Source organism: Equus przewalskii, chromosome 5 (assembly GCF_037783145.1).
Source record: "Equus przewalskii isolate Varuska chromosome 5, EquPr2, whole genome shotgun sequence".
Taxonomy (NCBI): Eukaryota; Metazoa; Chordata; class Mammalia; order Perissodactyla; family Equidae; genus Equus; species Equus przewalskii.
This window is the reverse complement of record NC_091835.1, coordinates 71,029,571-71,154,555: the sequence shown is the minus strand read 5'-3', so window position 1 is coordinate 71,154,555 and position 124,985 is coordinate 71,029,571. Positions and strand designations below refer to the sequence as shown.

Here is a 124,985-nt window from a genome sequence, read left to right as displayed (position 1 = left end):
CACTCAGCCACGGAGCTGGCCCCCTCCCAAGGCTTTTAGACATGACTTTTTTTTTTTAAGTACTGCCTTTTTTTCTGGCACAATAAAAATGTTTCGGGCTTATCTTGTCCCTTCTTTGCCCCAGGCTTGAATCAGCCATTTCTTCAGGGAGCCCCAATTCTTTTTAGTGGAGAATGACATTTAGAAACCACAGTCTAGGCACCAGGTGTGTTTATTGTTGCTGGATATGTTCATGTACTTTTAAAATTTAGACTAACATCCTTTTGGATCTCCCAACCCATCTTAACTGTGTGAAGGGAAACAAAGGGCCAGAGCTTTAAAGGGGGGATGTGATGGTCTCCTGGGAACTAGCACAGAGGAGCAGAGAAAACAGATTGATAACCTAGGGTGGTAGGTGGGGGTGAGGTAGAGTTGGGGTGCTTGGCTGATTCATCTCTTTTTTTAGAGAGTTTTTTTTATGTGAAGTGGAGAACCTTGCAGGTTGGGTTTTGTGTAAAGACGGCAATGTTCTTACAACCCCTGGTTTGGTATTAGCATTACAAGGTTCATAGGATTACAGGTCTTGAAGTTGAAAGGCCAGCACAAGGACTCACCTGGTACATCTTTGGCCTTTAGGCAGATTTTTCAACCTGTATTTTACAAATCAGGCAGCTGAGGTTGGGCAAAGCTAAGGTTCTTGAGAAAATCACGAAAGTGTCTGTCTCTTAAGCAGAAGATGTATTTTATTTTAAAGAAGATCCCATTTGTTCCTGTGAGCCACCATCTCTTTAATTTTATCCCCCAAATACAATAATTCTGTGCTTTCTTTTCTAGACTGATATTTTGTCAGTTCTTGAGCTCCAGAACCACACATGTTAAAGGAATCCAGTAATATTGGATTGGATCCTGTAGTGTGATGGCCTAGTTTTGAAAAATTCCTGAAGTTCATTTTTAGTAAATTCCCTGGTGCCAACACAATTAGCTTGCACATTTCCTTAGTTTGTAGCATGTTATTTTTAGTTTTTTCTTATAACCACTTACATTCTAAAGTTGGCTCCGAGGGTTTTTTTAACGTCAACTGGAGGTGTTCTGGGGCTGCTCTCTTCTACCAGGAAGATGGACTTGAGGGTTATGTGTACCAGGTATTGACACAGGGTTTTCCTTTGGGGAAGATTTTAAATTACATATGCAATTTCTTTAATAGATAAGGGCTATATTCAAGGCTATTTCTTCTTGAGTAACCTTTGGTAGTTTTTGCCTTTCAAAATTTGTCTATTTTCATCTAAGTTGTAGGATGTATTGATACAAAACTGTTTCCTTGTTATCCTTTTGGTATCTATGGAATCTGTAGTATTGTCACTTGTCTCATTCCTGATATGGATGACTTGTGTCTTCTCTCTGTTTTCCTGTTCAGTTCAGTTAGGGTTTATTGCTATTGATCTTCTCAAAGGACCAGCTTTGGTTTCATTGAGTTTCTTAACTGTTTTCTACTTAATTAATTTCTGCTCTAATCTTTACTATTTACTTTCTTCAGCTTCCTTCGGGTATAATCTGCTCTTCTCTTTCCAATTTCTTAAGATAGAAGCTGAGGACATTGATGTTAAACTTTTCTTCTTTTCTAATATAAGTGTTCAGTGCTATAAATTACCATCTAAGTACCACCTCAGCTTCATCTCATAAATTTTTATCTGTTATGTTTTTATTTTCCTTTGGTGCAAAATACTTCCCTTTTTTTTTATTGAGTTATTGATAGGTTACAATCTTGTGAAATTTCAATTGTACATTAATGTATGTCAGTCATGTTGTAGGTGCACCACTTCACCCTTTGTGCCCACCCCCCCCTCCCCCCACCTTTCCCCTGGTATCCACTAAACTGTTCTTGGTCCATAGTTTTAAATTCCTCATATGAGTGGAGTCATACACAGATTATCTTTCTCTCGCTGGCTTATTTCACTTAACATAATTCTCTCAAGGTCCATCCATGTTATTGCAAATGGAATGATTTTGTTCTGTTTTGCAGCTGAGTAGTATTCCATTGCATATATGTACCACATCTTCTTTATCCATTCGTCTGTTGCTGGACACTTAGGTTGCTTCCACGTCTTGGCTATTGTAAACAGTGCTGCAATAAACATTGGGGTGCACAGGACTTTTGGGATTGCTGACTTCAGGCTCTTTGGATAAATACCCAGTAGTGAGATGGCTGGATCGTATGGTAGTTCTATTTTTAGTTTTTTGAGGAATCTCCATACTGTTTTCCATAGTGGCTGCACCAGTTTGCATTCCCACCAGCAGTGTATAAGAGTTCCTTTTTCTCCGCAACCTCTCCAACATTTGTTGCTATTAGTTTTAGATATTTTTGTCATTCTAACGGGTGTAAGGTGATATCTTAGAGTAGTTTTGATTTGCATTTCCCTGATGATCAGCGATGATGAGCATCTTTTCATGTGCCTATTGGCCATCAGTATATCTTCTTTGGAGAAATGTCTGTTCATATCTCCAGCCTATTTTTTGATTGGGTTGTTTGATGTTTTGTGGTTGAGTTGCGAGAGTTCTTTATATATTATGGATATTAAGCCTTTGTCAGATATATGACTTGCAAATATTTTTTCCCAGTTAGTGGGTTGTTTTTTTGTTTCAATCCTGTTTTCATTTGCCTTGAAGAAGCTCTTTAATCTGATGAAGTCCCATTTGTTTATTCTTTCTATTGTTTCCCTTCTCTGAGAAGGCATGGTGTCCGAAAAGATCCTTTTAATACTGATGTCAAAGAGTAAAATACTTCCCTTTTAATTTATTCTTTGATGCAAATGTTAAGAAGTATGTTCTTCAGGGGCCGGCCCGGTGGCGCAGCGGTTAAGTTCGCACGTTCCGCTTCTCGGCGGCCCGGGGTTCGCTGGTTCGGATCCCGGGTGCGGACATGGCACTGCTTGGCAGCCATGCTGTGGTAGGCGTCCCACGTATAAACTAGAGGAAGATGGGCACGGATGTTAGCTCAGAGCCAGGCTTCCTCAGCAAAAAGAGGAGGACTGGCAGTAGTTAGCTGAGGGCTAATCTTCCTCCAAAAAAAAAAAAAAAAAAAGAATATGTTCTTCAGATTCCACATGTTTAGGGATTGTCCAAATCTTTCTGTTATTGATTTCTGATTTAAACCATTTTAGAAAACATACTTTCTTTTTTTTTTTTTTTTAAGATTTTATTTTTTTCCTTTTTCTCCCCAAAGCCCCCCAGTACATAGTTGTATATTCTTCGTTGTGGGTCCTTCTAGTTGTGGCATGTGGGACGCTGCCTCAGCGTGGTCTGATGAGCAGTGCCATGTCCGCGCCCAGGATTCGAACCGACGAAACACTGGGCCGCCTGCAGCGGAGCGCGCGAACTTAACCACTCGGCCACGGGGCCAGCCCCAGAAAACATACTTTCTATAATTTGAATCCTTTAAAATTTATTTAGACATGTTTTATTGCCTAGAATATGATACCAAATATGAATATTATATGAAAACCAGATAAATGCATTACAAGAAAAAAAAACTACAGAGAAATATTCATTAAGACACAGATACAAAAATTCGTAAAACAAGTGTAGCAAATTGAATTTAACAATATAGAAAAATATTATACATCGTATTTAAAGAGGTTTACCCCCAGGAATTCATGGTTGGTTTAATTTTCAAAAATTAATCAATGCAATTCAACACACTAACAGACAAAAACGCAAAAACATTATCATCTCAATAGATGCAGAAAAGACATAAAATCCAAGATCCATTCCTGATAAAAACTCTCAGCAGCCTAGGAATAGAAGATGTGAAGATTTCAGCCTTGCCCAAAGGCCTGGCCTTTGTCCCTTGCTCCAGGGAGGTAAGCTCTAAACTTTTGGAATTCCCCAAGTGGTCAGGTGCCCTTGTTATTTATGGTGAGCCCCTCAGTCCACTTCTGATAGTTTATGCTAACATGCTGACTCATGGTGCATTCCTTGGGCCACATATCAGCCTGACCTCCAGGGATTGGGGGTCTGGGGGGAAGAGATCAAGTTCAACCATGTGGGCAATCAATCATGCCTGTATAATAAAGCCCCAGTGAAAACTCTGGACACCAAATTTCAAGTGAGTTTCCTCGATTGGCAGTATGTGGTGCATGCTGTCACATATCAATGCTGAGAGAGTGACATGTCCTCAGTGAGGACAATGGACGCTTTGCTTACTACAAAGCTATAGCAATGAAGACAGTGTGGTCTACAGTATAGACATGCAGATCAATGGAATAAACTGAGAATCCAGAAATACACTCTCACATTTATAGTCAATTGATTTTCAACAAGGATGCCCAGACAATTCACTGAGGGAAAGAATAGTCTTTTCCCAAATGGTGCTGAGACAACTGGATATCTACATGCAAAAGAATGAAATTGGACCCCTTTCTTATATCACACACAAAAAGTAATTCATGATGGACCATAGAACTAAATGTAAGAGCTAAAACTATGTGACTCTTGGAATAAAAAGAAGACAATATTCATGAGCTTGGGTTAGGCCAAGCCTTCTTACGTATGACACCAGAGCATAAGCAACAAAAGAAAAAGTGGATAAATTGGACTTCATCAAAATTTAAAACTTTTGTGCTTCAAAGGACACCATTAAGATCGTGAAAAGGCAACTTATAGAATGGAAGAAGATATTCGCAAATCATATATCTGATAAGGGACCTGTATCTAGAATAGAGGAACTCTTACAAGTCAGTTAGAAAAGACAACCCAATTAAAAACTGGGCAAAGGATCTGAATAGACATTTCTCCAAAGAAGACATACAAATGGCCAAGAAGCACATGACAGGATGCTCACCATCATTAGTCAGAGGGAAATGCAAATCAAAACCACAACAAGATACCACGTCATAGCCCACTAAGACGGCTATAATAAAAAAGAGAAATAACAAGTGTTGGTGAGGATGTAGAGAAAGTGGAACCTTCATACACTGCTGGTGGCATTTTAAACTGGTGCAGCCACTTTGGAAAACAGTCTGTCAGCTCCTCAAAAGTTAAATATAGAGTGATCATATGACCCAGTAATTCCACTCCCAGAGAAATGAAAACATACATCCACACAAAAAGTTGTACATAAATGTTCATAGCAGCATTATTCATAATAGATAAAAAGTGGAAACAACCCAAATGTCCATTGTGTTGGTCAGGGTTCTCCAAAGAAACAGAACCAATAGGGTATATGTAGATATATACTGTAAGAGGAGATTTATTATAGTAATTGGCTCACTTGGTTATGAGGGTGAGGAGTCCCGCAATCTGCTGTCTGTGAGCTGGAGAACAGGAAAGTCGGTGGTCTAATTCATTCTGAGTCCAAGGGCCTTGGAACCAGAGGAGCTGCTGGTGTGACCCCTAGTTAGAAGCTGAAGGCCTGAGAATCAGGGGGCCACTGTGTAAGTCCCAGAGTCTGACGCCCAAGAACCAGGAGCTCTAATGTCTGACAACAAGAAAAGATGAGCGTCCCAGCTCAAGAAGAGAGAGAATTTGCCCTTCCTTTGCCTTTTGTTCCGTTTGGGCCCTCAAACGATTGGATGATGCCTGCCCACATTGGTGAGAGTGGATCTCTGTACTCAGCCTATTGAACCAAATGCTAATCTCTTCCAGAAACTCTCTCACAGACACACCCAGAAATAATGTTTTAGCAGTTATCTGGGCATCCCTTTGTTCAGTCAAGTTGACACATAAAATTAACCATCATATTCATCAACTGATGAATGGATAAATAAAATGTGGTATATCCATACAATGGAATGTTATTTGACCACACAAAGGAGTGAAGTACTGTACGTGCTATAACACGGTTTAACTTTGAAAACATTGTGCTGAGAAAAAGAAGCCCATCTCAGGAGACCACATATGGTATGATTTCATTTACAGGAGATGGAATCCTTGTGTCCTTTAAGTAGGCGAATTAAATTGTATGTGAATTATATTTGAATAAAGCTGATATATATACAACTATATATTTATTTATTTATTTATTTATTTTTGTGTATATATATATATCTCTCTTTCCCTTTAAAATCAGGAACAAGGCAGAGGTCCACACTCATTCCTTCTATTTAACATCGTGCTAGAGGTTCTACCCAGACAATAAGGTGAGAAAAAGAAATAAAAGACACAAAGATCATAAAGAAAAAGGAAAATTGTCTTTTCTTTTTTTGAGGAAGCTTAGCCCTGAGCTAACATCCGCTGCCGATCCTCCTCTTGTTGCTGAGGAAGACTGGCCCTGAGCTAACATCTGTGCCCATCTTCCTCTACTTTATATGTGAGATGCCTGCCACAGCATGGCCTGACAAGTGGTGCATAGGTCCATGCCTGGGATCTGAACCAGGGAACCCTGGGCCACCAAAGTGGAACATGCGAACTTAACCACTGTGCCACTGGGCCGGCCGTAAAATTGTCTTTATTTGCAGATAATATGATCATCTATGTAGAAAATTCTAACGGATCTACAAAAATGCTACTAGAACTAGTTTAGCAAGTTTGCAAGATACAAGATCAGTATACAAAAATCAACTGTATTTCTACATACTAGCAACAAACTATTGGAAGTTGAAATTAGAAGACATCTTTTTTTTTTTTTTTTTTTTTGAGGGAGATGAGCCCTAAGCTAACATCCCTATGGTGGGAAGAGAAATGACAGGAAGAGAAGGGTCCTGGGGTAAATGACCCATACTAAAACAGGGAGCTGCACCTTTGCAGACCCATGATTATCACAAAGATGAATGGAGGTGAGAAAGCAGCAACAGTGAGCACAGACCACTCTTTCCAGAAGTTTGGTTATGACGGGAAGCTGAGAAGTGGGACAGCTTGATGAGGATGTGGGGTGAAGAGAGGAAGAGTCAGAGATGAGACATAGCAGAGGAGCACATCTGGATGCTGATGGGAGCAATTTGGTAGAGAGGAGGAAGGACGAGATGGTACCCGGAGTTCATCCAAGGCACTAAGTGTCTGCAGTGGTGAGAGGAGAGAGGATGGCTTTGATGTGAAGAGGGCTAATTCCTCCAGTTGACAGGAAGGAATTGGAACAGAGGAGAGCTGAGGGAGGTATGTGTTAGGGGTGGGGTGGGGGGATCTGTGGACTTGGAGATGGATGATGGGAGGAGAGAGAAAAAATGAAATTGTTCTTTTGGAGAGTGGGAAGGGAGTCCTCCAGATAAACAGTAGGAACGTTGGACACTGCTGAAATGCCCATTTGAGGTCTATGCTCTGGAATAGTGGAGTGTGTGTTATGGGAGGGGGGCTCCAAACAATAGAGCAAGGGAGGAGTAAAGTGGGAGGCAGGAGCTCCGAACAGCTGGGGTGAGGTGTTACGGAGGCCACAGGCCCTGGGCCAGCACAGATTAGGGAGGGGACCACAGAGGAGTGGAGTGGGTGTTCTATGGGGTCCTGGACAGGCAAGGAGATTTGGAGGAAAGACTGGACAAAATCAAAGGGATGAAGGAAAGGCGTTTGAAGCAAGAGAGTGGGCGGACAGTTAGGGGGCTGCATGGGGCAGTGGCCAGGAGACCCTAGACAGGAAGACAAGAGGGCTCCTCGCCCAGGAGGAGAACTGCGCTGGGTGGGCCGGTGGCCCCAGAGCCCTCCCTGCCTCACAAGTGCAGCCCCACTCCAGGTGCTTCCCACCCCACGTCCCCGCCCACTTGGGGAGCCTAGAGACAGGGCCCGGGCAGCTGTGCTGCCAACCTCTGGGTGCAAGGGTAAAACAAGGGTGCTGCAGGGTGAATGGGGTCCTGAGCCTGGACAAAGGAGGCGCTTTCCAGTCTGACTCACCTCTACTCCTCCTCAGCTCCTCAGCATCCTGCCCGGGGCACCTTGGACCCTCTGCCAGCACCCCGGTCTCAGACCAGAAGTCAGGGCAGCCAAGCACCCACGAAGGCTTTAGTGGAAGAAGTGGTCCTGGGGGGAGCCCAGCTGTGTACAAGCCTCAGTACTATGAACAAGTTGAAAAACCCAATGTAAAAGGAGGAGACGATACCTCCCTGACATTGACTAATCTCCTTACCATAAAAAAGGTATAATTTTGAAGAAGGAAGAGGGCTTGGTTTGATGTATCCTAATGTAGTGGTTCTCAAAGTTTGATTCCTAGACCAGCAGCATCAACATTCCTTAGGAACTGATTAGCAATGCAAATTATCAGGCCCTACCCCAGACCTAATGAGTCAGAAACTCCGGGGTTGGGGCGGGGGTGGGGGTGGGGGTGGGGTTTAACCATCTGTATTAATGGGCCCTGTGGGTGATTCTAATGCACACTTAAGTTTGAGGACCACTCTTCGAAGGGAATTCCCGCTCCCAACTCCAAACACCTGCCTCTCCTTAGCCTATCGCTGCTGGGGCCAGGAGGCAGGGTGTGCAAGTGAAGGCTTGAACTCGGGGTTAGTAAAAGGAAGGGCTGATGTGGAGACCTGGTGAGGAACTTCCTCCTTCTCACCACGAAGGAGCCTGGAGACCAGCTCTGGGGAGCCCCTGGGCAGAGGGCAGAGGTCAGGACCGTGGGGATACCGGAAGAGTATGACTCAGGGGGCCTTGGCCCTCCAGGGATGAGGTCATTATAGCTGGTTTTCCTGCCTACAGACAGCATAGGAACCACTGAAGAGGCATATGACAGCTTAAGAAAATATTAGGAGCACTTAAAGAGATTTGAGTAGTATACCAAGAAAATACTTTCTAGAACTAAAAAACATTATTTTCAACAAAAAAGAGTCAGTATCTGTATTGGAAGAAAGAAGTCGGGTCACTGCCGAGACACAAATTAGTGGCTTGGAAGAACAAGCGGAAAAAATATTTCAAAGCACAGAGCAAATAATACGAAGAGATGGAAATAATGAGGAAAATATGAGACTTGGAGAATAGATCCAGTAGTCCTAACACTCAAATATATTTCAAAGGAAAGAAAAGGCGTAGATGGAGGAGAAGCAATAATTTAAAAATAGAAGAATATTTTGCCAACCTGAAGAAAGATCTGAGCTTGTAGACTGAAGGGGCAGAGGAAGATACAAAAAGAAAGGACATCCATTTAAGTGTGAAACTCCTGAATACCAAGATTAAAGAAAAACATTTTCAAGTTCTAAACATAAAGAGCAAGTTATCGACAAAGGGAAAAGAATCCGATTGGCACAGGACTTTTCATGTGCAGGACTGGAAGCTAAAAGAGGGAATACTGAGAGAAAAGGATGGCTGCCCAGGAATTTCACACACAGCTGGGGAAGCATTCACTTGTCAGCGCAACAGAAAGATATTTGGGGATCTAGGAGATTCTGAGAGTGTATCAATCCCATATTTCACTGGAGGAAATTACTCAAGAAAAATTTGATTAGAGAACAGAGAAGTTAAGATGGAGAAGAGAAGGGCTGGCCTGGTGGCGCAGTGGTTAATTTTGCACCTTCTGCTTCAGCGTCCTGGGGTTCGCCGGTTCGGATCCTGGGTGTGGACATGGCACTGCTTGGCAAGCCATGCTGTGGAAGGCATCCCACATATAAAGTAGAGGAAGATGGGCATGGATGCCAGCTCAGGGCCAGTCTCCCTCAGCAAAAAGAGGAGGATTAGAGGCAGATGTTAGCTCAGGGCTAATCTTCCTCAAAAAAAAAAAAAAAAGGAATGAATGTACTAACATGAATGAATCTAAAAATAATTATGCTGAATGGAAGAAGTCAGATAGAAAAGAGCACATGCTATATTGTTCCATTTATATAAAATTCTGGAAACTGCAAACTCATCTGATGTACCAGAAAGCAGATAAGTGATTGCCCAGGGGATGGTGCGATGGGGGCGGGGATGGACACAAGGGAGAGATTATAAATGAACATGAGGAAACTTTCAGGGTGACTGATATATTCATTATGTTGATCGTGGTGATGGTTTTGCAGGTGTATGCCTATTCAAAACTTATTGAAGTGTACACTTTAAATACATGCAGCTTATATATTACTTATATGTCAATAAAACTGTCAAAATTTATTATTCGATAACTAGGTTATATATAAACATACATGGTCAAATTCATTTTTTAAAAGAACGATTGAGGGCCAGCCCTGTGGCCTAGTAGTTAAGTTTGGCACGCTTTGCTTTGGCCGCCAGAGTTAAGTTCCTGGGTGTGGACATACACCTCTCACTGGCGGCCATGATGTGGTGGCGACCTACATACAAAATGGAGGAAGATTGGCACAGATGTTAGCTCAGGGCAAATCTTCTTCAGGAAAAAAAAAAATCACAGTCATTTCTATGATTGTGCAAATACCTGATACACACCCTTGTTACATGATAAGCCTAACTGAAGTCTAAGTTATCCAAGCTCTTTGAGCTTGTTGATGATACAAACATCAGACATCATGTGTTCCTTTATCCCCTCAAGGCCATAAGGAAGAGGCCAACAGTGATTTCTTTTTAAAAAAAGTATCAAAGGATCTTAAACTTTATATGAAGAACATGTGCCCAAGAATATCAATGAAAAAAAGAAAATTAGTGAAGGGGGATTCACCATACCAGATATTGGAACATCTTCTAAAGCTACTGTAATTAAACACTATGGCATTGGGCTAAAAATAGATCAGTGGATAGAATATAGAACCTTGAATAGATGTCAATATATATGAGACCTATTTTTAGGCAAAGAACATCTATAAAGGTGGAGATGTGTCATCATAAATGAGTCCAAACCGCCTCAAGGGCATTATGCTAAGTGAAATGCGTCAGACAGAGAAGGACAAATACTGGATGTTCTCACTTAGATGCAGAATCTAGAAAAGCCAAACTCATAGAAATAGAGCAGAATGGTGGTTGCCAGAGGCTGGCAGGGAAGGGAAATGGGGAGATGTTGGTCAAAGGGGACGAATTCCCAGCTGTAAGATGAGTAAGTCCTGGGGATGCAACGCACAGCATGGCGGTTACACTTAATACTGTGTTCTATCCGTGAACGCTGTTAAGAGAGCAGATTGTCAACGTCATCACCACACGCACACACAAACGGTAACTATGTGAGGGATGGAGCTGGGAACTGACCTTATTGTGGTGATCACTTTGCAATATATACATGTATCAAATCATCACATGGCACACCTTAAACTTCATAGACGTCAATAAGATCTCAATAAACCTGGAAAAAAAATTTGCCCAAATCCATAGAAAATGCAACACCAAGGGGGAACCCTAAGGTAAATTAGGGACCTTGGGTAATAATGATGTGTCCATGTAGGTTCATGAGTCGTAACAAGTGCACCACTAGGGTGGGGATGTTGAGAATGGGGGAGGTTTTGTACATGTGTGGGGGTAGGGGGTATATGGGAAATCTCTGGATTTTCACTCAATTTTGTGGTGAATCTAAAACTGCTCTAAACAATAAAGTCTATTAAAAGTAGATAACATATTAAATAAAAATGGTTGGTACACATAGGAAAATATATTCAATTTTTAAAGTAGTGATCATAATGCAAAATAAAGAAAATAGACATAATTTTCTGCTTATCAGATTGGCAAAAATAAATAAGTTGACAAAACCTTGTATCGACAAGGGGGCGGGGAAATGGCAATATCATACACTGTAAATTCATAGGAACTTTCTAGATGGAAGTTTGGCAATGTGCACAAAATTTGGAGTAATACCACCCAATGTTCCAATAATTCTGCTTCTAGAAAATTCCCTCAGGAAAATGCACAAAGATGTGTATATGTACACAAAGAAGCTTATCACAGAATTGTTTATAAGAGCAAAATATTGGAAACAATTGAAATGTATGTAATTAGTTATGTAAATTATAGTATAGACATGGAATGTAATATCATGCAGTAATTAAAAATGATGAAATAGATCTATATTATTGACATGAAAAGATATCCAATCATACTGTTAACATGTAAAAAAAAAAAAAGATCCCCCATCTCAGGGTCCCACCGTAGGGATCCTGGTTTGTTTGGTCCTCAGTCCGCCTGGGGCTAATGTTCCCCCTTTCCTGATCCCGGTGTCTCCCCAGCACCACGTTAGGTGGGGGACCCATGTAGGGAGCACAGAGATGACCCTCCCCTTGGAGTGACCACATAGTCTGGTTTCTGGAATGGTTCTGAATAAGAATACTTGGACCTTCTGTCCCCGTACATCAGGACACTCCTAAATTTAACGTCCATTTTCTAGCTGTGGAGACTGAGGCCCCCCCCCCAGGTCTGCTGAAGGAGAGGAGGCCTGCTGTGTGCCCTGTCCAAATGTCCCAGAGGCTGCCAGGAGCAGAAGGATTCAAGGGGTGTGGAAATGTGAGCTGAAGAAGGAGTAGAAGTGGAAGGAGGGGGGTGAGGCCAGGTTTTGGGGAGAGGTGGGTGGCACAGAAAAGGCAAGGCAGGATGTCACCCAAGACCCTAAGCCCCTCCTGCCACAAAGTCTTACCTCTGCAGACACAACTCTTCAGTTATGTCTGTGAAAAGAGGGCCTTCGACAAATGATGAATGAATGAATGAACAAATGAATGAATAAAAAGAGACAAAGAGTTTATTATTATATTGGAAGGAGGATAAAGAAAGAAACAAACACTTCTCAGAACTTGGTGGCCCCATTTTCTGTAAATCACCCCACATTCACCCAATCTGTATGGTCCTTCAAGTCTCCCCAAGTCCGGACAGCCATGGGGTGGAGAGGGCCCTGGGCCCACTCCATGGGGATGGGGGCTCAAGAGCCACCACTGCTCTGGGTCTGTGCTCAGCTGCCCACAGGTCCACAGACCTCAGTCTCTAGAGCTCGCTGGTGGGGTCATGCATGCCAGGCCTCCTTGACTCAGAGTGAGGTCTGGGAGCGCAGAGAGAGGAGCCCTGGTCCCAGGCTTTGCAGGCAGAGAAGAACTTGGTGGTATCATCGGGGCAGTGAGGGTGCCCTGACCTCTAGGTATGGCAGGACCAAGATCGAGGTATCATCAGCCCCCAGAAGGTTGTCTGTGCCAAAGAAGGGTGAGTTGTGAAATAATTCCCTCCCAGTACCAACCCTGAGCATCCAGGACATGGGTACCCATCACCCTCAAACCAGGTCCTGGCCCCTGACCAAGGCTGTTGAATTGGGCAACAATAGGGGGCTAGCTTTGGGAAGGGCAAGCATGTCCTCTTGGGTGGGGAGCGGAGTGAGGGTCATGGTCCCTTACCTGGGCCGGGGGGCAGTGCCGCTGTGCATACCACTCCTGGCAGTACAGGCTGACCTGGATGCCCAGGCCCAGAAAGAGGATGGTCCACATTAGCACGTTCCATGCCGGGCCCGTGTGCCGGTCATGCATCGTGAAGTTCAGCAGCCCTGGTGCAAGAGGAAAGCTTGTCACCCCAGCTCCAGACACCTGTGCCTTCTCTCCTTGGCTGCCCTACCATCCCAGGGCACTGGGAAGAGACGGAACAGGAAGGCACCATTGGGGTGCCTAGAAACCCAGGGAGGTCTCAAGTGGCTCCTGTAAAACCAGGATTCCTCAGTTTACAGTTTAATACCCTGGATCTCATACTGAACCACCGAACCCCACACCAGTCTTCACCCTTCTGTCTCCTTCTAAGGGTGCCCTGCTCAGATGCTCCTCTCCAATCAGACATCTTCTCCCACATCCCCCAGGATACCCCTTACTGCTTCCCGATGCTGCTCCGCTCCCTGTTCCCAAGTCTGTCCCACCCCAACTCTCACAACCCTCATGCCTCTCCCCAGAAGGCATGCACATCCCCTTCTGTCTTGGGTGTGTGGCCTCCCCCATCAGTCTGGAATCTCCAGGAGCAGGAGCCCAGGCCTCCTCCCTCTGGATGGCTCCCCCTCCAGTGGCACAGAGGCCAAGCTCACCTCCAAAGACAAGGAAGAGCATCAGGATGACGGGGTAGAAGAACCCCAAGACAAAGCAGAAGATGTACTCATGGACCACTGCAGAGACCAGGAACACGCCCAGCATGGCCATCCTTCGGGCCCGGCCTCCGAGCAGCTGGCAGGGCCAGAGGGAGGCAGGTGGAGTGAGTCTCTCAGAGACTCCTCCGCAAAGAGCTCCCTCGCAAAGGAAGCCAGGAGGGTGTGTGGGGGAATGGAAGGAATATGGGATTTGGGGTCAGAAGGGCTGACATCAATCTTATTTAAGGGCATTTTATTAGCCCATTAGGCCTTAGATGGAATTTTGAAAAGGGGCATAATAATACTTATTTCTCAGGGTTACTGTGCAGATTAAATGCATGTGAAAACTCTTGAGAACTGAAATTGCTATATGCATGTTCCTTAGAAGGCTAAGAAGGGGAGAAATGCCCCATGGAGGGAGTGGAGTTAAGGGTAAGGGAGGAAGTTAGATCATAAGAAGGCTTTTCCACCCATTGGGTAGGGTAGAATGGAGGCAGACGGAAGTCAAGGGGGCCCCTCAGTCTGGAAAGGGTGCAGAGGGAGGGAAGGAGAGGCTGTCCCAGAGAGGCTCCTTAATGGGAGCTGAGGGGGTCCGCAGAGCCCGTACCCGCAGCCCATCCTGATATATGTAGCTGTACAGCCAGTCGTGGACCACCACGTTCCACGTGCGGTAGTAGTTGGAGAAGGACGTAGAGTTCCACCAGTCCTGGGACAGGGATGGGGTCAGGGTTGGGGGAAGGAGGGAAGCATCAAGGTACTGGCTCTTCCCAGGCCCCAGCCCTCCCCCCTGTTCCCTGCACCCTGTCCCATGCTCTCCCACAAAGGCTGGCGAGCACTGCCCCCCGCTCCCTCTGGGGAGCTGGGGTCCCTCCTTCCTACTCCCCCGCTCAGGAGAAGATTCCTGAGTACCATCCACACAAAGGCAGCTAGCCCGGTGATCAGGAGGTGGAGGGTTGGCATAACTACACCCAGAGGAGCACATTTCTCCTTGTGGGAGAATGATAGCACAGCTGAAGCGACACCCAACACAGTCACCATCCTCCCCCAGTTCCTCTCCGGCCCTCCTGCATCCAACTCCCAAACGGCCCAGGTCCAGGCCCCACCCGGTAGAACATCCTGTCTCCAAACCGTAGCATCTCCGCGAAGGCGTTGAGCCAGCAGTGGAGGAAGGCAAAGAAAATGAGCAGCAGCATGAAGACGCCTGGCAAATAGGGACAAGGGGCTGCAGGTCAGACTGGCCCACCAGGAACCCCCAGGAAACTCTGAGGAGCCCTCGCCTAGCACCCAGGGCCCCACCTCTTACCAATTATTTATTAGTCATTTACTAATTCATTAATTCATCCATTTGCTCACAAAATCCATGCCAGATGTTGGGGATACAGAGATGAATCTCAAAGCCCCTGGCCATTGGGAGTTCACAGAGAGGTTGGAGAGAGAGAGAGGAGAGAGAGAAAGGCAGAGATGGAGACAGAGAGACATGTTCAACCACACATCAAGCGCAAATGTATTGGGAGCTAAGCATGGTGGCCATTGATATGCTTGGGAGTGCAGAGCAAGGGGTGGGTCATCGTGATGGATGGATAAAAAGGAAGGCTTCCTAGAGGAGGGAGCATTTCAGCCACGGGCCTCCAAGAAGAAACTGGATTTCACAGCTGGGAAATGGGGAAACGGCGGTCCAAGCTGAGGGACCAGTATGAGCAAAGGCCCGGAGGCATGGAAATGCATGCCTTTCAAGGAACAGCTGAGCTGCACTAGGATGAGAACTCCCGTTAATAGGCTAGGGCTTTGTGGGACGGGTCCTTGAATGCCAGGCCAAGGGTTCGACTCTTATCTGGAGATGCCAGCGATGGGGCGCCACCAGAGTTTTTGAAAGAGGGTAGGGAATGATTAATCTGTAGGAGGGCAGCTCATCTGGGCAGCAAGATCAGGGGCGGAGGGGAGAGCAAGCATTTGGGTGGTAGGGAGACAGGAGGCTGATGTGGAGAGGGGAGAAGATAGCAACCTGAACTGAGTCCCTGACAGCGAGCAGTGATAGGAGGGCACAGATGTGAGGGGAGATTCAGAGGGAGAACGTGTTGAAACTGACCGAAGGTAAAGAGAGGCGACAGAGGAGGGGGTCCCCACTAAGCCTACCAAGGGTGCAGCCTTCTTGAGTCCTGCCTTTAGTGGGCGTACCTGGCAACATGGCATGCATGATAGAGAGCACCAGGGCACGGGTGCTGAAGGGTTCCTGGCTCATGTTGGCAAAGACAGGAACACAGAGGCGGCCCAGGATGAAGCAGGCAGAGAGGACGCAGCCCAGGGCCTGGGGAGGGAGTGGGAGACAGAGAACATGGGGCGGCGGACACGGAACTTGGCCATAACTTTGGCAGCTGTCCCTTCCCTCTGGAATGGGACTCTGGCCCAGCATCTGCGTCTTCTCTTAGCACCACCCTCTGACCTCCTCCCCGGGCGTTCCCCACCTCACTCCCATTAATGCCCTGCAGCCACCGTGACTCACAGGTGATCCACCCTTCCACCCCATCTTCTGACCTGCGCGAAGTTCTTGGCCACATAATTCCACCTGACGTTGGGGGTCCTGCAGTGGCAATGGGGTTACATGTTTCTCGTCCCCTGCGCAGGCCTGGCACAGCTTCCAGCCCCTCTCTCCACAGCGCCCTCCATTGCCCAGGCCTGGGCGGATTTTCTGGGGAGGTGGGGATCTAGAACACTGCCCCTTCCATAACAGAGATGGCAAATGGATTTTCAGCTTGGGTATCAACTAAAGTGACCAACCATCTGGAGTTTGCTCCGGACTGAGGCGTGTCCTAGAACTTAAGCTTTTCAGTGCTGAAACCGGGACAGCCCCGGGCAAACCTTGACAGTTGGTCACCCTCCTGTCACCATGGGCTGGGCAAGGAGGAGGGGTAATCCACCTGCCACTTATTTCCCATGTTTATGATGGGATGCTTCCTGGGAAAGTGGCCAGTGTCTGGTGAGAGGCTGGGGACCTCAGGGAGGAGAGGAGGAGGTGCACCCCATGATGGGTCTGGGCATTTGGGGAAGGGGTGCCGGGTCTTACCTGGGGTAAGTCTCCCTGTAGATGAGCGTGGGGCAGAAGAGGAAGTAGAGGTAGCTGGAGAAACTGGGGGCCCGGATCCCCTCGCCTGGGGAGGAGTGAGAGGGGTCCATCAGAGAAGGGGGAAGGCAGAGGCAGCGGGTGGCTGGGGAAGGGCGGTGGGACGGGGGGTGGAGAGCTGGAGGGGGCAGAGGTGCGGTTGCGGGGGGAGAGGGGCTGGATGTTGGGGCTGGAGGTGGGGGGGTGAGACCGGGCAGGAGCTGAACCCGCTCTCTAACGCCCCTCTTTGCTTCCATTCCAGGCACCCCATCTCCTGGTGCAGGACCTGCTAGGGCCCAAGCTTCCTTTGGGCCCACAAGTTCCACCGCCCATTCTCCCTCTCTTTCTGTTTTGACTTCCTAACATAAGGTTCTCATGCCCTGGGTCTTTCCAGGCTAGAACTGGAGATAGGAAAGTGCCAGAACTTCTGGGCAACAGAAGTGCCTCTCTCAGAGGTGAGCCCAGGGAAAGCCTCATGTCTAATGCCCCCAGAGCCCCGCTGGAGGCCAGAGCTGTGCCCAGTGGGGAACATGGGCTTAGGAATTCAGAGCTTCTATGAGGATTCTGCAACTGAGTTCACAGCTTGGTAAGCCGAAGACCTCACCTCCTCTGGCACAAAGGGTCCCAGGCACAGCCTCTCTCAGGAAGGAGTAGCTTTTCATCAGGAACCTGACCTGACATGGAGTGGAAGGGAGGTTAAGTTGCTGTGTAGCTTTGCGCAAATCACTTAACCTCTCTGTGCTTTCGTTTACGGGAGAGAAGTTGGCAGATTGTAAAACCTGTATGGGCAGAGCCTATATTTTATCTTTTTGTCGGATTGCCTTGCAGCCTAACACGATGGCAGCTGTGATGAATCGAGGGTAAAGCGCTACAGGAAAGGCCAGGCTGGAGCCCCCACCCAACAAACCCCTTGTGACTCTGTGGAGTCCGATTCTATTTGCAAAGCAGCGCTCGTTTCGTTTACATTTCCTTGGAGCCTGCTGGTTAGCTCAAAGCCCTCACAACGGACTCTGGCCCCAGTGACCGGCTCCTCCCCCGCCAATCCTATATCGAACGCCCTCCCTCACAGGGGCACCCCCATCACCTGCTCAAAGACCAGGACGCAGCGGGAGGCCGGCGGGAGCTGATAGTCCACGGCCACATGGACCGGGAGGATGCCGAGCACCGCAGTGTGGGCGGCCAGCAGCAGGCAGCCCAGCCCCACCCCGAGCGTCCAGGCCCCTCCGACCTGGGGCCTGGCCCACAGCCGCAGGGCATGGTAGGGCGCCAGCAGAGTGGACAGGAACATGGGGAGCCAGGTCATCAGCGCCAAGGGCAGCTGTCCGAAGCTGAAGATCAGTAGGTCAGACTCCAGCATCAGCCTTGGAGTGGGGAAGGGGGACAAAGTCGACAAATGTGTACTCATCCTGGTCCCTCCCCTGCAGTCAGAGCTCTTGGAAGTGAAACTGAGGCATCCCGTGAAGGTGGTGAGCTCGGGTCTCTGGAGGTGTTCAAGGTGGCACCTCTGCCAGCACAGGTGTGGCCCGAGGAGACTCAACCATGGGACGGGTTTGCTTCCAAGGACTTCAGAGCCCTCTGTGAATGTCAGGTGTGGCAGAAGGGCTCAGTGCTGGCTATGGCACAGGTGTTAGGGTACCAGGTATTTAGAATGGAATTTCGAAACGATTTTCGATCGTTTTCTTTCGGAGCGTCAGTAGCTGTAGACTGGAGTTACTAGAAAGCAGGTTGTTGCATGTTCTGTTTGCTTAGCTGAGAGTGTATGGTTTGCAACGGTGAAGAAATGGAAACAACTGCCCATTAGTAAAGGACCAAATGAACAAACCTGGCACCTCCAGACTCTGCGGTCACTAGAAACAATGTAATTCAATGTAGAAACAATGGGCTGACATGGAAAGATCTCCAAGACGGGTTGTTAGGGAGTGAAAACAAAACAATAGGTACAGTGAGTATCTTATTTGTGTAACCTCCCCCCCCCCCAAGACAGCTCCTTGGCTCTTCTGTACATGTGCATGGAAAATGCTCTGGAGGAAAGTTCTCAAAACTGTTAAAAATGATACCTCTCGGGAGCATCTGGGATTGAGGAGGGTGGCCAAGGAGGACTGTCACTTTACGTGTATTTGAACTTTTTACTGAGATTTGATCCTTGTGATACTCCTATAATTAACAACCATTTTACCAAAAGGAAGTGCTGTTGCTAAGCTGCAGAGCCTTGGTCCTCTTCCTTTTACTGCTTCCTAAGCCCTACTTAGGGTGAGGGGGTGGCGTGCAAATACAGACCCCCAGGGTGTACAGCCCTCTGAGGCTTGTCCCCCCAGTGGGGATGCTCTGTCGGGGAAACAACCCACCAAGGCACTTGCGTGTGTGTTTGTCTTCCCCACAAGACTGAGAGGGCCTCCCAGACAGAGATGGGGTCTGCCCTTCATCTCTCACTCTCCAGGGCTGGTACTTAGGAGGTGCTCAGTGGAGGTTACTTGAATTGAACAGCACTGACTCGGAAAGGAGTGTGTGAGAGCAGTGAGGTGTAAAATGTGCATGTGTGTGTGCACACACGTCTATCTGCCTCAGGACAAGGTTCCAGTTGAGCAGTCTTTGAGGAGAGGTGTAGTGTCCCCAGAGCGGCTGATCCCAGGAGGACGGACCAAGGGCCATCCAAGGCTGTGGAAGGAAGAAGTCTAAGAGAGCGTTTAGGTGGGGAGGTTGCTGGAAGCAACGCTGATGCATGTCCAATAATCAGAGGGGGCACCTCTGCTCTCTCAGGCCAGTGGCAGGCGGAATACTGGGGACCGGGGTTCTGATCTGACCTGTGTGCCCATCCCTGGCGGGAGGGGGGGCCTACCTGCCCTCATCGATGAAGTCAATGGCCAGGGTGTTGATGATGAAGACACACAGGCCGGCGATGAACACGTGGTAGATGGTACGGAAATGCTGCACCTCCATAAGCTCGCTGGAGGGACAGGGAGCCCGAATGTCAGTGTGGAGGGTCCTCAAGGTCGTGTGGACAAGCTCAGGCACTGTACACATGTGCAGATGGGGCCCAGTGATTGATAACTTCCAGCTAAGGGCACAGAAGTCCACAACTCTTTCCAGAGCAGAGACTTCTTATCTTGGTGGCTTTTCTTTCACTTTCAGGGCACGTGGGGAAATTGAACTTGGAAACCCTCTCCAAGTTCTCCCCCAAGCTACCTAGAGCCTGGGGATGAGAAATGAAGTGTCCTGGACCCCCAGCCTACGCCCTTTCTTTCCCTCCCATCCCCCGTCTTCTCCCCTGACTTACTCAAGCAGGGACTTGCGGATGACGAAAACTTTCCTTTTCTCCAAGGCTGGCTCCCGGGTCCTGAATTGAGACAGTTGTCTGGATCAGGACCCAAAGGAAGGAGGCAATGGGCAGAGGGCAGGTCATGGTTAGGGCCAGAGGACAGGACCAGGTGGAAGGTCAGGGCCAGGGCAGAGCAAGACCCAGCAGTGGAGAGCAGTGTCAGGAAGGCAGAGGCCATGAGGGGAGAAGAGGAAAGGCTGAAGTTGAGGTCATGCCAATGCTGGCAAAGAGTGCATGAGGTCATGTTTATGGCTCACGATCCTTGTGTTGGAGGAGCCCACTCCAGCCATTCCCCAGCCGCCTGGCTCCTCAGACTCACTTGCTCAAGGAATCTGGAGGAATGGAGGACAGAGGTCTGCCTTGGGGAGGGTAGGATTGTATGGCCTCCCACATGGCCCGATCCAGCAGCTCCAGCAGCTGGCCCTGCGCTTGCTCCAGCAACTGTGTCTTCACAGCCTACGGGACAGAGCAGGGCAGGTCCCACTGTCCCTCCGTCCAGTCAGCCATCTCCCACTCACCAAACTTACTGAGCTTCTCTCCGTGCCAGGCACACTGCTAAGTGCTCTGGAGAGAAAGATGAACAAGCACGGTTCCTGCTCAGAGGTCCCCCAAGGTATCTTGCTCTGGCTTCCGAGGGCAGCAGTGAGGGTCAACGAATGACAGCAGGAGTGACACTTCCAGTCCCTGGGTCTGAATCTCAACCACCTTGTCATCTCAGATCCTACTGTCTTCTCCCTGACCCCAGCCTTCCCTCTCCTGACCTCTAGCCCCACTAACAGAAGACTATTCACTGGCTGAGTTTTGGCCCCTTCCCTGATGACCTGTGTTTCAAACCCCTTTATCTTAACCATTACCTCTAACGTGATCCGAAGGGTTTGAACTACGAACAGATTGTCTTTATCACCAAACCGGTCCTCACTGCTACCTCTCTCCACTCCAGGACCTGTCCATCTTGACCTCTGACCTCTGACATCCCTTACCTCCATATGTCGGGTCCATTGCACCAAGTCCGAGCCTCTGTGCGTTTCAGTGTTTCCTAGGAGGAGGGGGTCAAAGGGCACACTCAAGGGGAAGGAGTCAGGGTTCTGCTGCCCTTTGTAAACCCAGGGGCATCCTCTGTCCAGGAAGCGCTTTCTGTATACTCAGCAGCCTCTCTGCCCTCACCGGTCCACATCTAGTATCATGGGTGGGACAGTCAGAGGGGAAGTTATCTTTGCAGGGGGTGAGGAGGCCATTCGCAAGCAGGGAGCCTGATGACATTACTGGAAATGGTACCTAAGGAACAGGAAGCTACTCTGTTCATCCTCTGGGGTTAGAGTCAGAACGATAAGACAGGGTCACAGCTCTGAATATCCCTTTCCTCCTGCCTCTCCCAGCCGGGCAGTTAGGGGCAGAGGCTAGCATCTGCCTTCCCTGGCCTCTGGGACAGCAGGAAGGGTTGAAGGTAGCCAGCAGGAACCCCCTCTCGACAGTGCGTCCTCACCCCCAACCCCACCTGAGCTCTCTGCACTCCCCGAGGGGGCTCACCTTCTCCGGCGGGTGGGTCCTCCTGCTCTCCCCTCTGCCCTTCTCTCTTCCGTGGTCGGGCCGCCCTTGGCTTCATGATGGGAGTCTTGACTGGGTAGCAGGCCGAGTTGAGTGTTCCTTCCCTTCCTTCACAGCCTGGCCTGCCGGAGCTCTTATCTCACTCAGTTCATCTGCTAAGACTAAAGTCCATTCAGGAGGAGGGGTTATAGGTTATCTGATGTGGGGGGCAGCGCTGCTTCTCAGCTACAGGCTCAGCTCTGCTGGCTGTGCCGAGCTGGGTGCAACCCCCCAGCAGCTCAGCCACCACCCAGATGCCCAGCCCCCAGCGTGCTCTCCTTCCTGCAGGCATGGTGGCAATACATCGGTGCACATCATGGGCAGGTGCACCTCATCACCTAGCATGACCTGCCTTCAGTCTGTTTCCCAGCACGCTGAAGGTGGGGAGGAGTCAGAAACATCTCCAGGTGTCAGTGCGCTTAGCTGCCTTAGATCATGAGATAAGGGGTGTGAGGGAACCTCCTCAACTTGAAAGTATTACAAGCATGTGACTAATATTCTGATGGGGTTGCACCTGTGACAGCTGTGGCCCCTCCAGGAAGTGCTAGGTGCCAGGACCCCTGAACCTCAGCTCATCCCTACCGCCACTTAGGTTAGCAGGTAGACAGAAAAGAGGCAAAACAAATACTTATTCAGCATCTAAGGAATTCGGGGCATTGTCATATAATGTCACATACGGAAGAACCAGGTTTAAGTCCTCCCGATACCATTTATCCGCCGTGTAATTTCAGGCAAGTGACCCAAATATTTTAAACCACAGTTTCCTCCTCTGGAACACAGGGGCAAAAGTCCCTACCTCATGAGGTTATTGTAAAAACAAAAGGAGGTAGTCCAGGTAAGGGAACATGATCCCGGTCCAGCTCGGGGGAGGAGCTCGGTACATAATTTTCTTCCCTTTTTAATAGGATGTAACAGAAGAGCTTTGAGAGTTCCTCTTTGTTGGGTTCCTGCTGGGGATTAACTATTAATCCTTCCTCGCCCCTGTGTCCAAAGGTCAGTGTTAGACCTCAGACCAAGGCCATGGCCTCAGTGTCTCCCCCGCATCTCCCGCCCCCCACTCCCTGGTAGGCAGCTGGGTGAGGCTTGAAACCTCTGCGCATTGGCTGTCTCCTTCGTCCCAAGTGCAGTGGGAAGGACGGAGGGTCGTTGACAGGAAAGGAGAGCGGGGTGGGAAAGGGGGTAGAGAGGAGGGCCAAGGGTCGCAGAAGTATGACACGTGGACACAAAGACGTAGGCCAGAGTCCCCCCAGCACAACTTTATTAACGACTCAAGCCAACACCAACAATCTTTCCATGTGCGAGGTCCTGGGGTGAGGGGGACAATGGGTCAGGGCCTGAAGGTGGAATGTGGGGCTCAGGGCCCCTGAGTTACTCATCACTCAGCAAATGACCCAAGAGGACAGCCCCAGGCTTCTGCCGGTGGCCCTGCAGCCCCCCACCCAGCCTTAGCCACTGCTCCCAGCAGGGCAGGGGGAGCCTCCATCGCCATCCGGGGACCCGGGCAGGGGCTGGCCCATCCGATCCACACACCAGCAGGGTCCTCGGCGCTGCCCCTGGGAGGAGCGACACTGGGGAGAGAGGCATATGGTCAGGGGGCGCCACTGAGGCTCTGGCCAGAGAGACAGAAGGGGCCTGGGGTTGGGGACAGACTGGCTGGCTGGGATGGGTTGACTCCTGAGTCTGAGTATGCAGAAACATCTGAGAGAGCCCGCAGGGTTCCCTTCCCTCACTTCTCCCCATCTCTACCCCCTGAATTGTGCCCATTCCTCTAGGCCAGAACGGCGGTTCTTAAAGTGTGGTTCCCAAACCAACAGCATCCACAATACTAGCGAGCCCGTTAGAAATGCAAATTCTCAGGGGGCCAGCCCAGTGGCTTAGTGGTTAAGTTCTCCAGCTCTGGTGGCCTGGGGGTGTGCAGGCCTGGATCCCAGGTGCAGACCTAGCACCTTTTGTCAGGCCACGCTGTGGCAGCATCCCACATAAACTAGAGGAAGACTGGCACAGATGTTAGCTCAACGACAATCTCCCTCAAGCAAAAAAAGAGGAAGATTGGCAACAGATGTTAGCTGAGGGCCAATCTTCCTCACAAACACACATAGTAACAAAATGCAAATTCTCAGGCTGTGTGTGGGGCTCAGCCTTCTCGGTGATTCCCCCGCGCCTCACATTTGTGAACCCCTGGGTTAGTCATTCTTTAGGCAGGCTAACTCCCCTACTACCGTGTGTGGTTGTTCTTCTCTATGTTTCTGTGGACCCTAAGGTTGGGAGATCCTTAAAGGCAGGGCAGTGTCTGATTTATGCAACTTTGTGAGCCCCCCACCCATGAGACCATCCTGGGACTGATGGACCAAGGGGAGGAGAAGAGTGGCCGCACCTGCCGCTTCCGGTAGAAGCCCCGATGGTCACAGTTCGGCACGTAGAGGGTGTGAGACCCTCGGTAGACCTCCGTCTGGAGCTGCTGCAGCACTGAGTCCAGATGTCTGCGGCACGGGCCCTGGGGAAGCAAGAGCGGGCAGCTCAGAACTGCCCCAGCCGAGCTCCTCGCACAGCCAGCTGGCCCCACCAGCCAAGCTCCCAGGATTGACGTGGGAGACTTCTCCAAGCCCAGGGGAGCAGTCCAGATGGGAGTCTCAGGGCTCCCCCCACCCCGCTCCCTGCCAGCCCCAAACGTACCATCTCCGTGTCTTGGACACCCCCAGGATTGGGCCGGCCAGGAGTGGTAGAGGTCCCCGGATTTCTCTGTTGGTCTCTGCGGTTCACATCCTGTGTGCGAGTGGTCCCTGCTTGGGGTTTACCCTCCTTAGGATTCTCCCCTGCAGCCGCAAGAGGAATGGGGGAGGAAGAGGCCAGAAATCAGCCAGATGTCAAAGACCAGAGCCAAGTGGAAAAGAGCCTTGCTCACCTCTACCCCCTGAGGTGGGAGGAAGAGAGGGGCTATGGGAGTAGTAGATATCAGGGGGTTAGAACCTGGCTCCACTGTTACTTTCTCCTGGCCTCAGTTTCCTTCTGTGATAAATGGTGAGACTTCCCTCACATCAAGGCTTATAAGGGAGAAGCACTTTGGAAAGCAAAAATGGAGAATACAAATACAGTGGGAGGCGTTCCGCTTGAGGTGAAAAGCCTTGGCTATTCCACCAGAGGCCAGCAGGGGGTGCACCAAGCCAGGGAGACGCAGCACAGGAGCAAAGGATGTGGGAGGGGGTCAGCAGGGACCCAAGTGGAATGTGTGTCCCCGCTGTGACCCTGCTGTGACTCAGCCCACTCCTCCAGGCCTGAGACGTGGTTACTTTTGGGGCACTGCAGTGGGGGCCTCTCCCTCAACCCAGCTCAACCCCAGTGGTCCCAGGAGCATGTGCGATGCAGCCCTTAACCAGGATGGGTGGAGGGCAGGTTGCAAAGGTGCAGGGACTGACCGGCTTCCAACCTCAGGCTGCTCCTGGCTCTGGAGAAAGTTTCACACTTGGTGTCTGGGGGCCTGGGGAGAGCTCAGGATGGGAGGGGGTGAGGAAATGAGTCAGGGCGTGAGGGCGATGACAAGGCAGGGAAGGGTGCATGCACTGCTAGGAATTTGCCCCAGCTGTAAAATGAGATGCTGTGACCCCTGAAAGGATTGTCTCTCCCTCTCCATGCCCAAAGACAAGCTCTGCTCAGGCCCCCAGTCCTCAAACCTAGACAGTTGCTCTAGTGACATCTGCCCATTACTTGCAACCTAAGAGCCATTTCCTCTGCAATCCTGAGTTTGAGCTCTCTTCCTCCACCCTCCTCAGACCTTGCTCCTCATTCCCTCCAAGCAGCACCCTGCCATGACCGTGCTCCCACTGCCTCCCGACGCACCCAGACCACCCCTCCTAGGAGGACCCCTAGCAGCCTGGATCCAGGCATTTGGGACTGAAAGAAACTCCACTTACTTCCCCATCCCTTCCCATGGAAGAGACCAGGAGCTCAGATGCCCTTGGGCGGGGGGCTGTTTGCAGTTCCTGCCCTCCTCATCTCTCTGCTGGCCCCCATCTTTTGGATTGGATTCTGACTCACTTTTGTCCCACCCACCCAGTGACTCAGCCTTCTATTCTCTTCCCTGGGGTAGGGTGGGGTGGGTAGAGGGTTCTGAGCCGATTTAAATCATAACCCTGATTTGGCAGATTCCTTCTTTTCCCACCTCTATGCCCCCCTCCCCTGGGGCCCCCAGCGCCTGCCTTCTGATCCTAGCCTAGTCTGAAACAACTCTGGGTTTGGGGCATCTTCTGTTCTAGATCCCATGTTCAGGTGCTTTGGACATGCTGATAGTAAGAGGAAAGGAGGAGCTATTTCTCAGTGTGTGCAGGATTTGGGAATCTGGGGTTCCCTTCCCTCTTTCTCCCAGTGGAAGCTGGGAACAGCATCTGGGACCTTTCTCCAGCTTGGGGGTCTAGGGCTGAAGGAGCTGGGCCGTTGTGGCATATGGTGTGGCCCTAAATTCCTCCATCGCACACCCCCCCTTTCCCCTCAAGAGAAAATAAATAGAAGAGGCAAAAAAGGTTGAGGCTTCATCCCCGGGGCCCCTAGCCACACCCTGCCTTCTAGCTGCTCCCCGTACTTGCCCCTTCACCCCTCAAATGTGCCCCCCAGGGTTGGGGAGAAGGAAGCGTCCATGGCGGGACCCAGAGGCGTGTAGGCGGCCGGCGTCCTTCTCCGCAGCACCCAGCCTGCGGAGACGCGGGTCTCACGTGGGCGGGGCGGGGGCGGGGCGCGGACTCACCCGAGGGCGCGCGCGCCCGGCGGCAGCGGCCCCGGCCCAGCAGCAGCGCCCGCAGAGGCGCCTCGTCTTCCTCGGGCGGCTGGCACTGCAGTCCCGGGGCGCAGTTAGGAGTGTAGACCCCGCACTGCTGCCCCTCCTTCCTGAAACAGCCCCCAGCCTCCGCACAGCCCTCCGCCGGCGGCCCCCCATCCTCCTCCTCCACGCAGGCCCCTGGACAACCCGCCTGCACCCCCTGCCCGCAGCCTGGGCAGCGGGCCAAGGCGCCTCCTGCGCGGGCAGCGAGCAGCAGAGTTAGCAGCAGCAGCGACGGCAGCAGCCTGTGGGGTGTCATGGTCAGGATTTTTGCCCGGTCCGCTCCTCCTAGAGCAGTCGTAGCGCAGCTGCCGCCCGCCGCCGCCCCTCTGCCTTAAGTAGCCGCCGGTCAGGGGCCGGGCCCTTTAAGAGCCAGGTGAAGGGGGAGGAGGGAGAAGGCTGGGGCATTCCCCAAACTGGGTGGGACTGGAGAGGGCCCCCCCTCCCAAGTTGGGTCCTCCCCACTCTTTTCTCCCCCCCTCCCGTCTCAGTTTCTGTTTACTTCCCGAATTACTCTGACTTTTCTTGCTTTGTTCCCGGGAATCTCGCCCGGAATTTGGGAGCTGGACAGCTGGCTGGAGGGCCTGGAGGGTGGGGAGGGGAGAAGGAGAGGACGGGATTGGGACGAAGGGGAAAAGCTGGAATCCAGTTCGTGTATATGTGTGGAGGGGTGAAGGGGACGCGGGGACGCGAGTGGGCAGTGAGAAGATGGCGATCTACAAGTGGCCAGAGAAGGGATGGCGTGGGGGGTTATGAGAGGGAGGTGGGCGAATGGAAAGAGAGAAAGGGCCGGATGATGGCTGATGGGGTCTTGGGAGAACCGGCTGCTGACGGGAGACAATAAGCCGAGGGAAAGGAGAGGAAGGGAAACCAGGAGAGGCAAGGGGTACTCTGGAGATGAGCCTGCGGGGGAAACGGGTAGGGCGACTGGGCTAGGAAGATAGAGAGGTTGGGGGTGGGGCAAGGGGTGAGGCGGGGAAAGGCGGGGAGGCACACCTTGAAGGAACTGTCGGAAGCCCTAGCATTGTGGTGGGGCCATGTGAGTCCGGAAGGATTGCAGAGGGCCAAGTGTGCAAGGGTGAGAACTGGCTGAACACCTGGGAGGGAGGGACAGGGGGAACTGGCCAGTCGAAATTGGTGGCGTGGGGGGGGGTGGGCAAGAGTTAGAAGAACCCATACTTTGGGTGCTCTTGGGGACAGTGGCCAGAGAGCCAGACCTTCATCCAGGTCAGTGCACCCCTCCATCCCTTTCCTTTCCGAGAACCTGTCTGCCACCTCCCAATATCATCGGTTGGGATTCCTCAGGCTGTGCTATGCCCAGGGGACGTTGGACATGACTGGTCTGGGCGTTTCTATCTGCCTGCTCACTGGCCTTCACTCCACTGGTCTGTCTACCCCACCACCCTGCTCCAGGCGGTCCCCGCCCAGCCCCCGTGCTCCTAGCTGAGCCTTCCTTCCTAGAGGGAGAAGGACCGTTTCCACTGGCAACACACACCCGCCCAGCTCCGGGTTATGCAACAATGGCCATCTCATTCTTTCCTAAAACAAGGACTCTGGGCAGTGACTAAATTTAAATTCTGGGTCCCCAAGCCAGAATGTCGGCAAGGGCTTCCTGAATTTTTAGGTAAATACGAAATAAAAAGAACTTCACTCTCAGCACCGCCCCTCAGGGCTACCCTGGGGCCCTAGGACACGCATTTGGGGAGCAGTGTCTTCCAGTGGCCCGGAGACACCGATGCAGATTGGGGCAGCCCTCCTCCACTCTGCAGAGGCTCTGTGACCTCCTGTCCCAAGCTCTGACTCCGGGATGGAGAGCTCTGTCCTGTCCCCAAAGCCTTGTCCCTATTTATTTTGCCCTGCACGTGGTTCTAGCTAGGGCTTTTCTCCTGGGCTCCACCTTGTGCCCCCTCACTAAGATGGAAAGGCCTGTGGGCAGTGGGGATGGGGAAGAAGGTAGTGCTCCCCACAGGACCCTGGGGTGGCTTTTTTTTTTTTTTGTAAGATTTTATTTTTTTCCTTTTTCTCCCCAAAGCCCCCCAGTACATAGTTGTATATTCTTCGTTGTGGGTCCTTCTAGTTGTGGCATGTGGGACGCTGCCTCAGCGTGGTCTGATGAGCAGTGCCATGTCCGCGCCCAGGATTCGAACCGACGAAACACTGGGCTGCCTGCAGCAGAGCGCGTGAAATTAACCACTCGGCCACGGGGCCAGCCCCCCTGGGGTGGCTTTTTAAATATGTTTGTGCCCCTCTGTTGTTGGTTATTTTGCAGAAAAGCCCTATACTCTGCTATCCTCTCACACCCACCACTGCCCTCTTCAATACTCCCTTCTCAAACTCCCCCTTCTCCACTCCCACATCAGCACCACCACCCCTACAGATCTCCCACTGCCCAGCTTGGTCCCTCCCTGCAGTTTAAGCGGGGTTCCACAGTCCAGTACCCCCCTCCCAGCGCCGTACTTCCTTTCTCCCCACCCCTCCCGCGTGGATGTCTGGAGCTGTGTGTTGTGAGTGCCGGGTCCAGCCAGGCTGTTTTTTGCAGACCGAGGCTCTTGGACTCTGCTTTTCCTCCCTCTGGGATGCCCTTCACCTCAGTGCCCAGAGCAGGGATCTGAACCATGTGGTGATTGCTCAGGATGGAGTGTGGGCCAAGGTGCAAATCCCTGGGACTCTGCCTGGCCTCTGTGAGAGGGTCTGCTGAAAGCTTCTGCCAGGGCTGTGGAAAGGCTAACCAGCTTGGGCTGTTCCTTCCCTTCCCGTGAATAACCTCCAGTGGGCTTCCTCCTCTTCTTGCACATTGCTCTCTGTTCTCCTGATCCCTTCTGCTCTGCATCTCTCACGCCCAGCCTGTCCCTCCAAATCCATGGCACCCCTGGGTGCTGACTTCCTGTTAAGAACAAGGGGTGAAGGAGGCAGCCTGCCTGGACCCTGGACTCTTTGAGTCTGAGGAAAGACAAGTGGTGGCACAGTCCACGACAGAAAGCCCCCGAGAGGAGGACCAGTGACCGCATCATGACATTGCCTAAGTCTGCTGTGGGCCTGATGGGAATTGTGATAAACTCAGCTGGTCTCCAGTCTCCGGTTTCTGCCATCTGTCCCCCACGCACACTCCCAGGTGGGCCTGCTGAGTCCCAGGGCTGCTCCTGTGACTCTCTCCTCCTCAAAGGGCCTCAGTGGCACCCCGGGTCCCCACTCCTCACCCCCATGGAACCCGTGCTCCACCTGGCATTCATGGCCATAGGGGCAAGGGCCCTGGAAGCACACTCTGATCTAGCCAGCTGGTTGGATCATCTTCCCCAGAGCCCCCTGGCCGTGTCCCATCTCTGGGCCTGAACTGAGATTGGGGGAAGTGAAGGTGTAGCATAAGTGGGGCTCAGAGGTCATTTCTTCCCCTGGACTCCAAGCTTTCAGCTCACAGGACTAAACCCTCCCCACGTGCCCCTCACCACAAACCAAATTCTGCCACCTCTTCCCTGCCTGCTTGGCCAGCTGGCTGCCTTCCTCTAAATTCATCCGCATTATTGTGTTGCTATCTTGCATCTTTGTTTGTCTTTTCTTGTGTCTTATTTTTCCAGTTAGACTGTGAGTGCTTTGCGAACAGGGGGCCCACACCTTCTTCCGCTCTGGGGTCCCAGCTCCCAGCCCCTAGGAGGAGTTTGGAATTGATCAAGGAAAGGTAGGTGTTTTGGTGGGAGCGAAAGCAGTCCTGGGTGAGGGCAGCGAGGGGTGAAGGGGCACATGGCAGCTCTTCTGGAGGCTCCCTCAGTGCTCCATGACTTCTGAGCTAGCCCAGCCCACCCCAGGGGGTCTCTTGGCCCTCCCACCCCTTCAGCACCCCCTACCCCTATTCTTCTTCTTCCCCTTTCTCCCAGAGTAAAGGCCAAAGAGTTGAGAGGCCCAGAGTGTGGTCTGCGTTCAATAGACCTTTTTAGGTCTATTGATCACTGCTTTTAAGTGGCTTATGAATGCCTTTAGGATAGGGGCCACATACTCTATTTTTCCTCTGTAAAGTGGGGGTTACAGTGCCTACTTTGCAGAATTATTATGAGTGTTAGGGATAATTCATGTGACGTACATGGTAGGTACTCAATGATTTTTTTTTCTGTAATGAATAAGTGAAGTGTCTAACTCAGTTCCTGGCCTACACTAAGGTATTCAGTATTTGTTGAACTAATGATCCTACTCTGGTTCCAAACTCTTGTGTCCACAGCTGGAACTCTGTGCTTTGGAAGGCCTCATTGGACTGGAAGGCCTCAATGTTTCAGCGGGGTGGGGATAGCAGCCTGTGAGAGCTAACCAGGCAGATGAGGGCTCTCCAATCTGAAGAGGAGGCAGGATATTCAGATTCATCTCAAGTTCACGGAATGCTTATTTATTTTTTGCATAATTCTCACAATGTTCCATTACCATCTCCACTTTGAAGATAAGAAGACATTTTCAGGAGGGTTAAATACCTTGCCAGAGGCCACACAACTAGATGATGGGATCCACTGGATTCCAAGTTCAATGCTCTTTTCACTTCAACGCAAAAACTTTCATGATGTAGAAAAACATTAAGAGTTTGGATAAGTTAAATACAGACGTTTGCAAAATTCTCTAAATATTCAAACCACATGTAATTTCTAGAGCTAGAGAGAGGTTGTTTTAAGACAAATAAAAGGAAGGGTTGCCTTATGGGGGAGGTGGAGTGGGAATAAACACAGGAACTGTATTATTATGATAAAGAGCACAGACTGAAAAAGGAAAGAAGTTAGCAAAGAATTAATAAAATCATAGATAAAAGATCCCTAGCAAGTCATGAAAAGACCTCCTTTTCTTCCTCTTCTTGAGTTATGAGAACACCCCCAGCCTAAGTCTGGGCTCTTGCCAAAGGCAACCAGGGACTATTTGAGGTTTGGGTCCCTATCCTTTTGGGCAGGCCAGCTTTGTCTCTGGCAAAGCGGTTGAAGAAATTATCCTGGGCTGTAACAAACATTGATTATAGTGAATATTTCTTTTTTTCCCCTCCCTAAAATTTTGGCCTGAGAGTCTAGAATTTAATATTAAACAACCAGAATAAGTTTAGGGAGATAGCAATTAAATCTCAAACATCAAAATCAAATATATGCAAAATCAGTATACAGAAATCAACTGTATTTCTGTATATTAGCAATGAACAATTGGAAATTGAAATTAAAAATATTTATAATTGTATCAAAAATATAAAATATTTAGGGGATAAATCTGACGAAGGATCTGCTCACTGAAAACTACAAACCATTGCTGAGATAAAGAAGACAAATAAAGGGAGAGATATATCATGTTCGTGGATTGGAAGACTCCATATTGTTAAAATGTCAGTTCTTCCAAAATTGACCAATAGATTCAATGTAATCCCAATTAAAATCCCAGAGGGCTGTTTTTGTAGAAATTGGCAAGCTAATTCTCTCAAATGGAAATGCAAAGGGCCTGGAATAGCTCACTAACTTTAAAAAAGAAGAACGAAATTGGAGAACTTATCCTACCAAATTACAAGACTTATTATAAAGCTACAGGAATTAAAACATTAAGATGGAAAAACAGATCAGTGGAACAGAATAGAGTCCAGAAATAGACCCACATATGTACAATTATTTTTTTTTCTTCTCTTTAAAAACATTTTTTCTACTTGCTCAATTGATTTTTGACAAAGATGCAAAGGCATTTCAGTAGAGAAAGGATAGTCTTTTCAAAAAATGCTGCTGGAACAGTTGGGTATCTATAGGCAAAAAAAAATGAACTTTGATCCATACCTCACACCATATACAAAAATTTAAAGGAATCATAGATCTCAATAAGGTTGTTAATGTGTAACCTCAATCTAATAATGAGCAAACAGCAGATAAAATGAAACTGAGGGATATTATACAAAATAACTGGCACTGACTGTTCAAGAAAGACTTAATAACTGTCCCAGATTGAGGAGACTAAGGAGACAGTCAATTTAAAAAAATGGGCAAATGATTCGAACAGACATTTCACCAAAGAAGATATATGGATGGCAAATAAGCATGTGAAAAGATGCTCAGTATCATTAGTCGTTATGGAAATGCAAATTGAAACCAGAACGAGGGGCCTGGCCCAGTGGCACAACAGTTAAGTGCGCACGTTCCGCTTCAGTGGCCTGGGGTTCGCTGGTTTGGATCCTGGGTGCGGACATGGCACCACTTGGCAAGCTATGCTGTGGCAGGCATCCCACATATAAAGTAGAGGAGGATGGGCATGGATGTTAGTTAGCTCAGGGCCTGTCTTCCTCAGCAAAAAAAAGAAAAAAGAAAAGAAAAAGAAAAAGAGGAGGATTGGCAGCAGATGTTATCTCAGGGCTAATTGTCTTCAAAAAAAGACCACAGAAAAACAAAAACCACAATGAAATACCACTACGTATCTATTAGGATGCCTACAATTGAAGAGAATGATCACACCTAGTGTTGGAGAGGATGTGGAACAACTGGAACATTCACACACTGCTGATAGGAATTTAAAATGATAACCATTTTGGAAAAGAGTTTGGCAGTTTCTTAAAAAGTTAAGTATACATCTACTATGTGATCTTGCCATTCGCTCCTAGTTATTTACCCAAAAGAAAATGAAATATTTGTCCATACAAAGATTTGTGCATGAATGTACATAGCGGCTTTATCTGTAACAGCCCCAAACTGGAAACAACGAAATGTTGATCAACAGATGAATAATTAACTATGGTGTATCCACACAATAGCACACTACTCAGGAATAAAACAGAATGAACTATTGATACGTACAACAACATGGGTGAATCTCAAAATAATTACGCTCAGTAAAAGAAGCCAGAACTGCCCCCCCACCAGAGCATCTACTGTATGATTCTCTTTTATAAAATTCTAGAAAATGCTAACTAATGACAAGAAGCAGATTAATGGTTTCCCAGGGATAGGAGGTGAGAGGGAGGGATTACAAGGGAGCAGGAGGAAACTTTTGGGAGCGATGGTATGTTTACTATCTTGATTGGGGTGATATTTCCACTGGTGTATACATGACATACCAAACTGTACACCCGAAATATGTACGGCTTATTGTTTGTGAATCACACGTCACTAAAGCTGTTTAATCAACTACGTTTAGATATCAAGCACAAATTACCAATTAGGGCCTGAGAATGCCAGCAGATCGAGGATTCACCAAAAGGGCCAGCCCCACACCTGGAACCTGAGATGAGGAAATCTCCAGTGGGATGAGCAGCTGTCAGTAACACTTTGCAAGTACCTTCTTCTGTCTTCTCTCCTTCTCGGGCCCTAGCCAGCTAACTAGTTTCTGGAAGGGGCCAGGAGACCTGGTGTGGGATGGACATGACTCTGGGAGCCACCCTAGCCCATGCTCTCTAGCTGCCTTTGGCAAGAGCTGAGCTGAGGCTGGGGGCATTTTCATAGCTCAGGAAGAGGAGGTGGAAGAGAAGCAACGAAGGAAACAGAAGGAGCTGGAGACGAGTTGGGGAGAATAATTATTCAGAACTATGTAATCCAGGGGCTGGAAGGGAGCTAAGAGAACACAGGCTTCAATAATTCTTGTTTATCGATAAGAACACCAAGACCTTGACCTTTCGGTCACAGAGCTGGGGCTTTAATCCAGGTGTCCCAATTTTCCATCTACACCTGTTTCCATTAAGCCAAGTGGCCACTACTTATGGTATCCCAGATGCTGGCTTCCATTTCATTCAACGTTTGTAGAATATCTATTTATGATAAGAATAAGATAGACCCCAGAGTCTGAAGGAGCTCACAGTCTATCAGAGACAGATCTACATCCAGAGGTGACTTTAATAATAGAAGTAAGATTGTAATAAGTGCTATAAATGAGGTGCAAATGACACGGTATGAGAATATAAAGGAGGGGAAATCTTTCTATTCCGAGAAGAGAGATTCGGTGATGGAAGGAAATCGGGGACGTCCTCCCTGGAATGGCAATAAACATTCTTTAGCAGGTGCTCCATCAATGTTAGCATCCTTCCTCCCTTCACAGTATGACCCCGGCCTAACTTTCCTCAAGTCACACCAAACCCCTCTGCTTCTGAACAACACGACTGTGCTTTCTGCATCCGAAGTTCTCTCCTCCTGGAACGGGGAATGTCCTCCCCAGAATGAACGAGAAGCGACATGAAGCGGAAGGAACTCGGGAGAATATAAAGCATATGGTGACAGTTAAGCGCGCGAGCTATGGAGGCCAGCCTCACGCTCTTCATCTGCAAAAAGGAGATAATAATACGATTCATTTCATAAGGTGGTTGAGTGGAATAAAAGGACATCCTACAAAGCTTTTAGCATCACGTCTGGGACGGAACGAGCGCTCAGGACACATTCCCCGTGTTAGTGCGCAGCGCCCTTCTCTGCCCGCCCCGCCCGGCGCAGGAGCCACCCCTGGGCCGCCCTGTCAGCGCCCCGGACGCCCAGGGCGGCGTCCGCGCCGCCACGTCGCCGCCTCCCGCCTCCTCACACTCGGGCTCACAAGCCCCTGCCCCGCGCTAGGTACTCGGTTCACCGGGCCGCGCCCGACCGGCCTGCGTCCTCCGATTTGCTCCTGCAGGTGCCTGTCGTCCTAGGCCGCTTCGGATTGGCAGCGGTGGGTGCGGGGGGCGGGCCTCGGGGAGCGTAGGAAGGGCGGGGACCCGGATGTGTGTGGTGGCGGCGGCCGAAGAGCTAGTGTGCGGAGCTGAGAGGCCTATGGATGAGGAGGACGCGGCGGCCCCGGTAGGCGGGGATCGGGGCGGGGTCCCGAGGCCTCGGGTCTCCCCGGAGCCTGAGGAGGGAGGCGGGGGTCCTGGGCGGAGGCTGGGGTCAGGGGCGGGGCCTTGCGCTCCGGTCCCTGGGCTTCCTCCCTGGGGACCTTCCTGGGCCCGTGCGGGGCCTGGGGAGACTGGGCGCGGTCACACTGACCGGACAGGCCCCCTGGCCCCCGGGTCTCGTTTGAGTGACTAGGCCGTGCCCGGGGCGGAGGCGGGGCCAGTGTGGCCGCCACTCGCTGGTGCCCGGGCTATGGGGTTCCAGGCGAGAGATGGCCGTAGGTCTGGCGTCCGGGTTCTCGCTGGCGTCGAGGGCTGGCCGAGCGCCCGGGAGGGCTGTCCGCAGGTGCCTACCCTCTGGGCCACGTGGTGGCTCGGAGCTGCTGCAGAAGGGCGTGACATGCGCATTGGGATTGAAATCAGCCCCGCTAAGGCTTTCTAAGCACCTACTGTGTGCAAGTGACTGTCAGGCCATGGTGGAACCCCTCTCCTAGGGTTTGGGGGATGGGAGGAGAAAAGTCCCTCCCCTTTTTCTCACTTTTAACTCCCAGGAAAAATTTATTCATTCATTCATGTGTTAGCACTGTTGGTGTTTTAAATACTGGAGTCATCCTACTCCGGTCTCTCTTCACTGCTACCGTCTTAGCGGATGCCATCTCTCATCTGAACCCCTAATGAATTGTTGGCCGCTTCTCTTGTTTCTCGTATGATCAGTTCTCCAACCAACAGCCTGAATGATCTTTAAGATCTGATAAACCTTAAAATCATGTCATTTTCTTGCTTAAAACCCTCCAGAGGCTTCCCATCACACTTGGGATAAAATCCAAGCTCCTTAAGAAGGTCTGTAGGGCCTCTTATCTGGCCCCTGCCTTCTTCCCATCCTCTTCTTGTACATTCTCCATCACATTCCCTACACGCCGGCCACCCTGGCCTTTCTATTTCTCTACCATGCCAGCTCCACCCCAGGACCTGTGTCCTGGTTGTCCCCTCTGCCTGGAATGCTCTTTCTTGGGCTTGTCACATGCCTGGCTCCTTCTCATCTGAACTCGAATGTCACCTCCTCAGAGAGGCCTTCTCTGTCCACTCTATCCAAAGTGTCCTTTAGCTAGCGGTCACCCATTATTCTTTCTTGCATCGCTCTGTTTTCTCCTCCACTGTCTGACATTGTCCTTTCTGTTATGCCTGCCCCACTAGAATGAAAGTGCTCTGAGAACAGGAACCCCACCTGTCTTGTTCATGGCTGTATCCCTACACCTGGAACAGTGCACACAGTTGGAGCTCAGCAAATATTTGCTGAACGAAAGGATGAGGATGGGGGTTGTTGAGGTCAGCTTGGGCAACTGGCTTCAAGTGCAGGGCCCTCTCTGCATTCTGGGTCAAACATGCTGCAGTGTTTTGCTCAGGGTCCTGCTGTCCCCTCAGTGGCCTTCTCCCCATGGCAGGTTTGTTCTCATGAACAAGATGGATGACCTCAACCTGCACTACCGGTTTCTGAATTGGCGCCGGCGGATTCGGGAGATTCGAGAGGTGCGGGCTTTCCGGTATCAGGAGAGGTTCAAGCACATTCTTGTAGATGGAGACACTTTGAGGTGAGTTTAGGGGAGTGCGTCCACATTTTCCTTTCCGTGCCGGATCTCAGAGATGAAAAGAGGCTCTTTCAGAGGCAGAGGACTGTCTCCCCTGCCCTGGGAGGAGGCTGCTGTTGATCCTGGAGGCCTTTCCCAGGGAGCACATGCTGCTGCTCCGCCCTGCGCTCCTTCCCACCTGGTCTCTGGGCCGCTGTCCTGGTCCGCATTGGAATCACTGATGTCAGGGATGGGAGCCTGCTGAGGTCTCAGAGTTGCCCGAGTGCCTTGTTGAGAGGACTCCAGTGGGTCTGTGGGGTGTCTGGGTCTCCTGCCTGCATCTCAGGGTCGAGTTTGGTGAAGAGTGGCCGTTTCAAAGGCAGTGGCTTTCCTGTTTTAGGAAGGACAGTTCTGTAGTCCGTCCTGCCCGCCATCTTCCACTCCTTTTGGTTTGTGTGTTTCTGTTTGTTTTCACTTTCTTTTCTGGCCCGAACCCCTTCCCTGAGTCCTTCGAGCCTAGTTTTCTCACAAAGTTGTCCCTGAAGGGGGAAGGAAGTAGTACTATTTAGCCTGGAGACAAGAAAGCTGAGGAGTGGGGACTGAATAACTGTCTTCCAATCTACGAAGGGCTTTGGTACAGAGGATAGAGACCAGCCGTTCTCCAGCTCCGCTGAGGACAGAGCCAGAGGAAAAGGGCCGAAGCTGCAGCATGAGGGATTGAGGTTAGACAGGGTTGTGAGACCCCTAATAGGCAACCAAGGGAGGCTCTGCATTCTTTTCCTCCCGGAAATGAAGAAGCCCGGCTTGCGTTGGTCTGGTGTGGGTTGGACCCTGGCTGGAGGCAGCAGGAGGGGTGGGCGACCTCAAGTATCTTGTTGTGTCTGTGCAGACGTCCTGAAGTGTGGCCTGATGGATACTCCTGTGCTGGCCCTCGCAGGGTGGGGGTTGGGGATGCTGAGGCCCTCCCTCCAACTCCTGGGCTAGGCTGCTAATGGAGCTCCCCCCTCATTCCTCCTTAGTTACCATGGAAACTCCGGTGAAGTTGGCTGCTACGTGGCTTCTCGACCCCTCACCAAGGACAGCAATTATTTTGAGGTGATCAAGATAGTGGGTGGGCAGAGCAGGGGGTGAGATCTTTAAGCCCCAAGGAGCTCTTTTACTAGATTCTTGATCTGGTCCTTGTAATTTTCCATCAGGGCTGTCCTGTTGTCTGGGAAAAGGGCACAGGATAGTGTTGTGCCTAATCTGAGAGACAGGTGCCCTGGGGTCCTGTCACCCTGTCCCTCTGCTCTCCTGCCCCTCACCTAGGTGGGCTTTGACCCACTCCTTTCCCATGCCCTTACCCAAGCCCAGCATCTACTTCCTCTCCCTTCTTTTTTCCATAGCTTGGAAACCATTTTCTAGATAATTATGGTAAAATAGGCCCCGCTCTGCTGAGCTCTCCCTCTGAGTGCCCTATCCCTCTCTGATTCCCATGTCTTTTGTCTCTTTGAGCTTCAGCCCCCTTTGAGGTCTGACTCCCCTTCCTGCATTCCCAGCAATTCATCTGTTCCCCCTCCTGCTAAACGTGCCCCGCTCTCCTCCCTCCAGGTGTCTATCGTGGACAGTGGGGTCCGGGGCACCATTGCTGTGGGGCTAGTCCCTCAGTACTACAGCTTGGATCACCAGCCTGGCTGGTTGCCCGACTCTGTGGCCTACCATGCTGATGATGGCAAGTGAGTTGCCCCCTGTGGAAGCTGACCCTGTGGATTCGGGAATCTTAGATAGGAAGGCCTACCTCAGGGTGGCTTTTGCCACTCCTACACCTATCTTGGGGTATTTTCATAGACTTTTCTGATCGGGACTTTCCTGATGGCTACTCTTGGAGGTTTGCAGACTTAGAGGGGAGGGTGGAGCACGCGCGAGGACATAGGTGGATGCCATGGCTGAGTGACTGGGAGCAGCGAGACAAGGCCTTGGCTGTTGGCACAGGGGAGAAGTTGGGAGGTCAGGCTCGGGTCCTGTGTCTGTGCTGCTCTGTCCGCAGGCTGTACAATGGCCGGGCCAAGGGCCGCCAGTTTGGATCAAAGTGCAACTCCGGGGACCGGATTGGCTGTGGCATTGAGCCTGTGTCCTTTGATGTGCAGACCGCCCAGATCTTCTTCACCAAAAATGGGAAGCGGGTGAGTGGGAAATCCTGGGTGGGACATAAGTGGCTTGAAGCTGTCCAAGGATTCATGGGAGTAATAAGAAAAAGTCTGCTGGCTGGGGCTTGCCTAGGGACCCGTAGGCTCAGTTCCCATCTCCTTCAGTCCAGCCTCCGATGCTCCTGAAGTCTCCTGCATGTGGAAGAAGACACTTTCCCTGCCCAGGGGAAGCTGGGGCATTGCCCAGAAGATAGACGCAGAGGGGCGAGTTAGTGCAGTGAAGGAACAGAAATTGTGGGAGACAGAATTGGGTGATTTGCGGGAAGGTTTTGAGCAGAAAAAAAGAGGGGGAGATTGTGGCCTGGCTGCATGATAAGCTGGAGGTCCTCATTGGATTTTGACTGAATGCCTTTGAGGATGTGTCCTTTCTGTGTTTTATTTTCCTGGTTTCACTTCTCCTTTTCTTCTGTCTTCAGAGAGAGACTTGTAGTGGGGAAGAGATGGGAAAGGAGCAAATAGAAGAGAAAGACCCTAGCTCTCTTTCTTCCCCTCCCCAGCTCCATCCCCACCCTGGGAAATTGCCTGGGGGGAGGCCCTGCCTCATAGCATCCTTACCTCAGCCCTTTCCTGCTCCAGTGCCCACTCGCACGTACCTGAAGGATCTGGCAGCAAGTCAAGAGACTTGTGTTTGCCTTCTAGCTCTGTGGATGCCGTGCTCAGCCAGGAGGACGTAGCAACTTTTTAAACTTTTCTGTACCTCTGTTTTTCTATCTGTCAGTGCGTGTGATAATTATTTGTTGCATCTCAAAAGTGCCCTGTGAGAATTAGATGAGCTGTGGAAAAGTGAGCCAGACGGCTGCTCCCTCCCTCCCTCTGCTGCAGGTGGGCTCCACCATCATGCCCATGTCCCCAGACGGGCTGTTTCCCGCAGTGGGCATGCACTCCCTCGGTGAGGAGGTGCGCCTGCACCTCAACGCAGAGCTGGGCCGTGAGGACGACAGTGTCATGATGGTGGACAGTTATGAGGACGAGTGGGGCCGGCTGCATGATGTCCGAGTCTGCGGAACTGTGAGTAAGGGGCAGTGGGGTGGGGGGGCTGGGCAGAACACCTGTGGGGCCACTTAAGTGTGTCTGGATTGTGTAGAATGGGGAGTGAGGATGTGTCTTTTGCAGGGTTTGGGCAATGGGAATGTTGGCAGGGTAGCCTGGGGCCCTGACATGGCTCCTTGAGTGCAGGTCTGTGTCCTCCTCAGCGCAGAGTCTCCTTCTTCCCTTCCCCTTCATTTGAGAGCTCAGGTTCACTGCTTTTCCTTCAGAACAAGTTGTAGTTCTCCTTGGGCTTCTGTGGTTCCTCCGGCCCCTGGTGCCCTCTGCTGCCCTGCACACCTGCCTTGAGAGGCTCGGGCTGATTTGGCGTCAGGATGCCTAGATCCCCCTTTGGCTCAGTCTCAGCTCAGCTGGCCCAAGCTTTCCGTTCACTGTGCTGTGGGGCAGGTGTGGTCACAAGTCCCACTCATGTAGAGGAAGGTTCTTTGAGATCTTTTGAGTGAGTGTCAATGTCAGTCTCTCCTGTCTTCCCCTACATTTTGTAGAGGATGCGGAGAGAGGCAGATGAAGAGTCAGTGAGAGTCCCTGACCCGCCAAAGCTTGCTTCTGTATACAGCTTGTTGTCATACCTGCTTTAAGCTCTCCCTGGATTTCTTGGGAAGTGTGTGGACCTTGAGAGAGGGAAATTCTTTTTTTCAGGAAGATTAGCCCTCAGCTAATATCTGCTGTCAGTCTTCTTTTTGCTGAGGAAGACTGGCCCTGAGCTAACATCTGTGCCCATCTTCCTCTATTTTATGTGGGACACCTGCCACAGCATGGCTTGATGAGCAGTGCGTAGGTCTGCACCCAGGATCCGAACCGGTGAACCCTGGGCCGCCAAAGAGGAACCTGTGAACTTAACCGCTGTGCCACTGGGCCGGCCCTGGGAAATTCTTCGTATCTAACCCCTGTGCCTCATGCTGGGTTGGGAGTGAATGGATGCTGAGTCAGGGGTCTGGCCCTGACCTCTAGTGGGCTGCTCCAGCCTCCCACTTTGAATTGTCCCTCTGCTGCCCTCTTGCTCCCGACTCAACCTTTTTCTCCACCCTCTGGCCTTCTCACCCCAACCCAGGCTGTTTTCAATTCAGCCTTTGATAGCAAAACAGAAGCAGTGGGGGGTGGGAGTGGATTATGAGCAGAGCTCCTCCCTTCTGGAGTTCAAGGTGAGTCGAACGCAAGGAGAATGGCAGAAAGTGTGCCTTCCTGCTGCTTTTGACACTCTGCACCCCCTTCTGGCACTGGGGGCCAAGGACTGCAGTGGCTACCAGCCAGGAGGCCTCAGATGCCCACTCCTTGGCCCTCATCTCTTTCCTTTCTTTTCCGCTTCCACCATCATTTTGACAACATCTACAGAGTTGAAGTTGGGACTGAGCCAGGGCGGTGTTCCAGCTCTCATCCCTGACCTCTCCTCAAGAGTTTTTTCCTGGCATCCTTTCCCTGCCTGGACCTGTCCCCACTCTGCTCCCAGCTTCTTCCAGGCAATCTTTTATAATTGATGCAGAATCCTGTAGACATTTATAGATAGCCTTCCTTCCTCTCTGCCCTCCCCGAATGCCCTCAGGTCACGTTTCAGACTTTTTTCTTCCTTGGACGTAAGCTGTTGAGTTTGGCTCTTTTCTCAGACCATCACCCTAGCTTGGGACAGCTGGCACGTGCCAACTACTCCTTGTGCATTTACTTCTCTGGGAAGACTTGGGCATGAGCCTCTTGGGGGACATGTGCCTCTTCTAGTCTTGCCAGCCACCTCATCTTTCAAATGAGGGTGACTTTTACCCGGTGTCTTCCATCCCCTTGGCCTCTCATCTCCACTTGTCTCTTGGCCTCCTCCCTCTTGTCCCTCTGACAGTATTTCTGATCCAGCGATCAGAGTGTGTCAGCCTGGAGGAGCCTGGGAGAGGTCATTTGGGCAGTGACTGTGCCTCCTGTTTCTAAAGATGTCTATCACAGTTGTTTCTCCTCTTTGCCCTTCCTGTTTTCTATTCCCCTCTGTGGGAAGCCCTGCCCCGGGGCTGCAGACCTCTGCTGTTGGTGGAACCTGTTTCTCCTGCCCTGGATCATGTACCCAGTAGAGCGCCCTTTGGAACCACGAGGGTTTGGGAGAGGCTTTGATGCCAGCCAGGCCAGGAGTTCTCAGCTGGCATTTTAGGTGGGAGACAGTTCCTTGACATGCTGGACAGTTAGCTTCCCTGGTTCCCAGACATAGGAGCCCCCTCCCCTAGTCATTGTGACAGCTCACGCATTCCCAGATATCCTCTTGTGCTATTGATGAAAAAACTTTCCCAGAGAAAAGTGAAGAGACTTGTTCAAATGTCAGACAGTGAGTGAGTAGCAGACTAAGCCGATAGTCATCCATTGACCGCCCCCCCTTCCCACCATCTAATACCTGCTGGACCTTCTCCCCAAGCCCGCTCTGCTGCAGCCGCTCATCTCCTCTCCCCCGCCCCCTCATAGGATGGAGCCGGAGTTCCTGGTCTTCAATGCCCACTTCCCCCGAGGCCCTTCTAGTGAGTTTTCTTGGCTGCCTTGAAATTTCTGTACTCTTAGCCCTTTCTCTCAGTTTTGGAGTCTCAATCATCCTCTCTTTTCCCTTCTCACTGGCTCTTCCCATAAAGAAGAGTGAATTCAGTTCCTGACTTTTTTTTTCCTCCAACATATCAACTGAAAAATTCAAGCATACGGAAAGTTGAAAAAATAGTATAGTGAACACCCGTATACCCGCTACCTAGATTCAATAGTTGTTAATATTCAGTTGTATTTGTTTGAGCTCAGTATCTATATATAGTCAGACCTGGCTCACTCTTTCTTTTTTTTTAAAGATTGGCACCTGAGCTAACATCTGTTGCCAGTCTTCTTTTTTCTTCTTCTTCTCCCCAAAGCCCCCAGTACAGAGTTGTATATTCTAGTTGTGGGTCCGTCTAGTTGTGGCATGTGGGACGCCGCCTCAGTGTGGCTTGATGAGCGGTGCCATGTCCGTGCCCAGGATCTGAACTTGTGAAACCCTGGGCTGCCGAAGCGGAGCATGCAAATTTAACCACTCGGCCATGGGGCTGGCCCCAGACCTGGCTCTTTCTTGAGTAGAATTCTTCCCCTGCTTCGTGTGGCCTCAGTTTGCCCTCCTAAAGAATCCCCGCTCCCTGGAGCTCTGAGGGTGTTGAAGAATTGCTCCCACGTCTGCTCAGGGTTTGCTCAGGGATGGCGGTGTTGCCCCTTGCCTCATCCCTGCCCCTAGGCCTTGCAAAGTGAGGTAATGGGGGGGGGCGGGGGCAGGAGGTAAAGTTCAGGGATTAGACTCATTCTGTCTTTGTTTCCTGTTCCTAGCTCCTCTGACAACTCCTTAGTGACGGGGCAACAAATTTGGTACACAAAGGGGGGTGAGTGAGGCCCCACCCTCCCAGGGGTCCTCTCAGACCCAACCCAGAAGGAGACCGTGTTGGGGCCTGAGCTGGCCGTGGGGAGCATGTTCTTGTTCTTGTTTCAGCTGCTTCTAGGCCCTTAGGGCACTGAGCCCTCCCTTGCTCCTGTCAAGAGGGATTAGGGTCTCTGCTGGCAAGAGGAGGGCGGATACCAGCAGGAGAGAAGAGGCCGAGAAGGCCCTACCCCTAGGGGGGTGGGAGGGGGTGGGGTGCAGGAGGCGCTCTGTTCTCTGCTCTGCAGCCTCTGCTCTGTGGCATCCAGTCCACTTGTTTGGCCTCTGAGGGCTTTCATCATTTGAGGGGAGCGAGGCCTGGAGGCAGGGGGCTTGAGAGCCCCAAGGAAAGGGTTCCCTCTACCCTTTCCAAAGATGCAGGGGAACATTCCTGTTGAATGGGCATTGTTCCAGGAGGAACACTGGGAGGAGGACCGTTGGTCAGTTGGGGTAAACTAATCTGGGGAGTAGTCATCTGTCCTAGGGAAACGGTGACCCCTTCTGGGAGACGAAGTGGCCATTGTAGTTGGAGGTCAGGGCCGAGAGGAAAGATTGTTTCCTTTTTTGTGATTGGTAGTTTAAGTCTGTTGTAGCTTTGGGGTGACTGTAATGTTTCAGGAGCATTAATATGTTGGCCAGTCCCAGTATACCCCCATTTCCTGATTTAGGGAACGGCAGAAATGTGCACTGATCACACACTGGGTGTCGGGCTCCGTGCTGAGCACTCGACAGTCACTTCATTTATTCTTCCTACCCATGTTAGGAGAGGCAGGTAATAGTGTCCTTCTTTTACTGTTGGAGAAACTGAGGCTTAAAGAAGGGAAGGTCACTTGCTCAAGGCTAGTGGCTAGTCAGTAATAGGAGTTAGGATTTGAACCTAGGTCCATTTGATTTTCTTTCAAACTAAAGAGGCATCTGAAGCACAGATTGAGGGACCAGCATCTCAGGCTCCAGGCCTAAACCTCCCCTCTCTTCCAGGCTCCTAACAGCCCTGGTCTGCAGAGGTAGCAGTGTACTTAGCAGGATCGTCAGGGAGCCAGACTTCCCCACCCCTTCCACTAGTGCTCTGAGAAGGCTCTGGAGGGCTTGGGAGGACTTTGCCCAGGAGCAGGATCTCTGATCAGAGAGGGTCAGATGACTTGGGGCGGCTTCCATCCTGAGGGCTGGGTGGGTCCTTGCTCTCTCTCTCTTTTTTTTTTTAAAGATTGGCACCTGAGCTAACAACTGTTGCCAATCTTCTTTTTTTTTTCCCTGCTTTTTCTCCCCAAATCCCCCCAGTACATAGTTGTATATGTTTTAGTTGTGGGTCCTTCTAGCTGTGGCATGTGGGGCGCCGCCTCAGTGTGGCCTGATGAGCAGTGCTGTGTCCGTGCCCAGGATCCGAACCGGCAGAACCGTGGGCCTTGGGAGCGGAGCACACCAACTTAACCACTCGGCCCCAGGGCTGACCCCTGGTTCCTGTCCTGAAAAGGGGAAATTGTGCAGGGACCTGGCCTTACAGGCTCTCAGCAGGCTGTCTGAACTGCTTGGCAGGGTGGGGTGGGTGTCAGTTCATGTTGGTGTGTTCTTCCTGGCCTTTTAGCGTGAGGAAGCGTCCCCGCCCTATCCGCAGACACAACTGCAGGCTGCCCTTCTCGGCCCGGCCGAGGCACAGGGAACGGTTGGGCGGGTTTTTCCCAAGGATCAGGATCTGGATCCGCTGTCTCTTGGCTCTGGAAGCGGAGAACACTGTGTTTCCCATGCTCAGGCCAGTTGGATGGAGTGGGTCAAGGGCAGCTGTGGGGTCCCCCACCCCGTTCTGCAATGCTGGGTGGAGAGGGTGGGCTGGGGGCTGCTCGGACTGGGTGGAGTGTGAGCTAGTTAATGTGCATCAAGCCCCACCCCTCCCAGCTCATGGGGAGAGATGCTGAGGAGGAGCCCAGGCCGAGCAGAGAAGACATGGAGGACCGCAGACAGAGTTCAAACAGTGTGGGCCTTAATTAATCCTCAGTAAATCAGACCTGCAGGGACCCCTTTCTGATGGGAAAGCAGGTGCTATAATGGAGTGTCAAGAAATAAATAGATCGAAGAGCCAGTGTCATCCGAAAGCTGTAAGGTCTTGGCTGGAGGGATTAGAGAAGAGCGAGCCTGGGTGTGGATTTCGGTGGTCTCCCATACATCTCTGGCTTTTCCCTGGGTGTCCTCCACCCCCTGCCACCTCCAGTTCTCTTTGGAGAGGAGGAGAGGCTGGACTTGAGGTGGCAGGGCTTTGGGGATCCAGGGCTGAGGAGGAGACCAAGTCCCTCCCTTTCCTCTGAAGAGGGTGGTGAGGATGCAGCACCTGCCTCTGCTGAAGACGCACAGAGGCTTCCATGCTGGTGCAGGCGAGCCTAATTCCTTTCCTGTTCAGGCAGGAGTTCCTGGGGAGTGAGAGGCCAGCATCCCAAGGCTTGCCAGGGATAAGTGGAGGAGGTCCCCAGGGCGCGTATTTTCTTCAGGGCTGGAGGGGTGGGAGGGTAGAAGAAAGTCTTGAGGGGCAGTTTGGCTAATTAAAAAGGGATTAAGGAATCCCAGGTGATGGTGAGGGAGAAAGAGGGGATGCGGTTGAGTCATAGCCCTACTGTTACCATGACAACTGATAAATAAATCCTCCCAGATTGTTGGGGGTTGCCGCCCCATCATGCCCAGGCAGGACCACTGTGGGTCTGAAGAGCCCCAAGAGCCCATCAGTCATCTGCCCCCCCCACTCCAGCTTGAAAGAGCTGCAAGGGGCTGGGAGCACGAAAGCCTGCCTTCCTAGCTTTGTTCTGCCTGCTCCCCTCCCTCACATTCGGTGGAGGAGTGGAGCAGCTCGTTCTGGGTTCCCTGGCTCCCCTCAGCACCTCCCTGACCCAACCAGGAACAGCTCTGTTCAAAGCCAAGTGAAACAAAAGCCTTGAGAAATTCCGTCAGGCTCAGGCAGAACTGGCCTCTGAGCTCGTCTTGCCCCTCCGCAGCCTCTGGAGTTGGCACCCGCCCTCTGCATCCTCCCTGTCCCCAGTCCCCAGCAGGTCCCCTGAGAAAGTCGTCAAGTTTCCTCTCAGCCTAGTCGTCCCTTCTCCTTTTCTCTGTGTTCAGGGCCCCTGGGGTGGGCTTTTCCCAGCAAAGTGTCTCGGAAGTGGTGACATAGCCTTGAGACCCCTCCTGTGGTTCCTGGCGCTCAGCCTCCCTGTCTCCCCCAAGCAAGGCAAGGGTCTTTGGCTCAGTAGGCAGGTGGGCACAGCGTCCAGCAAGGGGCCCAGTCCTCCTGCTCACGCTGGCTCCTTCCATACCCCGCCCCATCCGTGTTTTCCCACGCTTGCTTAGAATGTTGAGACCCACTCTGTGACTCTGGGATCCTTGCGCTCTTCAGCCAGGGTTTTTGTCAGACCTGGGAAACAGGTCCCCAACTCCCTGGGACCAGGTTTCCAGGGCGGGTGTTGGCCTGCCCACTACCTCCCTACCCCGTCTCTTCCCCTCCAGCTGCTGGAATACTTGGGCAAGGGCAAGAGCATCGTGGACGTGGGGCTGGCCCAGGCCCGGCACCCACTCAGCACGCGTAGCCACTACTTCGAGGTGGAGATTGTGGACCCTGGAGAGAAATGCTACATCGCCCTGGGGCTGGCCCGGAAGGTGGGCATGAGCACTGACTTTCTACCTGCTGAGCCCTGGGGCTGTTGGGATAGGGCCGGGAGCTCTTGGGGAGATCAGGGGGGCCAGGCTGCAGCGGGGCTCTTAACCTGAAACAGGACACAGTTGTATGTGTCTGCTGTGTAAGGGTACAGACCCTGCATGACCTAGGACCTGAGAGAGGGGTCGTGACTGTACCACACACACCGACGCCCGGATGTGGGGTGGGGGCAGCCTGTAGCCCTGGCCATGAAAGCCAGCACCTCCTCACCTTCCATGCTTCCCCCGCACCCTCGCGTGCCTGAAGGGTGTGAGAGGCCGTGGGGGTGGTGAGCAGCCTTCTGGGTTGTAGCCGATTCCAGAAGACGGAAGGTTCAGACACCACTCTTGCCTGTCCTCTTTCTCGGGCATGGTACCATAGATTTTCTTCTTCATGCAGGACTATCCCAAGAACAGGCACCCTGGCTGGAGCAGAGGGTCTGTGGCTTATCATGCAGGTGAGTAAGGGGCTGCCCTCGGGTGGCCAGGATTGAGGGGGATGCAGAGGCACAGGGACATCCATTTTCCTGGCTATTCCCCCAGCATCTGGCTGGGGAGACTTCCCCCCCCCCCCCCCCCCGGCTGCCTCATCTCCCCTTCCCAGGCTGTGGTGCTTTCCTGTCCTCTGTGTTTTTCCTCCCAGCCTTAAAAGCCAGGGGGGCAGAGCAGGGGCGGAGGATCTGGGCTGAACTGGACATTCCAGGCCTCTGAGCTGGCTCCTTCTGCGCCTTTCCTGCAGATTTTGCATTTTCTTTTTTTGGTCGGCTTGATTTCCTTTAGGGCTTTCTTTAGAAAAGGAGGAGCCAGGAGCTCTTGGTCCCACCTCTCCCTCCCCTCCTCAGCCCCTCTCACCTCTCTGACTGACTCTGTGAGGGAGTGCCCCCCCGCCCCCAGCCCCTTGAACGGCCAGACATTGCGTCTCTTTTCGTCTTTGGTGCCATCTTGCCTTCTGTCTCCCGTCTCTCCATCTTTGTTTCTTGTCCCCTCCCTTCCTCAAGCCCCGAGAGGGAGGTAGGGGAGCTCAACTCCAAGCAAGGGCCCTCTGCGGGGAGTAGTGTCAGCCCCTCCTTCAAGTGTGTGTCTTCTCCCCTCCCTCCAACAGACGATGGGAAGATCTTCCATGGCAGTGGCGTGGGGGACCCCTTTGGGCCACGCTGTTACAAAGGGGACATTATGGGCTGTGGAATCATGTTCCCTCGGGACTACATTCTGGACAGTGAGGGTAAGTGGGGTGGGGGTGCCTAGCCAGGCTGGTCGGGCAGGGGGTGGGGGCAATACCACAAAAGCTCAGGTTCCTTGGCCTCCTAGGTGACAGTGATGACAGTTGTGACACAGTGATCCTGTCCCCGACTGCCCGGGCCGTCCGGAACGTCCGGAATGTCATGTACCTGCACCAGGAAGGCGAAGAGGAAGAGGAGGAAGAGGAGGAGGAAGAAGATGGGGAAGAGATAGAGCCGGAGCACGAGGGCAAGAAGGTGGTGGTGAGTTGGGGAGGTTTGGGGTCGGCCTAGGGTTCTTGGGCCTTAGCAAGCCTGGCCCTGTGGGAAGAGGAAGGCGGAGGCGGGGGAGGGAGGGGAAAGGCGGGCACTGCTGCCGGCGCCTTCCTGTTCCGAGGTAACCTGAGTGCGCAGCTGGGGAGACTGGTTGGGAGGCTGGTTTCCAGCCTCAGGACGCCCTCTTGTGGTCACTTTCCGCATCACCCTAAGTCTCTCTGAAGTGCTGGGCATCGAAGGTGATTGGGGTGCAGCATCCTCAGAGGAGAGGCCAGAGCTGCTTGTTCCACTCTGTTCTGCACCCCCGCCCCTAGGTTTTCTTCACTCGGAATGGCAAGATCATCGGGAAGAAGGATGCTGTTGTGCCCTCTGGGGGCTTCTTCCCCACCATCGGAATGCTGAGCTGCGGGGAGAAAGTCAAAGTGGATCTGCATCCACTGAGTGGCTAGGGGCTCCTCCCCAGCCCTGCCCTTCCTCCCTCTCCTCACCCTTGCAGGACCAGGACCCAGTTCCTGAGTTCCCCGAGGATTTGCTCACCCAGCAGGTCCCACGGGGCGCATAGTCCCTCTGCCCCTACCACACCAGGCCCCTGCCAGGCTCCTCGGTGCCCACGTTTCTGCCCTGGTGCTGCCCCCGTCATCAGTCCCTGGGCCCGAGTCCCTGGCTGGACAGTAAGAGGCCCATAGAAGGGTATTGCAATGTCGATGGGTCCCACTTGCTTTAGCCAGTGGGCTCCCGCATCCCCTTTCCCCACTGGCCCAGGGGAGTGGAGAGGGGTGAGCACCCTGTCTCAGCTGCTATTTGGGCGTGAGGCTCTGCTGAGGGGCGAGTGGAGACAGCCCCCTCCGCTATTTACCACAGTATTTCTCCTTGCATTCTTCTCTTTTTCGTTCCCTGTCCCATCGTGTGAACCAGTTGCTGCTGTCCTCCCCCCTGGCTGGGCTAGGGGGGCTCTCTTGGGCCCTGTTTCCTTTCACTGCCTGCTGTCCCGAGAAGACTCCTGTAGGGTCTCTGTTCTTTTCTGAGAGCCAGCTTTCCGCCTCACTGCCTGCTCAGGCGCCCGTCCCACAGAGAGCCCAAGGCTCCGGCCCCCCCAAGCTGTGCACACAGATGGGTGCCCATTACATGTTAGGGGAATGGGAGGGGCTGTGCGGTGAGGGCCTGGGGCTCTTGCTTCTCTCTTCCTGTGCTCCCATCCTCAGCTCACCTGTGGCACCCTTGTCCCTCATTCCTTGGGATGCAGGCTGAGACTCCGGAGCATGTCTCTCCTGCCCTGGTGACGGCAAGACTGTGAGCCCTGGACCCCTGGCCGAGGGAGCCTAGAGGCAGCTCGGCCCTCACCCCCGGCCCCCAACCCCAGCTTGCTGCCTGTTTTGCTTCAGTGTTTGATTCCAGCACTTACCTGTGTCTCCCACCCCTTGACCCCTGGCCCCGCCCCACACAGTGGCTTCTCCTGAGAGGAAGAGGAGCAGGAGCTGTTGGCCTTGGTTTGCACAGAGTGGGTAGGGCTTTGGGGAAAGGTGGTGAGCTGTTGTGCTGCTGGGGCCTGCCCTTTGGCCCTCCCGTCAGGCCCTGCACTATGATGTAAGAAATGTATGTACAGACCAGAGACGTTTATACAGCCAATAAAGATGGAGTTTCCATATTTATCAGTACGGCCGGAACAGGGGAATCCTTCCCAGTGCACTGGGCTAGGGCAGGGCTGGAGGTAGGGGTAGCTTGCTCACCGGGGACATGTGGACTAGGGTGAGGCCAAGGCTGGGGACTGGGTATGTTCCATGGACCCATGACGCTTTGACCTTCCTGTGAACAAGGCATGACCCAACTCCAACTCAACCTTATAGAAATTCTTTATTATTAGACAAAAATAGACTCTTTCCCCCCCCTTTTCATGTGATCCCACTCTGATCTCTCTGTTCAGAGGGGGAGGCAGAGGAGGGAGCTCCTTGCTCCCTACACCTCTCCCCTCCCACTGCCGTGCTGGGCCCTGCAGCCGGGTGGAGCTGGCAGGGCTGTTCCCCTCCAGGGCTGATGTTCTCCTGCAGGTGGGGCTGTCCTGATCCCCTCCAGGGCTCAAGTGCTGCTGCCTCCTCACCCTTCACATGCCCATCTCTGCCATCTGCTCACGTGCAAGGTCACCCATGGGCCTGTCCACTTAGCTTAGCAGGCTGGGGGCGGGGAAGGAGAGCAGTGTCCCAGGCTGATGCCCACTCCCCGTTCCTAAGGGAGGGGGCTGGCTCCTGCATCTCCTGGGTCCAGGCCAGGGGAAGTGAGGGCTGTGTGGTGCTGGGAGGGGCGCAGTGTTGATGTGAGCTCTGAGCTGGTGGCCTGCCTTCATTTTCTCTGGCCCAGTAGAACTTTGGTGATGAAGGTGACAATGGCGCCTGCAGGCTGATCTGGGTCAAGCTCTGCAAAGAGGTGACACACATTCTCCCAGGGGCTTCCTGGCTTCTTGGCCACGAAACCAAAGATCCTAGGGGGACAAAGCCAGGGTTAGGAGGGGTGTAGCATTCCTTCCACAATGGACCGCAAAGTCAGGGCTGGGGAGGAAGGAGACGCTTCGATCCCTCAGAGGGAGGAGACTGTGCTGGTGGGGAGGCTTACTTGGAGGTGGTCCCGTCGGGGTTGGTCCATCTGCAGAAGGAGAAGAACTGTGAGGGAATGTTCCCCGGGGACGGCTCCTGAAGGAGGGGCTGGGGCTGGGGCTGGGGCTCTCTGGTCTGGGGACTGATGGGACCACAGGGCTGTGGGAGGAAAGGGGTGGGAGGGAGGGTCACCTCCGGTCCTGAGGGTCAGTGCTGGAGAAGGTGATGCTGTTCACTGGATAATGGCGGCGAAAGAAGAGCCTGCGAGAAGGAGGGTAGGGAAAGTCACACCCAGAAATTGGGGCCCCTCAGGGCCTAACTGCACATACTCACTTCCTTTGGTTGTCTGTCAGCGTAATGCCCTGGGCTGAGACCTTGAAGTGGACAACAGCTGGGGTTGGGCGGGGGCTACAGCTCAGAGCTGCAGAGCTGGCCCGGGCCACAGCTTGGGGGCCTGTCAGTGACTCTGTCTCCACTGAGGTCAGGTAGAGCACGCTGCAGGCTGTGGGGCAATAAGTGGGTCAGAGGGGAGCACTGGCTCTACCAGCCCCCAGATCTCCATCTCCTCCTAGTCGCCCCCGACCAGCTCTTGCACTTTCCCTGGCCAGTGCTGCTCGAAACGCATTAGAGTCACGTGGGTAACTTGTTACAAAGGCAGATTCTGGCTCCCCCAGATCTATAGTCAGAAATGCTGGAAAGCGGCCTGAGAACCGGCCTACCAACAAGTCTCCCCGCCGCCGTGATTTGTAAGACTTGGAGAACCCAGACAGGACCCCGTGCCCACCCCCTACAAACATGGGGCTCCCCCTGCCTTCATGGGTTAAATGCCCGTGTCAGGGCCTGCCCACGCCCAGGCCTTTCAGTGCCCCAAGCCTGTATCTGCAATGCCCCACTTGGTGCCCGGAGGGCGGGGGGAGAGGCCCCACCTGCGCCCTGACGCAGGAGGTCTGCCGCCGTGCTCATGTTGGTGGGCACCGGGGCCTCTGGGGTCTCCTCCAGGGGATCTGAGGGAAAGCAGGGCCAAGAGGGAAGGTCAGCAGGGAGTGGCAATCCCTAGGAGCTGGAGAACTCCCTCTCCCATTGCAAGCGGAGGCAGGCCGGGAGCCAGGACCCCCGACCTTCTGCCTTGGCTGCAGGTGGGGAGCGGAGGGGAGGACAGATTCCTGGACACCCACCTTTGCTGGGGATGCGCAGGCAGCAGGGCAGGGACAGCGGGGAGATGGAGTGCTGGGAGACCAGGGCGGACAGGCTGCCTGCAGGGACAGGGGGAGTCCAGAGGGGCCCAGGGATGTCTCCTGCTTCCCCTGCACCCCCTGAGATCCCTTGGCCTCCCTAAACCAACCCCGGGTAGCGTCCCCGGGCCCTGCTTCTCACCAAAGTAGGGCTCACTGGGACAGCCCTTGATCTTCACCCCTTTGGGCCCAGTCTCAATGAGAAAATGGCGGACCAACTGTTCCAGTGGGTCCCCTGAGAGGAGGGGAGAGGAAGACTTTATCAGATTCTAGGTTCCTGCCTTCTCCCCTGCTGGGATTCTTTCCAGAGCAGGAGAGTCACTTCCTGCCCCTCCCCACCAAGAAGTGACATGGCCCACTCGCCTTGTCCTGCCTCTGGTACCAGCCCCCATGCCACCCGCCTGCTCCCTCAAGTTGGGGCATTCTGTACCTTTCCAGGGCTGGGCGCTGGGTGGGGGTGTAGCCACCTTGAGGGCCAGCCCGTAGGCTCCTTGGAATGAATGACTGTCCCTGATCAGGAAGGCCCCAGGGTCCTTGTCCTTCAGCAGGGCGATGGCTGGGGGAGGTGGGAGGAAAAGTTGTCAGAGTGGCAGACTGACCCCATGTGGCCCTGCTGCTCTGCTCCCCAGTTCCCCAGGCCTGTCGCCCTAACAGCTATGGCAGTGTTGGGCATCTGGGGACAGAACTTTAGAGTTAACAGGGCATTGACAATGTTGAGTCTAAACCTCCTTAGGCCCAAAGCCCAGAATCGCCTGCTACTGAGAGGCCAGCCCAGAGTAAACCCGCTGGGACAGAGGAGGCACCAAGGGCATCGGCTGCAAGGTGGGACTGCAGAGCCCCGAGGGCAGGGCAGGCTGGCATCTCACCTTGGTCACGGGACAGGTGTGGCTTGTACCAGAACTTGGACGTATCCTGGACAAACTTGACGTTGCTCTGGCTCTCTTGCACATGGGGCTCTAGGACAGGGAGGAACTGAGCTTGGCCCCAGGGCTCCCCTGTCCCCACATCACACCCTTGGGTTCTCGCAAGGTGGCCCCACCTCTCTCAAGGCCTTTATACCTGGGGGTTGGGGGACGTTATCCGGGAGCAGAGGTGCGAAGGTGACATGATGACTGGTGCCTCTGGCTGGTGGTGATGCCTGCTCTGGGCCCCAGGGTCCTCCTGGCTGTTGCCCAGGTCCCGGCAGGTGGCGTTTCTCGGGAAGTGGGGGCTGGGTGGGGCCACTGATGTCATAGGATGCAGCCAGGGGGAAGGCAGGTGTGGGTGAGCTCTGAGGTGGCTCCGGGCTGGCCACAAGCCAGGGCATCTGGGTAGGCACAGGGGTGAGGGGGGACCCATCCGGGCTATCTGGCGGGTCTCGAAGGCCCTGCCAGGGGGCATGGCGCAGGCCGGGCAGCGTGGTGGGCACATGGCCCCTTGGACTAGCACTGTCTGAGCGGCCTCCTGGGCTCCTCTCCTGAGGCCAGTCACTGGGTGAGCTGGGCGGGGAGGTCGAGGAGAAGGGGCTAGGGGTCGGAGGCTCAAGCCCACTTCTTGCTGGCAGCTCAGGAGCCTTTTCAGTGCCTCCCTGGGAAACAGGTGGCAAGGCCTCTCCAGGACTCAGTCTCTGAGTGGGCGCCAAGGTGGGGGACCTGGTGTCCTGCCTTTGGGCACTGTGGGGTGGGAGGGCAGGTGGTCAGCAGGGCCGCAGAGCCCCCGCTGTGAGCCGTCTCCCGCCCCCAGCCTTCCCTGTCGTGTCTGCTTGGATGAGGAGGTGCCCGGGCAGCCACGGCCCCTCTGCATACCTCTCCTTGCCCTGGACTGGGCTGCTGGTGTGCAGGGGCGTGGAGGGACCAGACAACTCTGAAGAGGCACTGCACTGGGCGTCTCGGGGAGACCGAGGCAGGGTACTGTGCCCGCTGGGGCCCTCCCTCCAGGAGACTGGCTCAGGCGACTCTGCAGGGAAGGGGAGAGGAGGGGCTGTGAGCTGGAACAGGCTTTCTGTCTGGCTCAGCTCTTTCTCACTCTGTGCCTTCACCACCATCTTCTAGAACCCTCCTCTGCCCTGGGCACTCCCCACCCCAGTGCCCCTCACCTGCAGATGTCAAGGGTCCTGCTGGGGCCAGGTGTCCAGGCAGTGGATACCTGTCCCCTCCCTCCTCTGCCGGGATCTCGTAGCTCAGCTTCCTGGATTGTGGGGAGGGTGGGCCACCCGGAGAAATGGAGCCAGCCCGTGGAGAGTGGGCACCAGGGCTGGGATACCCTCTGCCCTCGCCTGGAGCCCCACAGCTGTGAGGCACCCGGCCATAGGCTGGGCAGTAACTGGGCACTGCTCCTCCATAGCTGTACGTCACCAGGGCAGGGTATCCCGGATGTCCATACCTGCCTTCAGGGCACCCGGCGCAGGGGCAGCCCTCATGCCTCTCCTCGCCCGCCTTGGGTGGCTTCAGGCAGCTGTAGTCAGGCACAGGGGCGTGGTGATGCCCACAGGCGGGCACCAGCAGAGGCAGGGGGTGCCCGGGCCGCATCGGGTGCAGAAGGGGCTTGCTGGCCTCGCTCACCCACCCCTCTCCAGCCTCCCTCTCCAGCCGCAGCCCATACAGGGCGGCCGTGGGCAGCGCCAGCTTCTCCTCACAGGCGGGGCATGAGCAGAGGGCAGGCAGCCCGGGGTCCTCCAGGATCACCACCTCCCGGTAGCCGGCGGCGCGGTAGCCACAGTCCCCATTGGCCGGTTTCCCCAGCTCTGGCAGGTAGGGGTGCGGCCCCTCGGACAGCGATCGGCAGAGGCGCCTCTTCTCCACTGAGGGCTCGGTGTAGCCCTGGGGGTGCCCCTCATAGCCCCCGTACGCCAGCCGCCGCCTCTCCAGGGTTCCCTCTGGTCGGTAGTAGCCCCCATTGGGGACCCCGCAGCCTTCCCGGTAGCCCTGGCGGCAGGAGCAGTGGCGGCTGAGGCCGGGTCGGTGGCCCGAATACATTCCGAGCGGGGGGCCTCCGGCCGTGGGGGGCTGCTCCTCGTCATCCAGGATGGCGGTCTCACGTCCAGCTCCCCGGCCCCCGCTGGCCACTCCACAGCCTCCCAGGAGGCGGTCCAGCTCCTGCCGCTCAGCGGCCGTCGGGGGTGGCCGGCCAGGGGACTCGGCGGTGGGCTCCGTGGTCAGTGTGGATGAATGGCCAGAGTCACTGCTGACTGAGAGCATGGGGGGTGGGGGTGGCTCTGGAGAGGGCGCTGGCGGGGTCTGACGGGGGCCCCGCTGCACCTGGGCATAAGGACTGCCATCCAGGGGGCCCTGGGTGTGGGTCAGGGAGCCTGAGAGCAGAGGATCAGGGAGGGAGGGCAGGCAGGGGAAAGGAGAGAGAGAGAGAGTTAGCGAGAAGGGACAGGGCTGGAGACTCCACGTCAGGGCAGGTCTCTGGGGAGGCAGGAGTGCGCCCCCCAAGCCGACACCTCCCACCAGCCTGGGCCTGCCGTACACACCATCCACACTGTCCTCGTGGTGCTGGTTGAAGTTCTCGTAAGAGTCCCAGCGCACAGCGGGCTCTGCGGTATTGTAGTCCACGGTGACCGAGGGGTCATTCCGTGGGGTGTGGCCTGTGGAAAGGTGGCCAGGGGTTGAGGAGCAGGGAGAGACAGCTGGCTGTCAGCCCCGAGCGCAAGACCTACTCTTACCTTTGATATTCTCGGGGCTGGAGGAGAAGACGAACTCCACCGCGGCTTGGAAGGGGACCCTCTCATCTGCAGGGAGTGGACAGTGAGGGGTCAGGCCCCCGCCTGCCTGCCCTCATCTGGGTCCAGCCCCAATGCCACTTGTCTCCCACTCACCGGTCCAGGCCTCGTCCAGCTGGTCCTTGGTAAAGGTGAGCCGTGGCCCGTGGATGGTGCATGTGTGGAACTGGACTCGGAACACAAGGGTCCGGTCTGTCCCCCGGCCACTCTTGTGATAGCAGGTCACCTGGGGAAGGGGAGAGAGACTGGGGGTCAGGCCCTCATGTCCACTTACGCCTCCTCTGTGCTTCTATCTTGGGGACTGTCTGGCCACAGCTCCACCCTGTCTCGACTTCAAGGTGGCCCCCATCTAGGGGACTCCCTTTTTCCCCACCAGTCTGCCTTGAATTGATGACTCACAAGCGCCTGTGCTGGCAAGATACACTGCCAGCCCCGGCCTCACCCCCAGGACCCTCCTTGTTGTTCAGGCCCTCTCACCATGACGTCGCCTTTGAGGAGGAGGGCTGGCTCCAGGCTGATACAAAGCTGCTGGGGACCAGGGCCTGCAATGTGACTGTGGAAGAGAGGAGAAGGCAGAGCTGAATCAGGCACTCAGGCTGGGGGGTGGGCATGCAGAAGCAGGAGGGAGTCGGGAGACCAGAGTCCGAGCCCTGAGTGAGAGACCGTTAGCTGAGCAGCAGCTTCCCCATCTGTACAGTGGACTCCATAACGGTATTAGTTTCAGGGGCAGTGGCTGGAGCTGGAGGCTCAGGTGTCAGGAAGGTTGGAGAAGCAGGGACCCAGGGAGCAGGGCTCCAGGGGAGCAGGGGCCTGGGAAGAGCACTCACTAGATTCCAGAGGTGTAGACAAGCTGCATGGACTGGTAGATCTTGAGGAAGGGCTGGAAGCCTGGCGGGGCAAGAAGCAGAAGGCACAGAGGGGTGGTGAGCGGAGGGGGTGGGGCACAGCCCTCCCCCTGGAGTACATCCCAGGTGGGCTCACCTGTGCCAGGTTCAAAGGCTGGAAGCATGGGCACAAGCACATAGTGCAGGAAGAGAGGGCTGCTGTTCATTCTGATGGAGCCGGACAGCAAACCACTGAAGTAGTTGATATACCTGGGGCGGGGGCATGTCAAGGAGAACATAAGCTCCTTCCTCTGGAGGTCCCCTTGTATCATTTCAACCATGCACACCTCTACCCACCCTTGGAAGGCCTGCCCTTCTCCTCAGCACTTCCTCCCCATCTTCCAGCTCACCAGAAAGTTCTTCCTTGCTTCTAACCTCCATCCTTCTTGCTGCCTCAAAGATTTTGTACTTGCTGCCCCCACTGCCCGGAATGCTCACCCCCTAGATCTCTGCCTCACGTTATCGAGGTGGCCCTGACTGTTCTGCAAGTCTCTCTTCACCACAAGACTCAGCTTTATGTTCTTCATAGCACCATCCAGAATGATCTTGTCTACTTCTCCACAGGTTTATTGCTTCTCCCCGCTAGAATGTAAGCTCCATGAGAGCAGGGAAGTTGTTTGGCCTGAATTCTCAGCACCACAGTGCCCTGGCACACGGGAGGTGCTCCGGTCAGGTGCTGCATGAAGGAGCAGGCCTGGGCCCTGGAAGCCATGGAGGTCCACCCGACCCGGGCTGCTCACCGGCGCTGGGACGGCTGCAGCTCCGCGGCCACCTTGTCCTCGCAGAACTTGCGCATGGTAAGAGTAGCCAGTGCCTGGTCTGCCCTGGGGAGATCAAGGGCTGGTCTCCATTCTGGCCTCCCATCCCTGAGCCCCAGGGGAGGGGGAAGAGGTGCGATCCCCCACGTCTAGAGGAAGCCCTGAGCCGTGGTCAAGAGAACTAGAAATCCCACAGATGGTCACTTCACTAGTTGCTGGACCTCAGGCAATTGTTCCCTGAGTTTTAGTTTTCTCCTCTGGAAAATGGGACAGTAAGACCATGTTATGGTTTGAATTGTGTCCCCCCAAAAGATATGTACCTCAGAATGTGACCTTATTTGGAAATAGGGTCGCTGCAGATGTAATTAGTTAAGATGTTATACTGGAGTAGGGTGGGCCCTTAATCCAAGAGGATTGGTGTCCTTAGAAGAAGAGAAGAGACACAGACACACAGACACACAGGAAGGCCATGTGACGACAGAGGCAGAGACTGGAGTGCTGCCCCTGCAAGCCAAGGAGCACCAAGGGCGGCTGGCTACCACCAGAAGCCAGAAAGAGGCCCGGAAGGATGCCACTCAGAGTCTCTGCGGCAGCGCGGCCCTGTGGACACCTCAGTTTTACACTTCTAGCCTCCAGAGCTGGGACAGTACATTTCTGTTGTCTTAGCCACTGAGTTTACGGCACTCTGTCGCAGCAGTCCTAGGAAACTACCACAGATCATCTGCTGGGAACCGTGGTGGCACACAAGGGAGAAAAGGAAGTGGAGAGGTCAAGTTTATAGTAAACGGCTCTCTGCACACAGACATGGGCGTCAGGGGAGAGGGGCTCATCAAGGGTGAGCTGGAGGAAGGGCCACGGGGGAAGGGGCCACTCAGGGCCGGGGAGCCTCACCCTGCAGAGATCTTGCTGTAGTGCATGTAGGCAGAGACGATGACCCCGAGCTTGCCCTTGCTCCCCTGAGGATAGGAGACAGGGATGGAGAGCCTGCTGGGGTCCCAAGCTGAGGGCACCCCAGCCCTGCGAACCCGAGGTCCCAGCCCACCTTGCAGTATAGGACGACCACGTGCTGCGGGTCAGCACTGAGCCACATCTCCATGGCTTTGCAGATGGAGCACAGCTTGTCCAGGGGGGGCGCATGCAGCTCAGGCCAGCCGAAGTCCTGGACCTGGGGGGAGTGCAGGGGTGGAAGTCAGGGTGGGGGCCACGAACGAAGAGAGGTGGGTAGGGGTGGAAGAGGGACAGGGTGTAGGAGTCTAGGGGCAAGGTCAGGGGCCTGTTGCTTGTCTACGACAGTCTCAACACTTTCCTCACCCGTACAATGGGTGTCTCAAGTGCCACGTCATAGGGGAAAGTGCTTAAGTGTGAATTAGATGCCAACTGCTACTAATAACAACCAGAAGGCCGGGGGCTTCTGGGTGCGGGTGGGTCGGTTTCACGGCTTTAATCGCCCTTACCTTGGGGTTTAGGCGGGTCAGGTCATGTCTTTTCTCTGAAAGGTTGAAAAGCTGCAAGTAAAGGGGGGCTTTAGATGCAGTGACCTCAGGCAGCGAGGCGCGCTGGCGCGTGGAGGTGGCGTCACTCGCTGCGACCCTAACTAAGTCTTCCTCCAGAATGAGTAGGTTGCTAAGGACCGGTCCCGCTGTGACGGCCCAGCCCACCGCCTTCCCTGCCGGCTCCGGCCCCGCCCCCGCGGGCTTGACGTCAGGGAGCAGCCCGGCCCACCTGGAGCTCCCAGCCCTCTCATTGGCTGGCTGAGGCAGGCCCCGCCCCTCACCAGGTACTTGTCGCGGTGCTTGGACTGCAGCACGTGAGCCAGCTCGCGCAGGTGGCCCCGGTGTCGCTGCTCGTCCGGCCGCGCGGGGAAGGCGGCCGCCAGGATCCGCTCGGTCACGTAGGTGAGGTCCAGGTCCCAGCGGCGCTCCATGAGCGGGTCCAGGCTGAAGCTCCTGGGAAGGAACGCAGGCCGGGCACCCGAGGGGGCCAGTGTGATGGAAGGGCGTCCGGCCGACTGCAGGGGAGGCCTCTGGGGTCCTGAGGTGGGCGGGACTGCTGGGGGGGCGTGGGGCTGCCCGGAGAACTTTGTTGGGGGGCACTGCCCTGGGCTGAGGTGTGTGGCCATCGGAAAGGGCTCCGGTGGGACCACCCCCGCGCCCACTTACCTGGGCAGGGTGCTGCGCTGCTTTGAGTGGTTAAGAGACTTGGTGGATCCCTGGTGGATGAGAAACCGTGTGTGAACGTCTCTTTCGGTAGCCTCACTCTAGGCTCCCCGCTCCAGAAGTTTCCATGAACTTCTGTCCTCTGAAGAAACCTAGGTTCTCACTCCCAGAGCCACCCGCTTCCGCCCCTCCTCCAGCAGCACCTTACCAGGTGCTCTATGCGCCTCACGGGGGCCGTGTTTCTCCGCTAGAGGGCGACGCGGGAGGAAAAGGGAGTGGTTAGGGCAGGGCAAGGACCAGTCAGCCTGGAGGTAGAGAGAGGGCATGCCAGGGGCCCTGTGAGGAGTCCTAGCCCCCAGCAGGCCCAAAAGAACAGGAAGAGCACAGGGCTCAGGCATTTTTTTCCCTCTCCTCTGGATGCCATCCCTCTGGATGCCCAATACCCACAGCAGTCCATTCAAGGACACCTCCTGGGGGCCCTCTATGTGGCCACCAGACCTCTGGACACTGCAGCCAGGTTCCTTCCTCCCTCACCCATCCCAGAGCACACTCACCAGCTCCACAGGAGGCAAGGCCTGACAGGATGAAGTCACCTGGAAGGAGACCCGAGTGAGGGGCTGAGCTCCTAGTGAAATGGGCTCTCCCGCGCTTGAGGATGGGGCCGCCCCTCAGCTTCAGCAAGATGGTGGAGGGGCTGTCAGCAGATGGGCGCAGGATCCAGCTGAGGTTCCTCTATTTAAGGGAGCCTCCCTCCAGCCTCTCAGTCCCCCACCCCGGGCCCCCAACTTGTTGCTCTTGGCTCCCAGCCCCCTGCCCACACAGACCCCCATTCATCCAGCTGCAGAGCAGGAGTTATATATAGAGCCATGCAGGCAGCCCATGGCCAGGGACGGACACTGGCCTCTTTCACTGGGAGACCCCGCCCCTGGGCACACTGCTCCCCCAAGCCAGTTCCGAGGCCCTGGGACCCCCCGCACTGCAGGAGGAGGACCAGGGCACCTCCTCCGAGATGGGGCTGTCTCAGGTTCCCAGTGCACAGTGGGTACTATCTACAGCTGGCACCTCTGCCCAGCCTTTCCAGGGCCCAGGACCAGACCCACTCTGGCATCCTGAGGACCCTTCCCCAGGGAGAAGGCACAGCCCATCCGGCTGCCCAGTCTCTCAAGTCCTGCTCCCCCACCCACCCACCCCACCCTTCCTCCTCCTCATTCTCCTCCTCTTCCCCACCCCCCATCCTCTCGCCAGCTGCAGCCTGGGCACAGCACCAAGACAAACGCCGTCTTGCTGTCCACCCGCCTGGGCCAGCCCTCCAGGGGGTGGAGTAGGGTGGTTCTTAAAGGGCCCAGTACAGCACCCTCTCCTACCCAAGCTGGGGTTCCCCAGTGATGAGAGGGGTGGGGCTTGATGCTAGTGTGGCTGGAGAACCTGTTTCACAGGAGGAAGGGACCCAGTCCCCCTCCCCCCATCAGGTACCCACCTTTGCTTCACATTTTCTGTGTGTCGCCACCTTGCAGACTAGAGGAGAATGAGGTGGGGAGAGGGGTTAGCAGGAGCCTCTTAGGGGCAGAAGGGGTAGGCTCCTCCCATCTCCCCAGGCCCTGGAACCAGAGTTCAAGGGAGGCATATGGCAGTGGGGTACTACTGCCCAGGCCAGGGAGGGAGGGAGCCAGAGGTCATGTTCCAGGGTGGGTGGGGGTGAGGAGGAAGGGAAGGAGGGAAGCCCCCAGCCACAGGTCAGGGTGGGTAGGCTGTGGAGAGTATTGGGTCTCCTGGGTTGCTGGGGCTGTTTGCCATGGGGAGGAAGGGCTGTTGGTAGAGAAGGTGGCTGCCTCTTGGCGCCCCTGTCGCCCTGTCCACCGGCAGCATGCACATTACAGGTTATGTCCTCTGAGCTGGCCCGCCGCAGTTGTGGAGCACAGTGGCACTGGCTGGAGGCTCTGAGTCACAGGACAGGGCGTCTTACCTCTGCACGAGACGCCTGTCCCATCGATGGTCACCTTACACACTGCGCAGACCGGCGGTTTCTTCCGGAATACCTTCTCCCGGAAGCTATGTGGCTCGGCTTTCCTAGGCTAGGGGTGGAGGGACAGACAGACAGAGGTGTCAGTTCCCACTGGGCCCATTTCTGGGACTGGCTTAGGGCCTTAGCACCTCACTAGTTTCTTCCTTCCTCTCTCCTCATAAAGCCCCTCACTCGTAGTACGCACTTGGCCACAGCTGTTTCCGGGCACTGGCAGGACCTGTCCTCGACAGTGTATGCAATCTGGCCCCTTGCGTCACCCTAGCTGGGTCAGCTCCTCCCCAAGGGATCACTGAGGCCCCTCGCGTGGCCCTGGTGTGTGACACCTTGTGGTCACTGCCACCCCAAACCCTAGAGTCTTCCTCCTGGTGCAGGGTGCTCTCTGCCTGTCCTCTGTGAGGCCTGTTCCTCCTCCCACCCTGCCGTCCCCAGATGGAGGCCTGCGTGCAGACGTGAATGCAGGATGTCGGTCATGCAGCACCAGACTGACCCGGCCGGAGTGGCCTCAGCCGGTCCTGCCGCCCTGGCTCCCGCCGTCCGGCCCCACGCTCCAGGCAGCTGACGTGCCGCCCCCCCCGCCCCCCCCCCGGCCCCCGTGTCAGAACAACATGTTTACTCATTGTGCATTGAGGCGCGGGTGGCAACAGTGTAAGGAGGGGCCACAGTGCTGGAGGGAGGCAGACAGAGGCAGCACCCTGGGGCAGTACTGAGCCACCGTGCTACTTCTGGCTATAGCGAGTCACTCGAGGAGGTTCAAGCGGGATTCCAGAATTGAATTGGGAAGGGGGTAGACCACCTGCTCTGTTGGGCCCCTCCCCACCCAGCCGTCCAGTGAGGCAGGAGGCTGGGATGCCCCCTTTAGGCCTAGGCCTACCTCAGACCCATCCCTCCCACTGTGGGTTCACTCCTCCTTTCCTCTGGGGACCATTTGCCTCCTCCTCTTCCTCTCTCTTACCCATTTTTCTCCTCTGGAGTCCAAGTTCCTGCCTCCCCACTTCCATGGTATTGCCTCATGTTGCCCTGAACTGCTTTTTCGGGGGTAAAGTGAGAAAATGTGGGGAAAGGGACTGATGGGCCCCAGGCAGCACCTCTGGTCTCTTGGCTGCCCCCAAAGCAGCTGGATTAAACCCAACCTGAACCCCTGGGCTGGACCAACCTGGCTGGACCAACCTTGCCAGACCCACTAGGAGACTCGGGTGCATTCTAGAATTAACAGCACACACAGCTGATGTCAGTGGAAAGCAGAGCCCCGTGTCTAAAGCACTCCTGGGACCTGGCCACCTCCCTCCCTTCCTTTGCCACCCCCACCCCATTTCCTCCCAACTCCTCGGCTCAGGGAAAGGCCTGATCTCTTAGCCCTGCCCTGGGGCTCCAGGACAGTACCTGGAAAGGTCCTACAATGAAGTATATCTGGGCACAGGTTCGGGGGCCAGGAGCCCCAGGCTTGGCCTGGACTAGGGCAGGGAAGGTGACAGAGTTGCTAAAACGGACAGCAGGTCTTGCTTTAACCCAAACTTTTGCTGCCTCATGCCACAGCCCTGGACACCCCAAAGGGGCAGAGTAAGAAGGGATGGGGGCCAGGGGGAGAAGACTGAGGAAGCTGGAATTGAGAAAAGGGCCTGGCCTGCATCCTGGCCCCCTCCCCCACTACCCACACCTCCACCCCTGCCCCTCCTCTGCCCAGCGGCGGGCACTCCTACCCTGCTGGTGGCCCGGCTGCTGTCCCTCCTCCCCAGAGCTCTGAGCAGCCTCTCCACGGGGCCGCTGGACTTCATGGTGTCCGGCCTCCACGGCTGGCTGGGGTGCTGGCCGCGGGGCCCGAACAATGCTGGGGCCTGGCCCGGGGCTTCCTGGAAGCGGCCTGGCGGAGGCAGCCGCTTCCCCTGGGTGGAGGGCAGGCTGTCTGGCTGGTGTGAGGAGCAGCCCAGCCCTGGAAGTGGAGGGGAGTGCAGGCGGGAAGGGGGCAGGTCGCTGCTCCAGGAAGTGGGGGGGGGGTGGGTGGGGGAGGCCAGGAGATCAGATTCCCAGGATCTACCCTGCTGGGAGTGTCAGCCCAGGATCTTTTGCCCTCTAACCCCACCCCCTGCTCTGGAGCTGCCCCTGCCCAGGGATCCAACCCATCCAGGGATCTATAGGGATCCTGAGATCCAGCCCCCGGTGGGGCGGGGCAGGGGCGGGGTGGGAATTTAGGTCTTAGGGCAGGGCTCAAGGGCCAGTGGGGAACACCGTGTCCCTGGCCAGGCCAGCCTTCCAGCCTGAACCCTCAGGCTCTCTGGGGACTTCCAGTGGGGAGGGAGGGGGAGCTGGGAATCGCTACCCCGGCCAGCCCAGGATCTGGAGTGCATCCTGAGGGCCAGCATCCTGCCTCAGTTTCACCAGTTGTGAAGTAGAAAAAGGAAACCATGCACTGCCTCCCACCCCCTACACACCGAAGGGCCAGATTCCAGCGGAGGAATGCTCTGCCCACAGGAGTGATCCATTCCCCCGCCCCAGCTCAAGGCATGGGAGGCCCTCCTCCTGCAGCCCCCAGCTGCTCTGCTCCTGACCCAGTCTCCGCTCACCCCTTCCCTGGGCTGGTTTTAGCCAGACCTCAGATGCCCAGCCCCTCTTTCGAGCCCCCACTTGGCCCCCACCCCAGGCCCTAGGGCTGGGGCCCTCTCCCTCCCTGCCACCGAAGCCTGAGGACTACCTTCATGGCTCTCCCAGCTCTGCCCTCCTTCCTCAGCAGCTGTCACAGGGTCTGAGGACTGGACCAGAGGCCCCCTCCCAACACATACTCCACCCCCCCTCCATGGGCCTCTTGCCTCCCTCCTGGGAACATGGCCAACTTCCTGTCCCGGGAGGCAAGGGAAGGAGGTGGACTGGGGCCTTGGGAAGGGGGGGAGGGGGGGCAGTAATCTTCCAAAAGTATAAGGGGTTAATGGCCTGGGGGTCCTCGGCCTCAAGCCTTGGACAGCAGCCTCCCCCCACCCCAACCGGAGCTGTCACTTGAAAGAATGTGTAAACATGCCCCCCCTGGTTTGCATGGCATTTACTGAATGTCCCAGAGCTCAGGCAACTCCCCCAGCTCTGGCTTCTCCCACCAGGTCCTCAGAGGTCCCTCTTCTGCCCTCTTGCCCCTGGGGCTGGTCTAATCCTGCCTTCTCTGGGATGAGCCCCCTGATGGGAGCCCACTCAGCTCTTCCCTGGACCTGCCTGGGCTGAGGCTTCTTCTCCTTTGAAGGCCTGATTCTCCTTCCAGGTCAGGAAGTCTGTCCCCAGAGTACCTTGGCCAGAGGACCATCTGTGTGGCAAAGACTGGGCCCCTGGGCTGTAACTGGAGAGGGCAGTGGCTCCGCAGCCCACTTCCACCCCACCGGCCCTGGCTGGGTCCCACGACATTCTAGGCCCCTGGCCAGTGTGGGCAACTGGGGGAGGAGGGGCAGTGGGGTAGGTGGGTGGGGGTGGCCTTTTTCTGCTCGTCTTGCATGACCAGGACCCCTCCAGCATGCTTCTTTCTACTCCTGCTGCCTCCGGAGGGGCTGAAAGTCCCTTCACTTGACGGTCACCCTCACCTGCAACAGGTCCCCAACCATCCTCTGACCCTCAGTGTTCTCCTCGTGGGGGGTGCACTAACCTGTGTGTTGGGTGGCCAGGGAAGCATGGCTTTGAGTCCCTCCCCACCCAGTGGAACACCTCTGAGGGAAGATGGAGGTGACAGAGTGCTTATCCCTCAGCCAGAGCTAAGAGGAAAGTACCTCCCTCGGGCAGGGCTGGGAAGGCATGGCCAGACCCCCGAGGACCCTCGCCCTCCTCCTGCCTGGAACATTCCAGAGCCTGTCAGCCTCTCCCCTAGCCTGGCCCCCTCTCACTCCAAAGCCTTGGGTTTGTTTGGAGAAACCCCTCCACCCACACTCCCCCTTCCTGGAAATAGCTGTGGTTGGATGAGAGGCCGGGAGCGCGGAGGAGGGGTGAGGCCCAGGGAAGGAGAGAGGGAGCGAAGGCGGGGGCTGGTGGTGGGGGGATATGAGCGTGCCCGGTGGGATCTGGGAACCTAGAGTAGCAGCAGAAGAGGCTGAGGAGGGGGGCAGGAACCTCATCAGCCTCCTCTGTGCCCGCTCTCTGCCTCGGTTTCCCCAGATGTGAAGGAGAAAGGGAAAACCCTCACACGCACTCGCCCCGCCAGTTCCCGCCCAGGTCCGGGGCCCGCGCGCGGAGGGCTGGGGGGGTGGTGCCCGTCGAGGAGCGGCGCCTCGTGCGGAGGGCGGCGAGCGAGTGCGTGGCGGGCCGGAGCAGCGCCAGCCGGGCGGCGTGTACGCGCAGGACGCGCGGAGGCGTGGCGGCCCCGAGCGGCGTGTGACCGCGGGCCGCGCCCGCCCCTGTCACCTTCCTGGCCTCCAGCTGCCCTGCTCGCCGCGGCCCGCCCGACCCCCGACCCCCGACCCCCGCGCCCCTGCCGCAGCCCTGGGGCGCCGCTCCGCTCCCCGCGGCCCTCGAGCCCCGGCAGCCCCGCGCCCCCTGGCGCCCGCCCCCGGCACTGCCCCCCGGCCGTGACGCACAGGCCGCCGCCCTCCCGCCCGGCGCGGCGCGGCCACTCACCTGCGGGGGGCGCCCGGCGGGGCGGGGGCGCGGCGGGGCGGGGCAGCAGCAGGGGGAGCCCCCGGGCCAGCCCATCGCGCCGGCCCGCGCCGAGGCACGCGGAGGAGGCGCAGGAGGCGGGAGCGGGCGCGCCGCGCTCGCCTGGGCTCCCGCCCGCCCGCGGCCCGCTGCCGCGCCCGCCCTCTCCGCCCTCCCGCGCGCTCCCCTCCCTCCTTCCCCGCTCCAATCCCCACGTCCGCCCGCTCCCCGCCCCCTCGTCGTCCTCCTGCGCCCGCTTCTCCTCCCCACCTTCCCCTGCGAACCCACGCTTACAAAGAGCCGAGAGGAGAGGAGCGCAGAGCCTGGCGGAGACAGAGAGACGGGGAGATGGGGAGAGATTGAGAGAGGCGGACGCGGAGAACACAGGGCCGGGACGATCTCAGAGACGGCAGCACGGCCACTCCACAGGAGTGTGTTTGGGATTGGGCCTGACCCCGAAGCCTGGTCTGGTGGGGGCTAGCGCCACCTACCCACTGGGGCGCCAGAGTCAGATGAAGATACTACATGTCACTTGTGTCCCAAGTCTCTGGACACCCTTCCTTGTTCCTCTGCCCCACGGGGACTTGTCGGGTGCCACCTATTCTCCCCAAAGGACTCACAGCAGAAGACCTCCACGCCGAATTCAAACCCCACCCCCCTCCCCCTAAGCAGCTCCAGTCAGCCCGTCCATCACACTGCTTTGGAGCTGGACTGTCATTCCCACTCCCTAGGAGACTTAAGAAAGTCTTCTCGCATTTAACTCAAGTCCCAGACTTCCGAATGGAGATGGAAGTTCATTCTGTGGTCTAACCTCATTCACGTGTTTTGCAGCGTCTGGGTCTGGTATTGGATAGCAACCTCCTGGAACTGAGCTAATGGCCACGGGGCTGGTCTGAGTTGTGCCACCCTGGCGGGGAAGGTATAGGGAAGGGATGTCTTTCTAGAAGCTCTGAATCGATTCCCATTCCCGGATTCTCCAATGTTCTTTAGCAGTGAACACTTCCTGAAACTTTCTCCCTCCCCGACCCTCCCCTCTGGATTTTCCATGATGAAAACTGGGCGGGGGGTGTGGTGGTGGTGGTGGTGGATTCTGAGGAGCCAGTGCCCAGGGCTCAATGCCTAAGCCGGCTCGAGGCACCAATACCACCAACGCTGAGGCCCCCCGTCCCTCCCTGTCTCATCCCTCAGCTGGGTCCTCTCTGTGCTTGTCTTGCCTTTGGCGAAGCCGCGCAAGTCTGGTTCTGATTTCCAGGGGGTGGAGCGCCTGATTCCAATCTGGTGGCAGGGAAGAGGCTGTGAAGCAGCACTTGGCGACAGTATGGGTCCCCTAGAGACTGGCATTTGGAAGGGGTGGGCGTGTCGGACTGGGGAGCCTGGATCTTACTGCTCTTGGCTGAGTTGGTGTCCAACAGGCAGTCTTAGAGGTTGGAGCAGCGGGAGTCCCTGGGGGCTGGAGGAAGGGCTGGGCGGTTGGAATGGAGCGGGGAAGGAAGAGGTAGGGAGGCGCTGGGAGGAGTTTGGAGAAGATGGGAGGAGAGTGACAGGGATCAGAGGCTGCTGGGGAAGGGGCAGGGCTGAAGGTCATTCCGGGCATTTTGGCAAGATTTGATTATGTAGTCGAGATACATTTGACATGAAATTTTGCTCATTTCTTTGGAGCCTAGAGCTAGCTCTTTTAACATCTGGCCCTTCCCAGAGTTCATTAGGGTCTTTGACTGGGCTCCAAGGTGTATCCCAAGGGGGTAGGTTCCAATCTCTAAAGGTACCAAGAGAGGAGGCACTTGATTGGATCCCAGAGCAGTGGGCAGGGCTAAAGCCTCACATTCATGCTGGTCTTGCTGCCCCTAAGAGGAACTTGAGATTCCAAGGAATTGGGAGCCGGTCATAGGATGGGTAGCTGGACTTCCAGCTCAGACTTGATTCCTGCTCTCAATGTGGGGACCAGGAGACAAGGAGGCTGCAGGAGGGAAGCTGATTAGGAAGGGCGAGAGTGAAAGATTATACAGGAGGTGGCTTCGGGGGGGGGGGGGGGGTGTGTGAAATAAACATGGGTGGCACATGGGCCCAGCGGGGCATTACCAGCTCAAAGCAGCGGGAGCTGCAGAAAGGAAGGGGAAGGCAGGCCAGCCTGCGGTTAGCAAAGGTGAAATGAATTCAGGCACACCCTCTGACCTCCCTCCAGGCAGGTTTTCTTACCTTGACTATGCAGAGCGCAGCCCATCTTGGCACTGAAGGCTGAACCCCCTCTTCCATTGTCTGGGGTGATCCCATGTCTGTGACCGAGTGTGCTCAGATCCTTGGGGTGGGGGACCATAGGAGGAGGACAGTGAGGGTGTGGGCTGTCCTGGCTGGAGGAGCACTGGGTCAGGGGGAACTTCGGTGGAGGGTCTGGGCGCTGGGAACCAGGAAGAGCGGGGGAAGGGGCAGAGCTGACTCCCGAGGCGGATCTCCTGGCTGAGGACAGAGGATGTATTGTCCAGCTGGGAGGTTGCTACAGCTGGGCGGGGAGCAGCACAGCTCCCCTCTTTCAAACTCCTTTTTGGTGAGGCTGGAGGGTGAGAGAAGGCGAGTCCCCCCTTCACTTGTGGCCCTGGGGGCTCCACTGGTTGCTGAGAAACAAGGTTGCATTTGAGAAATAATGTTTCCCAGGAGCAGATGTGTAGCTCTCCCACTTCCTGAGAAACCAGATGCTGCGAGCAAGCTTAGCAGCCGAGGTGACGCCCTCAGCACTCACTGGGAGCCTCAGGGCCTTGGGATGCGAGCCTAATGCTTGATTCTGTTTAGGGGAAGCGAGGCTATCTGCACTGGAAGACACACGGGAGCCAAACAGCGTAAAGTTGACCCTTGTAAAGTAGGATGCCAGGCCTACATCCATCTGGCAGCTCAAGGTTCACAGTGGGGTGACAGTCAGGGCCGACTAGTCCTGGGATCCATTTCTGCACTTGGGCTTCTGAGAGGGTGCACACATCCTACCAGCGCCTCCCTTTCCCTTGAACTTAGAGCAGCCTCTTGGGGCACAGTGCAGGGAGTCCCTTCTTCCTTACCCTTTCTGTGCCCAACTTTCCAGTTAGCCTTTTCCACCTTTGTCCTCCCTCTTTCCGTCACCATTTGCCCAGATCTCAGTACTGCATGGCGAGAGGAGGGGCTCGACACGAAGGCTTGGAGAACAGGAGTGAGGCTAGTTCCTGTGGTGGAGCCGCAGTGAGCGAGCGCTGCTGGCCGGGGCCTTTGCCTCCCTCCCTAGGCCCAGGCGGGCAGGCTTTCGAATCATCACAGCACTGAGCCCCATCCCTCAACCTTGGAGATCAGTTTGCTGGCAGGAAACTACAAGAGCAGCTGCTGCGGTTGGCCCAGGAGAGCCGCTTGTGCAACCAGGCTCCCATCTCCCTTCCTATCTCCTCCCCCTTCCCCTTGGCTCAAGTCCCCCAGATTGTCGACTGGTTTCCTGGGCTTTCTATGCCCCACCCCCTTGTGAACTTTAGGATTCTCTGCCACCAGTCCTAACCTCTTTCCTGGCTTGCAACAATGAACAGTCTGTCCCTAGCTGTTTGGAAAATTCCCACTAAGTCTGAGCAATGATTAAGAGAAAAGTGGCCTCAACTGTGACCCACAGCAGCTTGTCAACCGCAGCTCTGCCCGGCTTGCGTGGTGTAGCCAGGAGGTGGCAGCGGCGGCGGCGGCAGAAGCAGCAGCGCCTCCCTGCACTACTGGAGGGCGGGGGCCCTGGAGGCACTGCCTCAACACGCGGATTTAGCCCGCGCCCCCATTTCATCCCAGTAACCAGGAGAGGAAATGGGCTGCAAGCTCGCTCAACGGCATCCAAGGCTAGCACTGAGCACAGATGCTGGAGGGGAGCTGATGCAGACCCCAGTGCTTGGCCCTAAACACAGATTCCCCCGTGACTCCGTGCCCTGTACCTGCACAGAACAGTCCTGCTGCCTGGGGGACCTGAGATGGGGCAGCAGACTGCTGATGGGAAGTCCAACGAAAAGCAGTTGGGGCGTGGAGCGCACTTTCAAAGAATTTGAGCATGAAAATGAACTTTAAAGATCAGATTTATTTGGAGAAAACAAAAAATCCCACAACCCAAAGGATGGGATTTTACATCTCAAGACATCTCCCAGGTATTGTCTACAGATTACAAATCATTTTCATAGAAGATATTTTTGTACAAATTTTACACGTATTGAGGAGTGGGACATAAATCCCCATTTCTGTTGTAAGGGGAGCAGGGTAGGGAGTAGGGAAAAAAGATTTCTTGATACAACTATTTGGAAGGAGTAGACATGAAGAGGGCAAACCCTACCTTTTCATCATCTACAGCAAATGGCTTAAAAAAACCCTTTCAACCTTGGGCATCTCTAAAAGTCACTTCCTAGCTACTAGGCCAATCCAAGCCATTTATTTAAAGTTACTTCGCTTGGTATGTCTTTTATGTCCACTGGGTAAATGATTCATTCTGCCCACTGCTGCAGCACTCAAACACCAACAGCCCCGCGTGGCTGGACAGGGTCTAACCTAGGACTGACCGGAGGAGGCCTTGCAAACAAAAGACCAAGGTGTCACTGCCCTGCAGGCACAATGTGCCCACAAGGATACATCCAGAGCTGGCAGCAAAGGTGTGCATCCCAGCAGGCAAGCTACTGTGTTGCAAGAGAAACCTGGATCTTGTTACACAGCTCTCTCCATTATCACTTATTCTCTCAAGGGAAGCTAAAAAAAACCAAAACACACACACAGGTCTAGGCCACATAAATCCAAACACTGGTGTGGGATTTCAGTGGAGAGGAGAGAACTTGTAAAAAAAACCCCAAAACACCCCAAACAATAACCCCAATCAAGGTTGTAAGAAAGGCTCCCAATTTAACTGTCCCTATTTATCCACCCTCACTCTTCCCCTAGGACCACTAATTCTAGTTTTCTGAGGTGTAAAAGGGGTAAAGAAGCAGGAGCGGGAATGGATAAAGGGAAGGAGAGAGACTCAAAAGACAGGAAGGAGCCAAGATTCGCTTGAGAAAAGCAGTGATTCCTCATTTGACAGCTTCCAGGGGCGGATACAGAATGTCTGCGGAGGTCAGCTATGTGACTCAAATAGCTGTTTCTGGGGAAGTAGCAGGAAAGAGTACCATGAGGAACGTAAGACAACGACGAAAGTCTAAATTTTTAAAGCTTCAAGATTTCACCAGAATGTGGATGTATCTGAACTTTCAGAAAGGACAGTATGTAGGAAAGGGCAAAATGAGGACACATGAAAGACTCGGGAATTCCCATGACCCCTAAGTACTTCCTGCTCCAGGAAGTAACCATCCATGTCACTGGTGGTCAGACCATTTTCCCTATTACTCGTGCAAAATAATTCATCACCTCCCCAAAGCTTCTTTTCAAACCACGATTTTCCCACTTATTTTGGTCACCAAGCAGTCCCATTCTTTAGTGGCCCATAGACTCATGCCCAGCTACCCCCCTGGGGGGTAAAAAACAAGGAATTCCCTCTAGGCTGGCTCCAGTAACTCAGAATTAAATAAGAGGAGGGGCTGGCAGCCTCCTGGAGACTGAAACAACTCGAGACTAAACCTACCTTTCCAAGGATGGGAAATTTATTCAGATAAGGTTTTGAGAATTCATATATGCCACAATAGGGTAATTAGAATTAAAAGGTAGAAATCTCACTCTTCCTTATACCTGCCCCACCGCCCGACCAGGTTCCAGACGTTGCATCACTGTCACCATTTTGCTAAACGGAGGCCCCTGGGCACTAATCACAGGCCACTGCGAGTGTCATAAAAATGCACCACTTTTCCGTTAAAAGCTGGACGTCTTTCTCTCTGGCTACATGGCGATTCTCCAATTAGTTCAATACTTTAAAGGCTGCAGCAGCATGCAAAAGAATTTCATTTTGTGTTTAAAAAAAAAAAAAAAGTTAAGAAAGGTCTCCAGGAGATGGTGAGTTTTATTTTGTCTTGTCTGGACAGAGGTTTGATTTGATTTGCTCTCGAATTCCTGGGTGGAGAGAGACTAGGAGAAAGCACAGGCTGTCAAGGTCTACTCAGTGTAGTCTTCTCCCTCGTTTTCGTCTTCACCGTCAATGGAGAGAGCAGCATACTTGCTTGCAGAACTGAACTTCTGTAACAGACAAGATTGATAAGTAACCCAGACCTTGAATTCTCACATCAAAACCCAAGAAACAGGAAACCAAGACTCTGGAGCCGGGGGCAAGGCTCCAGAGGCCCATGCGTTCCAAGCGGAGTCAGACTCCACCTTTCATCTGGAGAAGGGATGAGAACAGTGAAAGGTGGCTACTCAAACACGTTTCTTTCACTGTGTCACACAAGCAGCGGTGCCTTGTTTCCAGCCACTCTGGGAAGCCCCAGACACAGAGCAGTTCAGCGGCAGACAAGGTGAGAGCAGCCTTTGACACTTACGGAGGCTGGATTTTCTTCGGGTTTCTTTGGCTCAGGTGCAGATCGGGAGTCTTGATCCTTTTTGCCATCTTTCCTGCAGAGATGTGAGCACAAAACCGCATCTTTAGGGAAGGACTCTTCCAACACCCACAAGCAGTTGCAAGGCACTGAACAAGCACCTCCAGTCAACAGGCCTTGCTACCTGGACATTTTATTATTTCTAGATTCTCAGAATCCTAACCACCTATGTTGATTGACTTCACTTTGTTCACAGGAGGAGGTCTGGCAATGCTTAGAGAGCTGAGAACTTCTTAATTACAAAGAGACATGGACCTAGTGTCAATGAAGGATTACAAATGACGAGCGAGAGCACACATACCTATCTGACTCCTTCCAGTGGTCTCTGCTCCCTCCGTCTCCTGGACCACGGCTGGAGCTCCCACTTTGGCCTTTTGGGACACTCACCCCGTCTACTTTACTTTCATCTGCTCGAGCAGAAACCAAAAATAAACTGAAGGCAAGGAAATAACCCCGCTCCCTCCTGGGTTTCCCTCAAGCCGGAGAAAAGTGTGCCCGCGTACACCGAAAGAAACGAAACCTCACCCCAGCCCAGACTTCCTTCCTAAGCCCTTCTTCCCACGTCCTCTACATCACACACACTCCAGACCCACTAAAAAGTTCCACTGTGGGTTTACACCACCATGAAAAGCAAACTGGAAATAAGGACTATGACGCTGTGTAGTGACCTTGGCCTTGCAGATGGTGACATTTCTAATCTGGATCTCACATGTTCATTTCCTTCCGATTCTTTTTTTTCCCCTTTCAAAGAAATGTTCTACCAGGAAAGGGCAGGGCTCCATGCTTGCTCAAAAGAGACCACTCCTGCCCTCTACTGGCAAGAAAAGGCAGATACTCTAAGAACCTTTAACACAAAAACAGGTGCAAAATACACCGAAGTTCGCTATTTACCGATTCCTCTATAGGCTTTTAATCCAGGTCTCTACTAGGTGAAAAACCTATTTCCCTTTTGGTCTCACCTTTCCTTGCTGGTCCCTCCTCAGATGGTTGAGCTGGAATTCCTTTCCCTCCACCACTAGAAGGAAAACGTAATCACACTCATCAGCTCATCACGGAAGCTTACAAGCATCGTCCAAGTGCAGTGTTAAGCTTTACAGAGAAGCCAAAATGCAGACTTAACGTTAAAATACGGGAGAGACGACGACGAAAGCAATGAACTGAACACTCACTAAATGCTATGTCCTTCAGAATCGCCACAGTCACACGAGGTTAATAATATTCTCTATTTACAAGTGAGGATCCTAAAGTAAGTGACCCCAAGGCCACAGTGTCAAAATGTGGCAACGACGGGTTCTGATTTACAGTGTCTGTAGATTTTGAGTCACCAAAGTGACATCAACCAGCTATCAAAACTCCAGAAAACTGAACATTTGGCTCTTGTGAGCCAGCTCCAGCACACCGCTGAATTGAACTAAGACAGGGAAAGCAGCACAACTTCTCAGATGCGGTATCAGGGCAACTCCCTGTCTGGCACTCTCCATCATGATGCCGCAGCATCTCAGTTCCCACAGCTGGCCAACTGCTGTTTCCAAGCGGACTCACCTTGTCGGGGACTGCTGCTCTGTGTCTGAACTCTGAGATCGTGCAGGAGGGTTGGAACTTCGCTTCACCCAAGCATTCTCCTTTGGCGGAGGGGCTGGCATTACCTTTAGAGGCTGTTCAGGTTTGGGAGGCTTAGAAGTTGGAGAGTGACAGTCTTCCTCCTTATTGAGTGTTTCATTTTCTAGAGACTTCTCACTCTCTCTCCTTCGTGCATCTGTAAAGTCAGAGTGGGAAGGTCAAATCATCCAGGAAAAAAGGCTTATTGTACGGCCTTCCATTAGCATCCCAACAGAGTGCAAAATGGTCCACATCTCAGTTTACTGCTTCCCACCATTAGTCTTAAATACAGACCCTAATTTGGCTCCCAACAGATGAAATTCGCCCTAAACCAGTGGTTTCCTAATGTCATTTTGAGAAAATGTTTTACTGGTCCAAGAGAAATAGGAAAAATAACCACTCTCCAAGGATAGCCATCCCATCTTTCCTAGGAATGAGTAGGTATTCTCTATTTTAGCATTATAGCCTGTCTACATTCTCTGTGTTACAATGTCTGTATTTGGAGAACAACACGTGTGTGTGTGTGTTAAGGGGACCTATGATGAGATCTCAAACTCCGGGAACCATCAATCAACTTCAACTTAGCAGCTCAACACACACACACAGTAACAAAACAGGATACACTCATATTAATACATTTATGAAAAACAGAACATAGGCTTTTTTTTTAAAAAAGGGCACTAAATGTCTCCTTAAAAGGAACTTGTTCTGTCAGATTCTTTCTACATCGTTAAGTGTATGTTCCTCAGAAGCAGATACACAAGTCAACCCAGCTATCACTCTCCTACCTGGCTACAAAAAGTGGCACATGTGCTACCAAGAGGCTGGTACAGTATGAGTAACTTTCAGAAGACTTCTATAACACTTGGATGAATTTCCATATTACCTCAGCCTTGAGCCATGTTTTGAAATGCTCAAGTACAAATCAACTTAGAGGTGGGAGAAGAAACCTAAAAAACAGTGGCTCACAATAAGGGAAGGGAGGTGTTACCACAGAACCAGTTTCTGAGACACTAACTGTGCTTGCGACCATCAGTAAATTCAATCACGACCAGAGTGTCTTCGCTCGAGAACACTGCTCTGGTCATATTTGACATTAAAAAAGGCTGGCCCTGGGAGCAGCTCACAGAGAGCTACAGGACTATGACTGTTCTGAACAAGCAAAACTGAGATGTCATAAAACGAAGAGACAATCCAACAGTCGAGTACACTCCTCAGTGGAAGATAAACAGATCAGTTTAGTCTCTTCTGGTGCCCATTTCTTAGGTGTTTCGGAGCAGGAGATGTGAAATTCAATCCGTCTGTGTTCACCCAAATCAAGAGTCCAAGACGGAATTCAGGATCCTGAAGCCTCCGTGTAATTTGCTTATGGGTAAGTTACGGAAAATGGCAGGAATATGATACCCACCCTGGTCTGACTTACTTCTGCCAGATGGGGCTGAGGGCCCAGTCTGTGATGACTCACTTCCTGTCCTCGACCGTTCCCGTTCCTGAGTTTCTTCACTTCGCCAGCTTGGGTGTCTGCAGAAGAGAAATTGAACAAAATACATTAATGTCCAGCGCAATGAAGGCCACCTTGCACCTGTGCTGATCCCTCAAGAACCATCATTTACTAATTACTATTTTATCACGCTTGTTTTACCTGTGGGTGAGTGTGTGCATCTGTCTGGTCTGTCTCTTCCTCAAACCATTTGCAAGCTGCACACCTTAAGACACTTTGGCTCTAAATACTTCAGCAAGCATCAGGTGGGGTCAAGAATATTCTAAATACTTCAGCAAGCATCAGCTAGGGCCAAGAATATTCCCCTACATGATCTACAACACAGCCCTCCCTTACTGGTAACACAATTCTGCAAGTCATTCAAAACTAGGCCTAGTTTTTCAGAACACTGTTATTTACCCTATTAGATCCAATGCCGCCTTTTAATAATAAACACTTTTGTAATGACTACTTTACTACCCTGAAATAACATTTAGATAAAATAACCAATATACAGACAAGTAAAGACAAATGGAGAATAATTTACAGCCTGCACTTAAGTGAAAACGTTCTCTCTCTACTCCATCCCCAGTAATTTGGAGAAAGGTAAATCCACTCACTTCACCGTGGTGGGGCTTTACTCTATATACTAAAGCGGGGTTTTGCAAACTTTTTCTTAAACAGCCAGATAAACTTTCTTTATAAGAACAGGCCATAATCTGCTGTCTCCTGTATTAAAATACCACAATTTCTACTTGTTGTGGGTTAAGCCTAGGACTTTCAAAAACTGTGAGGGACAGATGACATCATACACTACTGCAGACCCCCAGGAGCCGGGGCCCGAGCACACTACATGCTAGTAAGGGACAGCAGTGACATCCATGCCAACCACCCAAGCGCCCCTGGGGATGCACTGCCTCACGAAGGACTGCCGGATGTGAGACGGGAAGGCGGCGGTGAGGATGCCCTCACCGCTCCCGAGGCCGTCGCTCTAGTTTCGGCTCGTCCAGCTGGCGCTGCAGTTTCTCCTGCTCCTTCTGCAGCCGCTCTTCCACTTCTCGTTCTCTAGCGGCTGTGTCAACGGGCTTCGCCCCTCCGAAGATAGAGGCTGCTCGACTGGACTGGGCGGTGCTGGCGGAGGAATCGTCTTCCTTAGGAGCACTCCGAGGCTTTAGGTTCAGTTTGGGTCTTTGGGGGGGACCTAAGTTAAATACAACTCTAAGTAACAGTTTTCAAAATCATCACAAGCTGATGGCTGGAAGCCAGATTCCCAGACAGCTCTTATGAAATGCTTCAGAGGATTCAGATTACAGGCCTAGCCTACCCAGCGGAGAAGGTAAGCAGGGAGCTCATTAGAAAACCAGTGGCTTACAACTAGAAGGACCCACACCTAAAAATCCACAACTATGTACCCGAGGGGCTTTGGGAGAAAAAAGGAAAAGTCAAAAAAAAAATTAAAAAGAAAATTGGTGGCTTAAATAACCAAGTCCAATTCACCTTTCCACTACCACATCCATTCACTACCGGACCGAAGGAAAGACTAAAAATGGCAAAAATGAAAATGGTAAATTAATAACTTACCATGATTACTATTACCAGGGAAGAAATTTTCAATTATGATCAACTACTAGATTAAAGTATCTTGTTCAAAACTGTGTTGTGGAAGGTGGATTGCTTCAGGAGGTTAAGAGCTCGTAACAACAGGGTAGGGAAGAGCAGTTCTTGTACTCTGGTCTCTGTGTGTAATACAAATCCGAGGGGAATTCACAGGGCAGAACATGCAACACTGAACATCTGAATGTAAATTCTAAGGGAGTCAGATTTCTTCCTGGATCCAAGTTGTCAGAAATGTCAAGATAAACCTGAGTTTCAAGAAAATTTTATTTCTCAAAACCAGTGTTTATCCTAAATATTTCAGACATACAAAAGACATAGGAGTCTAGGTGTACCAACCACCTGGCTTAAGTAATAAAATGCTACGCAAACCACTGAAGCCTCCTGAGTATTGTTCCCCTGAGGACAGGCCTAGCTGTGCAGTCTTCTCATAACCAGTAGGCTGAATCTGGTATTTATCATTTCCATGCATTTCTTTATACTTTTACCACATATGTACGCATCTGCAAAGAGGGTATTGTTTGCCAAGATTTCAATTTTCTATAAGGGCATTAAAGTTGGCAGTTTACGTTACTTCCAAGATACGGTTTTAATCTGTGTAACTTTCTGACATGACCATTACTTTCATTCCCCCTCCCCCTCTTGAGGAAGATTAGGCCTGAGCTAACATCTGCTGCCAACCCTCCTCTTTTTGCTGAGGAAGACTGGCCCTGAACTAACATCCGTGCCCATCTTTCTCTATATGTGGGACGCCTGCCACAGCATGGCTTGCTGAGCGGTGCCATGTCCACACCCAGGATCCGAACCCTTGAACCCCGGGCCACTGAAGTGGAATGTGCGCACTCAACCGCTGCACCACTGGGCTGGCCCTACTTTCACTTTTATAGGGTAAAACTGACGGTCAGAAAGGATAACTCATTTAAGTCACACAGCTGACATCCGGTGGGCCGAAGACTACAATCTCTATCACCGAAGAAACTCTACTCCTCCTCCCACTATGGGACACCCTGTCCCGTTCTTCCTCCTCTGATCATCTCATTTACCTGCTCAACAAATAATCTGAGCACCCAAATTTCAGATACCGTGCTAACGCCAGGAAGATGATGTTGAGCAGTTTTTAATTCCTGCCTGCAAGGAGCCCAATTTAGCGGGAGGGTCAGAGTAAAAATACAGTATGTAAGTTACACCAAACAGACTTCTCTATGTGGAAGTTACCAGACCGAGACTGTGTCTGGGGCAGCCTGTGAAGGCTTTAAAGGGGTCACACTGAGAGCTGAGCCTGCACCTAACAGGGCAGATGAGGAAGTGAGGGGAGACAACACTGAGAGGTGAGCTGCAGTCAGAACAGTGAAGGCTTGTGTGTTAGAGGTACAGACACACGCATATCTTTTAGGCCATGGAGAGACAAGGAATTTTTTTTTTGAGGAAGATTAGCCCTGAGCTAACTACTGCCAGTCCTCCTCTTTTTGCTGAGGAAGACTGGCCCTGAGCTAACATCCATGACCATCTTCCTCTACTTTATACGTGGGACGCCTACCACAGCATGGCTTTTGCCAAGCAGTGCCATGTCTGCACCCGGGATCTGAACCGGTGAACCTTGGGCCGCCAAGATGCAGAACATGCGAACTTAACTGCTGCGCCACCAGGCTGGCTCCTAGGAATGTTTCTAAAAATCTTCTTTCCTTTTTACTCCCCATAAGCCCCCCGGTACATAGTTGTCTATCTTAGTTGTGGGTCCTTCTCGCTGTGGCATATGGGACGCCACCTCAGCATGGCCTGGTGAGCGGTGCCATGTCCACGCCCAGGATTCGAACTGGTGAAACCCTGGGCCGCTGCAGCAAAGCACATGAACGTAACCATTCAGCCATGGGGCCAGCCACTAGGAATGTTCTTAAAAGGAGAATTATCTAATTAGACTGTGTTCCAGAAAGACAGCCTGGGCCAGGGGGAAGAATGGAGTGAGGCAGGGAAATCTGTGAGTAATGTGGGTGTAGCAATGAAGTCTGAAGGAAGGTAGTGGCAGTGACTCTGGACATGGGGGCAGATCTTAGAAAGAGTAGGGGCTAAGATCACCAGGAAGAGAGCCAGGTGTGTAGCCCCTGGAGAAGGCAAGGAAGGGTGAGAGAGGAAAGGGTCAAGAGTCAAGGAGGACTTGAGGGCGGCACCTGAGCCTCACTGTCCTCACTAGTGAAGGGGAGATGACAACTGTACCTATACCAGAGAATTCTTGGGATTAAATGACACTTGTATATAAAGCACATAGGACAAACTGAGGGCTTACAGGCACGTTAAAAGGCTAAGCTTGCTGTCTAAAAATAAAGGGAAAAATTCTGGGCCAGACGCCTTACTTTGTTAATGACATTACTAAAGTAAGGACACAAACGGTGGCCATGTGTTAATATTTTTTAAAAGGTCAGATCTCTAACACCATGTTTTATATAAGCGTTGTAATCTTAGGGGATTACTTTTAGAATAGGTGCACTGACATCTCACAATGCATAAAATGGCACCGAAATTAGCAACATTTGGTTTTTAACCCCACAGTGCCAATTACTGGCCATGAGACTACATTTGAATCTCATTCCTTCACTTGAAAAATGAGGCTAAAACTGCCTATTTTAAGTGTAATTTACTAAAATAGATCACATCCTAAGAATGTTTAGCAGTGCTTTTTTCTTTTTTGTTTATTCAACTAACTTTAACTGAAAAATCTACATGCTAAGGCAGGTTAGAACCATTAGACTTTGCTTTGTTTCCATTATGTCATTCTCTTTTCCCCTGGTGAGGAAGATTGGCCCTAAATTAAGGTCTGTTGCCAATATTCCTCTTTTTTTCCCCTTCCCCCACAGCCACAGTATATAGCTGTATATCCTAGTTCTCAGTCATTCTAGTTCCTCTCTGTGGGACGCTGCCACAGCATAGCTTGACGAGCAGTGTGTAAGTCTACACCCAGGATCAGAACCGGTGAAGCCCAGGCCGCTGAAGCAAAGAATGTGAACTTAACCACGTGGTCACGAGGCCGGCCCTTCACTATGTCATTCTTATCCACTGCTCTTTCTACTGTGCCCTGCTGCATCCTTTACAATGTGTAATTTCTATTTGTGCCCACTTAAGGGGTTTGAAACCTAACAGAAAATTTTCCAATCAATGTCTCCAGTGGTCTGCATCGAGAGGGAAAAAAAAAGAAAAGAAAAAAAGATTACCTCTATCGTCACGCCTATAATCCTCCCGAGAGTAGTCATCTCTGGAGCTCCAGGACCGATCGTCTCGTCTGTCGTGTCTGTCTTCATAGCGGTCCCCGCCTCCTCTGTAGTCATCATCCCTACGGTACCCACTACCAAATGCTCTTCTGCCACTGCCTAGCCTGGAATCATAGCCTGCAAATATATCCCAAATTGTGACCATCAGACTGCAGATAAATTTAAAAAAGGCAACAACGGACTTCTTGCAAGAGAACAATTAATAACTGAGCGGTGTCTACAATGACCTCTGTCGTAGTCTCTGCTGCCCCGGTCGTCGTAGCGATCCCGGCCCCCGTACCGATCCATATCCCGGCGTGGGCCGTCGCGGTAGCTGTCCCGATACCCGTCCCGATACCGGTCTGAATCGTAACGATCGCGATATTCTAGAGAGAAAAGAGGTAACACCAGTCCTTTTTCTTTGACACCATTAATAGAAAGAAAGAAGACAGCCCATTAGGTCTATTTTATGAGTTTACATTCACTGCTGTGTCTCTTTTTATAAAAATGCATGACATTATATTCAAAGTGGAAGAATTTGTATCGAATTAAGTTTTCTTGGTATTTATTTGATTTAAAAAATTTTCTGGGGGACGGCCCCGTGGCCAAGTGGTTAAGTTCACGCACTCTGCTTCAGTGGCCCAGGGTTTTGCTAGTTCGGATCCTGGGCGTAGACATGGCACCGCTCATCAGGCCATGTCAAGGTAGCGTCCCACATGCCACAACTAGGAGGACGCACAACTAAAATATACAACTATGTACTAGGGGCCTGGGGGAGAAAAATCGGGGGGGGGGGGGGGAAAGATTGGCAACAGTTGTTAGCTCAGGTGGCAATCTTCAAAAAAAAAAAAAATTTTCTCTGCTGATTCAATAAATGCTGTGCCAACAATTTAGGGAGTTAGGAGAGAAAAATCTCTATATATCCTATGAATTTCCAGGATTAAAGATTTAAACACTAAAAAATGTGAGCACAAAACACCAAAAGAAAACATAGTTGGAATCTTCCATGCTCAACACTACAGAACCAATGAAAGACCACTCAAAAAGTTTAGCACAGGGAAATAGACACACAAATTGGAGGTGAACAAAATGAGAAAAACATATGCGACAGACGACGACAATGGGTTAATTACCTTCTCCTTAAGTAACAGAAACTACAATTAATAGGACAATGTTTTCCCCACCAAAATGGAGAAGAGTAAACAAACCATACATCTTGTGTTGGCAAAGTTCAGGGGAAGAAGTCAATTCCTGTGCCCTACTGCTGAGTTCAAAATAGCACCAACGCTCTGAAAGTTGTTTTAAAACTGCACATTAAAAGCTGTTAAATCATGCATGTGCTCTAGGCCAACAATTCAAATTCCAGGAATTTGCCCCAAGGAAACACCTGGACATCTTCTACAAACACATGTACAAGGAGGTTTACTGCGATGCTGTTTATAATGTTAAAGTTGTTGAGTGCACAAGCTATAGGTTAAATAAGTCAGAGGGCACAAAGCAACCATTAAACATTGAATTAGAAATGTATTCACTAAATTTCTTCACAACACATTTGAATAAAGTATGTTATAAACTGTATTTTACACACATTCACGAGTACCAGTAACGGAGGCCCCTAAATGCCAGAAATTTGTGTAAAAGAATGTCATAGCTCAGGGTGCAAACTGGACAGCCTAAGTCATTTCTACGAGGGGGTAGTGGCAATTTAGCTTCAGCTGATTTGCTAGATCTTCCAATTTTCTGAGAGAAGCTGGGAATCCACATTTTTATGTGAAATAATCTCAATTTCTAAACATGAACCAACTAATTAGAAAAACTTTAAAAACATTTTGAGTAATAATTAACGTGTGCAGACCAAACAGGGATCTCATTTTTATGACTGCTTCCTCTTAAAAATGATTTCATTTTGGAAACATCATTTTTTCTATGTGGACATTCATTCACTCCTTGGTAGTTTAAATTTTATAAATTAAAAGACACGCTAATGTTAGTAAAACAATTATGTACAGGAGACAATCTAAAACAGAACTCAAAAAACAAAAAAATCAGCCATGTGTATATTTTGAAATATACTTTCTGGACAAATTGTGGAGAACTTCTGGAGAGGCAGATAAACTCTATACTTGATTTTATTTTAAATAATATTAAAATGATAATAAGCTTGCACTGAAAAAACACAGATCAATCCATAATTAGCATGCGGTTACTAAGACAGTCAGCCAGGAAATACACAAGTGTTTGCTGAGATTTCACGGTAATATTTAGTATATTACGCCCCCCACCCCGTGTCTTTTACGGGCCCAGTGTCTGGATGGAGTCTCTAACCTCTCGATAGGGCCTGGGATCTCTAACACGTTGGCAGAGCTGACTCTGGGGCCATAACCGCAAGTCTCACAATTAGCAGCTTTGGATAACACCAGCATGCTCACTCTTTCTTGTTATCCATCCTGCTTGTTCTAAATTCAAGGTTTCAGGTGAGAAATAGTCATGGTCCCTTGATTCAAAACAGGACCCTTGGTCTGACTGCTTTTTCTTTCAAGAGCCATTTCTTCCTGTTAACAATAGAACCTCCGCATAAACGCTGAAGTGAAGTACCTCAGGCAGTTCTCCCCAAGGCTCGTGGGGGCACAGAGACTCGTGAAATCAGATATAACCCCACTCCTTCCTCCTCCTGCATCTTACTAGGTTAAGGAAGACTCTTCAAGTAGGAATTCTATCTTTTACTGCTTCCTCTATTTCGTACAGAGCTCACTAGGTGTCTCACAAAATTATAACGTTTGTGAATGTAAATTGTACTGTCCATTTCTTTTCACTTATAAAGTATTTCAAAGATACAGGAAAGTATAGAAGCAAATATAACAGACTTACGACCTTGTACTTAGGTTTAGTGGATAGCAATATTTTGCCATATATATTTCAGTTTTTAAACATTAAAGTAGTATGTTACAGACGCAGCTAAAGGATTCTTTCCACCCTACATCCACAATCATAGGGGTGATTACATCACTATGCATATACTTTTATAACTTATGTATTAACACTGTATGATAGTTTTCCAATTTTTACACATTTTTGCTTTTCTGCTCATAAGAATGGGTTTTGAATTTTATCCCTATTGTCACATGTACATTATGCTATAAAGTATTCCATTATGTGGACAAACCACTACTTAGTCATTTCTTTAATGAACAGCAGATTCTTTCCATTTAAAATTATAAAGTGTTGAGTCTTTCTTCATGTATTTCCATGATTTTCTCCATAAAGGTCTTACAAAGCTTTTGCTAAACTTTGGTGGTGTACGTAAACGCTGTAATTCACCCCAACTCCGACCCCACGACATTCTCTAGTCCTCTTCTCTAAATTATATTTTACCTATTTGCATATTGTTTCTCTCCTCCAGTATAAACAATGTCCAATGAGGACAAAACTTCTGTCTGTGTTGTTCACTGCTCTATCCTGAGCTTAGAACAGTATCTAGCAAATGGTAGACACTTAGTATTTCTGAAGAGAATGAATTTTATTTTAAAAGGTATCTTAAAAAATTACATTTTCATTGTTTGTTGCTAGTAAAGCAACCAATTCTGTATATTGCTCTGAGCCCAGCAGCCTTCCCAGCTCTTGTTAGTTCAAGTCGCTTACTTTGTGGCATATGTTGGGTTTTTATAAACTACTGTCTCAAAAAAAAGAGAGAAACATCGCTTTTATTCTTTGTTTGATAAGGTTTAAAAAAAATTAGTAATTTATAAAATCTTCTTCTGTATCTATCAATTCCTTTGTATAATATCAAAAATTTTCCTTGGGGCTGGCCCCGTGGCCGAGTGGTTAAGTTTGCGCGCTCCGCTGCAGGCGGCCCAGTGTTTCGTTTGTTCGAATCCTGGGCGCGGACATGGCACTGCTCATCAAACCACACTGAGGCAGCATCCCACATGCCACAACTAGAAGGACCCACAACTAAGAATATACAACTATGTACCGGGGGGCTTTGGGGAGAAAAAGGAAAAAAATAAAAAATCTTTAAAAAAAAAAAAATTTTCCTCTATCTACTGCCCCCCTTTCTATCTGCTAATGCGATCACCTACATTAACACATTCGTCCTATTAAAAACAGCCCCCAGAACGCAGAAGAAACTAACTTGACGCAAACGGACTTACTGTCTCCAAAGCTGTCGTCGCCTCTTCTGGGCGGGTAGTCATCAAAGCTGTCTGTAGCAGGCCGGGCCCTCCAGTCTGTATCTGTCTTGTCAGAATCTCGATTTCTATCTCGGCCAAAAGAACGATCATCCCTGTCTATAGTTAGAAAAAACAAACCCCCCCAAGTTAGCTCACAAAAACTTTTGCCCAGTGTTTCTCACATGCACAGAAACCCCGCCTCAATATACTATATTTCTCTCTCATATCACAGCGCCACTGTGAAGTTGCCCCAGGGCCCATCGGCGCACACTTCAGCTCAACCGGGCAGTTAATTTGCTCACATCTATTCTGATGGCTTAATGCTAATCTGTCTCATCTTCTGTACAGGCCAGGAGCCCCTGAAACATACATGAATTAGGCCCCTCTTGTGTCCAATGTGCTTCAAGGTACCTAATCTATTTATTACATATTTAAGGTTCATCTAGGTCAATCAAGGTTCTTCAATCTCAACACTACTAACATTTTGGGCTGAATAATTCTTTCTTGTGGGGGGCTGTCCTACGCATTAGAGGATTAATCCCTGGATCCTATTAGATGCCAGTAGCACTCCCTGCAGTTGTGACAACCCCAAATCTCTAAACACTGACAAATGCTTCCTGTGAGGCAAAATCATCCTCAGTTGAGAAGGAGTGCTCTATATGCAGGTAGGCCTACACTATCTACCTCTATTAAAAGTTTCTTGGAAAGGGCACCTCTGCTTTGTCATCCTAGGGCCATAACAACACAGGAAAATTTCCATCAGCTTTCTTACCTTTGTCCTGTGCTTGATCAGCAACGTCCACTCGAATTCTCCTGTTACCTAGAGACTGAGAGCATAGGACCACATTAACCAACCTTTTGCCCCATTATGCACAAATCCTATGAGTGACCTTGAACGTCGGGGCATAGCAGAGGCACTGGGGGAAGGAAGATAAAGGAAAAACACTGTAATCTAGCCAACACTCCAAGTTGTTGGCTAAAGAATCCTTTATAAAGACTTGAAAACTGAAATAACCCCTTAGAATAAACAAGTTTAAGTTGGGATTAAAAGACTGTCACGCCAATTATCAATATTTTTATAAAGCCAGATTTCACAGAATAAAACTCTTTAACTACTGAAGGTAATTTGTCAAGTGTAATAAATAAACAATCTCCAGACAACCAGTTAAATAAAAAGCATATTTGGGTCCAGAGCAACCATTCATTCAAACATTTAAGGAGGCCCTACTACGCACCGACACAGCTGCACGAAGCAAGGCCTGTCTGCAGCCTTGCGTCCCTCACTCAGTGTCACCTGTGCGTCAACCAGGTCCTCCAGAACACCCTCCGACTTCCTCTTCCCACATTATTATTCGTATACCTTAAACCCAACTAATTCTACTGATTTTTCCTCATTTCATAGTGGAATCCAGAGTTAAAGAAGGATAATAGTGAATTTTAGTTAAAAACATCTGGAATTATATTAAATACCAACTTGATAAAATCTCTAAACACAAAGTAACTCCTAAGTCTGGACCATGACACCATTTTACATAATAGTTAATCTAGCAAACTTCAGATAACAATTGTATGGTATTCTTTTTCTTATCCAGACCGAGAAGTCAAAATTTAGTAATGTTAATAAAATCTAAAAATGATCTGAGAAGAAAAACTTGGGAACAGCTTTAGCTTTTCATATATTTAACTACATACATGAATTTTATCTCTGACACTTCCTTCAGATTATCATGGTGGTAACTCAATTATTAGACAGGAAAAACATTTTAAGAGGTGTTGATTTCAATCATGTCAAATGGCAGATTTGGACCATAGAATTATGGCACAGACGGCAGTGGAAACTGCCTTCTCAACAATGAGGGGTTTTTGGAATTTGAAGAGGAAAAAAGCCTTTTTTCTTTCTACATGTAATTGGTTAGATTTCTAAAGTCACTAGAGAAAAAAAGCAGTTCCTGGATTAGAAACTTCCTTCATTAACAGGTAACTAAACGCTTTAAAATCCTGTTGGACTAGCCTAAGAATCAGCGAATGGCACCACTCACTCAAGTCACCATGTTACAATCAGAGAGCGCCCCCACTCCCCTCATGGACTGACAGCTGAATTTCCCCTCCCTACTGAAACCCTAGTGTGTCTGGATAGAAAACACCTACGGGCAATGATAAAAAGCAGAAGGACTGAATGTTTACTGTCACTCTCCTCTCAGAGATTCCTAGGAGCATGTATTACAAATGACACTCTAGTGAGAAATGTTTCTGCACCCTCTTAAAATTATCAAAAAGCACTACTACTTCCCTGAAACTGAGATAATCCCTTTTAATACCAAACTGATTAATAGGATTTTTGTTTGCCTTGATCTGGTCAGATTATTTTGAAAAAAGCAAAAAGCCATGAGAGCTGAGGCAAAGCTGAGTGAATGAATGTGAGGTTCTATTAAAGAACTAGTGTGGTTGGTTTCTTCTACCATCTTCCGCCTTAAGTACCTCCCTGAATTACTGAGACCTGCCAACCTTGCTGAACTGAGGGGTCACTTGCTAGATGTTGAATGCTAAGCGTTACGATGTTAAACAATCTTGGCTTTTCTGTATAGATATTATGAGAATCTTTGAAATACTGACGCAAGCTAAAAAAATAGCAGTTTAATAAGCGAGACTTGTTAAGCTCCCACCCCTCAAATTCCTCCTCTCTATTTTCTTTACCTCTTCATTGAGGCTCAGGGCACTGAGCAAGGAATCCAGGTCCTCAAATTCAGCATAACCAAAACCTTTCAACCTTTCTGGATTGCTGGGTTCACGTGGTAAACGCACTGCACTGATCTGAAGGAGTAAAGAAACAAAAATATTTCCCAATTCAATGTTCTTCATTTGTCTTTTTTTCCCCCTGCTCTTTCTCCCCAAATCCCCCCAGTACGCAGTTGTATATTTTAGTTGTGGGTCCTTCTAGCTGTGGCATGTGGGATGCCGCCTCAACGCGGCCTAACGAGCAGTGCCATGTCCGTGCCTGGGATCCAAACCTGGGAAACCCTGGGCTGCCAACGCGGAGCGCACGAACTTAACCACTTGGCCACAGGGCCGGCCCGTCTTCTTTTTTTGACCACTGTATGTGCAATGAATTTCTCTGAAGAATACACAAGAACCTAGTTGTCTCCTGGAAGAAAACTGGTGTAAAAGCAGAGAAGAGAGACTTCACTGTATGCCCTGTTAAACTTTATCAATTTCAACAATATCAAATTTAACCTTAAAAAAAAAAAAAAAGCTAACACGAATTCAGTGTACTCCTTGTATCCCTGACTTGCCTCATTCTACATTTCTAGTTTTTAGTTGTTTTCCAATTAAGAGCAACTGTCCACAATTAGCTTATTTTAGCCATCTTTTTATGCTTTTATTTTACTTGGTTTTTAATACATATGTCCAATTCTCATTGCTCAGAAATTTGACTCAATTTTTGCCAAAAAGTTTTCTGGGCAGTGTATTTTTTGGAGACCTTAACTTATCTGAGAAATGTTATTGTCTTCATATATTAACAATAGCTCTAGCTGAAATCAAACACTGGACTGTAACTGCCCCTCACCCCTACTCCCTCTGCTGAATTCTAAGATGGCAAACCACTGAATTTTTACTTTTTTTTTTTTTTTGAGAAAAATTAGCCCTGAGCTAAGATCTGCCACCAAACCTCCTCTTTTTGCTGAGGAAGACTGGCCCTGAGCTAACATCCGTGCCCATCTTCCTCTACTTTAAATGTGGGACGCCTACCACAGCATGGCTTGCATATCCGTGCCCAGGATGCGAACCGGTCAACCCCGGGCCGCTGAAGCGGAACATGTGAACTTAACTGCTGCATCACCAGGCCAGCCCCCTGAATTTTCACTTTTTGAAGCACAGGAAAAAACTCACACTAACTTGGTTTTAATGTCTTTTTTTTGGTGAAGAAGAGTGTCCCTGATCTAAGACCCATACCAACCTTCCCCTATTTTGTACGTGGGACACCGCCATGCCAAGGCTTGAGGAGCAGTGTGTAGGTCTGTGCCTGGGGTCCGAAGCCACAATCCCCTGGCCACCAAAGTGGAGTGCATGAACTTAACCACTACACCACAGGGCAGGCCCCTAACATGGTTTTAATTCGAGGTTAACTAGTGTTTTCTAACTGTAAGTTTCCAGGATTCTTTCCTTTTAAAGTTTCATAAAACATTCCTTGGCACTAATTTATATTTATTGTTTACAAGAGAGTATGCATTCTCCGTTTCCAATTTCAGAACCTTTTCCACATGCTTTAGACTAGTTTCTTGCCATCTTTTTGAAGTCTTCTGTGTTCTTACCGTTTTGATTAACTTCATTTCTTCACTAGTTTGCATATATTCAAGTTTATCTTCTACACCACTGACCGGATACTGTATTTTGGCTTGTGAGATACAGATTTTGTTACAGTCTCTTTTAAATCTAGTTTAACTCAGCTCATGAGTAGGAAAAGGAACAAAATCTGAAGGAGGGAAGCATCTACAGGTCGGTTCTAGAGCGTAAAGGTGAGGCCCTGACAGACCAGCCTGCTAGTTGTCCTACATCGTTACAGAGAGGACTTATGTCAGTCAGAACGGTCCTATCAGAAAGGAGAGTTACAGAAGTTGGCGGCCCAGTGCAGAGAACAGGATCTAGGAAAGGAGTCAAAAAACAGTAACAGCGAAGGAAGGAGCAGATTCTTAGAAGCAAGGTACTTTTTAAAAGCCAACAGAATTGGAAATTGTTCCTCATCCTCTCATTTTTTTAAGTCCTAAATATTTTTTAATCAAAGTTTGGAAAAAGCACTTCTGAGTACCTCTATACTCACTTTTTCTGGAATCTTCTAGGTCAGTGTTCCAAACATTTTGGTTTTTAAGCAAGCCTATAAACACTGTAAATTCCATTACATGTGGCACCCAGCCCACAGAACCTTAACAACAATCTTAGCAAACTGTTAACATAACTACACATCTGCTCAGTTAAACATATTCACATAAAAAATGAGAAAGTAATTTTGATTAAGCCTGAATGTCACTAACAGAAAGGCTGAGTTCAAAGAAACTTTCTTCCCACCTTTCGACATTTAACTGGGTATACTACCCTTAAGTTTTTAAATAAGAAGTGGTATAGGTTTTTGAGAGAATCTCTGTTATCAATAAGGTACTGTTAACTCTGCTGGTAAGACTGTCCAACTGATGTTGGATGAGAAAATTCTCAGCCAATGGCCAAACACCATTTAATCAATTATATTCCCATCTCTTCCAAGACTGACACAACCTCAGAATTGTCCTCAACATAGAAATTCAGAGCCAGTCACTACCAATACACTACCCTCCATATCTATTTTAATTGCCTATAACCTTTATACTTACATTTAATCCTCTAAAGAATTCCTTAATGGAATCTTCTGTTACATCATAGGGCAGGTTCCCTAGAAAAGCAGTGTAGGGTGGCGATTTGGGAAGACGGCTCCGGTCGATATTGGGTTCCCGAGCAGCCCGTGGAGCAGTGGGCAGGATGGACCGGTCAATTGGAGGTGCCCTATACACATCATCATCATTACTGTGCCAAGTGGTTGAAACTAGGATAGAAAAGTGGAGTCAAGAAATTAAGAGGCAACTTCCCTTACTGCCATTGTGTCAAGTATGAAATAAGCTGTATCAGGAAAGAAACCAATACGAAGGGTGGGGGTTCAATAATAAAGGCACTTTACAGAGAGAAAATGCTTCTGAAATGTTACAATCAGAAAAGCAATGCAGAAAGATTCAGTACCATCTCTTTGTTTCTAAGTACTTGAAAGCCTTTAAAGGGCCAGGCTTTTGTTAACAGAATCATGGTGACTCTTATTCCTTATGCAGCAAAGAAATGAGAGAATATCAACTACTATTTATGGAACGTTACCATGTGCCAGGTACTTTATATTCACTGTATGCCATCTTAGCTTTTTAACAATCCTGGGAGGTTGTTCCCCATTCCACAGGAAAGGAAACTCAGATTTCAGGGAGATTCGGGAGCTTGCCAAGGCCACACAGATGGTAAAGCAGCAGACAGCAGTCCTAGCAGAGCTAGGATTCAAGCCTGGTCCCTCTACTCCAGAGGTATTTCACCACTACTGACTTCTCTCATATTCCTACCTTTTGGCTGGGGAAAGTGTTTTCTTCATGGTTTACCCTCCCCGTTTTTTGTTTTTTTTAAAATAAAATTCTACCCCCATAGCACTACTCATGAATTTGCAATTCAGGTATCAACACTTAGGGAAAGTACAATCTACATGAAATTTCTTATTATGAAAATAGGTCACAAAAGAAAAAGTATTCTTCAGTCTGCAATGAAAGCTTTCAGATGAAAAGGACGGGTGATCAGATTACGTCATACCCAACGACTGTATGGCTCCTGCCTGTTCCTGGCTACTCCTTGAAGGCACGGAGCTTGTCCAAATGATGCTCCAATGACTCTTCTGTAATTTCCCACCACTTGACTCTTCCCATTACTTTTCCTCAGCCCATTTTCATTTACCCAGGGACACTCTGACTTAAGACTAACAGCTCCTAGAACACATTATCCCTTGACTGACTATAAACAGCTTATAGATTACACTGCAATATCACTTTATGAGGACATCATAGAATTTTATACCTAAAAAGAAATAACCTAGCCTTTACATTTCAAATCGAGAAAATGAGGCTTTCTTAAAAGGACAGCATCTTGAGAAAAATCTGTCAACGTAAGAGCCAGAACTAGCACTAAGCTCTCTTGAATCACTACTTCAGTCCCTATCACAAACTCTTACAGCCTAAACCTAAAATTCTATAAAATACAAACAAGATTTGAGGTTCTACAAAATGAGTAAGTTCCTTTCAAATTACAAGTGTGAACCATTATTATGGAATTGGTTTTATCTAGAAGATAATGAAAATTCCAAGCATGATGGGAAATACAAGAAAAATTACCATCTCCTTCCAGGTCGTCTGTTTCATCAGCCCAGCTGACTGGTTTGGGGACGTAGGTGCTTCCTCCACCAGTCCCTCCATCCTCAGCCAGAAAGTCTGTTAGGGAGATAGTCTTCCCCTTCTTATTCTTCTTTTTTGCTGTTTTAAAAAGGCAAGAGACAGATCACTCATCAATACTCAGGTATTCAGAGTTGTACAATGCACTATTGTTAAATATATTTATAAAGAAAGCAACATAAAGGACCACCGAAGGACTGGATTATGCACATTTATATAAAGGAATACTATGCAGATATAAACAAGAAGAAAGTGTAATACACTGGCACAGAGAGTCCAACAAGAAGTTAAAAAATGAAAGCTGCTGAGTACATGAGTCCCCTTTGTTTAAACACACACATTAACCATATGTACAGGAAAGGATCTAGAAGGATTTTCAAGTGTCCCCTCTGGGGAGTAAGACGGGTGGAGGTAACCTTTTATTTCCTATTATCTTCACTCATAACAACATTTGAGATTTTTAATTTATCAACTACTCGTGCTTGACACAGGTTACTACATTTGTTGCTCCTGAGATACAAGGAAATAAAACAAAATCCCTAGCCCTAACAAGATATTCTATATGACACCTGAGAATTGTCTGACACTTGTAAAATAACCACATGAGGGAGGAATCATTACTATCAGTTACACAGAAGGAAACCAGGTCTCAGGGAGGTTAAAAGACTATCCTAAAATTACAGCGCTATTCGATGCAGAGCTAGAATTAAACCCCAGGGTTGGATACAAGTCTAGGGCTCTTCTCACAGGTGCCCCGGCCTTCAGCAGCTTGTCATTAGTTCTACAGCAGGCCACCAAGACCACGGTCAAACAGTATACGCACCATCATCTCAAAGAGTTCAGATGGTAAGACTCACAGACACACAGTTGCATCTCTCTGCGCTCTAGGAAAAAAATTACCTCCTTCCCTACCTTAACACCACATATGAAGATGAGACAGGATACTAAAGGGAAAACCTAAGAAATCCCTAAGAATCAACACATTTAAATGTTTTCCATAGTTATGAAATCTTTAAGAATCTCCAAATGGCTCCATTTACAGTGGACTGACCTGGGCTCTTTAGTTACCACGCCCTCAGAACTTCTTCAGAGCCGCCACTAGCCAGCAGCTAATGCAGGAGAACCCAAGGACTAACTGTTCTAAGTTCTAGAACGGGTCCCCAAGAGCAGCCGCTACATGAGAAGCAAACAGCTTTGTTTAATAAGGATCCGTTTCATGGCGTTTACAACCATCAGTTCCCCCTCCAGGTTCCAATTCTCATCCACTTTTCATTCCGAGAGGAGTTAAGAATCTGTATCTTGATGCACTGTTTGCTTAACTGAAGATTGTGCTCTCACTTGGTATCTGCCTTTCTTTTAAAATCCAACTTTCAGAAAATAAAGATGACTTGATTGCTATGAATGCTATAAACAGCCTTCTAGACATAATATGACCCTCAAGTATTATGGTCTCAATGTGCAAACCAGATGAAGTTAGCTGCATTATTACAGAGAAAAGACGGCCTTAAATATGAAGTTTCCATGCTTCTCCCATGTGACTTACTACTAATCCTACTCCAAAAGTATCATTTATGATCAACCAGATTATATTCTGAATCTAGTCTACGCTTTGAAAGAAGGCAGTTATGCAGAGGCTGGGTTCTGTAGCATTGATATTGCCCCTAGCTCACATGCAAAGGCCTAGGGGAAATTTTAATCAGCTAATTTGAACAAGACATAAAGCATCTCTCTAAGGTAGTACACTTATAACGTATAGGCTTATTTTAGTCTTTTCCATATCTTCTAATTAAAAAATAAGTGTCTGGAACTAGTATGATGCTACCTAGAGATCCTCACTCTCATGGGGCTTAACCTAGTAGCATCAGTCTAATACCCAATTATTAACCTGTCTGGTCATCAGGAAAATAAAAATAGAACTGGTGGTCAGTCCATACAACGAGCTCAAGTTCAACACAAGAATAAGAATTTGTTAAAGGTGTCTCTTTCTCCTCTGTTCTACATACATATCTAACACCAAAACAGCAGAATCTGGAATTAGCTTGCCCTTTGGTCTGATATTGGCTTAAATCAACTTTCTAGGTCAGGGTTTCTCAATTTTTACCCCTTGACAAACAAATCTCACATTCTCCTTTAATGTTATTTGAAATTTCAAAACAATAAACTATATATCATGGCTAAAAAAGTTAAAGCACTGTTAGTTTTACAACATCTTTTCATACTAAACACCTCCCCTTCCCTTCTGATTTCTGTCACCCCTCCTCCAAAAACTCCTGGTTGAGAAACCACTGTTGCACAACAAATGGTTGTCACTTAAAGAGAGGCTAAAATTCCTTCACAAGACCTCTAACTTACGTTTCTTAAAATCTAGCAACAGCATTGACTCAGTCACAGTATCAGTAGCAGATTTAAAGGAATTAGCCCATAAAAAGTAAAATCAGGGTCTGGCCCGGTGGTGTAGTGGTTAAGCTCAGTGCGCTCTGCTTTGGCAGTGCGGGGTTGACGGATTTGGATCCTGGGCACAGATCTACACCACTCATCAACCCATGCTGTGGCAGCAACCCACATACAAAATAGAGGAAGACTGGCACAGATGGTATCCCAGGACCAATCCTCCTCACCAAAAAAAAAAAAAAAAAAAAAAAAAAACATGTAAAACCAATAAACCTAAAGCAGGTACCATTTGCACCACTCTGTTTTTATTACAACTGTGAAATGATGTTATCTAAATCCTCCATGCCCTCTGCTCCTCCAACACCTAGGCCCATTACATGCTTAGGATTTCAACAGTGTTCTCTTCTTTCTAAGTATGTAAAGTGTTGTCCAACGCTCCAAATGTATTAATCTCTTGCCACAATGATTGAACTGGCCAACTCTTAATTTTCTCTAAATCTTATGTGAATTGGTTAAAAAGTTAAACCAATAACGTCCTAAAACAAACAAAACAGGTCCCAATTATTTAAAACCAAACCCACACTAAGGGGGAAAAAACACGTCCCAGAAATTTTATTAAATCCCCTGCCTGCTGCCTCAATTACAACCCTAACTTACTGAACAAGTACTAGGTACTTGTGAAGCTCCTCATATACTCATACAGGTAACTACAAGGTCTTACAAGAAAGCACTTCTCAAAACTTAAGTCCACAAGTCCTTAAACAAGAGACAATACATATGCGGCCTTCTTAATAAACAAACAGGGTTTGATATGATAAATACATAAATACAACTAACCAGCTTAACTCAGAGTTTCCCAATTTCTGCACCATCGGCATGTTAGGCAGTATAATTCTTTGTTGTGGGGGCTATATTGTACATTGTAAGATGCTTAACAGCACCCCCAGGTTTCACCTTAGTGGCTAGTAGCAACCCCCAACCCCACCGTAACAACCAAAAATGCCTCCAGACATTGCCAAAATGTCCCCTGGTGGGTGAGACAAAATTCCCCCGGGATGAGAACCACTGTTCTAAGTGATGTTCTCACATCAATAAATAAAAGGACAAAGAGAAGGAAGGAAATGCTAGCCCTCTATAAAGCGCACCAGCAGAAAAGTGACTGCCGGCAAGTGAGTCTTCAGGATTGCCAGGCTGCAGCAGGTAAAAAATATGCTTCCTTTACTTTTCTCAGAATGTTTTCCTGTTACTACTCCATTGTATTAGCAATAAAAGTACCAATTGATAGATATTGGAGTGATAAAATCTACAGACTGGCTGCTGGTTCTTTATTTCAAAACAAAGGATATCTTAAAGTACTGTAAACAATAAAGCTTATTTTTGTACAATACAGCCCTACTTCTGCATCTTTCTTAAACTAGTATCTCTTATTTAGGAAGGGGAATTCACAACTCTTACCATTCAGGCGAGGCTTTGTCAAAAATTAATTTCTTAATTTTAGACCTTGCCAGACTAAATCCCACTTATTTTATGGGGTTATCAACTCTTCTGAATATTTTAGTAACTACAGGCTAAGAAAGCCAGAGTGTCATAAAAACTTGTACAAGATCACAGCAGCATCATCCATAAGAGGCAAAAACTGGAAACAATCCAAATGCCCATCAACTGATGAATGGATAAAATGTAGATGTCCATGTATCGGATTTCGCAATAAAAAGGAACGAGTATCCAGACATCCTACAAAACACATGAACCATGAACACACGCTAAGTGAAAGAAGCTAGTGACACAAGTCCACGTACCGTACAATTCTGTTTATAGGAAATGTTCCGAGTACGTATACAAAGAAACAGTAGACTCGTGGTAGGAGAGGGAGGAGAGATGCCTGCTAATGGGTAAGGTGTTCCTTTTTGGGAAGTGAATCCTGCCAAATTCTCCAGAATTGAAAACTAATTAATGATTAACAAATGATTCCTTAAAGAAACAATATTTTATAAATGCAGTCAACCCAGGCAAAGACCAGAGCACCTACAACTAGACTAACCACCCTGCTTTTTACGCCCAGGCACAACAGAGGGCTTCACCAGGCAAGCCTCGCCTCACTGCGCTCTGGTTCAGCACAGCAGACAACCCTGTCAGGACGAACAAGCCCCACCCACCCTTCCCCCTTGTGTTCAGCTGAGCGCAATGCCCAGTTTCTTCATCTGACACGCTGAGGAAAATGGCATATTGCCCTTTCCTTACCTCTCCACAGACACTCAATGTGGTCATTTACATAAAAAAACCCAAAATAAGTGCTTAACACACATCATGCTAACCACTACACAAAGTACTTGGAACTTCTCTGTAAGAGATGAGCTGTAAAAATTCAAGAATAACTTCTTGCTTTGGGCATTTTCCTACCATTAGGACCATGGCGATATCTATTACAAATCTAAGAAACTGACTTTGGTATGTGCACTTGTAAATGTACATAGACATACCTAATTACAAGCACTTGGTTTTTTAAAAAAAATCTCTGAACTCTTTCCCCTACCATCATGAAAGGAGAACAAATTCTACAGTGTTGTGAGATTAATATGAAGTAGTAGGGTATTCTATCTCAAGCCATACATATACGGTAGAGAAAGATTTCAAAGCAGAGACTTTTTTTTTTTTTTTACAATGACATTACTTAGAAACACTATGTTTTACTTTGACACTACTCTCTGTATTTGTACTTGAATTTTTATAAGGAGTTTTAGTGTTGCTCTTCTGAATCTGGGTATCTTCCTCCCACAATAACAAACATATGGCAGAGGATGCGATCTGAAAACAGGTAGTATGTGAAGAGCATACAATGGCGATCACTGAAACTATTTTTAACTATAAGGGTCAGTATTTCATGAAAACAACCACTGGCAACCATCATCTCCCCATGAAAATAAACAAGATGCCACATACAATGGCATTTTGAAGTGTTACGCAAGTGAAAGGCATTGTGGGGGCGTCCACACACTATTTCCAATGTTAAAGCTTTTTAGTCTCAAAAAACGTTAACCTGTCTTCAAACACATTTGATTCCTACAGGCAAGGAGAGCAGATTCAATAGTCAGCTCTAGGACACTTTCAGTTCTTGAAGGTCAATAATGGGTCACAATGGATACTGGAGCTGCTGCAAAGAATTTCTAGTCTCATTTAACAGCAGAAAAGGCCTATGAAATTTTATCATGTATTTTCACTGAGAGTATATAAGAATATGTAATATATAAGACTTATATAAGATCAACAAGACACTGAGAATTATCAAGGAATATACTGAAAATACACTAAGAATTTTATAGTCTCATCAATACAGCCAGATCTGCGAATCCTGGTCACTCCACTAAGTCCATGCGATCAGAAGATTCAAAGTAGGGAAAGAAATGTGATAAATCTCAAATTCTTCAAGGGCACACCATCGGACGTAACCTTGTGCTCAGATATTAGCATCGTGTCCCTCACATATCCTACACAAGCTAAAAAGATTGCTGGAACGGAATTAAAGAAGATGAGAGCTTCCAAGGGGGTAGAGTAAATACGGAAGAGCAGGTGAAGGGGACAAAAACTAAGCAAACCCCTTCACCCAGTGCAAATTCCACTTCACTGTAAAATGAAGTACACGGAGAGTTAATGTCTTCCACCTGTAAAAACTCCACAAAAGGTATGGAGAAAGGTCATACAGGCTTTTCACTAAATTATACACTAAGCCATCAGGATGTCAAATCCAGGCCAAATAAGTAATCTACTTCAGAGGAAGCTTTTGGGGAGCATCTCAAACTTATGATGACACAGAAGCCAACTTTGTTATTTCCAAGTTGATAATGGAAAAGAGTCAGGAGTCTGAAGGATTTCCACCTACAAGCAGTGAGATCTTGAACAAAATTTCATTTCCTCAGCTGGGAGACACCACCGCCTGCCTACATTCTCTCACAGAGGATCAAATAAGACAACATATATAAAAGCGTTTGGTCAAGTGCCACACCAATGAAAAGAATTATGCTCGAATGCACTTCAATTGCCTCGACATCTTCCGAAGACATACATAATCCTTAGTTTCCTACGTAATAACAGAGAAGATATATTCTTGGCGAGAAATGAGTGTCCAGAGATAGCAGGGTTTAACAAATGTTTTGTAGAATGGAGGGTCATGCCAGGAAAAAGAAACTATACCCCCAAACTAAAATTCATGCCACAAAATGTTGCACAGCTCCTTAAGTCCATCAGAAATGCAAATAGACCTGCATGACAGGGACATTCCCTCCCCCAAAGAAGTCTAAAAAAGAAACCAACTCCATCCCCGGGCATTATTTTAAAAGCACTCTCTAGTAGTTACGCACTTACCTAAAAAAAATAGAGAGCTGAACTCTACCACTGGAACTATCAAAATTCAACCCAAACGGAAGCTGTCAAGGTATTTGATCTTGTGCCCCATTGTGTCTCCAACACCTAGAACGGCGCCTGGCACATAGTTAGCGCTCAGTAAGTATGTGTTGAATAAGAAAAAAAGCCTAGAAAAAATCTGCGTCTCCACCCTTGCTTCCTCTCCGCCGACACGTGGGCGCACCGCACTGGGTTCCCTACCCCCACCTAACTCCAGCAGCTTTCAACCTCCAAACCTAACACATTTACCCTTGGGAGAACACAGGGGTCGGGCCACCCTCTCAAAGGGGAAGAGCAGAAAGTGGAAGGACATAAAGGAAAGCAACACAGACGAGGAAAACCTTCCCATCTGGGCTCGCGCGCGTGCTTTCAAGGCGCGCCTGTCTCCACTACCCAGGTCTTCCCTACCGCGCACGCGCACCGCTGCCTTCCCCCGCCCCTCCACCGACTAGCGCTCGCGTTCTAACTGCCCCCCCTTTTATTCCCCTGCCCCCCCTCCCGTCCGCAACGGCCTCGCGCCTCGGAGACCTGGTCTAGTGTGCACCCGTCCGCGCGGCAACCGCCTCCTCCCTTCCTCCACGCCTTCCCGGGGGCGCAGCGCTTCCCGGCCACGAGAAGGCCTCCCGCTTCCCGCACATCTCTCTGCGCCTCCTGCTCACTCCAACTCGAGCCAGAGCCCACCATCACGCCCCACTCCAACCTCGCGAGGACGGGGTGAAAAGGGTGTGAGGGGGAGGGGAAGGACACCTTCCCCTCCCCCCAAAACATCCCAAGGCGATAACCTAACACGGCCAAGCCGCCAGCCTGCCGCAGCCCCAAAACACGAAGGGAAGCCGTGACGCCTGCTCCCCGACTCCAGGGAACTCAGGGATCAGGTTCGGAGAGTGGCTTCGGACCGCGGTCCTTGGCCGCGCTCGGCCGCTCACTCACCTGAGGCCGCCATGTTGGGAGAGGGAGAGAGAACGCAAAAGACCCGGATGAGGCAGTCACGTGATTATAGCGGGCGCGTCGGGCTGGGAGACGCGAAACTGGGAGGGGGCGGGGAGGTGAGGAGGGACACAGGAGGCGGGGCGGCGCTGCTCCGGGTTCGTAAAGCAGCGCGAGGAGGTGGCGCGGCGTCCGACGGGAAGACCTGCGCGACATGTGGCCAAAGGGGTGGGGCCCGGGCTGTCGCGAAACCCCTCACGCTTTACGTAGGGCAACGCGCGGCCGAGGGGCAGGGTCTGAGCCGGGGCGGGGTCTCCAATCCGCAGACTTCCGGCCGGCGGGGAGGGCGGAAGGTGCGGGCTGCGCTTGCTGGTTCCGCGGCTCGGGGCCGGAATGCGGGCGGCTGGAACCCAGAACCCGTGTGCCGTGGTTGATTTTCTGGAAGGGAAGATTCTAAGTTTCTCTCTTTTTTTAAGGTGTAATAACAGCTGTGGCTTATTTACGAAGTTTCTTTTAAAATCACGTTTTGTTAAAGCAAAACAAGCCCGTTGGCCCGCGTCAGGATCCTTTTAATTGGGCATGTTTAGAAGGAATAAGTAACAAATATTGAACACTTAGTTGCCATGGGCTTTTACGTCGTTTAATCCTTCGTTTTACTGACTAGCTTCAGTCCAACTCAGGCCCTGATTTCACAGCCGAGTGCTATCCATGTTTCCCGTAGCTGATGCTAGATTTTATCATTTATTAGTGTTTATCCAGTGAAAATTTTCATTGAGCTCCTATCCTGTGTCAGGCACCGGTACTGGCTTTTTTGGGTACAAGAGATCACAAAAGCACCCCAAAGGACGTTATATTCCAGTGAAGGAAAGACGGGCAATAAGCAGTGAATAAATAAAGTATTAGAAATGATAAGCACGCTGCAGGTAATTCAGGTGATTTGATGACGGGTGACTGGGTGCAACTTTCCATTGCCCGGTCAGGGAAGGCCTCTGAGGAAGTGAGATTTAAATTGAGGTATGAGTTAGAAATAGGCAGCCCTGTGGACGTCTTTAGGAAGAGCTCTAGGAGAGGGCAGAGGATGCGCGCTAAATCCGATGCTCCAGGGCAGGAGCATCTTGGCAAGGTGAGGAATTTACAGGCTGGTAGCTGGAGGATGGTGGGGGAGGGGGAGGGTGGTACAAGATGAAGTTTGAGAGACAGGGAGCGGTTGGATGGTGTGAGGCTTTGTAAACCAGGTTTGGGAGTTTGGAATTTATTCCATGTGGGTTGGAGAAGCGTGAAAGGATTTTAGGCAAGGGCATGTCATAACTTGAAATAAAGTTTTGAAAAAGGTTACTTGGTGTCTTGACGTGTTACATGAGTGTATATTTATGTAAAAGTTCATCACCATAGTACACTTAAGATTTGTGCACTTTACTGTGTAGAAGTCATACTTTAATTTAAAAACAAGAAGAACAGGATTACTCAGGCTACGAATGGAGAGTGGATTATACACGTGCAATAATGGAAGAGAAAGACCAGTTAAAAGCTTGTTGCTGCCAGGGCCCCGTTATGACTTTTCGTGGACTCTAGGCGCCTTTGCCCCATTCTCCATAAAAACAATACTGAAAATTATATTTTATTATTGTGTGGTATAAAGACAAATGTATTACTATTGTACAGTAAAACATTTTCTTTGACCTAAATGTTTATTTTTTTCTTGTGATTTTAAAATAAACTAAGATATTTTTGCGGGGGTCCTAAAAGTATGGTGGGGCCTAAGCACTGTGCCTGCTGTGCCCACTGGCTAAATTGGCCCTGGCTGCTGTAATCCTGGTAAGAGAAGATGGTGGTTTAGATATGAGTGTAGACATGGAAGGAGATAGATGCAGATGTATTTTGGAAGTAGACTTGGTGACTGGTTAGATGCGAAGGGCTTGGGAAAGGGAGGTATCAAAGATGACTCCCGAGTTTTGGGCATGAACACTTGGGTGATGCCATTTGCTTAATAGGCAAAGCCTGGGATGGGGCAGGTTCGGTGAGAGTGTGTGGGGTCTGTTTTAGCTGTATTAAATTTGGGAGAGCTACTAGTCCACTGCTTCTCCTATTTTAATGTGCTTAAAATCACCTTGGAAATTTGTTAAAAGTCAGATTCCAATTCAGTAAGACCAGGGTGAGGCCCGAGATTCTGTATTTCTTCTGGTTTGGATCATTAAAATGGAATCAGGGTATCAGAGAATTAAGAAAAAAAGCATTGACCATTGGAGAGAGGAGATTTCAGAAAGTTCAAAGAAAAGCCAGATAAGATAGGGACCTGTGGGGTAGGGAAAGACTTTCCCTTACTAAGCACCTGATATATCCCAGGGTTATACCAAGCTCTTAACAAACTAGCTTCTTTAGGCCTCACAATGGCCCTCTAAGGTTCATGTTATTAATCCTGTTTTTAGATAATGACTCTGAGGCTTGTAAACAATAAGTACCTTCCCCAAGTGCACACAGCCAGCAAGTGGCAGAGCTGCAGACCCAGAGCTGACTGTCTTAGCAGGTCCATGTTCTTTCCAGTTTCCCAGAGACTTCTTATAAATGAAGAAAACTGTAAAAATCGAAAAGTGGGTCTATGACAACCACTTTGTAGCATTTGTTCTGAAGAAATCTGGAAGAAATAAACTTCATTATTCATTGCTGTATAGCGAATTACCCTAAAACTTATTGGCATAAAACCACAGACATTTATTATCTCAGTTTCTGTGGGTCAGAAACTGGTTATTGAAAATCACTCACTGGGGCCTGACACTTGCAACGTCTCTTATATTCATATCCTCTTTTCCGTTTTCCTCTTATTTCCCTTGTCATTTCTCACCCTGACCACTGCACCACTCGTCTGAGTCTCTGTCTAGTCTTTCCCTGCTTCAGTCCAGGTAATAAGTAGCTACCAGATGTGTTTTCCTAAAGCATAGGTCTGAACACATTCTCCTGCTGACAAACCTTCCATGACACTCTGTGGCCTGGGAAGACACTCCAGGCTGTGTGTACTCCACACTTATTTCCTACTGTCCTACCTCGTCTACTATGTTTCGGCATGTATACCTGGAGCTTTCCTAGCTTTGCGTCTTTTTTTTTCCTTTGCTCTTCCCTCTGCCTGGAATACTCTCCTCCTTCATCACCGAAGGGCTCAACAATAAAATCTATCCTTCGGGGCTCTTCAAACATCACCTTTTCCAGGAAGCTTTTTCTGAGCTTCTTCCTCTGAGCCCCCCCAGGACTGTGCCTGCACCTTCTTTTTGGCCCTTGCCACCTTCCTCCTTGAATTGCCTTCCCTCCTGGTCTGTCAGCTCCTGGAGGGCAGTATCCACGTTGTTTATGTTTGTGCTTTCCGTGCATTAACATCTGGAACATTGTCGGTGCTCAGTACCTATTTGCTGGTGCTAAAGCCAGACGTTCAAGGAATTTACATTTATTGAAGAGGTTTTCAAAAAGTTATACAGCATGTTGACTTACATGTCTGGATCCATTTGGTGTTTCATTGCTGGAAAACAAGATTTATCACTGCTTTAAAGATGTGTATTTCTCCAAAATAAAAGTCTTTTTTTTTTTATTGCTGAGTTTTGAATGCATCAGGTAAATTTTAAGCATATATTTGGATTATATAGGAGTTCTGTTTCTGGTATAGTAAATAAGTTCCCAGTGGATGAATCCTCTTGTAGAAAACAACAGTAAACTCTGGGGGGGAAAAAAAACCCCCACCAGTATCTAAAAGCTGTGGAACAAAGACAAGCAGATTTTGGAGGGGAGTGGAAACTTGGAAAAAGGTACTGATGTGGGTGGTCCAGCCCAAGGTGGTCCAGAGTGGCTGAACCTTCACCAGAAGACCTGCCACGTTTCTGCCATTAGGAAGGCATTGCCCAGGGCAGTGTCTGTTCTCAGAAAGGGAGGGGGGAATCCCGGAAAGGAGAGAGCCAGAATTCTGGTGTTGACTCTGCCTGAGTCTCTGGCTGGTCCTTGAACCGTGAATGCATGAAGCAGGCTGCAAACAGTTCAGCTGAGAAAAGAAAAAAAAAAAAAGAATTGAACTGAGAGCTGAGCTGCTGTCTACCTCAAGTGAGAGAGTTTGCAATTTGGGTCTAACCAGTTTAATTGCCTGCTAAAAGAAAAACATGAACATCTTTGGAGGATGCATTAGTTTCCTGTTCCTGCTGTAAGAAGTGATCACAAACGCGGTGGCTTAAAACAACACACATTTATTCTCTTGCAGCTCTGGGTCGGAAGTCTGAAATGGGCCTCCTGGGGCTGAAATCAGTGTGGGCAGGACTGAGTTCCTTCTGGAGGCTCTGTGGGAGAACCTGCTTCCTTGCCTTTTCCAGCTCCTCTCTGATGCTCACGCTCCTTGACTCATGGTCCTCTTCCTCCATTTTTCAAGGCCAGAAACCTTGGATTGAATCCTTCATGTATTGATGGCTCTGCCTCCGACTTTTCTTCTGCCTCCCTTTCACTTTTAAGGACCCTTTGTTACATTGGGCCCACCTGGATAATCCAGTATAATCTTCCTATTTTAAGGTCACCTGGTTAGCAACCTTTGTTCCATCTGCAGCCTAATTTCCATTTCCCTTGTAATATAACACATTCACAGGTTCCAGGTATTCATGTGGATATCTTTGAGGGGGCGGTTATTCTGCCTACCACAAAGGGATGTAACAATGTAGAGTCTCCAGACGGAGCATCCACAATGTACAGGACACAGTCAAAGTTAGTCAACATACGAAGAACATGCAAAATGCGACCCATTCTCGAGGGACAGGACAATCAACAGAGGCCAACCCAGAGATGACCCAGGTATTGAAATGATCCGACAAGGACTTGTATGCAGCTCTTCTAACTGTGCTCATTGAGATAAAGTCAAATATATTGTAATGAATGAAAAGGTAGGAAATCTCAGCAGAGAAATAGAAAACATGAAAAGAACCAAATGGAAATTTTAGAATTGAAAAATACAGTATCTGAAGTAAATTTCATGAGATGAGATTAAGAGCAAAATAGAGATGCCAGGAAAGAGCCTCCATCCTTGAAGGTAGATCAATAGAGATGATCAAATATGAATAAGAGAGGGAAAAAAGATTGGGAAAAAGTGAACAGAGCCTCAGGGACCTGTGGACAATAATCAAAAGATATAACACGTCTTGAAGTCTCAGAAGGAGAGGGGAGATAGAAATGGGGTAGAAAAATATTTAAAGAAATAATACCCCCAAACTTCTCACGTTGGGTTAAGAAGCCCCACAAACTCTAAATAGCATTAATACGAAGAAAATTGAAATCCACTGGGTTGTACACTTTAGGTGGGTGAATTGTTTGGTGTGTGAATTATATCTCAAAGCCATTAAACAAATGAAAGCAAAATAAACACATTTTCAGACACAAGAAAGCTAAGAGTTCATTGTCAGTAGACCTACCTTACAATGAAAGCTAAGGGAAGTTCTTCAAGCTGAGGGGAAGTGACAGCCGAGGGAAGTTCAGAGCTTCAGGAAAGAACGGATGGTATCAGAAATAGTAAGTTGCTGCATAAATATAAAAGACTCTCCCCTCCTCTTAATTTCATTAAAATACACCTGACTGTTAAAAGCAAATATTAGAACATCGTCTTGTGGGATTTGTAATGTATTTAGATGCAATGTATATATTATAACTGTAGCGGAAAGGGTGATGGTTCTTGTCTCTGACAAGATACAATGTTAACTCTAAGGAGGCCGTGAAGGTTAAGGATATGTATTCTAACCTTAGAGCAAGCATTAAAAAATTACAGCTAAAGTTAAATAAGTACATTAAATAAGTACAGCTAAAAATCCAATAAATAAATTAATGTGGGATTCTAAAAATTATTTAAATAACCCAAAAGAAGGCAGAAAAGGAAGAACAGATAATAATAACTAAAAAATCCAGAGGGGGAAAAATAAGATATTCAGAACAAGTACTTTTTTTTTTTTTAATTAATGTTATGATAGATTACAACCTTGTGAGATTTCAGTTGTACATTTTTGTTAGTCATGTTGTGGGTACACCACTTCCCCCTTTGTGCTCTCCCCCCACCCCCCCTTTTCCCTGGTAACCACCGATCTGATCTCTTTATCAATATACTAACTTCCACCTATGAGTGGAGTCATATAGAGTTCGTCTTTCTCTGACTGGCTTATTTCGCTTAACATAATACCCTCGAGGTCCATCCACGTTGTTGTGAATGGGCCAATTTTGTCTTTTTTTATGGCTGAGTAGTATTCCATTGTGTATATATACCACATCTTCTTTATCCAATCATCAGTTTCTGGGCATGTAGGCTGGTTCCACGTCTTGGCTATTGTAAATAATGCTGCGATGAACATAGGGGTGCAACGGACTCTTGAGATTTCTGATATCAGGTTCTTAGGATAGATACCCAGTAATGGGATGGCTGGGTCATAGGGTATTTCTATTTTTAACTTTTTGAGAAATCTCCATACTGTTTTCCATAGTGGCTGTACCAGTTTGCATTCCCACCAACAGTGTATGAGGGTTCCTTTTTCTCCACAACCTCTCCAACATTTGTCGCTCTTGGTTTTGGATGTTTTTGCCAATCTAACGGGTGTAAGGTGATATCTTAGTGTAGTTTTGATTTGCATTTCCCTGATGATTAGCGATGATGAACATCTTTTCATGTGTCTATTGGCCATATTCATATCTTCTTTTGAGAAATGTCTGTTCATGTCCTCTGCCCATTTTTTGATCGGGTTGTTTGTTTTTTTGTTGTTATCAGAACAAGTACTTTTAAGAGACAACCCATAAATTGCATCTTCCTGAACACCGTTTTACGCGGGGATTGGTACTGTCCAGAGGCTAGTAGCGCAGGTTCTTCTTATAGCTCTGTTCCAGTCAACTCTGCAGAACAGGGGGACATAGAAGGAACACAGTGCAGGGGGAGGTGAGTGGATAGAACAAAGAAGAATCTTCTTGACTATGAGGAATTTGAAGTATGCAAGTCGTGTCACAGGAACACTTTGAATCGTCAGCTCTGGAGGAGAAGCAGGCATCCCGTCGGTGGTGTGCCCAGGAGAGGGGAAAGATCCGGCTGGGTCACCCCCCGGGTGTAGATTCTCTCTATAGCAGCTACCTTGGGGAGGAGAGGAAAGGGAGGAAGGCTCCTGCCAGTGTAGGGTTCTGTTGTGAGCTACTCCCTGGTAACATTCCACAAAGGTCTCTCCCCAGCCCTCTGCTCTTTCTGCACCAAGGGCTACAAATGCCCATGCTTCCAGGCAGGCAGATAATGTGAATGATTGAAGCAGCCTGGTAGGCATTGTGGCAAACTGCATGCAGAGCATGTGCTCCCTGTGGCAGAGACATTTACCGCTCACCCAATATCCATGAGCCCACCGTTTCTCACCCCCTGCTGGGGCCCATGTGACTAGTTCTGGCAAATGGACTGTGAGTGGAAATAACACATGTCACATCAGGTCGGAAGCATGTGAAAGCCACCGAGCAGCCTCATCTGAACAGCTACTGCTCCCTGCTGATGCGACCGTGGAGAACACAAATTGAAGTAGTGGCGCCAGAAAGTGTAAGCAGCCTGGGCCCCTGAGTCACTGCAAGGGGGAAAGCGGCCCTGGAGAGTTGCCCCATTCACTCTGGACTTTGCTTGAATGAGACACAGATCTTCATTCTGTTGAGCCCCTTCTGTTTTGGTATTGCAGCCTAGCCTACTCCACACACTTTCTTCCAAGGCAGCGACGCAGTCCAGACTCTTACCATCAAGTGAAATATGGGCCCAGCATTGCCAGATCTTCCAGTTTTTACAAGATAAACCAGAAATAAGGATGTTTCTTTGGTGAAATATTCCGACATTTAAAAGTGGACATTAATTCAAAAAATTAGGTTACTGTGTAGCCAAAATAAGACACACCTGGGGGCCAATTTTGCCCCTGGGCTGCTCCTGGCGACACAGTGCTCTATATTTTCTTCCTTAATGACTCGTCAGTTCCCGAAGCTTCTGTTGTCACCCCTGCTCAAATGGAGGCAAAGAGCATAACTTTGTATCACAGCTCCTGGAGAGCTCAGTAGACCCTCCAACCCTGGGTCTCTAGCCTTGGCCTGCGTTCTGGAGGGCAGCTGCTGCGTGCTCCTGAAGCCGTCAGTCTCCCCGGCCCCGACAGCCCCCACCACATAAATGCAAACTGTGAGGGGCCTAATGGCTCTTTCTCAGGGCCTTGACCCGGATCTGTTTGTCCTGACAGACTTCATATTCAATCCAAACATGTCTTTATTGTTTCTGACCTAGTGATTTTGTTTCTCCTTTATGGCCTGGCAATGCCCTTTGTACCCGACACTCAGTCCTGCTCCTCCATTAAGCTTTTTTTCTCCCAGTTACTTTACTCTGCGGAGATTTGGATTCTGCCTCCCACTGCCCTGTGGCTTTGCCCTGGGCTAGACTGTTGGACATCTCAAATTCGACCTGTCCCAAGTTGAACAAACTCATTTTTCTATCCCAACTTTCCCGTCTCTGTGAATGGCACTACTATGTTCCAAGTCACAGCCTCAAACCCTTGGTATCGTGTTGACCTCTCCCTCCAAAACCAACCCACTTCATTCATTGAGGATTCATACCATGTGCATTGGTCTAGGCACTGGGATATAGCGGTGAATGAAAAAAAATCTGCACCCTCATGGAGCTTACATTCTATTGGGAATGGACAGACAATAAACAATTAAATATATATGAGGTCAGATGGTGATAAGTGTCATGGAGGAAAGTAAAGCCAGGTCGAGGGGATGGGGAGTGCCATGATGGCGGAAGGGTGCTGTTGGTATTTGGTGGTCAACAGGACTTGAGATGAAGGAAATGAGCGAGTGAGACTCACAGATATCTGGGGAAGAGTGTTGCAAAGGCAAGGACCCTGAGGTGGAGGCCTGCCTGGCATGTTCGAGGTCCAGTGAGGAGAGCATGTGGCTGGAACTTGGTGGGCAAGGGAGGGGGTGGTAGGGGCTGTTGCCCTCCTCTCCCAACCGTCCCTTCCACTCCATGCCCACCACCTCTGTGCTAGTTGTGCCTCTGCCTTCCCTTCTAGACGGCTTCAGGATTTGTCCCGCTCCACTTCCTCTTGACCCAGTCCACCCAGCACACAGGGCCCAGATCCATCTTCCTGAAAGAGGGCTCCGTGATCGTTAATTTTATGTGTCAGCTTAACTGGGAGGGGATGCCCAGAGAGCTGGTAAAACATTATTTCTGGGTATTTCTGTGAGAGCATTTCTGGAAGACATTAGCATTTGAATTGGTAGACTGAGTGAAGATCACCTTCCCCAGTGCTGATGGGCATCATTCACTCCACTGAGGGCGTGGATAGAACAAAAAGGCAGAGGAAGGACGAATTCGCTTTCTCTGCTCGCGCTGAGATATCCATCTTCTCCTGCCCTTGGATGTTGTGCTTCTGGTTCTTGGGCCTTTGGACTCAGACTGGATCACACCCCCAGCTTTCTTGGGTCTCCAGTCTGCAGATGGCAAATCCTGGGACTTCTCAGCTTCCATGAGCCAATTCCTGTGATAAATCTCCTCTTATATATATATCTCTATATATCCTGTTGGCTCCGTTTCCTCTGGAGAATTCTGACTAATACACATCCCATCTCTTTCCAAGCCACTACTCCCTAGCATTGAAAGCTCTTCATAACCTGCCTTCAGCTTGCTTCTCCAGCCTTACCTGTCACCCCCAACTTCTGCCTTGCCCAGAGCAGGCACGGGGCTTTCCCACTGTTACTCGCTCTTCTCTTCACGCAGAATAGCCTGACCTTCTCAGTCGTGCCACATCCTGTGCAGGAGAAGCCTACCTATCCCAAGACGTCTTCGTGGCCCGGTCTCCTATTTAATTGTGCGCTTGGTTGATTTTATCCTCCTAATTAGATTGTAAACTGCAGGAGGTATTTTGTACACGTTTGTTTTCCTCTCCTCCTCCTCGTGCCCGGTAAATGTTCTTTTTGATGAGGATTTCTACTTGAGGAGTGTGGGTGGGCTTTTTATTGCCCAAATCCAACCTCTGTCCCCAAAGATGCCCTGGTTCCCACTTCTTGGGTTGGATGGAAATTGTTAGTTGATGGGACGGGCAGGGGGCTACAGAGACCTCAGCTAGAGATTTGCCATGTCATGTTTCAAACCCAAACTCAACTCTGGACCCAGGCAGGAGAGCAGGCTGGGGTTGCTCATGAGGACAGCCTTGTTGCACAGGTGCAGGCTCGAGTTCTCCCTCTTTTCCTTCTCACTTACCAGTTCAGACTTTTTTTTTTAATTAATTTAAATTTTTTTTTTTTTGAGGAAGATTAGCCCTGAGCTAACTACTGCCAGTCCTCCTCTTTTTGCTGAGGAAGACTGGCCCTGAGCTAACATCGTGCCCATCTTCCTCTACTTTATATGTGGGACACCTACCACAGCATGGCTTTTTGCCAAGCGGTGCCGTGTCCGAACCTGGGATCCGAACCGGCGAAGCCCGGGCTGCCGAGAAGCGGAACGTGAGAACTTAACCACTGCGCCACCGGGCCGGCCCCCAAGTTCAGACTTTTTAATGTGGAAATGTGTGCGAGAAATAACTAAAGGCCTGCCCCCTGCGCCTCAGGAGTTTACAAATCTATAGTTAGTTGTGTGCTCTTGCAGATATTAAGAAGAAAACAATTCACCTAATCAGTGTTTTTATTGTATCTCCGTGGATCAAAGAGAAATGAACAGTGCAGTACTCTCTAATAGACGAATCGAAGGTGAGTGCAATAGGGAACATAGCAGGCATGAGCCCATCACAGAGCCTGGTCAAGTTACTCTCTTTTGACCTTTTTTTTTTTTTTAAGATTGGCACCTGAGCTAACAACTCTAGTCAATCTTTTTTTTTTTTTCTGCTTTATCGCCCCAAATCCCCCCTGGTACATAGTTGTATATCTTGGTTGCAGGTCCTTCTAGTTGTGGCATATGGGACGCCGCCTCAACGTGGCCTGACGAGCAGTGCCATGTCCGCACCCAGGATCCGAACCAGCAAAACCCCAGGCTGCCGCAGCGGAGCACGTGAACTTAACCACTCGGCCACGGGACCGGCCCCGCTGTTTCCCATCTTGACCTTGCCTTGCCTGGGACAGTCTCCTCCCACTTCTCTTTCCTTCTCCAAATCTTGCCCATACTTCAGGGACCAGCTAAGACCACTCCTCCAGGAAGCCTTCCTGGCTGACTCTAACTCCAATAACCCATTTTGAATACCAGGATTAATAACTTTTGCCACATAGTTTGGGGGTTAATGACATACTTAGACTCTTTGCTGTTGTTTTGTGTGATTTCCCAACTAAATTCTAAGTCCTTTGAATAATAGTAATAACAACAAAGCAGCTAATATTTGTTAAGCATTTATTCTGGGCTTGGCGCTATGATAATATAGTTATGTATTCTATATAATTTCATCTGCCCAACAACCCTATGGGGAGGTATTATTACTATTGTTACCCTTTTACAGCTAAGGAAACTGTTATAGGATAATTTTGAAAAAGGTAAAATAATGACTCTCGCACAGATGTGAAATGAACACATCGAAGATTTTATTTAACTGGCTAGTGAAGGAGGAAACTGCCGTTTGTTAAAACCAACTGGAAGGAGAATCTGAAGAGCAGACGTTTACAGGCCGCCAGGAATGCTGAACTAAATTTGCCAACAGGTGCAAAGCTAGTTACTATCCCGTAGGTACTGAAATGTAATATTTGGAATCATCTTTTCTATTGGACAGAAACCAATATCATCTCACTGGACAAAGTTCATTTGAATTTCTATGGACAAAACTAATTTGCATTACTGTCAGTTTTTCCAACTTGCAGACCTATAAATGAATCTAATCACAAATAATGAAAGGTTATACTGAACACATTGATTATCTTCTTGGTGTATCTGAAAATAAGACCTTGAAATACTATATTGAGAGTCTCTAAAATAACCTTTTTATAAACCTAAAAAAAAAAAAAATCAAAGGCACAGATGCCTGCAGGATCAAATGACCCCGAAGGGTCCCTAGCCACAGCCGAGCGGTCCACTGAAAGGCTCCCAGGACTCTTAGGCTCATTTCAAAGTCTTTCAGCATTTTTCCTGCGTAGACCGGGTCTTCGAGTTCTTTTGTACTTCAGCCTCTAGCACGATATCTAGTCGTGTTAGGTGTTCAATAAGTGCAGGCTGGCTAATTGAGGGGATTGCTGAATGATGGATTGTAAAGCTCATAGCAAATTGAAAATCACGACCAAAGCATTTTGCATCTCCTTCATCAAGAGCTAGAGTCTACTTTTCTACTTTTTGAATCTGGAATTGCCTTGTGACATGCTTTGGCCAACAAATATGTCAGAAGTGACAATGTGTGACTTCTGCAGCCTACACTTCCAGAGACCTCGCAGCGTCTACTTTCACTCTCTTGGGACCTGCCGTTACCAGGTAAGAAAACCCAGGCTCTTCTGCTGGAGAGCTGCGTGGAGCAGAAGGAAGGCACCCTGGCTGACAGCCCCAGCTAACCAACTTGTATGTGAATGAGGCCATGTTGGACCGTCCCGGTCCAGGTGACTGCAGCCATACGAGCAACTCCAGGTGAGACCAGCAGAACTGCCCAGCTGAGTCTAGCTAAAACTGCAGGGTTGTGAGCTAATAAATGGTGGTTGTGTTAAGCCTCTAAGTCTTGGGGTGTTTTGTTATGCAGCAATGCTAAACTGGTACGGTGCTGTCTGTGCAGTTATAGAATGTCAGCCAAGGGCCGGGGACAAGAGTTTATTCTTTGGGGATTTAGGCTGCTCCCTAGGAGTGAATTTCCTGGCTCAGCTGTCCTGCACCCCGTCTGGTTGGGACCCGTGTGCTGCTCTTTGAAGGAAGTGTCACTCCCTGGGTCTGTGGTTTGGCTCCAAACCTTCTAGGTGCCCACACAGCCGCTTTGACAGGTTCATTATCTGCGCCGGGCTGGGGACTCATAGAGAAGGGGGTCAGCCCTCTTCAGAAGGAGAGAGGCAGTGGACAAGCATCACTGTTCTAGGAATTTCCCATCTGAGCAGGGGCACAGGTGTCCACATTAAAGTACAAAGTGGACTCCGTCGTCAACATCTGCCTCCTCCCTCCTTGAACCGTACGGCAATTTTACTTTCCAAACACCTTTCTACTTAGCTTGTTTCAGTCCCAGCATAGACCAGTGAGTTAGGAGGATGGCTGAGGAAATCAGGGAGTTTGCCCAGCACCACACAGCAGCTTCCTCGTGGGCCAGACCCCAGGCCTCCTGCCGTAGGGCCCAGGGGCCCAGTGCTGGGGACTGCCCCGAGCAGCTCCCATGGGCAGCCCTTTTCCCTGAGCGCCCTCCGTCCAGGATGTTCATCCAGACATACATATGAGCTCAGGGTGGGTCAGGGTGGCAGTGTGGTGTAAGGGAAAGATCTAGGATCGGTTCTGTTAGCTCCATCAGCCGTGTGATCTCAGGTAGTCACTCAACCTCTCTAAGTCTCAGTTTCCTCATTTGTAAAATAGGGTTAAAATTATCTCTACCTGTACGTAAAAAACCTATAAATCATGGTTGCATCTGGAGTGAGGTGTGGAGCCGGGCATCTGGCGTAGGAGGAAGACTTACTTTTCATTGTATATCTTTTGTACTTATTGTGATGATTAATTCTATGTAAACCTGGCTGGGCTAAGAGATGCTCAGATTGCTGGTAAAATGTTATTTCTGGATGTGTCTGTGAGGGTGTCTTCGGAAGAGATTAGCATTGGAATCAGTAGACTGAGTAAAGATCGCTGTCACCAAGGCAGACGGGCATCATCCAATCACTGAGGGCCCAAATCGAACCAAAACGCAGGGGAATAGGGAATTCCTTCTCTCTGCTGGAGCTGAGACGTCCATTTTGTCCTGCCCTCTGACATTGCTGCTCCTGACTCTTGGGCTTTTGGATTCAGACCAGGACTTACGCCGTTGGGCCCCTATTCGCGGGCCTTTGGACTCAGACTGAATAACACCACTGGCTTTCCTAGTTCTCGCACACTGTGGGACTTCTTGGCCTCCACAACCACGTGAACCAGTTTCCATTATAAATCTCCTCTTACATATGTCTATATATAACCTATTGGTTCTGTTTCACTGGGGAACTCTGATTGATACCATAATCATAGAGCAAACATTATTAACTTAATAACAGTACTAATTAACCAAGACATAAATTATTAGTTCACAGTAATGCTAATTAGCCAATAAATAAATATATCTAAAAAAAATAAAATTGTGTCTTTCTCCAGTGGCATACCTAGACACTCCTTCCTCTAAAGGACAAAATTATTTTTGGAAAGACCCATTATTTTCTTGATTCGCTTTTCAGCTTTAGAACAATCAACAATTTAAAAATATTGTTTAAAAAGATAATCAAATCCAATAAAATGTTTTATGTCTGAATGAATGAAAGTTTACACTCACCAAACAAAAACATTATACCTTGTAGTTTGCACTGTCATTATTTTAGATTTTAAACTCACATCATAATTCTAAATGTCCACACCGAATGGCAGAATCGGAGCAGCTTGAGTGTGGTTTCTTTGCCGCCGCTGTGTGTGGGCCTTGTTTATTTCTCATCTGCTGGTGAGACCCAGGAATAGGTGCTACCGCCAGGCCTGGCTGGGCGAGGGCTTGGACAATTCTGAACCGTTACCTAGTAGAAACTTCTCTCAAAATGACCCAGGGTAGTGGAAAGCCCTGGCTCTTCACTACATATCGAATACTATGTTTATTAAAAGATAAGTAACGCAAGTGTATTAACTTGAAGCTTACGCGTTTGTTGTTAAAACTCAGCTGGAATCGCACCGTTTAGAGCTTAGACCAACCGAAGAGCGTCTCATGGAGTATTGTATCACTGACCTTGTTCTGAGTTGCCCACGCATGAAAATAATAAAAACAGTTAGACTTTTAGTCAGTTTTCTTGTTGTTTCGAATCTTCTACAGACGATGCGCCCCCTGATTGCCTAACTCAGGGTGGGCTACTCCCAGAGCCCCGCCGTCCTTACCAGGTCCTCGTTAAAGATCTAATGGGATAATATTTTCAGGGGCCTCAAATTCAAATGTTGTCAGGATTCAGCAGCAACTATGTAAAGCAGCGTAAGTCACAGAGAGTGGGCCGACCAGGGAAGACCGGGGAGAGCGTGCCCCGCCCAGAGGCCTTCACGGTCAGTTTTCCTTTTTGAGACACGTCCTTGGGGTGGACTGACAGCTTGTGACACCCACGACTACAAACAATTCAATCTTAGTTCCGGGATGACTCCCACTATGCCATTTGGCCTCGCCCTAAGCCCAGTCTCCTCTCCTGTGACACAGGGCCCCAATACTTACCCATCTCGGGAAGCTTAGGAACATTTCCTTCAGATTCTTAGCAGGGTACCTGGCACACAGGAAGCCCTCAACGAGTGGTAGCTCTGTATAAAATAGTCCAGAAACTGCAAAGCATTATACAAATAGTAGGTGTTCTTATAAAGGACATAGAGACCAGGGTAAAAATACCGCCTTACTTTTAAACTAATTTATAGATGGATGCTGACTGATGTCCTAGGTGAGAAGAGAGTGCGAAACACGGCAGCCCTGGAGAAGATGGGAGCGGAGGTGGGTGGGGTTCAGATGAGAAGTGAGTCTCCTGGCCCCTGTGCGTTACAGTGGGGACAGGAGAGGACAGACTGCAGCGATGGAAGTGTGGCTCTGTATGAGGGACGGATGAGCAGTTCTATCTAGGGGGTCCTCACAGGGTACCAGGGTGAGCATGCTATCCACAGGAACATTTACAGTGCAAAATTACTTAAAAAATGGTCAGGGGGATGTTTGTTGCACTTCAGTTTATGGTAGCAGAAAGCTAAAAGCAATGTAAATATGGCAAACTAGGGGACTGGAAAAATAAGTTATGCTATATCAATTCATTGAGGGAATACTATTCAATCCTTTAAAATAATATTATTAGAATCCAGGTAGATGAATAGTTACTGACAGGGAAAGAAATTCCCATTATGTATGTTGTGTGTAAAGAGGAGCTTACCAAACAGCGGGTACAAGTCAATTTCACTTTCGTGAGACAAAAACAAGTCTATGTTAAAAGATCTTGGATCCACAACGAGGTATTAACAATGGTCATTTCTAGGTGGTGTGGTATTCTGGAGCTTTTACAATTTTCTTATTTCCGTGCATTTGTGCTTCCTAATTTTTAACAATGAACACATCTTACTTTTGTAATGAGAAAAAAACCACATTTATTATTTGAAGCGAAGTGAAAGTCGGACGAACAGAGATCAAAGGTTGTGTCAATAGGATTGAGCTCATCTGGAAAAGCCTCAGTAGATGGATGACTTTCCACGCAGGGTGAAGGAGGTGAGAGGGGTGTTGAGAGGGAGGGGCAGATGGCGGGCAGGACCAGGAAACCCCAGATAGCTTAGGCACCAGGGAGATGTCAGGGGTTCTGGGTCCCACGCTTGACATTCATATTGCCAGTTCCCCGACGGCTGGACCCTGGTCATTTGCCACTCCATCCACACCTCTAGCATGGCCCTCTGGAATGAACTTCAAGCATGAATGAAGCTCTGGATGGGACTTTATCGATGTGCCTGCACTTCAGGAGGCCACGATTCTATGAATTCTGCCCATGGGAAGGTTGAAAAGAAATCGGTGGTGAAGGCAGTTGCAGAAGCCGACTGTTAGCAGCTTTGGCCAGATGGTGGTGCTATAAGGCAGGAAATGAGAGCACAGCCTCGCAGTCTCAGGTTAGGCTGGACATGCCGTCTGCGCCTGGATGGCCACCAGGGGGCAGAGGAAGGTTACGAGGCGTGGGGCTTCTGCCTGGCTGGCTGAAGTCACCAGTCTACGATGCCATTAGCTGCCATCCAATAAAATGGGTCATTATAGCAACGAAGTGCCAGGGACAAAAACAGAATAATTCAAACAGGTGCAGATCTTGAAACCAAGTGCTTAAAGGAACAGCTCAACGTACCTCTCCAACATCAGCCCTCAGCTCTTCCCTGGCTCCCACCGTACACCTGCTTGCTCTAAGCCTCATCTTCTCTCCATGCCTTTTCCTTCCCTCCCTCTGGCCTCCCTTCCTTCCCCCATATTCACTGAACCCCTTCTGGGTACCAGAGCATTTAGCTAGAGCCTGGGAAGGTAAGAGAAAGATCCCTGTGGATGACGTAGGAGGGAGCTCAGTGAGGGGCAATGTGTGTGCATACAGTGGATGTGTCAAGTGTGACTGGCAGAGAGGACCACACTCCCAGGCCCTGGAAAAATGAGACTAGCTAGAAGAACCAGGTGAAGCCCAGTGGGGCTGAAGGCCAACAAGGGGGAGACCAGAAAAGATGGGGCTGGAGAGAATCAGGGAACTGACCATGTTGTTTGGGCACTTCCGAGACCATTTAAGCATTCTCCATAAATGAGGGACATGATGAGATTTATTTTTAAAGAAGACCATGCTGGATAGTGTGTGCAGGGAGGCTAAGGGGTTGCTGGTGGCCACGAAATGACTTTCTGGTAGGGAGTTTTGTAGTACAGAGGACAGATGGCTGCAGCCTGGACAAGGTGTGTAGGTGGGGAGAAGGGAGTAGGTTTGAATGTATTTTGAAAGTGGACTTCATAATTCATTATATGCAGGAGGGTTATGGTAAGAGAGAAGGAGGGGTCAAATAGGATTCCCAGGTTTCAGGGGTGAGCAATTGGATGGATGATGTGTCGTTTACTAAGATGAGCAATAATTAAGAAGGAGTTGGGTGGGGGGCCATGAAGATCAATAAATCAATTTTGAATAGGTTAATTTGAGATGCCTAGGAGACGTCCAAAAGGAGGCATCAAGTAGAAAGTTCCACCGACTGTTCAGGAGCTCAGAAGGAAGGTCTAGGTTGGACATCTCCATGTGGAATTCTTTGGTATATAGAAGATGCAGTTAAAGCCATGGCAATGGATAAGATTACTGAGGGACATAGTACACAGCAGCAAGAGAAGAAGGCCCAGGACGCACCCTGAAGGACAACAACATTTTTAGACCAGATAAAAGAGGGCAAGCTGCGGAGGAGACTGAGAACTACACCTGGAGGAGAACCTGGAGTGGGTGTCAAGGAGACAAGGAAGGAGAGTGTTTCAAGAAGGGGAAGTATGGGGCCAGCCTGGTGGGGCAGTGGTTAAGTTTACACGTTCCACTTGAGCAGCCTGGGGTTCGCTGGTTCGGATCCTGAGGACATGGCACTGCTTGGCAAGCCATGCTGTGGCCGCTGTCCCACATATAAAGTAGAGGAAGATGGGCACAGATGTTAGCTCAGGGCCAGTCTTCCTCAGCAAAAAAAAAAAAAAAAAAAAAAAGGGAGGAGGATTGGCAGATGTTAGCTCAGGGCTAATCTTCCTCAAAAAAAAAAAAAAGGGCTGGCCCCAAGTGGTTACGTTCGCGTGCTCCACTTCAGTGGCCCAGGATTTCGCCAGTTCGGATCCTGGGTGAGGACATGGCACCGCTGGTCAGGCCATGCTGAGGCAGCGTCCCACATGCCACAACTAGAAGGGCCCACAGCTAAAATATACAACTATGTACTAGGGAGAGTTGTGGAGGCAAAAAAAGGAAAAAAGATTGGCAACAGTTGTTAGCTCAGGTGCCAATCTTAAAAAAAAAGAAGAAGGAGGAGTGTTTCAAGCGTTCAGCTGCTGAGAGCTAAGAGGTCAGGGAATATAAGGAATGTCGTGTCCTTTGATTTTCACAATGTAGTCTCTGGGAACCTTGGCCCCTGCAGCTTCCGTGGGGCAATGGGAGCCCAGGCTGGTCTGGAGGGGGCTGGGGAGTGAAGGAGGGTGAGCAAGGGAGAGCCTGCGGAAGGAACAGAGAGCTGGGGAAGGAGCTGCGGGGGACCGTGGTCCAGGGAGCTTGTTTTAAGATGGGCAATTGAATGCTAACGGAAGGATCTAGAAGAGTGAGAGAGAAATCTGATGTAGGAGAGAGAGGAAGGTCGGCTGATGGTGTGTGGGAGGGGACGGGTCCAGACTTGCGCTCAGGCTTCTCCCTTGGCCAGCAATGCCCTTCCTCGCTACCTTATTGCCCACTAACTCATCTTGTGCATCCAAGGACCAGCTCAGATGTCACTGCTCTGGGATATCTACAAGACGAAACTCCACCCATTCACAGCGTGTTTAAAGCTGGACTATAGCTTTAATCACACGAGCACAGAGACCACCACGCAAGTGTCTGTACCCCAGCACTTTTCTGACGCGTATATAGTCGGCTCTGATAAGCGATTTTGAATGGGCAGCCGGACGGATGAGTGGATGGTGTCAGCACCCTGGACATCAGACATCACGGTGGTGGGGTCCCAGCGATGTGGGGGATGGCAGACTGACTGAGAGAACCGGCTGTTGTTCTCAGTGGCTATTTCTGATTTTTTTTTTCCCTTCAGGAGTGGAATCCTGACAGTTCCCAGACCCTCTCATATCATCTCCCAAGGAATCTAGCTGAAAGGATTGGCCGCATTAGACAAAGAAACAGAAACACAGACAGAGAGGGCTCCTGCTCCCATCAGTCCATCCAAACAGCAAGCCTGGAGGTCAGAGGTGAGGGGAGCAGGGCTAGGGGTGGGGGTGAGGGGGGGCCTGCATTCCTGTCTCCCAGCATGTACAGGGGTCCTCAGGTATTTTCTCATTAAGATGAGAAGCAGCAGCAGGGGCCTCCGGAATGTAAACATCAGATAAGACCAGGGCCCCTCCTCCCCAGGAAGCTTCCATTTTCTTTCTTCTAGGATGAATACCACATTCTCTCCCAGGAACTAGTTTCTGCCTCCTTTAGTGCCTGCAGCTTCTCCTCTTCCCTAGGGGAAAGCGGGGGGCACGGGGACCACGACACTGACGCGTGAGTTCTTTCCACGCCCACATCCTCGGCTCTGGTCTCCATTTGTGGGTCTCTTTTGGCATCCTTATGGCTTCCTCATCTTATAGGGCTTGTGCTGCTGAACCTGGAAGGGGACTTCTCATTTTAATCATTATATGGGCATCTCTTGGGTTTGGGCTGGGGGTCATTGACCCCTGCTAGGGGCTTCTCGATTCTGTCTCTTCTAGGAAGGTGGAGCAGGTGCTGTCATTGGATCGACAATGTTCACTCAAATAATCAATGCCAGCCAACACAGGGCGCCAGGCAACCCAAGCACCAAAAGAGAAACCCCGATGCGTGGTGCTCATAGGAGGTGTCCAGAGGAGGAGAGGGCACCCACAGCCAGGGCCGGAGTTATGGGGAAGGCTTCAGGGAGGAGGTGTCATTTGTGCTAAGCCTTGAGGGAAGCGTGAGATGTAGGAAATAGAAGAGTGGGCAGGAGGCAGCTCAGGAAACACAGTTTGGGATCAGTTCAGGTGGAGCAGAGGATTTAGAGAAGGAGGAGGCTGGAGAGTTAAGCAGGGAGACAAATATGGGGGTGGCAGGAGAGATGGAATGCAGGGATAAGGAGACTGGATTTCGTCACTTTCAACAATGGGAAGCCGATAAAGGTGTTTACAGTCTGTGTGCGTGGGGAGTGCTGGTGATAGGGGAACAGATGTGGGTTTAAAGATACTTCTGGAAGCCAAGTGTAGACTGTTGTTCAGGGTAGAGAGGTGAGGGTCCCACGCTCTCTTCTCTCTCCTACTCCTCCCGCTCAGCTCTTGCCACTGTCCGAGTGAGTACAGAAGTACCTTGAGTGAAGTCCTAGGATGGGTGGGACTGAGGGGGCCTGGAGAGATGCTTTCCCCTCATCTCCCAGCCCGGGGATTCTCTGGACTTTGGGTCCACACTTGGCCTGGGGTTCTATCCACGATGGAGCATCCCGGAAGCTCAGTCCACTCATTGAGCCTCCCCAGAGCTTCTCCTTTCTCTCCCTGTGACCCCCAGACCCAGGCCTTACTGGCCTCTACCCCTCCCTCTCCCCTCAGAAGTCAATTCCTGGGAAGAGAAGAGTCCACTGGAAAGCGACCGCACTGATTCCTGGGGTCTGGGAGAATGTCACAGAGGCAGGGGATGGAGGCACTGATCTTTCTAGGGTTGTTCTTGTGGGGGAAATGGCTGGGCTCTTTGACTTCTGCCCAAGGATGTCTCTCTGGGAATCTGGGACTGGGCCATTTGGAGCTGCCGTTACAAGAAGGGAGAGAGAATGTTGAGCAAGAGTACTAGGATCCCAGAGCCTTGAGTTTTCATTCATCCCTCTCTTGGTCCCAGGGCAGGCCACTTGCCCTTCTTCATGTCCTGGTCCCCACCATCCCATTTCTCATTCAGGACAGGGCTGGAAGGTGGGAGATATCAGACTCAGCTTTGAGCTTGGTGTAGGGGTGCCATCTGCAGCCCCTTCAGTCTCAGGAAGGGGGTACAGTCTAGTCCCTTGTGGCTCAGGACCCAGAGATGCCTATTGTAATGTATATGTATTTGGCATGCTTCCAAATGTGGGGGACGAGAAGGTATTTTCGTATTGTGAAATCAATGCCCCCACTTTTGCCATCCCTGCAACCCCTCCAAAAATGGCCCCTGTGTTACTTCTGGAAGGGGAGTTTTCCAAGGACGAAGGCAGGTGATTCTCCAAGCCCTAACCCGTGCTGCTCCCATCACCACTCCCTGCCTGGTCCTCCGCCCGCAGTCGTTCCGCTAGCCCTCACCCATCAGCAAGACGCCCACCACCTCCAGGAAGCCCCTTCCCCTGCTGCTCCCCCGCCCCCGTCTTCCTTCTCTCTAACCCTTGGGGCACCTTTCCTGTCTGGCGACAAGCAGAGCAGACCCTGCTGGACCTTGGGCCCTTGTGGTTCCCTGTGGGTGGGACAGCCTGGTGTTTGCTCAGCCACACTTTGCCCCGATCAAGGGCAGTGGCTGAATCTGCTCCTGGGCCAGGTAGGGGTGAGGGATCAGAGGGAGGAAAGAGGTGTGTGTGTGTGTGTGTGTGTGAGAGAGAGAGAGAGAGAGAGAGAGAGAGATAGAGACAGAGACAGAGAGAGACCCAGAGAACAGGGGGCAGAAATGTCTAGCTAGAGAGGGAGGTGAGGACATGGTGTCCTCCTCAACCCACTGCCAGCCCTTGTCACCACTACCCCCCACTGATTCTGTTCATCTCTTTGGTGTATGATGTACATTTGGGATGATATGGGCACAGGTGACTATAAGTTTCCCTCCCTTAACGTGTAACGTGTACCACATCCAGGCGGCCCAGAGGATGTTTCTGCTCTCCATCCAGGATCCTTGGCCCCATGCCTCTTTGAGGACTGGGACTTGAGTTCCTGCCTTGCTGACTTCTAGACCTGCTGCAAGGATGGAATTAGATGGACCTACTTGGTGAATTGGCAAACGCTCTGCAAACACCAAGTGCCTCTTGAGGTTGAGCTAATGGGATCCCAGACCCCCTAGGTGGGCAGGGACCGCATGGCCACCTGCTCTGACTCCTGCCCAATGCTCAAACCCCAGGCTGCCTCGCTGGGATGAGGATGAGGCAGGCAGCGCCCCAGGCTGCAGGAGAGCACTTTAGAAGGTCCTTCAGTTGAGCAGAAATCTGCCTCCTGGCGCTTCCACCCTTTGGTCTGGTTGTACCTCTGGCAGTCACAAACACTAGGTCTAACTTCTCTTGTCTTAAAAGATAGTCCTTTAGATATGGGGTATCATAGAAAGTGCAAGCAAGCTTAGAGGAGATTGAAGGCTAAATCTGCATTTTGCAGTGAAGGAAAACTGGGCCCAGAGAGGAAAGAACCGTGTTAAAGATGCGCAGCAAGTCAGCCTGACCTGACCCGGGGCTCCTGATGGCGCCCAGGACACCTTTCATAACTCCCAGGCTTCCTTTTCTGCAGGCCAAACTCTCCTCTCCTCTGAAATCTTACTGCATCTGTTCAGTCCATTTTGCTTTTAATTGTATGTCCACATTCGGTCTTTCCTTGAGTCTGCCCTGTAATTTATACATTGTGTTGCCCACAGGGGCCAAGAAATACTTACTGGATGAAGGGCCCATCAGAGCAGCTGATACCCCTGATTTCCTTAAGTGTGCCACAGGCGTCAGCTCCTAGCCTCCCCGCCGGTGCTCCCAGGTGGGCTCATTGACACGATGAAGAAACCCAGCGGGGGAGATGAGCGTGTTGTCAAGGCCTGGCCAGTGAAGAGGTGAAGCAGCGGGTGTGGCTCTGGGCTGCTGTGCGTTGTTAAAGCGCTGAAACACTCGCTAGTGTCCCCGTGGGTAAATAGTCACTGCCTGAGCTGTCCAAGTCCCCCGGCCCTGTCTTGTTTCCCTGGGACCCCTCCGGGCCATCAGCTCTGAGGAGCAGGCATACAAGCTCGGAGTCCCTTCCCTCTGGATTTAAGCCTGGGCGTATCCTGCAAGCCCGCAATCCCTTCACCCAACCCTGGGGTCCAGGGGACTCTCGGAACTCAGAATCTTTTAGATTTTAGAAAGGAAATGTAGTGCATATGAGGGATAGCAAGGAAAACCACAGTGGAGTTGAGGTGGCACCTGGAATCGTGGAATCAACACATTAATATCTCTGCAATGAAACGTGTGAATATTCACACTAAGTGGGATAGATAAAAACTATAGCAGCCTCATGTCAGGTTTTGCATGTAAGTGAATTACAAAGAACGCTGGGTCTTAGGAGCTTTCTGGAGTTTCGAATTGTTGGATAAGGAATTGGACAGTACGCCACTGCCTTGTAAGGATGATTGTGTATTACTTGGTGGGAGCTGGAACAAGCTGGAGAACGGCTGGGAAGAGCTGGGTGGGTGACAGAGGCCTGGAAGTGGGTGGCACATTGGAAACACTCCAGGGACCCTGGGAAGGCTTTGATTTGACCAGGGCTGTGACCATTCAGCCACCCTTGGCCCTGCCAACAGAAGGATCTGATAGCTCTGAGGAGTAGCGTGTGGCTGGGCCCAGTGCCAGACAGGGTCAAGGTAGTTCCAAGGTGGGCAGCAGGCCTTTGAGACCCTGGCTGGGCAGAACTATGTTCTGCCGGCAGGATGTCACCTCCTTATTTAGGCCCAGGGCCTCGGGGCAGCTGGAAGGTTGGCATCGTGGATGGGCGCTGGGACAAGACCCTTTAGTCAATGTTCTTGGCTCAGCTCAGCCCCGCAGAATGCCCCTGCTGCTCCTGCCAGCTCAAGGTTATCTCCCTGGTGATGTACTGCCTGAGGCTTGGCAGTGGCCCACCCACGCTCTCTCGCCACTGCTACAGCCAAGAGCAGGCTCAGATTCACTGGAACTCTATGAACACGTATTTACTGAGTACCTACTACGTGTGAGGCATGCAGCTGAGCCTTGGGGACCATGCTCTCATTACTCTCTCATCTGGAACGCACACCTCTCCTACTGCACAAGTGCTGGCATCCCTCAGGTTTCACTTCTGCCACGAATCACACTCGCCATCTTTCCTCTGAACACCTGTAGCATTTACTGCCCTGCCATTCCTTGGCTCTGAATTCACCTTGTGACCTCTCTCGTATCCTTGTCTTACATTTTGTTGCTCGAATTTTTATTTGAACCCTCTGTGTTCTGAATCAGTTAGGGCTGAGACCAAGGGTCTCCACCTGGCTGCAGCCATCCCCAACGTAGCACCCGCCCCTCCTTCCTTGAATATGTGTGGAATGCAGGAGTGACCCCAGGGGAGGACTGCAAAGCCCTTCCAAGGGGAGGTAGAAAATGGCACCTGGGGCCCATAAACATTTGCACTGAGCATTCCTAACTGACAGCAAGATTTACAGTTTTAGCACCTTCTGATTACAAAGGCTGTTTAAGTGACCAAGGGAGGCTGTGTAATTTCTGTACCTGGGAAATTTTAAGAAGGGGTAGCGAGTGCCTTACACAAACTTAGTATTCATTCCACATGCTTTAATAGTCATTCAATAGCTTTTGTAACATAGAGGATTTTCCTCTGGCTAGGATGACTTAGATCAGGGCCTGCTGGAAAGCCCTTGGGGTTTCTTAAAGTTGTGGGGGGCAGTGAAGTGGGGCCACACACTGAGAAAGTTCAGCCATTCTCCCACTCAGTTCTATTTCTTGGTACAAAGAGGAGCTACAAAGGGAGAAA

General features: G+C 50.3%; 5 protein-coding genes across 15 annotated transcripts; 1 reads left to right on the top strand and 4 right to left on the bottom strand.

Annotated features, from left to right (window-relative positions):
* Positions 1-12,468: 12,468 nt before the first annotated feature.
* Positions 12,469-21,981, bottom strand: SOAT2 (sterol O-acyltransferase 2). Its single transcript, XM_008533005.2, has 15 exons — positions 21,778-21,981; positions 21,231-21,286; positions 20,570-20,706; positions 20,209-20,268; positions 19,771-19,878; positions 18,019-18,295; positions 17,539-17,608; positions 16,899-16,983; positions 16,370-16,415; positions 16,013-16,142; positions 14,941-15,038; positions 14,445-14,543; positions 13,799-13,934; positions 13,131-13,276; positions 12,469-12,927 (listed from the first exon to the last, which is right to left on the bottom strand). Exons 1-15 carry the CDS (start codon positions 21,851-21,853, stop codon positions 12,877-12,879), a joined length of 1,575 nt encoding a protein of 524 aa, XP_008531227.1. The 5' UTR covers positions 21,854-21,981; the 3' UTR covers positions 12,469-12,876.
* A 1,084-nt stretch (positions 21,982-23,065) lies between these two features.
* On the bottom strand, positions 23,066-28,783 carry IGFBP6 (insulin like growth factor binding protein 6). The gene is made up of 4 exons (XM_070621429.1): positions 26,570-28,783; positions 24,508-24,647; positions 24,209-24,328; positions 23,066-23,402 (listed from the first exon to the last, which is right to left on the bottom strand). Exons 1-4 carry the CDS (start codon positions 26,898-26,900, stop codon positions 23,280-23,282), a joined length of 714 nt encoding a protein of 237 aa, XP_070477530.1. The 5' UTR covers positions 26,901-28,783; the 3' UTR covers positions 23,066-23,279.
* Positions 28,784-34,979: 6,196 nt separating this feature from the next.
* On the top strand, positions 34,980-50,405 carry SPRYD3 (SPRY domain containing 3). The gene is made up of 11 exons (XM_070621427.1): positions 34,980-35,376; positions 36,851-36,997; positions 37,993-38,068; positions 38,564-38,688; positions 39,000-39,135; positions 39,982-40,167; positions 47,072-47,221; positions 47,658-47,715; positions 48,360-48,479; positions 48,566-48,738; positions 49,065-50,405. The coding sequence occupies exons 1-11, from the start codon at positions 35,354-35,356 to the stop codon at positions 49,197-49,199; spliced, it is 1,329 nt and encodes a 442-aa protein (XP_070477528.1). The 5' UTR covers positions 34,980-35,353; the 3' UTR covers positions 49,200-50,405.
* Positions 50,406-50,582: 177 nt separating this feature from the next.
* Positions 50,583-69,999, bottom strand: TNS2 (tensin 2). Of its 10 annotated transcripts, none has more exons than XM_070621418.1 (30): positions 69,729-69,999; positions 68,881-68,980; positions 62,032-62,140; positions 61,546-61,583; positions 60,623-60,661; positions 60,277-60,315; positions 60,072-60,121; positions 59,687-59,858; positions 59,367-59,417; positions 58,955-59,077; positions 58,804-58,868; positions 57,895-57,978; positions 57,252-57,364; positions 57,098-57,158; positions 56,748-56,823; positions 56,367-56,496; positions 56,214-56,279; positions 56,022-56,135; positions 54,642-55,853; positions 54,352-54,502; positions 53,627-54,219; positions 53,434-53,523; positions 52,998-53,123; positions 52,710-52,802; positions 52,511-52,588; positions 52,262-52,339; positions 51,669-51,837; positions 51,528-51,596; positions 51,355-51,384; positions 50,583-51,223 (listed from the first exon to the last, which is right to left on the bottom strand). In XM_070621418.1, exons 2-30 carry the CDS (start codon positions 68,953-68,955, stop codon positions 51,085-51,087), a joined length of 4,233 nt encoding a protein of 1,410 aa, XP_070477519.1. In that variant the 5' UTR covers positions 68,956-68,980; positions 69,729-69,999; the 3' UTR covers positions 50,583-51,084. The 10 variants fall into 10 exon arrangements, with proteins under 10 accessions (XP_070477519.1, XP_070477517.1, XP_070477521.1 ...); XM_070621416.1 differs by lacking the exons at positions 68,881-68,980; positions 69,729-69,999 and adding exons at positions 63,789-64,018; positions 64,778-64,824; XM_070621420.1 differs by lacking the exons at positions 68,881-68,980; positions 69,729-69,999 and adding an exon at positions 66,979-67,141.
* Positions 70,000-70,721: 722 nt separating this feature from the next.
* EIF4B (eukaryotic translation initiation factor 4B) lies at positions 70,722-100,259 on the bottom strand. 2 transcript variants are annotated; one of them, XM_008533009.2, is made up of 15 exons: positions 99,979-100,259; positions 92,203-92,340; positions 90,625-90,833; positions 87,959-88,075; positions 86,037-86,091; positions 85,247-85,381; positions 81,344-81,481; positions 81,060-81,233; positions 77,215-77,443; positions 76,171-76,283; positions 74,706-74,919; positions 74,123-74,178; positions 73,465-73,570; positions 73,107-73,179; positions 70,722-72,807 (listed from the first exon to the last, which is right to left on the bottom strand). In XM_008533009.2, the coding sequence occupies exons 1-15, from the start codon at positions 99,989-99,991 to the stop codon at positions 72,727-72,729; spliced, it is 1,851 nt and encodes a 616-aa protein (XP_008531231.1). In that variant the 5' UTR covers positions 99,992-100,259; the 3' UTR covers positions 70,722-72,726. The 2 variants fall into 2 exon arrangements, with proteins under 2 accessions (XP_008531231.1, XP_008531232.1); XM_008533010.2 differs by having other exon boundaries at positions 76,186-76,283.
* Between the last annotated feature and the right edge of the window lie 24,726 nt (positions 100,260-124,985).

Bases quoted from the DNA above. Each gene is read 5' to 3' on its own strand.
- SOAT2 (XM_008533005.2), bottom strand. From the start codon at position 21,853: ATGAAGCCAAGGGCGGCCCGACCACGGAAGAGAGAAGGGCAGAGGGGA. The intron at 16,984-17,538 runs GTGAGGTCTTCG...ACTCCTCCCCAG, and splicing joins GACCCTTTGTGCCAGAGGAG to GCGAGGGGATCCGGGCCCCC. The intron at 13,277-13,798 runs GTGAGCTTGGCC...CTCTTGCACCAG, and splicing joins GCTCTTCCTTGTCTTTGGAG to GGCTGCTGAACTTCACGATG.
- IGFBP6 (XM_070621429.1), bottom strand. From the start codon at position 26,900: ATGACACCCCACAGGCTGCTGCCGTCGCTGCTGCTGCTAACTCTGCTG. The intron at 24,329-24,507 runs GTACGTTTGGGG...TTGCTTCCCCAG, and splicing joins GTGTCCAAGACACGGAGATG to GGCCCGTGCCGCAGACATCT. The intron at 23,403-24,208 runs GTGCGGCCACTC...CTCTCTCCCCAG, and splicing joins GCTTCTACCGGAAGCGGCAG to TGTCGCTCCTCCCAGGGGCA.
- SPRYD3 (XM_070621427.1), top strand. From the start codon at position 35,354: ATGAGGAGGACGCGGCGGCCCCG. The intron at 39,136-39,981 runs GTGAGTGGGAAA...CCTCTGCTGCAG, and splicing joins TCACCAAAAATGGGAAGCGG to GTGGGCTCCACCATCATGCC. The intron at 48,739-49,064 runs GTGAGTTGGGGA...CCCCGCCCCTAG, and splicing joins ACGAGGGCAAGAAGGTGGTG to GTTTTCTTCACTCGGAATGG.
- TNS2 (XM_070621418.1), bottom strand. From the start codon at position 68,955: ATGGGATCACCCCAGACAATGGAAGAGGGGGTTCAGCCTTCAGTGCCA. The intron at 56,280-56,366 runs GTGAGTGGGAGA...CACTCCCTGCAG, and splicing joins GCTGGACGAGGCCTGGACCG to ATGAGAGGGTCCCCTTCCAA. The intron at 53,124-53,433 runs GTGAGATGCCAG...CACCTCCCCCAG, and splicing joins ACACCTGTCCCGTGACCAAG to CCATCGCCCTGCTGAAGGAC.
- EIF4B (XM_008533009.2), bottom strand. The intron at 90,834-92,202 runs GTAATTTTTCTT...TTTCTATCCTAG, and splicing joins AGACGACCTGGAAGGAGATG to TTTCAACCACTTGGCACAGT. The intron at 81,482-85,246 runs GTAAGTCCGTTT...TTTTCTCTCTAG, and splicing joins CGACGACAGCTTTGGAGACA to AATATCGCGATCGTTACGAT.